Source organism: Epargyreus clarus, unplaced genomic scaffold (genome assembly GCF_041222505.1).
Source record: "Epargyreus clarus isolate Ecla_fem2 unplaced genomic scaffold, WU_Ecla_fem_2.2 ptg000007l, whole genome shotgun sequence".
NCBI classification, from domain to species: domain Eukaryota; kingdom Metazoa; phylum Arthropoda; class Insecta; order Lepidoptera; family Hesperiidae; genus Epargyreus; species Epargyreus clarus.
In genome coordinates this window covers 2,277,705-2,421,883 of record NW_027332215.1, presented here as the reverse complement: position 1 = coordinate 2,421,883, position 144,179 = coordinate 2,277,705, and the positions used below count along the sequence as shown (strand labels likewise).

Below are 144,179 nucleotides of genomic sequence, written 5' to 3'. Positions count from 1 at the left end.
GCGTACTAAGTGGACTATCAAAGTGTAAGTGACGAGTAGTGATAGTTGTGGTAAAAATTACAAACTGGCGATGGTGATCAGAAATAATATAGACTCATATTTTTAGAATAACTATGTGCTTTGGTTTTATATATGTTTTATTTCACTTAAAGTTTGTTCATATTCAATATTTGATAACTCAGTAAAGTAAATAAGTCTTTGTGTCAACGCGTACGTAAATGTTAAAAATGGTTTAACTGCATTATAAATGTATTGGTAAGTTATGCTTATTAAATTAGAGACGTTATATAGTGAATTAAAAGAAATAAGGGTTTATTTAATTAAAATTGGTCTTGCAAGAAGACATGGCCCAATATTAATAAGCAAGGCGATTGAGGCTAATAAAATATATGAAAAATATACGACTTGGTTATGTGATTTTCAAAGTCAAGTAAAGAGAGAAGGTATTAGTACAGAAAATATTTTAAAAATAGACAATAAATATAAAGATTTTGAAAAACTTTATAACGAAACATTGCAATTGTGTGAAAGTGAAAAAAATTTAAGTTAACAATGGATGCCTTTAATTTAAAGATTGCTATGAGTTTATTAGATCGTATGACGGACGAGGAGTCAAATACAAAGCAATTAATAGATAATATAGAATATTATTCATCAATATTAAACAGTGACGCTTGCAAAGCTAAATTAATTCAATTTGTTCTTAAAAGTAGATTATCTCAGGCCGCTAAACTAAAAATAGATTCAAGTTATTCAACTTTGTCTGGTCTTATCAAGGATATGCGTATTCACCTTTTAACACAAAAATCAGCCCCATCTATTCAAAGTAAATTACAGATATTTATGAACATCAAATTACCTTAAAGTCAAACGTAACTCCTATGTTCACAAAACCTTATAGGTTACTGCATTCTCAAAAAGAGGAAATTAATAAACAAATTAATAAGTTATTACAGGACGACATTATAGGAAAGTGTACTTAACAGTTCTTGGTCTAGTCCAACACTATTAGTACCAAAAAAGATGGATAATAGCGGTGAAAAGAAACTTAGACTAGTCGTAGATTATCGTAAATTGAATAATTTGATTGAAGATGATAAATATCCTCTTCCCAATATGTGTGAAATATTAGACGCGTTATCTAGAAGTATATGACGGCGCTTAGCTTGGTTGCCATGGTTACGTTACGAAATGAATTATTATGTTATTAAAATCAGAGATAAATTAGGGGCACATGACCATAAACCAGAACAATATTTAATGGTGCGGTAATATTACAACATTGACATATCCAACACGCTTTTCTATAAACAATAATCCAATTCTAAAGAAACAATTCTCAATAACCACGCCATAGTCTTTAGACATCTCTCTAATCTGTCATTCCTGTTATCGTCATCGAGGTCATCCACCATGGCTTCTTTTTATCCGGCCAGCTTGGCATCGTAGTGGTTATATTCTCTTTGCTTAGCGTTTTAGACATAGTAGTGACATCTATGTAGTTTCTCATTTATAACACGGCCTCTCCTGACGGCAAGGCGCCCTCGCCTGCATACTGGTTGCGCGGGTCTTCTTAGGGTTGGGACACCAGAATAGTAATCACCTGAAAAACAACTTTGGTATAATCACACATCTGTAAGATCCTTATTTTGATATTCATGTCACAATCGTAAGCGTGCACTTACACGATCATGACCAAGACATGAAAATTGACATCTCATAAATAGACATAAAACACAAATATTTAACACGCCATAGGTTGCTGGTTGCAAGTGTCCGTGTATACTATATTCCAAAACACACGACATAGGTGGCTGCCGTAAGGCAAGCGCTCGTGTATAGTATATCACAAGTCAGACCTCATAAATGACTGCCGTAAGCTAGTATAGTGTGGGATGTGAGTGTGAGCTTGTATAGTGTGCGATATGAGTGTGAGCTTGTACAGTGTGACATGAGTGTGAGCTTGTATAGTATGTTGTGAGTTACACGCCATAGGTAGCTGCCGTGAGGCAAGCACACGTGTAACATATATCGCGATCCACACGCCATAGGTATCTGTCGTGAGCCAAGCGCACGTGTACCATATATCGCGATCCACACGCCATAGGTAGCTGCCGTGAGGCAAACGCACGTGTAACATATATCGTGAACCACACGCTATAGGTAGCTGCCGTGAGGCAAGCGCATGTGTAACATATATCGCGAACCACACACCATAGGTTGCTGCCGTGAGGCAAGCGCACGTATGACATATATTGTCATTGAGCCCATAATGATCTCTTGACTGCGCCTGAAGTGTTCAACAGGTACACCCACGACGCCACAACACCCGTTATAGTCCAGTAGCACCATCAACGCATCAGCGCAGGAAGCGCCCGCAAATCTGTAGCACCAGTACCGCTTGATACCGTCGGCAGTTGGCAATATTCGCAGAATACAGAAGTTCCCACAGCGTACAGTAGCGCCCACAGCGCGCGGTAGTACCGGCAAAACGCGACAGCGCCTGTCAGCGCTTATCAGCGTCAGTAGCGCACGACAGCGCCTCTCAAGGCTTATCAGCGCCATTAGCGCTTGACAACTCCTGTCTGCGCCCGTCAGCGCCAGGAGCACAGGACAGCGCCCATCAGCGCCAGGAGCACAGTACAGCGCCCATCAGCGCCAGGAGCTCAGGACAGCGCCTATCAGTGCCAGGAGCTCAGGACATCGCCTGTCAGCGCCAGGATTTTAGGACAGCGCTTGTCAGCGCTTATCAGCGCCAGTAGCGCACGACAGCGCCTATCAGCGCTTATCAGCGCCAGTAGCGCTTGATAACTCCTGTCTGCGCCCGTCAGCGCCAGAAGCACAGGACAGCTCGCGTCAACGCCAGGAGCTCAGGATGGTGCCTATCAGCGCCGGCAGCGCCAACAACGCACGCCACTCGGTAGAGCGCGCAGCGTTCGGTAGGGCCCTTAGCGCCAGGTAGCACCCGCAGATTTCAGTGGCGAACGCTTCACACAACAAGCAGCCGTGCAGCACTAGGCAAACACCTCTTGCAGCCCCCAACAGTGCCTGTAGCGCCGGAGAACGCCTACAGCACCAGCAGCTTATAGTAGACGTGTCTGGCTATCTTAGCTCAAGTTCCTTCGTCATAATAAGCCTCTGTGCAAAACTAAATATTAGACACAACTAATTTATTTTAGACTTTATAATGCGTGCGTTAACATACTTGTTGCACTACAACAATATGGCGAAAATGTGCACCAACATACTCTTCTACCGCTATTGAAAAATGTGATGTTCTAGATAGACAACGAAAACTTAAAGAGCAGCTACAAGATCTCACCCCAGTACAAATATTTGAGCAAATTTTTGATGAAGACGTCATTAATATAATAATCTCAAATACTCTATTGTATTCTCATCAAAACAATAGACATCATTTTCAATTAGATTCGGTTGATTTGCTATAAAAATTGGGTGGCAGCAAGTTCCACGGGATACTGCTATACATTTGATTTTTACTGCGAAAAAGCCGAGGAAATTTCTCCTGATCCATTAGGATCTAGAGTAGTCAAAAGATTACTAAAAAAATTGGTCACAGGGAAAATAGGACAAAGAACTGTCCACTAAAAAGTACTAGCCAGATGAAGAAAGAAGATTGAGCCTCATATGATTATTAGGGTGTCCCGTAAAAAAATTTTTTCGATTCTATTAACAGCAGACCCCTCAAAAGTTGCGTAATTAAGCGTAGATTAATAAAAATAATAAAAAATATAAAACTACATCTTTAGGGCTCTACCGAGCTTCAAAGTTTTGCGAAATTGACATTTTTTGGTGATATTTCGCTGTTCATTATTACTGTTCCTTAACTTAATTTTAAACATTTTTTTACTTTATTTTCTATATTGGGTCAATACAAACACGACATTTTGATTTGCTTACAATAACCCATTACCAGCGACGTCGCATTTGTTGGGATTTAATCAGCAAATCCTCATATTTCCAGAAGTTTTTTGTTTTGACTCGCGAGTGTTTTCTTTGTGGCAAAAGCAATTGTTATACCACATTTGCTGTTTATACTATGTTAGAACCATACCGAGAACTTGATGATTGGCAGCTACCAACTATATAGGGACATCCAACTACATTTTTGTGTCACCTGGAGAGCTCTGCCTAACTTTGAAGTTTTATAAATTTTACATTTTTACAGACACGCAACAAACATCTATCAACCGTACAAAATTTAGTTTATAATCAATGACAATAACATAAAATAAAAAAGTATTTTCTACCCAGAAATTGAGCTTGATTTTACAACATACCTATCAATACTAAAGCCATCTCTATAAGAAGCTATATTTACACTTTAGGAGGCCATTTTATCAGTAATACATTTATTTCTCTTCACAATATTTTGGTATATACTCTAGTAAAGAACTTTACTTATTGTGGTTTAAATATCCTAGGTTTAGTGCAACTTTAAGCTTATCTAGTCTTTATTATTCTTTGCTATACCAGTAATCGAAAGTAGTCGCTATTATCAAACAACATAGTGAAAAGCATGTTTTCTTCGCATACAAATAAAAACATTGCTTTCGGCAACAGAATCGACGATAGAATTCAGATTTTTGGGTTAAAATCAAGAGTAGGTCCGGTAAATATTATATGGTTACACATTAGGTTCAAGAAAATAATCCACATGTATTTGAAAACAATTACATAGTTCGTTGCGAATAGTAAATAGTGTTTTACTGCGGTGCCTTATAATTTGCCTGACTTGCCGAAAAACGTAGTTAATGAAGATATAATGACAATTATCTTTATCAAACATATCCATTTGAATCAAGTGGACGTTGTACTCTAGACCTGGATAAATGTCCCACTCGAGATGGCTACTTCTGTTAATGTAATATGCAACTCTTCACTAATCCATCCATCCATCAGCCTTTACTGGTCCACTGCTGGACATAGGCCTCCCCTAGTCTGCGCCACTCCGACCGGTCTTGGGCCGTCTGCATCCAGCGGTTACCCGCCGTCCGCTTCAGGTCGTCAGTCCACTTGGTCGCGGGGCGTCCTGTACTCCTTTTGCCGAGACGTGGTCTCCATTCGAGGACCTTCCGACCCCACCGGTTATCGGTCCTACGAACTATGTGGCCAGCCCATTGCCACTTCAGCTTGCTTATTTTGAGAGCTATGTCGGTAACTTTCGTTCGCCTACGGATTTCCTCGTTGCGAATTCTGTCGCGTAGGGAAATACCGAGCATAGCTCTCTCCATAGCTCGCTGAGCGACTTTGAGTCTTCGTATAAGGCTCACAGTGAAAGACCACGTCTCGGCACCGTACGTCATCACTGGCAACACACACTGCTCGAACATCTTCGACTTCAGGCTCTGAGGTATCTTGGATGAGAAGATGTCACGCAATTTCCCGAACGCTGCCCAACCGAGTCGGATTCTATGAGTGACCTCTTTCTCGAAGTTGGACTTACCCATGTGGATTATCTGTCCCAGGTAAACGTATTCGTCAACAACTTCGAGTGTGACGCCATCTACAACGACCGGTATGGGTGTGACATGGACGTTAGATATGATCTTCGTCTTGTCCATGTTCATCTTAAGACCTACCCGTTGAGAGGCGCCACAGAGGTCATTGAGCATGGTATTGAGGTCCTCCAGCGACTCCGCCATGATGACGATATCGTCTGCGAATCGAAGGTGAGTGATATATTCGCCATCGATGTTGATGCCGAATCCTTTCCACTCCATCAGTTTGAACACGTCCTCCAGTGCAGCGGTAAACAGTTTTGGAGACAATACGTCACCCTGTCTCACACCTCGCTGCACTTGCATGGGGTTCGTACTTCTGTCGTGTAATCGGATCGTCATTGAGGCTGCCTTATACATACACTTCAACACTTCGATGTATCGATAGTCGATCTGGCACCTCTGGAGTGACTCCAATACCGCCCACGTCTCGATAGAATCGAAGGCTTTCTCATAGTCCACATAAGCCACGCACAACGGCAGGTTGTACTCCTCGGACTTCTGTACCACCTGCCGCAGCGTGTGTATGTGGTCCATGGTGCTAAATCCTTTTCGAAAGCCGGCTTGTTCGGGAGGCTGGAAGTCGTCGAGCCTGCGAGCTATTCGATTGTAGATGACCCTCGAGAACACTTTGTAGACATGGCTCAAAAGCGCAATGGGCCTGTAGTTCTTCAACAAAGACGTATCGCCTTTTTTGAAGAACAGTACCACCACGCTTTTGCTCCACGCCTCCGGTGCTATACCCTGGCTAATGACGGAATCGAATAGCTGTTGGAGTGCTATTAGAATCGGTTTGCCACCTGCTTTTAGCAGTTCCGTTGTTATTCCGTCTTCGCCAGGTGCTCGGTTGTTTTTGAGCTGTTTGAGGGCCATTCTTATCTCGTAAAGGCTGACGTCCGGGATATCTTCGGTATAGTGCCGGGTTAGCGTGGCTCGCTTGTCAAAGACAGGTCGTAGAGGCGCACGCGAAGTGGTATATAACTGTCCGTAGAACTTCTCAATTTCTCTCAGAACTTCAGGCCTCGTGGCAACTGTGGTGCCGGCATCCGTCCTCAGCTGCGTCAGCAAGCTTTGCCCAACACGCAGATCCCTTGCGAAGACTTTGGAGCCTTTATTCCGCTCAATGCACTCTTTAATGCGAATAGCATTAGAGAGGCGCAAGTCGTGTCGCATTCTATTAAAGATCTGTGCGTTGAGCCGCCTGTACTTAGACAGTGAAGCCGGAGACTGCACACACATTGCCCGCCGCTCTGCCATAAGTCCGAGTGTATGGGCTGAGAGCCTTTGAGTTGTTCTTTTGGAGGCGGTCTGGTAGTACTTCGACCCCACCTCACGGACAGTTTCTACCAACTTGGTGTTGATATCGTCAACATCTACGCAATGTTCTAGGCATCGCAGACGATTATCGAGCTCGAGTCGAAAGTCTTCAGAGCCCTGGACCTGGCAAGGTGTTGGACGAAGTATCGACTTCATAAGGCGGGACCGTTCCAGCTTGACTTGGATATTTAACGTGCCTCTAACCATCCGGTGATCGCTTCCGGTTTTAAGCCTATTGATCACAGAGACATCGTTAAATATATGCCGTTTGTCCGTCAGCATGAAGTCAATCTCGTTTTTGGTAGTACCATCGGGACTCATCCAGGTCCACTTCCTCTGGGGCTTCTTCCTGAAAAAGGAGTTCATCATATAGAGTCCTTCCTTTTCCAAAAAGTTAGCCAGCAAGTGGCCTCGATGGTTCCGATGACCAAATCCAAAAGGCCCCACCTTCGACTCATCGCCATATTGGACACCTAGTTTTGCATTGAAGTCCCCCATCACAACCGTGAAGTACGATTTTGAGGTATGTATGGCTTTTGATATGTCCTCATACATAACCTCAACCTCGTCGTCGGAGTGTGTCGATGTCGGCGCATATACCTGTATGACCTTCAGCGAGTATCTTTTAGATACTCTGAGTATAAGGTATGCTACCCTTGGCGAGACACTCTTGATCTCCACTATGTTGTTGACGAGGGACTTGTTGACGATAAACCCGACACCACCTTGGGACAGATGTTCGCCCTCCCGGTGATAGAGCAAGTTACCGGATTTTAGGATCGTCGAGTCCTCCCCCTGTCTTCGGACTTCCGACAACCCTATAATACTCCAGTTTAACTTGCCTATCTCTTCTTCCAGCTCATATATCTTCTCATCGTTCCTCAGAGTCCTGGTGTTATATGTTGTCAGGTGCAGCAGTCGTCGTTTATGGTAGCCCGATCTCTGCCGGAGATTCTTAGCACCCCCTGCCCCGCCGTAACCGTGACCGCTACCGTAGCCAGGAATAGCGGGGCTGCCGGGGACTGGGGGCCGGGGTTTTGTTGCAGCTGCCATTAGGGGGTTGTTGCCATAGTCACCGCGCTTGGATGTGCGTGTTGGTGACCGCAGTATGGTGGTAAATTCACAGAGAGACGCTGCTGCCCATCTCCTGGTTTTGTCCCTTAGTCGACTCTTACGACATCCACGGGAAGAGAGGGAGTGGTGCTATTCGCAGCCGGCACCACACGGCGCTTCACTAATGCCATACTGAGATTTTACATTGACTATTTATTATATTATACGTCGTTAAAATATACGCCCGATTTTATTTCTTATCAAGAGAAAGACTTCTTCTTTTAACTTTGGATTTTTACTGCGTTCTGTTATTGATTACCTTATCGAAAGAAATTATTTTTCTGTGCATTATTTATACATTTTCTAGGAGCCGAAGTAGAACCATATTACACTGTATACACTCTCGATTTTACACAAAAATCTGAGTTCTCTCGTGGATTCAATGGACGAAAGGAATAATTTTGTGACAACATTTTTGTCACTACATTGTATGATGAAAATGACTAAATTTCAATATCAAGTATTTGTTATTCATTATAAGCTCTATATTGTTTTATCGCCTTTTTCCATTAATTTTATTACAAAAAAAACTCCTTAAACGTGATGTTTTTTTTTGATTCTAGGTGTCTGTTAAAATGGAAAATTTATAAAACTTCAAGGCTCGGTAGAGCCCTCAAGATGACATGCAATTGTATTATTTTTACTATATCCGTAATCTGTGTAAAATTACGCAACTTTTGATACCTCTGCTCATAGTCTAGCTCAAATTTTTTTTTTTTCATACAAGGACGGGACACCCTAATAATTATAGGTTCGATAAGCGAAATGAAGTTCTGTTAGTGCGCTGTAAAGATAATAGCGTATGTACAATGGCGACAAATTATGACACCATTGAACCCTTAGGAACTGTAAAACAATGGTGCTCTGTGCGACGTGAAAAAGCTGATGTCAACATACCAAAACTATTCCAAACATATAATAAAAATATGGGAGGCGTAGATGAGTTCGATCAATCTATTTCACTTTACAGGATCGCAATTCATGGAAAGAAATGGTGGTGGGTTTTGTTTACTTATATGGTAGATATGGCTATTGCTAATGCCTGGCGTCTCCACGTAATGAGTCGCAGTGACAGCATGGATCAGCTTATGGTTCGAAGTTCTATCGCAAGATATTATTTACGCCAGAAAACACAATATAAGGCTCGACCTACAGCTTCTTCGGTACCAGGATTGCATCAAGATGGTATAGGATATTATCCCCAGAAGATTGAAAAACAACTACGATGCGTTGTATGTCACTCAAGAGTACGTTGGCAATGCAAAAAATGTCTAAAAACATTGTGCGTAGAAAAAACATGCTTTGAAAATTTTCACTTATAATACGCCGCTGTACTCAATTGGGTACACCCTTTTATAATTATATCTAATAATTTTTTTTTTATTTTTAATTTTATTTTATGTCTATTTAATTGTAAAATAAACGTTTTGCATAAATAACTGCCAGTTTAATTTAGGCGGTTAATCTGATATAATTACTGTTAAGACGATTTTAGATATAGTGATGACTAATTTTGTTACTTATACATACGGAATTTGATAAATGAACGTTTTAGTATTGGAATGGTGTTTCAGGCAGTTTAATCCACTTTTTTTTCTATCGAGATGGCGCCGCTAAAATAATGTAGGAATCACTAAGATTCGGACTTCATTGTGAGAGTTCCTAGATTATTTGATCCAAAGTATTATTTTTAAAACGTAACGTGGCAGTACAATATTAATTATATTTTACTAGATTATGTCTGCGATATTGGCGTGATGATAGACAATATTTTAAACTGTAATGAATGCGATGAATCAAATTTAATTTGTATTTGTCGATATAAACTAGTTTGTACTTTTTAAGAATAATGTAATACAAAAAATAAATAATAAAAATAAAAAAGGATATCAAAAGGATGGTCAAATTACTTACTTATTACCACTAGAAGGCGCGGACATTTCGCACTACCTATAAAGCCCGCTGCGGTCAAATTGACAGCAAGTAATATAATTGTAATAAATGTTAAAAATGGTGATAAAAGTCGCCAAAATTGGTACTTCATTTTATAAGCAAATATATGGTAATATAAGTTCGCTTTTATTTGCATATTTTAGGTATAAATTTGCCCAAAACGGTTGTTTTTTGATCACGTAACTAATATCATAAGAATGATTTTAATGCAATGTATATTTATTAGATACTTTCGTGTTTTATTACTTTGTGTGTTAGTTAGTAGCTTCAACTTCCCCAGCAACATAATAATTGTCTAAGCTTTGGGATATTGTCAAATTACTTCTGTTATTCTAATGTTCTACACCAAGTTGTTAACAAGCTGAAGAATGGAAAATATGACAAGACATCACTTTACTTCATCATGACATCATGTAATCCAAGATAAAAGCTTGGATTATTTACAAATTCTTCTTCTTCTTCTTCAGCCCTTTGTCACCCACTGCTGGATGTAGGCCTTCTCACTCGATTTCCACAAGTCCCGATCTCGCGCTGTCCTCAATTATTTATTATGATTTACGAATTAGATCAAGTAAATTGTATATTGTAAAATACGCATTTTGAAGACCTTGTTGCCCGCGGTAGCTCTGATTTTCAGTACATACATATAACCCTCGGTTGATACCTTGTAGTTGGTCTACATCCGGCATACGGCATCTACATCCAGTTCGAGTTCTAATATGTTTTCCACCATCACAATAGTAACAAATTGTTGTTAGTGGTAAATCTTCCTCGTAGTTGAAGAAAGATGATGATTACTATTCAGATAGTGAATCGAAAGGTTCAGTTCTTCTGTATAGTACTGGTATACTAGTAACATCGCTCTTCTCACCAGATATTACCTAGTTCTTTGCTATTTCCACTCCATTATACAGTATATACGGCGTATGCTCATTGTGAACAATATACTTTTACCTACTGACACAAGTTGACTTACAGACCAAAATACTCACTAATATAAATGTTCGTACAAGAAATTGTCAAATATAATAAAAAATAAATACAACTTTGTTCAAAATCATAATAACAAGTGTATTTACGTATCACGTGGCCGAGCAAGTGACTTGATTTAGTATACCGTCAAATTGACGGCAGTGGCCCTTATAGGTATAACTGTTTGTAATTTTAAAAATAAAAGTATTACGAGTATTCTTTTTATATAAGAACTTCAAAAACAATACTAGCGAAAACACTAGTAAAAAGTTATGTACGATTAATTTCATAAAACTGTCAAATTGACGGCTCCGGTCTTTCTAGTGTTAAAGAGATTACTCGCTACATATTTATGAACAAACACTGTATAATTTCTTTGTGACTTTAAAATTGCCCATAAATAACATCATTCTTACTTATTGTTGCTTGTGTGGTTATTTACGTTCTGTAGAATTAATATTTTTTTCGATTGGTTACTTGTACATAATGTATTTCATACATTTGAAGTATAAACTACGCAAGACATCATTCCACCAATGCGAACTATTGTGAAAAGAACTTTTTTGTCTTACATTGAGTTTTCAGTGTCGTCGCTTTATAACGTATTCGGTTTTGGAGCCTAAAGAATTCGTTTTATTTATCAAAATTAGTAATTACACAATTTTGATTGATTTCAATTTTACAAATGTTTATTGTCTAAAATTTAATGTTACAAATTTTACATACCATGAAACACACGTTACACTCGGTAACGTGTGTTTCATGGTAGAATTCAGAGCTAGATCCCTGCTTATTATGTTCGTTGGTAACGTGTTTAAAAACATATTCCTACTTAAGTATTTATAATTGTAAACAAATGTAACTATATTCATGTCTATAAATGTTGTTTAAGGGATAAGTTAAGGGATGTGGTATAAAATTTAATGAACGTGCCAGTGAAGCTATTTAATATGGTGTTGTGGTTAGAATAATTTATAGTATAGGATTATGATTATCAAATATTAATGAAAAGGGACGAAAGTATTAATAAGCATAAAAAAATAAGCAGTGATAGCCTAGGAGTTGAAGCGTGGTTTCATAATCGATGTGACCGAGGTTTCAACCCCAGGCCTCCTCTGATTTTTTAAAGTTATGTGCGTATTAGAAATAACTTATCACTCACTATAGCCATGAAGGAAAACTTCATGCGGAAATCTGGCGAGTTCTTAACTTCTATGTGATGTCGACAAATTCGCAATAATGAAAATCCTACATGTATTTATTTCTTTCTTCTTGTGCAGTAAGCAAATAAAATAGGCGAATATGACGTATGTAAATGTCAAAGCGTAATATTTTAAAATATAATCTTGGAGGAAAAAGTAACAATAAGAATGGTCTTAACTTACCAACTCTTCACTGGATTTTATGTTTGTTAGTAGCGTAATGAGCAGTAACGTATCGGTAGTGTAGTGTACTATTAAAATGGTAGTGTTAATTAAATTAGTATATACGTATATTGACTAACTAAGATTAATACTTTCTAAAGGTCATATGATTGTTCAAATAGGATGAAAATTGCTTAGGTACACGCCGTGGAGGCTATGCAAGTGAGGTAAATGCTTTTTAACAGCAATATGATTATCCAGATAGCGTGAAAGTGGCTCATACAGCGCGAAGTCTGTGTAAGAGAAGTGAAAGCTTTCTAACGGCGATGTGATCGTTCAGATAGCGTTGGGGTATGGTATAGAGTTTGTGTAAAAGAAGTAAAATCTAGAGGATAAGAGGTATAGGTATAGGTTACATAGGCGTGGTGGCCATTTAAATGACTGTTTGAGTTATATTTATGTATACGTAAAATAGGCGACGGTTTAACTTATGCGAAGATTACTAATGTATAGAAATTGTTTGGTGTGGGTAAATGTTTCTGTCATACAATAAGTAAACAAATAAGTTAATTTTTTACTACTGGTATTTGTTTTTGTTCTGTTGCCTGCGTAAATTTTATACGCTTTCTACACTCACAGTAAATTTTAATATGTTGAATTATTTCGAGACGCAGTTAAATACAATATTTCCGGGCAGTTTTTACGAATCTAACTAAGTGCGTAGACTTGGCTGGAATTCACACGGCTTGCTCTGTGTTAACACTCGATTGTTTAAAGTACCTAACAAGAAACACAGTAATTGATTAAGTGTTAGTATAAAGTGCCTAGTTATGCATCATCGCAACATTCTTAAAATTTTAAACGCTGAGGGTCATAGAGAGCAAATTTATAGCCAGTTATATCTTGAAAGAAAATAAATCCCAACTAATTGTTAACACAATGGCATTTTACATCTCATAATACAAAAAGGCCATTTGTAAGTTTGGGTTTAGTATATTACTTAGCCAATTCCATGACAGATTTCAAGTGATATTGCGTCCTATTTTTAACGTATGAGCCTTTCTTAATAATGAACACTTTATGTTCACACTTAAGATTACATTTTAAGTTTTGTTTTAAGATTGTTTAAACGGTTAACAGTATGGGTGCCAATAAATCAACAAAGGGTGAAAACATTTGAAAACAATACTTATAGTGACTGAGTGTCGTGAGACTTGTTGTATAATATTTAACCTTACAACTTTCCAACCATCCATCTATCAAGTCCACTGCTGGACGTAGGCCTGCTAAAATCTGCGCTACCTGGTTAGGGGAATAATCTGGTCTCCTTTTGCTTTTCGAGGACCTTCTTACCATACAGTTTTACCGAAAGAAATATGTTTTATTTCAGATAACAATGCGCTCATCCCTCAAGGTCACACGAGGACGTGTGAAGCGTCAGGATGGCCGTGTCGGAGGAAGAGTCGAATACAACATAGAAATTATTTAATATAGCTAGACTTACTGTTACTTTAGTATTTTACAAAGTAATGTTATTGATACTTGATCAATAGAAAGGAATATTGTTTTAAATTATAATTAACAGTCATTGTATTGTTATCGTATTAGATGTCGAATCAGAGCAGAGACTTTTAAGAGGTCTTTAGCGGAGTCGAGGTATGTGGCCGCGCAGTGGGGAAACGTGGATAAGAACTGATGTTTGCGATCGAGGAGGATTATTATTTTGTTGTGCTTTGAGGCGTGTAGTTACTACCTTGAACCTGCTGCTCAAATCCTTTGTTTATAAAGTAATAGTAGTAGTATAGTATAGTCATTTTGTAAATCCGAAGTTATAAATGTTAAGAACAATAAATACTGTGGTTACTGTATTTGTGCCTGCGTCTACCCTATGACAACGCCCACAAAACCCATAGATTCTATCAATGATGTCGGTGAGAGCTATCTTTCTCCGACATATATATATTTTTAAATGGGCCTTCAGGGCCAAATACGAATCTTTAAGAAATAGTAAACGATGCCGAAAGGAGGTCGATTAAAATTACGATACGAGGTCGATTAACATTAAAACTAAAATGACATCACTGGATTTTATCAAAATCTATTTCCGTAGCCGGGAATCGAACGAGTTCAGTGTGAAATACAACCTGTATTATTATGTCATCGCTTATAAGGGTTAAGTTCTGGGGAGCAATTATAAATGACAAACTAAAAAAAAGTAATTCTTCAGAAAACATATTGTTCCTGTGATATTTGGCGCCATCTGCAAAAATAAAGCACATCAATGACATTTTATACTATCTATGTGGCATATTTACTTTATTATACTATTTACGTATCTGAAATCATCATTTACATATCTTAATTTCAATTATAATTACGGTTATAAGAAAAAGTTATGTGTTATGTGCCGCGTTGCCAAGAGCCATTCATTTAAAATAATTTAAGGAGTTTATTCTGTGTTTAAGCTTCTAAACAGTCTCCATACAATAGTAAATATAATAACTAGTGAGTCACCCAAACGATTGTGTGGGCAGAATCAGGACGTGCTTCGTTTCAGAGTAAAATAAGATGTTAAAAAAAGATTAATTACATAGCAACCTGACAAACCGTAGAGACCCCTCAAGAAGCCACATGTTACCAAGCAACAATATCTTTTAACCAGCCAATCAGCAAAGCTAAAATACATTTTGAAAACCATTGGCCACCTTCTCTGCGTACCAGCCAATCAGCTGTAATATGAATTCGTTACTAAGCAACTATTGTATTGGAGTTTTGTTAAGGAAAAGAAAATATTTAAGATAATTATAAATATGATGTTATCTAGTATAAAAATATTAAGGTAGTTTGTTTGTATATTGTTTTTTTTTTGTAAATATTGTTTCATAAAAGTTATAATTTAGTCCTTTTTGATGCAAAATATTTCTATTTCGTCTTCAGGCGCAAACACTTGTAGTCAATAGATAACTCACTTGGTTAAATGTGAGTTGTGTTCTCAGCCACGCTACTTCAAAGGTAATCGGCGGTTGAGGGTTCATTGTGGCAAAGTTCATAAAGATGTTGGCCAGCCTGAATCCTATGAAATACCAGAAGCTGAAGCATCTACTGATTTTGTTAAAACTCTAGGACGCCTTAAGGGTTCAATTAATTAATTCATTCATTGTTTTTTGTATCTTCTTTCGTCATTTATTCGCTGTAATTTTTTAATTTTCAAATTACATTTAATATTTTTAAATGTGTGGCTAAAGCGTACACTTATATTTTTTTTTGCTACGCGGCTAAAGTGAGTTGATAGGTCGCACAATGTTCTGTAATTTTCGACAGATGGCGTTACCAGTCTAAATAAACGCCTTGTTGTTAAAAAATACGATTTTTATTTTTTACCAAATCTTATGTTATTCTATCATATTGTCACTTGAAAGGCTAGGAATCTTTATACTTTAATCTTTAATGTGACCTTCTTCTATCATTAATGATCGACAGATGGCGTTAGGATGCACAAAAAACTAAACTTGTTTTTTGTTAGTTATGTTTTGCGTCGGGATGCAGGAGTCAGGATACAGAAAGACCGAATTTCTTATATATATGTATTTATTCAAAACCGAATACTTACAAGTTTTGGATTAAATCTAACCTTAATTATAATTAACTATCCTAAGTGACTTCCAGGGGCAATGTTAGCGTCCAGAGTGAATTCTCACGTTCGGGAATATGAGGTGGCAACGTAGGTACGGCATGGCGGTGGTGCGGAATCGGATTTTTTCCTGATAATTTTGTTTAAGGCCTATTGTTGGTTAAGGCCACTATATATTATGTTTACAAAAATATAAACATTTGTTGTTATTGATAACATCCAGATAAATTAATGTTATTTTTCCTAACTAATGGATTTTTTAAACGTTTAATGAATACACCTTTATTTAATTTTATAATTTACCTTCCAAATTCCAACCTTGTGCTTGTTTTAATGACCCAAATGTATGAATGGACGAAAAAAAGGTAAATTAAACACCATATATTTTTTTTTAAATTTTAATATTACATACATATATTAGTAAAGATTACTCGCTCCTTACAAAAAAATGTAACCTTATTAATATTTAGTATATTATATTAATATTTAAAAAATGTAGTTTTTAGATCGTTTATGAATGAAACGATATTTCTTCGCACTTTTTCTTCGATTTCGTGTCTTAACTGCGCATGTCGGCATTATTCCGCGTAAATTACACCACGACAGCTATTAAACGGCTGACAGAATTGTCAGCTGTTTAAGTCATTTAATGGCTTCCTTCAATTACAAGGCGGTGAGATATCTTTACTTATATATGATGACATATCATAACATGTATATGATTTTTACATTAATACTGAATATTGTATTGTTGTATTGGCGTTGACGACGGCATGCGACAATTATTTTACATGAAGTGGATTAACGAGCTGAGTGCCTTATGTAAGCCATACACGCTACGGTCTACCTGACGGAATACCTGTAGCACTACCATGAGTTGGCATAGAAACGCCACTATAGAAATTGTAAATAGAAAACTATTGTCATTTTGCTAGTGAATAACACAACTACTATCGTTACGGTATTTCTTGACAACGTCTTTCAAATTAATGACTCATGGGACCGAATTTGTATGGCAATAGATCATAATGACATTCGCTAGCGATTTGATTTCGATAGGTTTTTTACGTATCGAGTTACCAGAGGCGCTGTACAATTTTTCATACATTTATTTTACGCAGTCGCTAGCGAGTAATACTTTTGTAAACTCATGGTAGTCCTACTGCACAGGTTTGCCTGTAGTTGTAAACCGCACGACTGTAGCGTGTATGAGGTGTACCGTCCGGTGTTCAGGTTAGAATTTTAGCTGATATTAGGATAGGGTACTAAATTTTAGCTCTGAGATACGCAATTCCATGTTCTATAAAAAAGATTAATGTAATATTTACATCTTAATGTGAATTCTTACAATATATACATATTTACAATTTATCATTATCTTACAATTATTTACAATATACGTATGTACAAATAAAACATTAAAATAATCCATAATTAAGCTATTTTTTTTTTATAATATAGGAGTAGCAGACGAGCATGCAGTCCACCTGATGGTAAGTGGCTACTGCCGCCCATTGACATCTGTAATCAACCCCAGATAGGATTAGATATTCCTACCTGAGGTCGGTCACAGATGCGCCGCGCTACCCCTGAGGACTAAGCTGGAACGCCTCGGAAAAGTGTGTCTCCCTTACCACACTCTTCAAAACGGAACACAGCTGCGTCTGACACTGCTGTTATTAGGTAGAAATAGGTGTGGCGGTGGTGCCGCCAGAGACGAACCACAAAGGGTTCTACCACCTTCAATTAAACTATTTTGCCTGTAGGTGTAAGCCGCACGACGGTAGCGTGTATGAGGGGTGCCGTCCGGTGTTCAGGTCAGAATCTTAGTTGATATTTATATTTTTAACACACTTTTTAACACGCTTTTTATCTACTTGTGTTATATCTATGTGCATTATATATTCTATTCTAAGCACTTTTCAAAAACTGATTATTGTGTATTGATTTTATTACATTTATACATTTTGTTATACATATTAACACGTGCCTAGAGAAACAATGTATTTATAAAATGGGATTCCATGTTCTATAAAAGAGATTAATGTCACATATTTTCAAATTTACTCATTATGTTCAATTCGCTGGCAAACGTTGGGTTACGTGGTATAGTTTTGAATAATGTATGAAATGTCACTGTCGTCGCAATGCCACCTTCGATTGCCACTTTCCGCATCATAGAAATCGAACTTCGCTCGGCCAGAACTGAAATTTATAGACATAATTATTTCAATTTCTTAGTATTAATTTAAAAAATAGTCTATTGAGACAATATTTAGATATACTCACCGAATAACTCACAAGATTGACAAATTTCTTCAATTTCACTACGGTGAATTGTGTATAGATAGTACAGTTGTTTGCAACTAATTTGGATTAACTTGTTGTTGGTACATGAAATACTTAATGTACTGGACACTTCACCAAGACAAGTGCTACCACTTCACGAACACTATACAAAGAACAATCAGAGTCTTAAAACAATGAACAGTACAGCCGCTTCTACACGGCACCGCTTAAGTCGTTACAAGAATTGGTTCTGACAATGCAAATCTCTCCATGCCTGCTTATATAGTTAACAACACATGCTCATTCACGCACACACCGATCACCTCGGGTTGGGGGAACCAAGCCCGTGGTCTGTACGTATGCATGCGATTCTTTTACAAACAATGTTTAACGGCCGTCTAACGGCCCGCGGGGCGGAGCAGTCATCATACCGGTCTGAAGCACGGAGGGTTTTATCCCCGACCAGACAGCTATGTAAATGATGAATTTAAAATCTGTTTCTTGGGCTGGGTGCTTGTGTATTTGTCTATATGTGTCTACAGCATCCACGGTATAGGGTGTACTTGTCTATGTGTGTGTCTGCAACATCCATGATATAGGGTGTATTTGTCTATGTGTGTGTCTACAGCATCCACGATATCGTAGTGTCGGGCTGCAAGTGTAGAAAGTACCTTTTTTAGGGTTCCGTATTCAAAGGATAAAAACGGAACCCCATTACTAAGCCTCCGCTGTCTGTCCATCTATCACAGGGCTCTATCTCATGAACCGTAATAGACAGACGTTTGAAACTTTTACACGATATGTTTTAAGGTGGCCGCTATAACAACAAATACTAAAAGTAACAAAAGTGCAAATTAAGTGGGGGTCATTACAGGTACAAGATACCGCTATTTTTCGACGTTTCTCGTTTTATCTATTGAAGCGTAATAGGTAAATAGTTCAAATTATCGAAATGCATGTATTTCAATGGCTGTTATAATAAAATGTTGTTGGTACGGAACCCCCTGAGGACAAGTTCGACTTGCAGTCGGCCAATTATTCAGTATTTGACAGTAATCAATAGTAACTGATTTATATTGCGTACGTACTACTTGTTATTGTGGAGAGAATGCCAAACAGTAAGGATGAGTTTTCAATATGGTAGTAATAATAATCATATTTAATACTTAAGTTATATCAGAAATTTTAATGAAAAACACGTGGTGATTTTGGGCTCTCACATTGGCGACGGAGTTTGAATCCAGATAAAATACAAGAAGTTGAACGCTTTGCCAGTGTCGTGGATTAGGGCTTAGCATCTTATTCTAAGAAGAGATCATGTCCAGCAGTGCTGCCGTTGTAATGAAAAAGGACACAACTATGTTTTTTTTCAAAATTGAGTTATATACAAAATATACATATTTGGAATGTCTAATTTATTGTACATGTTTAGGAACAAGGTAAATAGAAATACGATAATCATAAAGGGCACAACTGACAGATTTTTTATGTTTTTGTATGTGAAAAGATGTTCTAAGTTAAACTGAGTCAAAAGTTATTACATAGATATTTTTACATATGTATTGTTAATTTAATTAATTGAAAAGATATAACTTTGTTACGTTAAATATTAAAGGTTTGTATATGGCAAGGGGCTCTTTTATTTAATACTATCTGACCCGGCAAACGTTGTGGTGCCATATAAATAAAAAAATGTCAAGGGTGAACAACCCTTTTCACTTGGGTTTGAAAAATACATAGTAGCCGATTCTCAGACCTACTGAATATGCATATAAAATTTGATGAAAATCGGTAAAGCCGAATCGGAGGAGTACGGTAACTAACATTGTGACACGAGAATTTTATATATAAGATTTACCATTACTAAACCTTAACATTGAATATAAAAAAAGTTCAACTATCAGTTATGGCTTTACATCCAATCACGCTTGGTAATATTACATTTTATACAAGAAAACTGGCTTATATATAACTATTATTATTTTATTATTAATGATTTATATAATTTATTCAAGTGAGTAATAATAGATTATTTAAGATATTTACACTAATATTATCATTTCTTACCACAGTAAAAAGGCACAATTCAACAAATGGGCTTTTTTATTGTATTTTTTTCAATTATTTATGCAAAAAATTACGTTAAAAAGTTATATTTGGTTAATTGTGCTTTCTGGACGTAATATCATAGCTTTTACAATTTTTTTAGGTTATACTGAAAAGAAACTTGCTAATTATTTCAATAATACTTATAAAATTCAATCCTGTAATTCAATTATTTTTTTACAATTCTTTAAAATGAAGCTATTCTCATTTTAACATTTTCGAAATAATTCCTAAAACCAAAAAATATTTAAAACTCAATTTTCTCAATATTTACAAAACGTTTGTTGTTCCCTTTTTCATTATGACGGCCGAGTGGTACATTAGCATATTGTTGATGATATAACTTTTTTTATAGTTTAACCTAACGATTAGGCAGACGTGCTACCTGATGGAAAGTAGTCAACGCCGCCTATCGACATTTGCAACACCAGAGGAGTCGCAAATGCTTCGCCGGCTTTATATGAGAGTTCTTTTTGCACCTTTTTTGAAGAGCCCCATGTCATAGCGCTCCGGGAATACCTCAGGAGGAAGCTCATTCCACATATTTCACGTCCGCGGCAAGAACGTCAAATTCAAATTCAAAGAAGAATATTTTTTGTGAGCATATAAGATATTTTCATAAATATATTATTGACTAGGCACTGTCAAAATATTTATAGATTTAAACAGTTCTCGTAAGGACTCACGGGGGCGAAGACTATAAATGGCTCTAATTGCACGTTTTTGTAGTATAAAAATGACATCTATGCTAGCAGCATTACTCAGCAGAATACCGTAAGACATAACGCTATGAAAATAACTAAAGTAAACAAGCCTAGCGGTTGGTATATCGGTAAGATGTCTATCTAATCTTCTTTACCGCATAGGCTGCAGAACTAAGTCTACTACATAACTTTGCTATCTGAGGGCTCCATTGTAGTTTAGAATCTAAATTTATTTCTAAGAAAACTGCTTCATCTACAAATTCTAAGTGATCATTGTTAAGAGTAACATTCATCGTCAGCTTTCTAACATTATGCAGAGCAAATCGGACACATTAAGTCTTTTTATTATTTATTACAAGATTGTTTGCGCTAAACCAGTTGTAGATTATGTCAAGTGCTTTATTGAGAGCGTTGACGTCGTTAGTTTGTCTTTTAACTTTAAATATTAAGGAAGTATCGTCAGCAAACAACACAACCTTTGATAAGTCCTGCATTACATACGGTAGATCATTAATGTATAACTAAAGTGTATAACCAAAAACAAGAATGGCCCTAAAATAGAGTCTTGTGGGACGCCTACTTTAATACCAGAACCTAACGATTTTTGTCCGTCCTTGCAAACCGAACCGTGGAGGACCGCCACGAGTTCAGTTGGTGTGGATGGAACTTCATCCTTCGGCGAGTGGTGCGATGGAGGAATGGTGACGTAGGCACCAGGTCAAATAGTTCCTCGGAACATCCACCATTGTAAAGCCGGTAGAACACACAGAGGGAACCTATGTCCCTCCGCAAACTCAAAGGTTCTAACCGATGGGAGATTACCGGGTCGTTGTCGACCGGTTGGTCGGACCGCGCGTTTCTGCACGGAGTCCAGTGGGTTAAGTTGGTATTGGGGTGCCCCTGCCCAGAGATGCGAGCAGTACTCCATGTGGGGTCTCACTTGCTCCTTATAAAGCAGAAGGAGTTGCCCCGCGCTGAAGTACCGCTTCGCTCTGTTCAAGATGCCCAGTTTTCTTGATGCCAACTTCACATTAACGTCCAAATGACCCCGGTATTGCACGTCACACGACATGTCAACTCCCAGGATCCCCACACTTTTATCAATGGTGAGCGGGATACCTTGGAACCGTGGCGCTAAGACGAATGGGGTCTTTTTTAGCGGTAAACGCGCAGACTTGTGTCTTCGTAAGGTTAAACTCAACAAGGTTTAGTCGACCCCATGTCGAGACCTGCTCCAGAGAGTCTTCGATTTCAGACACAAGTCGGATTCTGCTTTCTAACAGGTTAAATATAACTTTTAAAGCTTTCATTTAATTTAATATATTCACTTACTTGTTTAATAATATATTTGCATTTATTGACTACATTCTATATATATTTTAATTCAATAATTTTATGTTTTACAAGGTTATTAATTCTTCCATACATGTGGTATACATTTAATATTTAATAATATTATTATTAATTAGTGTACAGTACGTATGCGGCTAAATAAATAAGTTTTAAATTATAGTAATATGCAATTTATATGATATAATTAGGGCATCGTTAGTATATTAGAAGGAATTTAGCTCGTTATGTGGGACTACGGATTTGACTCCCAAGAATTTTGAATATGTCTAGACAGAACAGATCTCAAATAAAAAAAAAAATCAAGGGTGTCTCTCAGTATGAGAAGATCCATGTTCAATAGCGGACAACAGGTTGACAACATATTATGTTTATTATTGGACAGAAATCATTATTTAATTTTTTCACCAACCATTTTGAAAAATTGAATCAAACAAAGACACGATATACTTAGAGCTGTGGAAATTTTCCGCGGGGTCTTCATAAATCAATATCAGACAGGGAGTCTATGCCCACTTAACACCCTCACACCTGTATAGACAGCGAATGGAACAAAGCCGCGGCCATATTTGGTTCCATGTTGCTATGGAAACTCACCCTTAAAATCGATACCAGACAGGGGCACCCCTCTCGCACCTCTTCCCGCACCCCCTCGGGATTACAGTAAGGGTGATGGAAGAGCAAATCGCGAGCCCATCCTACGCCATTTATGCTCACGAAGTTATGTAAAATGTTCCTATGAGACATACAAAGCAGATGCTTCTTGTTAAAAAACTAATAAACGAAATTAAAACTCAGCCTTCAATCTAGCGGTAGAAAAATAAAATTACTTGCTTTGACAGTGATGAAAATATTGTATAACTACATGCCTGACAGTTCTTTCAAAAAGTTACTTGTGAATTCGTCTTCTACTTTCCACTTGGCCAACGCGGTCGTCTATGACCTAAACCGCTTCACTCTGCGAAGAAGCCCGTGCCCAACAGTGGGATGATAATATAATATAAGCCATACCAGTAATAAAAGCAGGCAGTAAAAATCAAGGTCCAAATGTCAAATCCAAAGCACGTGCCTCCCTCCTCCACCACTGACTTTTCAAAATTATGTGCATATTAGAAGTAAATTAACACTTGTTTTAACGGTGAAGGAAAACGTCGTGAGGAAACCTGCATACCCGAGAAATCTTAAAATAAAAAAGAAAACAGGTTTTAAAGGTATGTGAAGTCTATCAATTCGCACCTGGCCAGCGCAGTGGACTATGGCTAATCCTTTTCATTCTGAGAGGAAGGAGATCCGTGCCCAGCAGTGGGACAGTAATCGGTTGATGATTATGACCAGTATTTTTCTCGGGACACACCAGTAGGATTTTACTGCAATGATAATGTTCAGTTTACTTATCTCTCTCTAATTATTTGAAAACAAGTTCTATTGACATCAAATACATAGTTATAATTGGCCAAGTGTGAAACGAACTCGCAAACGGACGGTTTCGTACCAATAAAACACATTTCTAATTATTTTTAGTATTCGTTATCGTAGCAGCCATAGAATTGAAAATACTGTCTACCTGCTACGGTTCAACAAGTAAAGGGAAATACGCCGAAAAATATCGATTTCTGAAATGGCTACTCTCATTTATATACAAACCTTTTCATTTTTGATATTTGTAGTTATAGCGACCACTGTTATACTTATCCACTCTGTAAAAAAATGTTCAAGTGTCTATCTACTAGAGTTCAAGAGATAGAGCCCTGTGACAAGTGGACAGACGGATAGACCGTCCAAAGAATAGACGGACAGACAGCGGAGGCTTTGTAATGGGGTTCCGTTTTCACCCTTCGAGTATGGAACCCTAAAACTATTTGGAATACAGCGGTGTATTAACCGTTGGTGATTACAATCATACCATCGTTACAAAGATTGGGAGTTGTAGGACAAACATGGTACCAGTTATGGTACCGTGTGGTTTCCTGGAATAGGATACATTACATAATATGCAGATGAAGGCGTCGTCTAATGAAGGTTTTTAGCGCGATGGCTATAAAAATGATTTTAGAGTACGTCTAAGTCCAGCCTGGTACCCTAAGGACGGTCGATTTACCTATGTATGTGTGTAATGAAAATGCTTATTTCTTTAACGTTATTATTAATGATGCCTTAAATACTTTTTATGTCTATTATTTATGTCTTATGAAGTTTGATATGAAATTTGAAAAGAATTGTGGAAAACATTAATCTCGATTCTCTAAATTACACGTAAATGTTTTTGATTATTTATGTTATAAAAGTGTATTTTATGTCCACTAGATAAGAGAGATCCATATTAAATGTATTACCATTTAGTTTGCGGCCGCCTGGACTAAAATAACTTTGATGCTATAAACACGTATAGTATCATCCGTTGCTTTGCCCGGGATTTCAATAGAATGAGATAGCGCAACGAGGAAGAAAGGGACGTCAACATAATTGTGGAAAGTTCTAGAAATCCGTGACCCCTAAAAACGGGGTGGCTGTTGTTAGGGGCAACAGCCCCCTTCGTACTGTGTCTCTTTGTTTGTTTCGTCAGAGCGAGATGGAAGATTAGTATTGGGGCGGCGCACCTAGCGACGCGCAGAGATTAAACCTCCTCCCGATCCCCTACCCCGTAGGGTTGCCAATCGCACTAGTTAAAAGGCTAAGGTAACTTACACACAAAACAAAATTGATTTTCTTCTTTACTATTAGTATAGTAGTCTCTATGGTATCCTGTTTTTTAATAAAATTAAACCTTTCAGAGTTTGTCTCTGGAGTCATCATACCTATTTCTGCCTTTTATTTTTTTTTATAAATTTGATATGCTTACACTCTATTTTTTTTATACATGCTAAATCATACTTAAATATAAAACTTCATTCTTCAAGCATAATGTTAAAGTGTACCAACAAAGCGTCAAAGTTTATTAAAATCATTGTCCTGATATTCGAGTCAACTATTAACTAAAATACAATACAACAAATTAAGTGAAGAAGAGTTAAAATAAAAAAACGAGTAGAATAACATTACTATTTACAAAAAAAGAACCAATGACTATCACTTAGGAAAACGTCTCATTAATAACCGTTTTTCTAAAGGAAAGAGATTAGCTATTTGCTAAATTTCGCAACTCGTTTCAAATGAATCAAGTAATTTAGTGCGACATATAGACAGGACAAACGGGACCTATTCTGTAAGGAAGCAGCTACAGTAGAAACGGATTTTCTAAACCTTTTATAATACCGTTTTTAATATGAGTAGCTTTATGCAGCGAATTCAGTGATCATAGGTACTGGAAACAAGAACAATCTTTCCACTTGATTTTAGCTCGATAACCGGATACGTTTATATTTTCAACATAGACTAATGAAGATTACTCGCTCCTAACAAGAAAATGTACCTAAACTTTTGACAATTGTTACTGTGTTTGAAAAATATTAAAAAAAATGTAGTTTTAAGATCATTTACGAATGAAACGATATTTTTTCGCACTTTTTCTTCGATTTCGCGTCTTAACTGCGCATGTCGGCATTGTTCCGCGTAAATTACACCATGACAGCCATTAAATGGCGGACAGAATGGCAGCCGTTTAAGCCATTTAATTGCTTCCTTCAATTACAAGGCGGTGAGATATCTATACTTATCTATGCCTTCATGTTATAAGGCCGAAATAGTTGTAGGTGTAGTTTCTGTCACTTTTCAAATTATGCAATGCAACTATTAGCCCGCAAGTAGGACTGTAATTTTATCTGTAGTGTATTACAGATGTCCTTAAACAGTAGTACCCACTTAGCATTAGAAGGACTGCATGCTTGTTTGCTACTTCTATATAATAAAAACGACTAATGGATGCATGGAGGTTGCATAAGCCTCTTTATTTGACTCTTTAGGGAGGCATACGCAGCTAGGTACTGTCTGCACTCACACATGAACATATTTACATAATCACTGATATGATATATAGACGGCGGGATGCACACTCTCAAACGTAAGCGCAAATCAATACTTAATATATAATTGTACTGTACTCTCACACATTTGTATGCGTATCAAGTTCCATTTAAAACAGTATGTCTGTGTGAGTGTCAGTTCGTAGAATTATAGAATATAGATGCGCTAAACGTATTGAAATTTTGTAAAACTTATCGTCATCGACCCATCACTGTCCCACTGCTGGGCACTGGTGTCCTCTCAGAACGAGCCAGAAGGATTAGGCCATAGCCCACCGCGATGGCCAAGTGCGTATTGGTAGACTTTTTTTATATACAATATAGGAGTAGCGGACGAGCATGCAGTCCACCCGATGGTAAGTGGCTACTGCTGCATATGTCCATTACATATGTAATTATCCCCAGATAGGATTATATACTCTACTTGAGGTCGACCACAGATGTGCCGCGACCCCTGAGGACTAAGCGGGAAAGCCTCGGAAAAGTATACCGCCCTTACCACACCCTTCAAACTAGAACAGCAGCGCTTTACATTACTAATACGCAGTTAATACGCAGACATAGGTGTGGCGGTGGTGCCGGCGGAGTCGAACCACAATGGGTTCTACCACCTTCAAACTTTACATACTATTGAGAACCATTTTTTAAGATTCTCATGTACGCAGGTTTAATCTTGATATTTCCTTCACCGTTAAAGCAAGCCATAATTTCTTATAGGTACGCAAATAACTTTCAAAATCAGAAGGTGAAAAATCAGACGTGCGTGCCTCAGACCCATGTAAAAGTTTTACACTTACTTATGCATATCAACTCTTAAAATGCATAACCTACTTTTTATTTTAAGCATGAAACAGATATACCTATTAAGAGGCGTCTGTGGCCCACTAAAGCCTGTTATTAATAACCAATCTATCCAAGTTTTGCGTAGGTAATATCGATATTAGACAATTCTGCTTACTAAAAGAATTGTTTGACTACTAGATATCGGCGATCTTCGGTATGCAAGAATGGGATAGATTTATTTGAATCGTCGATCTGTGGTGGTGGTAGGATCCTCTGTGGTTCGACTCTGGCGGCATCACCAGCACACTTATTTGACAGCGGTGTTAAGTGCTGCTATGTTCTAGTTTGAAGTGTGTGGTAAGGGAGACATAATTTTTCCATAAATTCTAGGCTAATCCTTAGGGGTAGTGGCCGACTTCAGGAAGGAATCTAAACTTTTATGTGGTTAATTGCAGATGTCTACGGGCGGCAGCAGCCACTTACCGTTAGGTGGACTGCATGCTCGTCCGTTATACTTATTTAATTAATAATTAATTATTATTATTATTAATTAAGTTATACTTATATGATTAAATAAATAAAATTATTAAGTATCGAAATTCTAATTTAAGTGGAATTTAACATATGTTTTATACTAGAAATAAAAATAAACCGGCAATACCCAAATATAGGCTATGTAAGGTAACTAGTTCTTTAATGGGGAACTGTACTACAATAAAACATTACGAATCTCGAATCACTGTCTTCTAGAAAGAAAGTATAAACTCGTTACTAAATAAACGCTGTGTGAAAAAACATATTATAAAACAAGTGATTATTTGACCTATAATATTGTGAGATCTAAAGTAGTTCCAGCTCCACATGTTCCATAGCCTAAGACGTGTTTTACTTTCGTCGCTTCTTCTCCATGTTTAAAAGTTCTATAAAATCTACATTGACAAAAATATTTCATCTTCGGTCATAAGCGGATGACAACATTTTTATTAAATAACCACCAAGACTTGTTAATGTTTTTATAAAGTTATAATCGTTTGAAAATTGTATGCAAGATTTTTAAGATTTTGTAGCGCCATCTGTTGTCGAGTGGCGGGAAGATACTACAAAAGTATTTGAAAATAAAAAAATTCTAAACAGCGCCTATTTATAAGAAAGTTAATACAATATTTTTTTGTACTTTCGTAGTTACGTAATACTACAATTTGTCTATTGGATGGCAACCAAATATTATTTTTGTAGTAGTATTAGAAATAAAGGAAATATCCAATAAGAATTGACACTCTAGCCCCATCTCACGTTGGTAACACCTCTGTTAGCGCTGAGGCTCCAGCCGACCATGCCCAGATACTAAAGCACCGCAAATATAGTAATATATTGGATAATTATTTGTTTTCGGCGCTTGCAGTAGGAATAATGGGTCCATGGTCTGAATTTCTTCATGTCAGATACGTCGACCAGACTTGTTCTCGCTTCTGGTGACCAAGAAGCTGGCAGCTACTTCGCCCAAAGACTGAGCCCTGCAGTGCAGCAAGGGAACGCCGCCAGCGTTTTGGGTTTAATAGTGATTATTGTTTCTATTCCCCCTTTTTTGTATATATGTACATAAATATAGTTTTAATATATGTATTGTAAATAGGTTTATTTTATGAATAATGTAATACAGATATATGAATTAAATACCAATAAATAAATGAATTATATTAATTGGTATTTAATTGATATAATTAAATTGGTATTTAATTTGGACACATTTTATTATAGTTGTTTTCTTGCGTTATAATTTAAAAATTAAAATAATATTTATATTAAACATTGTTCCAAACACTTCTCGAAAAAAATTAACAAAAAAAGATAACCGACTTCTATTAACTGACTGAAGTTAGGTTTTGATCTCGGAATCTAATTACTTTTAATGTATTAGGATACAACCTTTTTTATCGTGTTTCATAGATAATGAATTTCTTTTCATTTTAAATAAATGTATTTGCATTGTTATGAAATGACATCACATTTACTTTTTCTTAACGAAATAAGACGAAATAAAAAGTACTTTAATTATTCGTTAATAACTCAAAAATGTAAGGAATAAAAAAATACAGAGATTCTGAAAGAGGAAAAGTAATGATTTTTTTGCAATAAAGTTAAACGTCCTCTATGGCACCCTTGCAACTTCTTGTAAACCAATTTTTCTTTTATCACTTCATGATCTATTCCTTATTATTGCGTTAGCATCGTTGATTTTACAAATTTTAATATGAATACGCATGAATATAAGACATGTTGACAAAGGAAAAAACGTAAGACGAATGACATTAAATTCTTCTTTTTCATATAAAACTATAGAAAAGTAACAATAAAAATCCAGTTTATTGGCGAAATGCTACAATTTTCGTAAAAGGAAACAAAGTTGTGGTTAAACCGTTTTCGAATATGTAGCACAAAAAAAATGTAAAAGATATGCATTCATAAAGTGTTGACTAGAGTCACAACAAAGAATGTTATTAATGTCATTAGATGCATGCCCCCAGGAAAGTCTCCTGGGCACGACAGCCTTAGCATTGAACATTTACGACACGCAGGGCCACACTTACCCAGGATCTTGAAATTATTATTTAATCTATGTATAAGTCATTCTTACTTACCATGTGTCATGATAAGAACAATTGTAGTACCTATAGCAAAAAATAAAACTGGAGATTTGACAGATAAAAATAATTATAGACCTATATCATTAGGGACAATTATTGGAAAAGTGTTAGATAGTTTATTACATACAGAAATAAACAAAAACATCTGTATACATGATAATCAATTTGGTTTTAGACCTCAATTGTCAACTGAAACAGCTATTTTGTCTTTAAAACATACTGTTAATTATTATACTAAACGTAATACGCCAATATATGCTTGTTTTTTAGATTTAACAAAAGCTTTCGATTTGGTTTGTTATGACATATTATGGAAAAAACTGCAAGAAATGAATGTTCCTTGTGAAATTATTAATATTTTAAAATTTTGGTATTGTAATCAAATCAACTCCATTCGGTGGGCAGGATATTTCTCAGATACGTATAGATTGGAATGTGGGGTGAGACAGGGTGGCCTGACCTCACCTACACTTTTCAATCTGTACGTTAATGCGCTTATTGTTGAGCTCAGCAAGAGTCATGTTGGTTGTCATATTGATGGTGTCCCAGTAAACAATATAAGTTATGCTGACGACATGGTATTACTGAGTGCATCAATATGTGGTTTGAGAAAACTTTTAAATATTTGTGAGAATTATGCAAAAATTCATGGATTAATGTATAATGCTAAAAAAGTGAAATCATGGTTTTTGGGGCTAGCGGAAAATATCCGAATAATGTACGTGTAATTAAATTAAATGGGACACCTTTAAAACTAGTTAACCAATTCAAATATTTAGGGCATATAGTTACCACTGACCTTAAAGACGATCAAGACATTGAAAGGGAAAGAAGAGCATTGTCAGTGAGGGTCAACATGTTAGTTCGAAGGTTTGCTCGCTGCACGCCTAAAGTTAAAATTACATTATTTAACGCTTATTCCACGTCTTTTTATACCAGCAGCCTTTGGACCAATTACACCCAAAAAACTTGCAATGCTCTTAGAGTTCAATATAATAATGGTTTCAGGATGCTGATGGGACTACCAAGTTACTGTAGTGCATCAGGGATGTTTGCAGAAGCTCATGTAAACTGTTTTTACACCATAATGAGAAAAAGATGCAGCTCCCTGATGTACCGTGTCCGGGATAGCACCAACAGCATCCTGAAGATGATAAGCAATAGAGTAGACTGTAGATTTATTTCCCATTGCAGTTTCCTACATATAAAATTGTAATGTATCTAAAAAAAATAATTGTAATTAAATAAATAAGTCTTTGTTACTTTAAATAAACAATTACATTATTATATTATTATTATTAAGTATTCTGCAGTCATTAAGTATTCCGCTTCGACTTATTGATTAAAAATGAGATCACAATCAAAAATCATATATTTAAATAGCCAACAGTGACCTATTGAAGTGCCTGGATATTATCGATTTCTCAGTGTGGGCAGCAGGTGACCTAGTAGCGGCGAAGGAGAAGGGCGAAGGGGACGTTGCGTTTCCACCCTGTACCTTGCACCTTTTAAAATTAAAATCAGAGTATTTATTAGTGGTCGAATTTAACTTACTTTTTGTTACTCTCTAACTCTGAGGTGCAACTGCTGCTTCAACATTTTTAATTCTGTCATTCGATCTTTGTTCAATTGGCAATCACCATTAATGCGTTAAAAATGAATCATGAGCGAACCTTTACTTCTCGACAGTTTAACCAAACATACTCTTAATCACACACTACACATATATTTCTCTTATATTTTATAATATAAGATTAGCAGACTAGCATGTAGTTCACCTGTTGGTAAGTGGCTACGGCCGTCCATGGACATCTGTAATCAACCCTAGATAGGATTAGATTCCTACCTGAGGTCGGCCACGGATGCACCGCTCCCTGAATACTAATCCGAACGCCTCGGAAAAGTATGTCTCCCTTACCACACCCTTAGACCAGAATACAGCAGCGTTGTTAGGCATAAATAGGTGTGGCGGTGGTGACGCCGGAGTCGAACTACAAAGCGTTCTACCACCTTCAACTTGGTATTACAGCTTGTTACACTTATTTTGGTATTAGCCGCGCCCGCGGATTCACTCGCATTTAAAAAAAATGTCATGACATACATGAAATCGAAATTAAATACCTTTATCAAAAACAAAACAACAAAAATATTTATGAGGTCCAAATATGCCTCAAGCACACTGAGTAGAATCACAGTATTATATCCTTATACTGTGATAGAATCATTGGCCAAGTGCAAGTCAAAACCGCACCCGGAGGGTTCCGTACAACCAACATTTTATTATTTTTTTAATTACTACTATTTATTGATATAGCAGTCATTGAAGTACACAAATTGCGAAAATTTTGACAGGCTACCTACATATAACGGTTCAAAATTAGTTGGAAAAATATTGAATAGCAGTTTGTTGTACTGATTACGTAGTAACTATTTATTAATCTGTGGTATGGGGACGACCTTTTGTCTTTTACTTTTTTAGTTTTAGTATTAGTTGCTATCGCGGCCACCGCTATGCATCCTCTGTAAAAAAATCAAGTTTATATCTATTACGGTTCCAGAGATAGAGCCCTGTGACAGACGGACAGACAGCGAAGTCTTAGTAAGTGGGTCCCTTTAGATACGGAACCCTAAAAATGTATCTCAAGGATTTTTTAACACATAAAAATGCATTATTTTTAGGGTTCCATAAATAAAATAAAGTTGAATATTAAACGAGGTCTCCATACAACAAACCGGTATTATTCGGCATTTATCGATCTAACTGTTAAACCGTACTAGGAAGACGGTTGTAAATGGGTATTATAATTTACAACAAGAATAAGAAGGTAACAAATAAGAACCATTAAACATTTTTAATACAGTTATTTTAATTTTATTACGTTGTTTACGTATGATTCATCATCATCCCAACGCCATATATTGTTGTTTCATATAACTAAGTATTGTTGAAAATAATAAAATGAATAAAATAGAGATGTGCCGAGTCAGGTCGACTCGAGTCAGTACTCGAGTACTTACATACTCGAGTACTAATAAGTGGTGACTCGAGTACCAATGGTACTCGAATACTAACTCGAGTACCAGTGGTACTCGAATACTAAATCGAGTACCAGTGGTACTCGAATACTAACTCGAGTACCAGTGGTACTCGTACACTGACTCGAATACTGACGGTACTCGAATACTGAATCGAGTATGAGGTACCTACCTAATATAGGCGACAACTGTGCAAGTTACAACTTGTTCATTTTTGTTTTGTAAGCGAGATCGTTTCGTTATTATAAATGTGATTGATTCTTTCGAAGTTTCGACTTTATACTATTTTGGACTGTGTTTTTAAAGCTGTTGTTTGTAGTTTGTGTTGTTTTTAATTAGAAATAAATAACTATTTAATTATGCCTCCGAAAAAAAAAGCTAAGATATGGAACTTTTTTAAAAAATTGGAAAACAAGAAAGTGGAGTGTACTGAGTGCAATAAAGTATTTTCTGATTTTGGTAACACCACCAATTTGCTAAAACATTTTAAAAAGGTGCATCCTTTGATATTTTCCGATTCAATTTATAATAGTGAAAGCAGTGCACCTGATGAAGAAACTACTAATTACAATGACATTAATGAAGATGATCAAGCTCCCAGACGTAAGAGACAATTACAAATGAAATTTACGACTAAAAATGCTCATAATTTAAATTCACTTAACGTGAATAGAGAGTTAGTTAACATGATTTGTGTCGATTTGCAGCCTCTATCTATTGTGGAAAATGAAGGTTTTCGAAAATATTCGTACCAATTAAGCCCAGACTACAGTATGCCTTCAAGAAAAATTCTTTCTGAAAAATTATTACCTGAACATTACGAATTATCTAAAAGTGCGCTTATCGAAAAACTAAAACTAGTAGACCATGTTGCATGTACTACTGATCTTTGGACGTCTGACAGCAATAAAAGTTATATAACTTTAACTGTGCATTATATATATCAAGGCGAGGCAGAATCTAGGACATTAGCTACGGAGGAGATGGTAGAGTCACACACTTCACAAAATGTGGCTGATATAATATACAAAATACTTGCTGAAAAATGGGGTGTTTACAATAAAGTCGTATGTTTCACCACGGACAATGCTAGTAACATGAAGAAAGCCATTGTAGATATTTTGCAGAAGAGACATCATTCATGTGTGGCTCACACCTTGAATTTAGTTGTTCAGGATAGTTTAAAAGATAACGAGCAATTGTCATTATTGATTACAAAATGTCGCGACATTGTGAAATATTTAAAAAAAAGTAATATTGCCTCATATAAACTGAAAGAACTCCAAGAGCACATGTCCCTTCCGAAACTTAGTGTGTTACAGGACGTTCAAACTAGGTGGAACTCCACTTATTTAATGTTAGATAGACTACATGAAGTCAAAGTTCCACTTTCTGATGCATTAACTTTTTTGCATACCTCTCCTGAAAATTTGACCTCAGAACAATGGAATGTGGTTCAAGAATGTGTGAATATTTTGAAACCAGTTGAACAATTAACTACTCTCCTGTCTGGTCAACAGTACCCTACTTTATCATGCGTCATCCACTCACTTCACTTCACTGTCATTTTTATACATGAATTCATTCATTGACTCATTCGTTTTACTTTTAAAATTTGAGTGTTGCTATATTTTATTCGATAAACCTGGACTAAGAAATGAATAGTTATTCCGAGGTTACTCCATGTTTATTAATGACATTGTTATAACGAAGTTAATACTTTCTTACTCTAGGTTTAAATAGTCCAGGTTTAACTATAGATTAAGGTTGGAATAAGCGTTTTTTATTAATAAGGCCGATTATGTTTATTATATGACTTGGCATAGTAAGCAACAGAATCTGATACCTTTACCTGTTGCAGCAACTTATTTTTTACATAATCAGTAGTAATATTCACACCAGAGCTCTCTAAAGCCATTATCATCGGTTTTAGTAATCAGGGAGGCCAGCAAGCAGCAACGTACCAAGCCACTCGTCTCCAACCACAAAATTGATATTCCGTAACTTATGAGATATTGTAATTACCTTGTTAAAATATTCCTCGACACACTCGAGCCAATTTCCAAATTGGTGGTAATCAGATCTCTTAATAAACATAGTGTTCTACTAAGCCCTCAGTCATCAAATACTTTTTCGAGTTTTGCCCAAACCTGTTTCGCTGAAGAAGGTTCCTGAACATGGACATAGTTAACTGAGTCTACCAACGGTATTATTTTCGATTTAGCTTTCGTATTCTTCTTGCTGTCAGATACATAACCCGAGTCAGGTTCAATCTCCTGCCACAATTCCTCATGTTCCAGATACATTTTTACGACAAATTTCTAACTTTGGTATTTTTCTCTTCCAATTAGCTTTTCAATCGTGCCTATGGAAATTTGAGATACCAGTTTTAATGTATTTTTCGATATTTTCTAATTTGAATCTAATGTACTCACATCACATTAGTATCGAATTATTTTTGATAGGCTTTTTCGGATAAATTTAGCCCATAACCTAATGAATTATGAAGGTATTTACCTAATTCCTGAACCTAATAAAATACGACTGGAGAACACATTTTAATATATTTTTCTGGCAATAGTAAATAATGACAGGTTGCATTAAAACATCAAGTGTGAATGTTCATTAAGTATTGCAAAGACGTGCAAATAAGTTATTTGAACAGTTCCTTTTAAATTTCGACATATATGAAAGTTAATGTTCCTTCATAAATTTTAAATTAGAATATTGTATCCATCAAAATACTTACTATTGAATGAAAAACGCACTCGGCTGTGCCCTTTGGTTACTCGTACAGGTTTAGTGCGTGACCAACAGTGTTCACTTTTGCGATAATACATTCCATTATTGGAAAAATTCAATCAAATGTCTATCAATATCAATTTTCCGTTTTAACCATCAATACGTCTTGAATAATCTCCTGGATGTTACTTTTGTAGAATGCCTGAGTGGTAACATGTATAATTATGTTTTTTTAACACTTTACAAATCGTAGCTTGAGACACTTCAATATTTTCTGCTGCATTGCAAGTGGAGACAATAGGAAATGATTCAAAATATCCTAATATGGCTGTCTTGTAAGTCTTCATCACAAATAAGCGGGGATTTATTTTTATTTTAGTATACGCATCTTCTTCCTTTAAGTTATTGACCATTCTTCAGAAACTTTTAATGGTAGGAAAACTACGATTTATTTAGATACCACGTGGAAGCGCGAGTGGCACTGCCTTCATTTTAAAAATAGGCTTCCATTAAATCAAATAGCTATTTATTATTAAAATCCATCTTCGTATTACATAATCGAATAACAACTTTTTATTGTTATTCAAAAACAACAGAGGCAACTTAAATTAGCGCCAATTCACTTTCAATTTTTTTTCCATTTGTTATGGTTTTAAAATAAAAAAAGGATAATAGAATATGATATTACGATGCTGAATGCAAACAATTGCAGAAACTTATTAATCGTGAAATTATCAGATAAAACTGCGAACAATTCGTTTACACTTCGAATGAATGAAAAAAAATGTATTTTTCTAAAAAAAATACATGTTCCTGAAAAATATAGATTTTTCTTTCGTTTGTCATTAATGATTACTTCCCAGAATTTGATCCTTATCAGCGACACTATCCGATGGCGGAATAATAAAGAGCGTGTTTCTTTTTTTAATGAACTCTATCCCGAAATAAAAGGTAATCTATAATAAAACTTTCCAATACCCAGACTCCTACTCTGAACATAGGTCTCCACGCGCCGTAATTACATGGACGTGGTAGGTAGAAGGTGGTAGAACCTTTGTGGTTCGACTCCGGCGGCACCACCGCCACACCTATTTCTGTGTTAGGCACTGCTGTCTTCCGTTTTGAAGGGTGTGGTAAGGGAGACTTACTTTTCCGAGGCGTTCCAGCTTAGAGCTCAGGGGTAGCGGCGCATCTGTGGCCGACTTCAGGTGAATTCTGCCTCGCCTTGATATATATAACGCACAGTTAAAATTATCTAACTTTTATTGTTGTAAGACGTCCAAAGATCAGTAGTACAAGCAACATGTTCTACTAGTTTTAGTTTGTCGATAAGAGCACTTTTAGATATTTCATAATTTTTCAGAAAGCATTTTTCTTGAAGGAAATCTTTAGTCTAAGTTTAATTGATACGAATATGTTCGAAAACCTTAATTTTTGACACAAATCATGTTGACTAACTCTCTAGTCACGTTTATTATTAAATATAATATAATTATGAGCATTTTTGGTCAAAAAATTCATTTGTAATTCTGACACTCTGGACTCGTCCTGACTCGATTCTTTTTTTTATGAGTAACTCCATAGATGTATTATCTACGTCATTGAGTAACTCGAATATTTTGAAAGCTTGAGCTTGGTTACGAGGTTCTGATAGATTCAGGGGTGAGACTAACTCAGCGGTTATGGGTAAAAAATGTAGGAGATATAACATCCATTTCCTGGTTCCATTATCAAATCTGTGCCAAGATACCAGATTATGGTATTGCCATTCAAATTACATACACGTACGAAGTTTACTTCGACACGACAGCTAAAAGTAGTTAAATGGACCGTCTATTTTGAAAGTGGTGCAAGTCCGTTTTCTTTTGTTTCGAAAAAAAATATGTTATGTTGATTTAAAAATACAGGCAAATTATATGAGGTGTGGCAACGTTTCTATTGTTTTCTTTACTGTACACCACTTTCAAAATTAGACAATTGTAAAAATCGTTTAATTTCAATGTTTAAAAATCAAATATCGTTTAAAATATACTTAATTTTAATATAATTTTGTTTACAAATACGCATAACAACACATAGAATTTTATTTTAGACGGCAACATTGTCATTACAAAATACTGATTACAAGAATTTACTCATTCTCTGCATGTGGTAGTGTTTCAAAATATGCATGATACACCGGAAGTATATAGGGTAGTAGCTGCTTCATGTCTTTATATTTTTCGTACGTAATAGGTCTGGCATTTTGGTACAAAGGCTCCAGGGCGATTTTTTCAAATTTTAACGGTCTTTCAGGACGTAGAGGTAATAAATTAATAATTTTAAATTCTGCGTCCGTCATCGTTGTTTTATAAAAAAATGGTATATGGTGCAATTTTGAGGAACCTCAACCAACATATTTGCAACCAATTGATCTGTTCCCCATTAGTATTTTTTTATCTGTTTTTTAATTGCATTATGGAGATTTTTTGTTGAAATAAAATTCTCCCGTTTCATTTCATATAAAATGAATTTATCCTGTTTTCTACATTGCACTATTACTTTACAGTAATCTTGTGGTGTGTTCACAAAATTCATTTTTCTCAATGCCATTTCTATGATGCCAAAATCTGCATCATTGGGAAGGTATGAATGCCCCGAGAGTAAAAATTTGTGGTCAATTATCTCAATGCTGTTTTCTGACTGGACAACCTTCAACCACATCAATGCCATTTGTAAATTTCGATTTTGCCCAGTACACATGTCACTGTAGGCAATAAGGCTTTGGGTCGTTACATTTTCCAAGTGCTTCAAACAGCATGAAGCCACCTCTTGCGATACCCTAGAAGCAATGGTTTCGTCCCACACGTACATATTAACTTTATTATTGTGTAAATTGTGAAAACCCTCGTTTAAGACGCACATATTTCGTTTGTAATATGCGATTGAGACAGACAATTTCGGGTATGATAAGGCTTTCTGTAAATCAAAAGTGAAAGCAATGTATTTATCTGGATTTTCTGATGCAAGAATTTTATCCTCTTGTAGTGCTTTTCTTGATAATTCAGCATTATGCAAGTGAACGTAATGCCTTTCTACAAGAATCATTTTTTCGTCGTCATCAGTTTTTAATTCCGGATTTAAAATTAAAAACATTCGTTCTGGATTTTGCAATCGTGTGTAATGACTTTCAAATGCCTGAAAGCTTTTTATGTGGTCTGGTGTTTTTATGTGTGGTTATCACTGTATTCGTCAGTGGCTCACTAGTTCTTCTGCAAGAGCCATCCATTTTTCCACGCATGTCATTCGGAATGTTCTCATGCGATTTTAGGATACCATCAATTCGTCCAGTAGATATTTGGAAAGTATTCATAAAAAAACTTCTTACATACTAAAATAATACTAGATTTTCGTTGAACACTACCATATAAAAATACATTTTGCTTATTAAAATCACCTATATTCCAGAACTTATCAAAAATTTCCATACGTTGTGCTTCATTAATACGTTCTAAACATTTCTTCGAACAATTACAATTTTTGGATTCAAATTGTTTTGCAGGAATGAATTTTCCTATTTTTCTATAGTACTTTTGTCCATTATTTCGTTAAATTTTGTTTATTTGTTGCAAATATTTTTCTTTATTTTGTTCTGCAGTTTCCGTGTTCTCAATAACAGTATCTTCATCTGATCAAGATTCTACCTCTATAATTCTTCTGTTTCTCTTTTACCGACCGACCGATTTTAAGTTGTACAAAACATGGGATTTTTTTGAGATTTTAAACACGGACTAGTTATATATTAAAAAAATTACATTAAATTATGCATGAATTACGTGATAGCTTATTTTTCTCAAAAATGAACTTACACCACTTTCAAAATAAACGGTCTTTACAAATGAATAATGATATTTTTAGGGTGTTACTAGGGAAATGATATGATTCTGTATTGTTTTGCGCGTTGTAAGTCAGTAACAAGCGTAATTTAGATAAAAACTCGATCAATACGTTTTAGTTGGTTTCAGTCCCTTACAAGCCAAAACAGGCTTAACTTTTTTTCTTCAATTCTAAATAGTACCTAAGTGTGGTACTTTTTTGAAATCTCTATTAGCTAGACATGTTTTTTGGACATTGTGCATTTGTAGTTCAGTACATTTTCTTTTCACCGCGAATAGTCAAAGTTGGGGAAAAATATTAAAAAAAAAAAAATCTCAAAATAACCCAATTTTTTTTATCGTTCCTTAACATTTTTTAACCATTTTATATATCAATATGGTAGAATAAGTATCTGATAGTATACAGCAAGAATAAACACTGCATCACCAAAGTACACGTAGTTAACGAAAGAATTTGAAGGGGGTTGAATTTTTAAAAATGTATAAATATAAAACAATTAATAGTGCAAACACGGTGACACTTTTACTAAGGAGTTTTTTTTCTGAGAGGTCAGAACATAACCTATATTACCCTCCCCAAGATTTTCGTGGTACTTACGGCATTATGTCGAAGGGAGCCAGTTGCCTTCATTAAAAAGGTTATTAGAGATGGCGGATTATTGAAATAATATGCTTGGATAATCACACTATAGGTACATTGGTTAAATTGGGCATTTGCAATTTTATTTGAAATGTTCACTGATTCGCACAATATAACAATATATATAATAAATCACAATATAATTACTAACAGTGAAGCAGTCCGAGGTTCAAATGCTAGGCACGCACCTCCGATTTTTCAAAGTTATGTACGTATTAGAAATTAATTATCACTCGTTTAAACGGCGTAAGAAAACTTCATGAGGAAACCTGTATAACTGAGAAATCTTAAAAAAAAAGGTTTCAAAGGCATGTGAAGTCTGCCAATTCGCACTTAACAAGCGCGGTGAACTATAGCTTAATCCTTCTCATACTGAGAGGAGACATGTGCCCAGCAGTGGAACAGTTGATTATGATGATGAATTACTACTTCACTTTTTAAATAATGAAAGTATAGTGAAATTAATCGCGTCACCATAGCAAATTGTATGATTACACCTGCTCACAACAACTTCAGTGCGGATTAGCAGTTTGGCGCGGACTATACTCGTAACAATAAGATTCTGATGTTCGATACTCCATGGTGCATAGTATGTGTGCATATCAGTATCCTCTATTTACAGCAAATGGATATACTATTTGGGTACTTTACACGAACTAATTGTCTTTTTCGTTCAACTATTTTTTATTATAAAATTATATTAATTTGCCGATGATTCATTCATTTATTTGATAAAAATACATATTCCTTGATTTTTTCATTAAATGAGACTTTCCCTCGATGCATGAATAGTGACAAACGAAGCTGTCATGTACCTATACTAATATAAGTTATTAAAACTAATTGATTATTTATTAATCAAATTATTCAATAAGTAATACCCAAACAAATATTATTTAATCTAATCGTATTAATAAAAAATAAACCTGAGTTAAGTGTTAGACGTTAATTCAGAAAATTCAAAAGTTTAATTATATTATAAAATACAAAATAGCAAAATAAAAATATTGTTGAATAAAATTTAACTTACAAATTTTGGTAGATCAACTGCAGAGCTATGCTATACTATTGAACAAGCAGATAGATGTCGCTTCTTCGTAAAATATCCATCGTGAAGCTAGATGGCGTTCTCCAGTATTCTGAATCATGCTAACGAGTGTACGACGTAGATTGTATAAATGCTTGAAGAACGATTCCAACTAGTGCGCATTAAGGATTTTAACGTATTTACCTCCTATTTTTGAAAAGGACCTTTACTCACCTAAAGGTCCTAAGAAATGAAATATAAACTCTTCTTGGTCTAACTTCAGAGAATAAGAGGTTCTACTGAGTCGTCGCTATTCAGTCGCGAATTTCACTAGTCTTGGGCGTAATAGTTTGTAACTGGCATCGCTCAAGTTTAGCGGTAGGTCGTTGAAGTTTTTTCCATCAAGGAAACGTCAACGTTAATTCCCGTTGATCAAGTAGATAATTTCGTCAACGAGTTAACGTGCTAATAATTTCAACTTGCATCAATAATTTACGATTTTTAACTATGCTGCAACGATCTATGCTTCTCTTCTGACGGTCGGTAAATATTATTATAGAAACGATTCGACGTAGCGTGTGTTATAAATATCAAGAATTGATATAAATATCAATACTCGAGGATTTGTAAATTATAAGATATATTCTACATAATTGGAGTTCAAATTATGTCATTATACCGACAATCTAGATATATGCTAGTCTGCTACTCAAATATTATAAAAACATATATATTTTTATTTTATTTTTAATGAACGTAAGTTTAATTCTAAACAAAATACAATTTGCGTTGAAAATAACGAAACGTTCCGTACGTAGGTCAACATCGTTGATGAATTTAACTAGTTAATTTCTATTGGGTTAACGTTAATTCGTTGAAAGTGAATCAACGGTCGATTTAACTAGTTCGTCGATTCAACCCCCATCACTACTCGTATATAGTTCGTGGCTCCTAAACGAACTAGTTTGCTCTTTTAGTTCGTCACCCCCCAGCTGCTTACGAATAGTAGGGAACTGAAGGACAGATGAATAATAAAAGAGCGAACGATCTGCCTTTTTGTAAATCAATTTGTAGATAATGCGACGAGATTAAGGAATACAGAATTGTTGAGCTTTAGAAACAGCATAAACCTATGGATTCATATAAAGTAATTATAAAATATGACGACATTAGTTCGTTTATCGCCATTTTTTCACTAGTTCACTAGTTTCAAAGGTGGTATAACATTTGAGGTTCGGCTCCGGCGGCACCACCGCCACACCTATTTCTGCCTAATAACAACAGTGTTAAGCGCTGCTGTGTTCCGTTTTGAAGGGTGTGGTAAGGGAGACATACTTTTCCGAGGCGTTCCAGCTTAGTCCTCAGGGGTAGCGGCGCATCTGTTGCCGACCTCAGGTAGGAATTTTTGGTCCTATCTGGGGTTGTTTTCAGATGTCCATGGGGGGCAGTAGCCACTTACCATCAGGTGGACTGCATGCTCGTCTGCTACTCCTATATTATAAAAAAAAGTTCAGTTAGGAGCTTACGAACTATGGAACAGGAAATCGGGTATTTAGTTCCCGGAGCGCACCTCCGAACTAGTTCGTTCGCGAACTACACAAGATTATTTCTAACTTAATATCAGTTCAGATTGCAGCCTTGTAATTCAGGATTTAGCTGTCGCTTCAGTAAATACAATCGTTAAAGTGCGTAAAGCAAAAATACTTATCGTCATAATACGTTTTAAATTCGGTGGACAAAAAAATGCTTATAGTTTTCACTCGTTGGATGAAATGTGACAAGCAAAGCTTTCATTCAATTGTTGCTTCTGCATTACATTAATTATCATGTAAAAATAATAATATAAGTTATTAAAACTAATTGATTATTAATCGAATTACACAATAAATAATATGCAAACGAATTTCTTTAATCTAATCGTACTAATGAAAAAAATAACCTGAGTGCCAGACGTTAAAAGACAAAATAGCAAAATAAAAATATTGTCCAATAAAAATTAACTTACAAAATGATGATGGATCAACTGCAACGATACGCCACACTATTGAACAAGCAGATAGATGTCGCTTCTTCGCAAAATATCCAGCGTGAAGCTAGATGGCGTTCTCCAGATTCTGAATCACGCTAACGAGTGTACGACGTAGATTGTATAAATGCTTGAAGAACGATTCCAACTAGTGTGCATTAGGGATTTTAACATATTTACCTCCTATTTTTGAAAAGGACCTTTACTCACCTAAAGGTCCTAAGAAATGATAAATAAACTCCTCTTGGTCTGACTTCAGGGTTATTACTGTACCGTAACTTTTCAGTCGCGAATTTGTCACTCAATATCAGTTCAGTCTCAATACGTTTTAAGTACAGTGGTCAAGAAATGCTCATAGTACTGGTATGTCTAAGCGTACGAAAGAAAGAAGTGCTAACACACATAGCGAATTGTTTTTGCCTCAAAATATTTATACTTAACAGCCAGTTCACAGATTACATGAAATCCTTTTTACTTATCATACACAGCTAACAGTAAGCGAGTTCGTACAAATGTACAGTCACGAGCATAAATATATTACTATGGGCACATTAGCAAAAAAATCTGACATAAGAACGAGTTCTGTAATATCTGCTTGCACGAACGCTAAAAAAATATCTATAAAATAAAATATCTATATCTATAACAACAATATAAATATAACATTAATAGGCAGCAAAATATGTGATAATAATGTTCATCAAATAATTGTGACTACCTCACGATGCAAAAATATGTGACGACATTAATTTCAAAATAATATGACTGATCGACATGTTTCAAACCATTGTACGCGGTTAGTTTTACAGGGTCCCATTTGGTGCAAATTTGAAAATTTTCGTTAGTTTTCCCGGAAAAGTGGAAAAGCCCGATTTCTTTTAAAATTTAGTAATTCGAATGTTTGTTAACCGATTTCAAGTGTCTTTTTTTATTTGAAAGGGTGTTTCATTGCGGTACTTTCCTTCCTTACCATGAATATGGATGATTAGAACTTTGAGTTATGGGGTGGAACACATCATCATTACCCCTGTTTTTTAGTTATATTATAATAACTTATCTTCTGCCTACCAAATTTGATGAAAGATTTGACCTTCAAGTCTTCAATCATAATGACGCTTCCCTGCTGGAATTAACCACAGTGGCGTTTACTGGTTACAAATATGAAATAAGGTTCCTAAGCAAATACATTTCCGTCAAAAGATGATGGTGTATAGGAGAGGGAAGATATTTAACTGAAACCTAGACTTAAACGGTCTAGGTTTCAGTTAAATTTTGGCCTAGGTTTAGGTTTATATCAATATTTACGTGATTGTTAACGTTTGCATATTGGCTATTGCGTTTGCGTGTTTCATCATCACACAATTTTAAATATAGTTCGCGTAAAACTGCTACTCCGCTCTGAATATAGAAATGAATCGCGTCGCCATAGCAAATTGTATGACTAGTTGACTACACCTGCTCACAACAACTTCAGAGCGGACCAGCACTTAGGCGCGGACTATAGTATGTACAATTATAAATATATGACATCCCAGGTGGCAAAATTATGTGATCCATTGAGAAGTGCAAATATATGTACTGTTTACCGCTTTTGTAATGTCCATCGTGCAAGCGTCATAATGTAAAGTTGCATTTTATAGGGCCAGTTGCACCATGGATTTATACCATAAAATTACAATTGATAAATAAATATACTAATTAAAGACATAGGGTATAGTAGAACTTTATTATAAAAAATATAATAGACGCTTTATGACAATGTTATAAAATGGATACATAGTTTATTGTATCTTCGTTAGAATAACTTATTAAAAAAACTTTAAGCAAAAATACTTTGAAATGCGCGACATTCAAATTTGGAATAGGCTGATTAACTACGCAATAGAGGGTGATAGAAAAATAACGATCGACAAAAAATAATATTGTAGAAATAAACAAATAAATAGCGAAAATGTTATTAATACATATGACAATTATGATAAACGATTATTCACAGATTTTATTTAAACTTTTCTCCGTCGATAAAAATGGATTCCTCTCAGAAATCTTAAATGTGTCACGTCAACTAGGTGGCAATAATATCTGATATAATTTATAAATATGTTTGATGTATTATTGTAAATATAAGATGTCAAAGATACGCTAATGTTAGATTGAATTCATGATCAAAATTGATGTGCATATATGTGCCGTAACGTAATAGTAAAATGTATATATTTTAATTTGGTCATTTAACATCTAATAATGAAATATATTAATATATAATTGTAACATATACGTATGGGATCAATTAATATGATATTTTGAGCAAATATTGCTTAAATGTTGTGGTGAAGAAAATGTATTTACTTATGAACTTTAAACTTCTATTGGTTGTTACTTTTGGCAGTACATTCGTCAATAGAGCAAGCTAATTTTGTAATAAAGATTCAGCTTCATTAATAAGCATATTAATTTTCCTAAAATATTAAATCGTTACGAAGCCGGGGGAGGTTAGAGCCGCTTATTTAAGAATAAATTGTCATGACATGACTTTTCCATGCATCTCTTTCTCTCTAGTATTATATGGCATGTTTATATGGGTTCACATATCTCTTTCTCATACTTTCTTTAGCGTAGCGAAATAAATCTAAATCTATGATGTATATCGTTCTCCCGGTAAAGGGCCAATGTATAATACATTTTGTCGGGGAAAAAATATGAGCAAAAACACGCTATAAATGTTTTTCATATTTTTTATTTAATTAAAAAAACATAAATCACTAGTGCGTATCGTGTAAATATCTATAATATTAATAATAAATTAAAATCGAGTATAGCCACCATTTGATTACGTCCTGTAGCCTCTCTTGCATCTATTACACCATATTAGAACACACTTGCGAGCCTCGGAATGATTCCCAAATGTCAAAGGGAACGTAGAGCATTCTGGATTCGGCTCTGAGTTGAAATCCATTGTTGAACCATTAAACCCCACAGATTGTCAATGGGATTCAAATCAGGACTTTTTGGAGGGAAATCGATTAACTTCAAAGCCTCTCTTTGAGTATTAAACCACTCACCAGTTATCCGAGAGTTATGAATTGGGCTGTGTTGTCATGCACCACGTAGATGGGTGCAATGTTAGGGTAACTGATACGCGTTGTTGGTAGTAGAATATGTGAAAGAATTCTACTATACCTACTCTACGCTGTTAAGGCGACCAGTTATCTCGCATAATTCACGGGGTCCCGCGGACGACATCCAGCCCCAAACACCGCATGTGATACGTCCAGACCTCCTGTCTTGCAATATGTTGGTTGGATTGTAGCGAGTTTATTTGGCCTCAAAAGAGACACCCGACGGTCACTAGAAGACCTAAAAAAAACCTTTTCATCTAGGAAAACCACCTATATCGATATATTATTAAATCAGTAATGTAAAATGTTTACAAAAATATATTATGTATTAGGAAGATTTATTATGACTATAAGTTATATGAATATAAATATAACAAACTGTTTCTTTTAATTTATATAAGTAATGCTTACGTTTTTAAAATCAAAGTTTAAATACTCATTAGCAAATGTTAATCTAATTTGCCTATGCCTCTCAGTGAGTAAGGGTTTTCTCGCTGGCATTCGGTTTTTTAATCCTGCAGATTTGAGTACGACGTATTGTAGTGGTAGATATTTGGCTAATAGTTGCCACCTCTTGTGTTGGCTTAAATGGGTTGTGTCGCTAAATCTGGACAATCTCATTATCCTGACCCGTCGTTGTCTTTCTCTGTCGACCACTACTATTGTGTTGTTTTACATCACCTTCTTCTTCCCATCTTTGTATTCATAACTTAGTGGTATTTCGCTAGAACAAAAATAAATTTTCAATTTCAATGAGCTGATTTTTTTTTCTGCTAACATTTGCAAAATATACATTTCAATAGACATATTTACTCAAATAACATACGGATATTCCTAACGCCTCTGTGATTTCTTGGACTGTTTTATCATCTTCATGCATGGATACTATTCGATGTCGTGAATGAACACTAATACGATAAGACATTATTCGATTTATTATTAATCGTGATAAAGAAAAAGAACTTAATGAAAATGAAATAAGTTAACTGAAAGAATGAACTAATTATTTTTTCGAGGAATCAACACATCTTTTAATCCCGCTCAAAATACAACTCGAACGCCAAGCCGCGTTCTTTTTATTTTTTATGCTAATTCATAAAATCACCGGTGATTATATAAATAAATTGATTTTTTTAAACTATTGTTTGAAATCTATTCTAATTATTGAATTATAGTATTATTTATTTATTATAATTAATTATTTCGTGTTATTTTCACGATGCGTTACTTCTAATTATTCGTTCCATTATTTAATATCCATTTGTTTATATAGTCACTGGCTGGTACGGTTTTATGAGTTAGCATAAAAAAGAAATAGAACGCGGCTAGAGTTAAATTCGGGCGAACGCGAATAATGTTTTTTAAAACGTACTTTATTTATTACAATAATTATTATAAGAACAAAATATGTATTTACTTTAGGAATTCTGTAACAAGACAGGTTTTATGTGAAACACCACTATACATTGTTCAATTACGCGATTCAGCGGAATGCAGCTGTTGTCATGCCGGGTGCAGGGTCACGGCGTGGTAACTCCTCCCTCCTTAAGACGAAAGCGTATCTTGCAGCTTCCAGTAGCGTCCTCGCTACTTATCGTCGTCTTAGATTTTCTTCCTTGGAACCATTTACTCGTATAAGCTCTCCAAACCAAAATGGAAGATACGATCACGTAGAATATTATAGAAGTCCAACTTGGAGTTGCCGTTATTATAGGCCAGCTGTCATCTTCATTTCTTAGACTTAGTGCTTCGTTAATGAGATGATGCAAGTTGTCCAGAAAGGAATCTTCTAGTTTATATATCAAATATTTTCTTGCGGTGTTGATTGCTCGTTAGGTACCGGTATGAGTTCGTATAAATATATAGTATTTAAGTGACTTTGTGGAGTTATGTTAAGACGAACTTGACAATCGCTAGTTATCTTTATAATATTGACTCCTTGTATTCATCTATATTCTGTCCTGGACCCGCATTGAATTTTCAATATAAATACTTCATTGCTCACGATAATTCAACTGTTGTCTCCGACCTTCGGTATTTTGGCAGCTTTCAAGTTGATTTTCGCATAGGTGCAGTTTTCGTTTTTATGTTGTATGAGCAATGGAATGCAATCTTCAGTTGATGTTGTCGATCTCACCTCCAACGATTTGCATAGATGAATATCTTCTCTTATGGGACGGCATTCTCCTCGCATATAGGTGTACTCTTCACTTTCAAGTATAAGGTATTTGGATATAGGGACAATAGCTAGGTTATTTTTATTAGGGACGGATAATAGGTGGATAAAATCATACACATTATTATCTATGGAAGAAATTTCCATTATAAATGTAAGATAATACTGTGTCCTATATGCTTTTACATTAATTGCTCTTTCTATAACGAGAATATTACTAACACTTATTTCAAGTACAGGCTTAAATGAAAATAACTTTTCTATCTTTAAAATCTCTAAAACTAAGTTATGGGGTCCTATTATATTAGGATGAACTACTCCTAATTGCGAAAATGACATCGCATCTTCTATGTAGTACCATTAACTTATCTAATATTAATTGCAAACTAAAATCTATTTGAACGTACATATCTAGAAAATTAATATGACGTATAAGTGCGTTACCTTAACCTTTAAAAAATAGGGGTAGGGGTTCTTTATTTTTATATATTTTGAATTTCTCCGATTTTATACGTACAACGACTTGACATTGTCAACTTCCTCATTTTCTTCATATAAATAAATAAATAAATATGTATGAAAATTTTTATTTCTTGTATGGCAACACTAAAATATTTTTTTACCAAGACGTGCAGTCTATTAGTACCTACAATCGCATCATACATTATAACGTTATTAAAAATATACAACAGCTTGAAATATGACATACAAAACTACACATGTATGAAAATTATTATTTTTTATATGGCAACACTGAAATATTTTTCCAAAAATTTGCACAGTCTATGAGTACCATTAAACGCCTATACAGAAAACTAACGTTTAGTGATGCTGGGCGTGGTGGTGGTGGTCTTTAAAGGGAGATAACATACTCGAAACACGACATACAAAAATACAAACGTATGAAAATTATTATTTTTTGTATGGCAACACTAAAATATTTTTTAATCAAAATGTGCACAATATTAGTACCTTCAAACGCCTAATACACTCTAATGATACCAATACAAGACAACAGCTTGAAATATTATGAACAAAAATACATATGTATGAATTTTTTTATTTCTTGTATGGCAACACTGAAATATTTTTTTACCAAAACGTGAAGTTTATTAGTACCTACAATCGCATCATACATTATAGCGTTATTAAAAATATACATCAGCTTGAAATATAACATACAAAAATGCACATATATGAAAATTATTATTTTTTGTATGGCAACACTGAAATATTTTTTTACACATTGGTACAGTCTATAAGTGCCATTAGGAGCCTCATACAAATAATGACGTCAAATGGTGGCAAAAGCCTGAAATATTCGTTAATCCTGTAGAAAATGCATTTGTATGAAAACATTTTTTTGTATATGGCAAAATTGGATTTTCGATTTTTTACATAACGTCCATTGGAAATAAAAAATATCTCCCATACATGCTCTGTCTACGGTTTCCGCCCAAGTACTCAAAAAGTGAAAATCGTGAAAAAAATTCTGTATCCCAGTGTTGCCAGTTGATTAAGACGATAATGGTCAAATGTCATTACGGCACCCAAAAAAAAATTGTTTAAAAAATGTAATATTAACATATGATAAATTTGAGGATACACTCCGGCCAATAAAACAAAAATATCGAAAAAAATATTAATACCGCCACCACCGCGATAAGACCCCACAAACACACCTCGAAGAATGAAAGATTTCAAACTCAAATATCTCGGCGGCCATCTTGTTTTTCCAATTTTTTCTAATTTTATTGTAACAGTCGTCCTACAATTAGCCGAAAACGACACCAATCTCAGGTAGGCGCGCAAAATAAAAAAAAAGTTGAAAATCGCAGAAGGGCCACCATCTTGAATTTCGTATGTTTCCCATTTTTTCTATAACCACCGTAATATACCGAAAAAATATCTCATACATCATTACTATTATTATTCCCCCACCAATAGTTTAGGCTGGGCTACTCGAAATGTTAAAAAAGTGAAAAAAAAATCTAGCTCCCAGTGTTGCCAGTTAATTTGGATGAAAATGGTCAAATGTCATTACGACCCCCCTGACAAATACCCATGTAAAATATTTTCATTAAAAGTGTTTCTCCTTCTACTTTTTACATTTTTGAACGAAAACTTCCAAAAAAAATATGAACAAAGAAAAAAAGTCCTAAACCTGGCAACACTTCAAGTCACGCTCCATAACCGCCCCATACAAGGTGACTCGCTGAAATGTTGCCAACCTCAAAATATTTCAATTTAAAAAATGTGTTTTTTCGTACATTTTACAAATGGCCTGACTAACAATCCGCCATCTGGTTGAAAAAATTAATAAATCCGATTTGGTAAAATTGAGCATATAACCCAAAAAAAAAATCGAAAAAATATTTAAAAAAACATCTCAGTGCCACCCCGCGAACACACCTCGAAAAATTAAAAATTTCAAACTTAAATATCTCGGCGGCCATCTGGTTTTTTCATCTTTTTTCAATTTCATCAAAATAGTCTTTTTTTTTTTTTTAAATAGTCTACCTCAAATTAGCCGGAAACGACACCAATCTCGGATGGGGGCAAAGTAAAAAAAAAGTTGCCCACCTCAGCTCGTCCGCCATCTTAAATTTGGAAGTTTCATATTATTCCCATAGACACGGAGCAAACAAAAAAATCCACCCATACATCGTATTCACCCCCCACCACTCCTTCAGGTCGATGAAGTCCATTTTTCGTAAAACTAAAAAAAATCCTGCGACTAGTGTTGCCAGTCGACATCGACGAAAATGGTCAAATGTCATTACGACAGCCAAAAAAAATATTCCTGTGAAAAATGTTCATCAAAAAATTTCTCCTTCTACTTTTCATATTTTTGAATGAAAAGTTTGAAAAAAGAGATGTTTCAAAATGTATGGGCTCCCGGCCACCTTTTGTACACTATACTAAAAACTAAGAAAACATGAAAAAAAAAAACAATTCGTAGTGGTTCAATTTCTTCAAATCATGTTCGTTTAATTGTTTAAAAATAATAATTTACACTTACACTTGCAACAAAACAGTGGAAATACATCATTGCGGTAGTGATTACCGTAATAATGTCATCTGTCATTCTATTTTAACATACTATATACATTATATACGTTTTAATGTATAAATATTGTATTGTATGTATTGAGAAACAATGCCTATATTTGATAAATATTAATTATATTTACTTTCATAAATCTTGACTTAAATACCAATTTATTTTAGTTCAAACATTTAAGTGTGTAAATAAAACAACTTTAAGTACACATTTAGATAAAACTAGCAGAACCCGCGGCTTCGCCCGCGTAAAAAAATATGAAAAATACAAATAACTGTAAATCGTAAATTTGTACCTTTAACAATTTTAACGATAAAGTAGAATTCATATTTAAGTAATAAAAGTTTTTGTTTTTTCAAAACTCTAATTAGTGGACTGTAATGAAACTTTCTTTAAAATATAAGTTTCATGTAGGATACAATAATTATTATTTACATTATTCCATAGGAACCGACCATGTTATATGGGGCCTTACATACAGTGGTTCTTTCCAGGGTCGCTGGCTGGGCGGTTAGAGCTCCCATTATTGCCGCCCGCAACTCCAGAAGTCCCCTTTTAGTCTCGTACTCGTACTGTTCTAGCCCAAAATTTTAATGCATAATAACCACAACCATTCCCCACGACTGGACAAAATGTTAGCAAGCAGTGTGTCCAAAGTTGTTGCAATGTACCTAATCAGTATACCAAAATGTAGGCCAATTTGAATAAAATTACGCATTATCATATATGAAATTTGCACCCGTCCACGTTGACGTGTATTTGTCTGAGTAGACGTTATCTGATATTTCACGTTTCTAACTTCGAACCATACATATAACACATCTTTTACCTCCTTAGTAGAATTTCAAAAACATTCCTATGCGTCAATAAATACTTTATCAGAAAAATTCTGAAAGCTAATATCCAACACTAGCGGTCGGCAACCCGACACCCACGGGTGGTGTGTGGCCCGCGACTTTCCTTTTTGGCCCACAGGTCTGCGCGTTACTAATATTTGGCCAAGTGCAAGTCAAACCCGCACCTGGAGGGTTCCAAACAACCAAAATTTTCATTTTTTTTAATTTCTTTATTGTAGCAGCCATTAAAGTACACGCATTGTGAAAATTTGAACTGTCTACCTGTAACGGTTCTAAAGTTAGTTGGAAAAATATCGAATAGCAGTTTGTTGTATGGGGACCCCTTTTTGTTTTCAACTTTGTTTTATTTTTAGTATTTGTTGTTATAGCGGCCACCGTTATGCATCCTCTGTTAGAATTTCAAACATCTATCTATTACTGTTCCAGAGATAGAGCCCTGTGACACACGGACAGACGGACAGACAGCGAAGTCTTAGTAATAGGGTTCCGTTTTTATCGTTTAGGTATGGAACCCTAAAAAACCGCTGTTCTGCACTTCATCACGCGCAATACATTCCCATGGTAAAAATATAATGTAAAAATAAATAATATAAAAATATAATAATTTTGAAGGTGGTAGAACCCTATGTGGTTCGACTCCAGCGGCACCACCGCCACACCTACTTCTACCTAATAACAGCAGTGTTAGGCGCTGCTGTGTTCCGGTCTGAAGGGTGTGGTAAGGGAGACAGACTTTTCCGAGGCTGTTCCAGCTTAGTCCTCAGGGGTAGCGGCGCAGCTGTGGCCGACCTCAGGTAGGAATATCAAATCCTATCTGGGGTTGATTACAAATGTCCATGGGCGGCAGTAGCCACTTACCATCAGATGGACTGCATGCTCGTCTGCTACTCTTATATTATAAAAAATATATATATATGTTACGACGGCCCGTGGAATTTAGCCCTACACTAAACCTCTCTGAACTCTATTCTTTTTTCAGATATGCCAAAGGAAGTAACATCAATAACGGTTTTTAAAGAAACTTTCTTTACTTATAACACCCTAATGGGGTTGATTGTTGAGTTGCTAAAAATGCTGGAACAGATGTGTAAACAGAAACGCATAATGCATACACCCTTTTATAGCCGTCTAAAGGGTTGATCTAAAAAAACAATGACTCAGATGCTTCATTGAGACTAATGATAATGTTTCGTAGTGGTTGCTTCCAAATGTTAATTACAACCAGAAAGAAAAATACCAATTTTCATAGACTTTGCTTCATAATCGGCTTACTTCTAAACAAACTTTCAACCCCTATATTACGCGGTTAGGGGTAGATTTTCCATAAATGGTGTTAAAAAAGTTCTATCTATCCCAACCAGAGAGCCAATTGCTAATTTTTACAGTCTTTGCTTCCGAATTAACGGAGTTTGAAAAAAAAATCCAACCCCCATTTAACGACCTTAAGGGTTGATTTTCCAAAAATGATGATACTCGAAGGCAATTTCACGACAACTCCATTTTCCATAAAGTTGAAATAAAAGTATGTGACGGGGAGATTAAAGGTGCTGCAGACCTGCTTTTCTCAAGTGATGTTATCGCTCCAGATTCTCCAAAAACACTTTTAGCCTTAAGAGCTAAACATCCTGCACTTTGCGTACCAGTTCACGCCAATCCGCCACAAAATTGTAATACACTAGAAATTACTCTTAAAGATATACTAGGAGCAGTTATGTCATTCAAACCTGGTTTAGCAGGAGGCCTCGATGGTCTGACTCCCCAACATTTTAAAGACCATACATGTGGAGTCACGGGCGAGGCTGGAAAAATCTTATTGAATGACATTACTGCTCCTGTAAATCTAATGATTTCTGCTAATATCAATGCTGACTAGTATTTTTTTATATGGAGCCAATCTCAGTGCATTTTAAAAAACGATGGTGGAATTCGGCCAATAGCTGTTGGTAATACTTTTAGGTTAGGCGTATAGCTTCTAAGATGTGTTGCAGACACATTCTCCCTAAGCTTCAAGATGAATTACGAAACCGATTCAATTAGGTTTTGGATCTAAGGGAGATTTGAAGCTGTGGTACACAGTCTTAGAAGTTATATAGCTTAACGATAAAAATAGTGTGGTACTTAAGGTGGACGTAAAAACGCGTTTAATTCTGTTAGACGTGATGTATTTTCGGCAGAAGCTCATCGAAGTATTCCTCAAATTTACCCTTTTTAACACGCTTTTATTAGCTTGGGTTGTATGTATGTAGGTATGTATGTAACTAAGTAACGGAATCTTGGAACCCGATTTCTATCCACTTCAATTTAATTTAAAATTTTGACCAACTATCAAAAACCGATGACAAAATTAACTCTCTGGATTAACGATTTTCGAGGCGAGATTGTTTGAGCGCCTTAGAGAAAGTTCATTGCAAAGTTACTAAATGCTTAAAATTAATAAAATAAATATAGTAAAATAAATACTTAAAATTAATAAAATAAAAATAGTCCAAAAACTAAGAAACACGCTTTTATAATAAAATCAACTAAAAAGTAGAAAATAATTTTCAATCTAGGACTCAATTAAGGAACAGTAAATAAAATAATTGTGGAAAAAGCGTGGGCTGCTCCACTTATCAGTTTTCGAAAAGCGGTCCGGCACACGGCGATCGATTTGGTGTTGGAAATTGGGGCCGTGGGGTTCCAATGCTAGATTATTTTTTAAGCACCTGTCCAACGAGTCAACATAGAGTCAACGAATGACCAGAGAGCTGGCACATACCTCGGACAGCGAATAAGCCTCGCTATCTAACGAGGGAATGTTGCCAGCATTCTGGGAACTCATTCCAGCCAGCATTTTGGTGAAAAATTCGCCGAATCATCATTATCAAAATCTATGAATGAGATCATGGACGACACGGTAGTCAAAAAATATATATACGCGACGAATAGATAACCTCTCTTCCTTTGGAAAGTCAGTAAAAAATAAAACAAGATGTCTACACAAAAAAAGATTTAATACAAAATAAATATTGGTTAAACATTTATAACATTCTGGTGTTAAAATTGTCTTTGCTTGTCGAAGAACTCCAGAACATAGACTTAGAATTTTTTCGCTATGACATCCTATATCTATGCTCCAAATAGCAATTTAGATGTAGCTTTTTATATTTAATTTTAAATATGTTTATATTATTTGATTCTCTTTTTTATATTATTTTAATTATTATGATGTTTTTGTTGTATTACTTATTCTAACAAGTCTTTAAAATAAAATACTACCTACGTACCTATAATTTATATTACTTGGGGTTTATACATATAAGAATGGAGCGATTTTCTGACTATAATAGGAAAACTTGAACAAAATACAAATATATTATATGTGTGTAAATGTACGGAAATGTTATATACATAAGTAATAAATAATATACTTTTTAACATTTGGATGTTATTTAGGTAAAGAAACATAAACTTGAAAATCTGTTCATAGCAACTCTAGTACAAATTCTCAAGTTAAGCTTTGACGTCAAGTCGGCACGGGTTACCGTTATCCTATCGCATTTATATTTAAATTTATTTATTATATATCAAATATTTAAGGTCCACAGGAAAAATAATAGGGGGTACGCGTGTGTGTACATTGTATCGAGATAAAAACTAAATGAAGTCTAAAGCACTTCGTTCACATATACAGGGTGTCCCGTAAGTACCACGACAAACTTGGGCAGAACATAGGTGAGGATCTGACCTCTCTGGGAAAAAAAATTACCTTGGTAAAAGTGTCACCGTTTTTGCACTATCAATTGTTTTAGATTTTTTGAGAAATTCAGCCCTATTCATCTTCTTTCGTTAACTGCGTGTACAAATTTGGTGATGCAGTGTTTATTTTTTCTGTTAAATACTATCAGATAGTTGGTCTATTATATTGAAATGTAAATTGGTTAAAAGATGTAAAGGAACCCTGAAAAAAATAGGGATATTTTTAGATTTTAATTTTTTTACTATTTTTCCCTCAACTTTGACTCGTCGCGGTGAAAAAAAAATGTACTGGACTATAAGTGTACGTTACACCAAAAAATATGTCCAGTTAATAGAGATTTCAAAAAGGTACCACACTTACTATTTAAAGTTGAAGAAAAAAAGGTTAAGGCCATTTTTGCATGAAAGGGACTGAAACCAACTAAAGCGTAATGATAGAGTTTTTATTTAAATTACGGTTTCTACCGACTCACAACGTGTCAGGCAGTACTAAATTACATTATTACCTAGTTACATATTTAAAAATATCATTCTTCATTTGTAAAAAAACAGTTTAGTAACTAACTAACAAACAGAGTATTACAATTTATTAAGTCAATTTTTACCTACTTTGAACTGTCGTTTCGAAGTGAAACTTCGTACATGTATGTAATTTGAATGACAATACCTTAATTTGATATCTTGAAATAGATCTGATGATGGAGCCAGGATATGGATGGTAGATCTCTTACCAATTTAGCCCAAACTCGAGCGATTTACTAAGAAATGAACCATGCACCTGCTGGCTACATCATCAGATCTGTTCCAAGATGTCAAATTATGGTATTGTCATTCAAATTACATACATGTACGAAGTTTCACTTCGAAGTGACAGTTCAAAGTAGGTAAAAAGTGACTTAATAAATTGTAATACTTTGTTTGCTAGATAGTTACTAAATTGTTTTTTTACAAATGAAGAATGATATTTTTAAGTGTGTAACTAGGTAATAATGTAATTTAGTACTGCCTGACACGTTGTGAGTCGGTAGAAACCGTAATTTAAATAAAAACTCTATCATTACGTTTTAGTTGGTTTCAGTCCCTTTCATGCAAAAACGGCCTTAACTTTTTTTTTTCAACTTTAAATAGTAAGTGTGGTACCTTTTTGAAATTTCTATTAACTGGACATATTTTTTGGTACAACGTACACTTATAGTTCAGTACATTTTTTTTTCACCGCGACCAGTCAAAGTTGAGGGAAAAATAGTAAAAAAATTAAAATCTAAAAACATCCCTCTTTTTTTCATAGTTCCTTTACATCTTTTAACTAATTTACATTTCAATATGATAGACCAACTATCTGATAGTATTTATCAGAAAAAATTAACACTGCAACACCAAATTTGTACACGCAGTTGACGAAAGAAGATGAAGAGGGCTGAATTTCTCAAAAAATCTAAAACAATTGATAGTGCAAAAACGGTGACACTTTTACTAATGTATTTTTTTTCCCCAGAGAGGTCAGACCCTCACCTATGTTCTCCCCAAGTTTGTCGTGGTACTTACGGGACACCCTGTATATTGTACATTGGCTAAATGCAATCCGCATTTTAGCTTCACAAACTATTTCCTTAATACGCACAAGGAGAATATTTTTATTCTTAATAATGAGAGATCATTATATTAACCTACTGATACAAAAATCCATTTATTTTGTAAACGATTATTTCCAATAATATAATATAAGCACTAATCTGAAACATATAAGTCGGCCGGGTTATTCTTAGCAAAGAGTTCAAATCCCATTCCAATCATGGCATAGATGAATAGAGCATGCGCGGATAGGATAGATGGCAGCACTAAAGCAATATTGATTTCTGTAAAGCGACTCTATTGGCTGTTCGCGGTGGCAAACTGCGTAGGTTGCGCCGCTGAGTTCAGTCTACCTAGTTCTTTGTCTAAGCCTATCCTTGTCCTGAGCAGGTTTTAAAATTTTATAAAATATCTCAATAATATAACAGTTTAAATAGTGTGTTAGTGTGAGTGCGCACTAGAGCGGCGAGGGTAAACCAGATTTCGAAGCAACCACCTGTAGCTTCGAGCTACGTGTTTTATTTGGTAAGTGATAAGATAAGAGGTATATATACATATATAGGTATAACTAGCAATAATATGTATACTGCTACGTTGTCTAATTTTTTTATACAATTTATAGTAGCTAAGGAGCTTGCAGACCATCTGAGGGTAAATAGCCCCCACCCACGACCATGAATATTTTTAACTCACTCTACGTAGATTCTCTTTCTTCAGTCCTGAGAACTGAGATCTCATCTCATATTATAATGGGTCAACAGGCCTATTGATAAGTTGTCTAAGATAAAAAAAACTTCACTTGCGGTCACGTACTATGCAGTGACTACCAGCGCTCAGTTTATTTTCATTCGATACTTTTGTGACTATAACATTAATTCATTCAAAAATGATTTGTGCTCTTAAAATACAAGGTACATCCCACGTAGTTCCTGTATCGATTATTTCATCAATATGATTGCGCCATTAGATGTCAACAACACAAAATGGCGGGTTCGGAATAAGGTACAAATAAATGTAATATTTAACAAATGTTAAAAACATTGAATTACTAAATGAAGTATTTGGGTGTGATATCATAACATTGAAAAGCTATAGAACCAGCACTATGGTTCCACAGTGAAAGCATCACAGCCACATTTATTTTTAAAGTGAAGCTGTATTTGCATTTCGGGGCAAGTGTGTGGATGCCGGCTTATTTGTAAATGAAGCGACCACTTCAATCATTAGGAGCGGCTACGCATCTGTGATCTGATTCAGTTAGAACCCCTGTTCTACCTCAAGCAAATGATCATGCAGTCCACCTGTTGATCACTTATCATAAAGTCGACTGCATGCTCCTTTGTTACTTCAAAACAAATGTTATGTTGTAAAGGTTGTGTTATTTGTTGTGGGATGTGGGAATAAACACATGTTCTATACCAACAAAATCCTTCGAACACTGAATCGATTTTTACGGTGATGACGCATTATTTTTAAGAACTTGAAAGTAGGTTGTTAAAGGATTAACCTTGTGTCATTTATTTTTGACATTATAAAGGGCATTCGTTGTTTGTTTTCAGGTCGAGAAAAAAAACCGCCAAGACGGATTTGTGGAGGTGGTTGGGGCGGGGTAAAGACCCCGTGATAGCTCGGCCAGAGCCTCTCCAGTCTCTGTTCGTGACTTTGGTGCAGGCCCTCTTCCGGGCCGCGGCATGGTTCTGGAGGGGAGGTGGTCCGCCCCCTCGGCGTCTATCTCCATTACCGCTCATCCCAGTTCCTGTAGATCATCGCTTTTATGCTCGTCACCGATACATCATATACTTTACCCGCTGTCGGAGGCCGGAGCGTGGTTAAAGTACACAACCACGCAAATCATCCCATGCTACACGCCTCACACACCCCCACCGTCTTTCCATCGATCATCATCTCCTCAATTTGATCAAAATTATGAGAATGTTAATTTCCAAGCTATTATTTCTTTCACTCATTGTCCTATCCAGTAAATCCTATGACGACAAGAAGACGAAGAAGACGAGACACGTGAAAAACTATAATTTGGTATTACGAGACTTCAATATGGAGAACTTCATAATGGTCTTGGAACAGGCCAATCTTTCATTCATCGGTAAATAATATTAAATATACATTTTTGTTAATAAGCTATTAAGCACCATGTCTTATACACTTCATGATAAGTTTATGGGTAGTGTTAACGTTCTTTAGATTATCTGGGGTATACAAAGTATGGATACATGTAGGTAAGACACTTATTATAGATTCGACCAAGTGCGTATTGGTAAACTTCATACATACTTACCTTTGGGTTTTTTTTTATATATCTTCCAGGTTTCCTCGCGGCGTTTTCCTTCACCATTAAAGCAAGTGTTAATCAATGTTTAATATGTACAAAAAATCGAAAGATCAGAGGCGTGCACCTGGGATTTGGAACTCGGACTCCACGACGGAGAGGCCAAGTTTCAACCACCAGGCTATTTTATCCTTTCCTAGGATATAAAGATATATGTGGTGTACCTATGAGCTACAATCTATTTTTCCTTCCAGGTCTCGTATTCTTTGAAGATATCAAGACAACTAAAACTTCGCATTGAGTGCCGTCTAAGCGCAATGCCCTTTCTACGTGCCAACTAGTTATTTCAAGCCAGAACATGTCATCATATCCCCAGTATATTATCTTGACGCTGAGTTAGATATAGATTGTAACTTGTAATTTTGTTATTCTAGAATGATACTATCTCCCTATGTATTTCTGAGTCAGTTGTCATAATCGTCCGCCCTGTTCTATTGAAATGCTGTTCCATTATATTATACGTCGGTTTTAAAAGTAAGATACAATTGTTGTCGTAACATTACACTTAATTATTTAGTATTCCATAATTTCTAGCAGTTATAGTTTTTTCGAAAATACTTCTTGTATTCTGTTTCATTCAACTTTAAGGATATACTGTATTTTTCTCTGTAAACCAGTAGGTTTTAATGATAATTAATATTGTTTTAAATATAGTATTAAATTTGTTTTCTACGATATGTAATATGATATGTAACAAGTGGAACTTATTTATTAATATTACATAATATATATATATATATATATATATATATATATATATATATATATATATATATACAAAAAAGGGGAATAAAAAAAAAAATATTCACTATAAATAAAACAAACCATCTAAAATAGCCGTGTGAGGCATGGTTCCCAAAACGCTGGCGGCGTTCCCTTGCTGCACTGCTAGGCTCAATCTTTGGGCGAAGTAGCCGCCAGCTCTTTGGTCACCAGAAGCGAGGACAAGTCTGGTCGACATATCTGACATGAATTTCTTCATATCAGATGACCATGGACCCATTGTCTCCACTGCAAGCGCCGCAAACAAATAATTATCCAATATATTACTATATTTGCGGCGCTTCAGTATTTGGGCATGGTCGGCTGCAGCCCCAGCGCTCACAGACGTATTACTAACGTGAGATGGGGCTAGAGTGTCGACACAGGTCGCGTCCCATACCAGGGGTCGTCCGAGACTCCACGGCACCAAAGTGATACCATCGGGTCTCTTGCCATCGTCTCTGAATAGACCAGAAGGTTCCAGTGTCGCTGGTACAGAAACGGTAGCAAGAGCCCGACGAATAAGATCGTTAAGAGTCCCGTGACGATAAAGCCGACCAGCACTCCTGGTACAGGACAAGCCATGCCGACCCAACTCGTCCACCACCTGCCCACACGGACAAAGGTGAGACTCGCATACCTTGGCACCGAGCCGGAGACCTACAGAAATTCTTAAGGTAACTGGATCCAGCACGGTGCCAATATTACTAGACGGCAACGCATGTAACCAATAACCTGACTCGCTTTGAGCAACAGCTAGTAAACGGGCCCTATCAAAATTATCCGAACATCGTTCAAGAAGGCAGGCAAAAACAGATTTAATTGCTGGCATATCCCAAATGCATTGTTTGGACTTATCTGTAATAGAGGTATCTTCAGACGGAAATAAAGCACACCAGGCCTCCGTAGCCTCCGACATGTACGCCACCCGAACATCATCCATAGAAATGTTTAAGATGTCGGCGATGAGGGTAGTCGTACTATGACAAGAGGCCAGGAAAGCTGGGAGCGCCAAACTTTCCGTCCTGCGGATACCTATGCCACCGAACTTAATCGGAAGAGTTGCCTGCATCCAGGAACGATCATCAAATTGTAAATTTAGAATTTTGGACACACAATTTTGTAATGATAAATCTAAAATTTGAGTAAACGAAGGAAATTTCCAAATGGGACAACAACGAAGTAAGTACAAGAATTTAGGTGCGAAAAGGCAAAGGCGTAAAATGTAGATAGCCATATGCGGTTTTATGTCGTAAAGTCGTTCCGAATTTAATTCAAAGTGTGTCAATTTAGAATTTATAATGGGCAAAAATGCATCTTCAAATATTGGAGCACCTAATAACGTTAAATTTTCTTTATCTACAATAGCTATGTTTGGAGATAATAAATTAAATTGTTCGTAAATATGATGACATCTTTCGACTGATAATTTGTCCGAAAAAAAAATTTCACACTTATTAAAATTTAAATCTAAACCAATTTGGTTAAAACGCTCGATTATAAATTTTAGGTCCTCCAATACAATTGATGCATTTCCTCCCAAAGAACCATCATCAAGGTACCATACATTCAATTTTGAATTTAGTTGTGTAATAATTGGTTGTATTGCCAGACTAAAAATAACTGGGCCAAGAGGGTCGCCTTGCTGACATCCCACACAAGATTCAATAACTTTATCGCCAAATAATAATTTTGATGGGGTACCATAACACTGCCACATGTAGTCAAATATTTCAGGCATTTCTTTTTGAATTTCCGCTAGAAGAGGTCCCCTGTCTACCGAATTAAATGCATTTTTCACATCAATTTTAAGAAACACATCGTAATCATTTTTGTTTAAAAATGTACGAGCAGCGTGTACAGCTGCCTCGCAGCCGCCCTTGACTCCGAAGCCAAGCTGCCGCGGCTGAAGCTGCCTGGACAAAAGCTCATTATAATTCCGGCAGCATAACTTGGAAACCAATCGTCGAAGAGTACATCCCACCGCGATAGGTCGAATGCCTCCATCTTTCTTTTTGAGAGCAACGAGGTTGGCTCCATAGATTATAGGTGTTATACTGGAAGGAACCCGTCCTGCTAACATTAAATTAATGAGAGCGGTGAGCTCCTTCAGTAATCCCTTTCCTACTTCACCTAACAAAGGATCGGTTAGGTCTTTCAAGTGCTGAGGTGTAAGGCCATCTAAGCCACCAGCAGATCCGTTCGGAAAAGAACGAATGGCGGTCTTAGTGGCTTCCTCGCTAACTCTCAAATTTTCAGGCTGAAGAAAAGACGCTGGGCTAGGCAGCTGCGAGGATGTGTTTGGTATGGGATGCTTATCGCGGAGAGCTCCAAGCGTGTCAGGTGAGTGCGTAGCCATTGTGTCATCAGAAAATAAAAGTTTGACTGCACCTTTGATGTCTCCATCTGAAATTTTATTTTCAATTAATTTTACAATATTGTTTCTAATGGGATTATAATTTATAGAAGTGGTGTTATCTGGAATTACGTCTTGAACTGTATTCAATTTTATTAAATTGCATAATGTTTGTTTTGGAGATCTATTATGTAAATGTAAATTTTTATATGCAAATAATAGAAGTTCTTCCCAAGCATTATTATTATTTTCTGATACTACTTTGGCCACGCACTTAGTAAGAGACATGGCCACGGTGGAACGCGCTCCTTTCGGAATCCGTTTAACCACCCTGATGTTGTGTTTGAGGTGTGCGAGTCTCTTATATATATATATATATATATATATATATATATATATATATATATATATATATATATATATATATATATATTATATTGATTTGATTTGATTTCCGTCTTTTTATAATTACCTGCTGGTTATTATTGGTATTTTTAACAATATTGTCTCTTCGATAAAACTTAAGGAAGCAAGAAATCTGCGGCCATTTATAATATTTGTAATAGAATACTTTGAAAAAATTTAAATGTTTCTTAAGCGAATATGGTATGTAAGTAACTTTATCATTAATGCAGGCTTTGTAGAGATTTTAAATGGTTTCTTTAATTATCGTACAAAGTAGGCGTGTAGCCTTCGAACCTTTAACCTACTTTCAAATGATACTCATACTTTCATGTCAGTTAGTAGAGATATTAGATTATTTGATGTAAAAATGTATGTTGTAGAATGAGAAAATAAAGATATAAAATTATTTTTTGTCTTATTTTTAGGCTCATTTCCGCAAATACCCCCGTCATAGCTTCATTCACATCTACAGACATTGAATGTATCAAATATGTGCCAGCAACCGATAGAGAAATATCTGCACTATTTATCTTATTATGTAATTACAGACAAACGCAGATACAAAGTTGGCAGACAAATACTGCTCTGTGAAAATTTAAATTACAAAATAATTTTGAGGACCACACCTTGTCAACAGTACCTTTAGTACGAGTTTTCAAGTTTGCTCGAAAATGTTCAACGTTTACGAATTCGCGCATACCGCGCCCCCGTGGACCGTAAGCAAATAAAAGTAAGCAAGTAAAATTCCAAAGCATGAGTTTCATTAACGGAACTATAACGCTATCAAAATTAAATTAAAAAATTAAAAAAATGCATTTTATTTGTAAAATTAAATGTCGTTAGAATTTACTATTATTTTTTTTAAACTTATAATGCCAATTTTTAGTTCTGATAGGGTCCATTGGGGCGCTGAATGAGCGAATTCGTAAACGTTGAACGTTTTCCAGCAAACGAGAAAAACTTGAAAACTTGACATTGACAGTATCCCGCCATATTTAATACGAGTATTTCAATGAGGTATGCTTGTTTTTAAATATTTTTAAACAGGAATACTTTAGGTTATCAAAATATATGTGCATTTTTCTTCAATTATACAAATTATTCGTGTTTTTTACCCGACTGCCAAGGAAGGGTTATGTTTTTCGCGCGTATCTTGTATGTTTGTCTTTCTTTATTTGATCCGATCTAACAAACGGCTGGATGAATTTCAACAGTTAAGGTGTCATTTTATTAGATATAGTGTACATGAGATGGCCGAAAATGAAACATTTCCTTTGAATTTGAATATTATTTAATTTTAATCAATTGAATAAATGTAAGGTAAAGGTATTTTAAGAAATGAATAACGAATAAATCCATTTCATATGTTTATTAGTTTAATTTTCATAATACAAACTATAACTATGGTTACATTGGTTAGTAATAATTATGTATTTAAATATAGTAATAGGAGACACAAGATTATTATGATAAAATATTAAAACAGCTTATATAATATTGGCTCCTTAAGTGCAAATATGTTGTTTCTGCACTTGTTCCCGCCTTATCACATCCCTATCTGTTAGGCTAAGACTGCAGTAGGATTTTTCCCTCGAGTGGTTAAGCGCTATACCACATTACCTTTTAACCTTGAAAAATCTATGTGAAGAGAGCGATGTGTATTGTTGCTATATTACTAAGAAATAGAAGAACGTGAGTCCAGTAACACATACCCCTGAATTAAGGAATTACCTTCCTTAATTTTGGGGAGCTTTAAGCTACGTTGTATGTTATAATAACTCAAGGTTTTAATATTCGTCGCGGGAAAAAACCACAAGAGCGGTCAGTTGTATTTGTTTACTTGACTCACAAAATCGTGGTGGATGTGTTTGAATGATGTGCTAAGGCGGAGACACGAGCCACAATTTAATACTGAGTTTTAGATATTTCTTTGCTATTTAGTTATAATTACAACAACGTATATACTACAACATTGACTACCCTAATATTTATTTAAATGCTTTTTGAATAACATAAATACGTATAATCGCGATATGCAACATAATACACATTTATTGTAGCATCATGAAGAATGTGCTGTATTCGTACAGTGTGATAACTTACCGAATACTGAACAAAGATATTGAGTTTTCATGTAAGTCTGTGTTTTCAAATAAGATTCCTATTCTATTTGCTGTTTGTTACATAAATGGGATAGCGGCGACATTATAATACTCATTGCCTCACCTGTTTCCTAAGATATAGACAACTTGTTAAAGAACAGAAAATAATTATAATTTTTACAGCATTGTTTAAGCAAGTAAAGTTCTTAATTCCATGAACCGTAAGTCTAATTTTATAAATTATAAATTTATAAATTACCAATTTTATAAATTATAAATTGTATTTTTTAATTTACAGTAATATGTAGATATAGGTATGTGGTACATGTTTTAAAATTTAAATATTTGCCGATAATCTTATATTAATTATTTGATTATATGCCTTGCTTACAATGTAACAATAATATCTTAAAAGTAAATATACGCATAAATCCTTGACTATCATTATTCAAGCATTGAGTTCATATTTACTTTAACGTTTAGAATTATTGGAAACGAAAAATAAAACGAATGATAAATTTATTGCTTAATTGCCCAAATTAGTAAAAAAAGTAATTAATGTAAGAAATAATAATTTGCTCAAAAGTCCCTTTAGATTATTATAGGTATTTTTGCTTTAATAATCAATAAATTGTTTATATTTTTTTATAAATACATTATATTACATTATAAACATTTAATTTATGAATACACAATAAATATCTGGTATTTTTTTTTCATTTTTGTCTATTTTTTCAACATTACTTAGGTGGTCTAAAACTTTTGGCTGGCAGTCTACATAAGTGCATAAAGATAGTCAAGTCATAACGTCGATAAAATCTATCTAATAACTAATCTTCAAAACAAGTCATATAAAGTGAATTACAGTTTACATACAAGAAGCAGATTTAATACATTTAACATTGATAGATTTGGGAAATCCCTTAACTTGTTCTAACACCAATAAGAAGATATTAGATATTATTTGATTAAATACGGTTTTATATAACTATACCGACTAATGGACTTCTGGCCTACGTTCAAAAACGCTATCAGAACTTCCAAAAATGCTATAAGATTTAGAGTGTACTACAATTTACCATAGTAACGGACCAACACATGGCATCTCGTGGTCAAATGGAGTTTTGAACAATATATATAAAGTATGTTGCGAAATACTTGATACAAAACTTTTTTCGTTACTAAGCATAATATTATAATGTTGGTACCAATGCCATATTTTTTAAAAAGAATAATATTTTTTTATTTTGTTTTTACGACTATTTTGTTATTAAGACTGTGATAAAAGGATATATCTCTGTTTTTTTAAGAAATGCTTAATCGTACTTTTTAAAATAATGATAGTTTTCAAATAGTTATCATACAGGTTAACCCAGAGGCAAAACTCCAAGTCAAAGAAATCAAACATGAATTGCCAATTGATCAATCGACGGCGCCAAAAACTCAGGTACTTCTATCGTAGTGTAAGGTACTATAACTGTTCTCTCTGTAGGTTTAAATCGGCGTCAGACCTTCATTTTAATTGCTTGATACATCTTGATTGCTTGAGCGTGCAGGAATAGCAACCCGCGCGAGAAATCTTCAAGAGCAACGGGACCTGAAAATACAGAAATTAAATTGAATCGAAATTGCTGTAAAAGTAGTGAAATATAGCGAACTTTCTTTTTTTGAGTAAATTATACTTTATTCGGTTATTATTTTTAAACGACATTCAAATCGGACTGTACGGCCAATAATAATTAAAGGAATTAAATTCTAAACCGAGCAAGAATGAATCAAAGTATAATATAAAAATGGAACACTCACATATCCGATGAGCGCCAGCTTGCTAGAGCAAGGTTATTAGTAGATATCTGGCGGCGGCCACGGCGGAGGCCGATCCACGGGCAACAATGCCGGTCCAGGTTGCCGTGGGGCGTTTTCTGCATCTAAAATTGGTGCTGGTTGTCCTTGGGGTCTCTCATCTGCATTTCCAAGTTGCGGGCGCTCGTGTTCATCGTGTACCTCGGGTAGCCCGTGATTAGGTCTAAAATGAATCCGCGGAAAAAGTGGAGCCAATTGTTCTAGAAGTCTCTCAGCTATTTGTGCGAAATTTACGAGAGGCCGCTGAGGACGCCTTCTAATTGGTTCGATTATATCAGGTTCAGGTTCATTATAATCATATTCGGGTTCTTCAGGGTTTACCGGCTCCTGGGGTTCGGGATTTACATAAATCGGCCCGGGTCGTGCCAAATGCCTAATAAGATATTCTCGCGGGAGTATTCCCAAAAATTCTCTATCCGGCGATGGAGGCCGGCCTAATATTTGTTCTTGCATTTGTCTGATACCCAGAACGGGAGACTGGGGACGACTATCTGGATCCTCCGGTAATTCGCGCATCGGTATTGGTGATGGTCGTCGGGCGGGTCTTTCTTCTTCCACTTGTGGGATATCCGGAGAAAGGTGTCGGGGACGTCTATCTGGTGCCATTAAGGGAATAAGTTCATCCGGTAACTCGCGAATCTCGTCTCCTATCATTTGAATATGCCTTGATGCTCGCCGGGCGGGTCTTCCTTGTGCCACTTGTGGGATATCCGGAGCGGGACGCCGAGGACGTCTATCTGGTGCCATTAAGGGAATAAGTTCTTCCGGTAACTCGCGCACCTCATCTCCTATCATTTGAATATGCCGTGATGCTCGCCGGGCGGGTCTTCCTTCTGCCACTTGTGGGATATCCGGAGCGGGACGCCGGGGACGCCGGGGACGTCTATCTGGTGCCATTAAGGGAATAAGTTCTTCCGGTAATTCGCGCACCTCATCTCCTATCATTTGAATATGCCGTGATGGTCGCCGGACGGGTCTTCCTTCTGCCACTTGTGGGATATCCCGAGCGGGACGCCGGGGACGTCTATCTGGTGCCATTAAGGGAATAAGTTCTTCCGGTAACTCGCGCACCTCATCTCCTATCATTTGGATATGCCGTGATGGTCGCCGGACGGGTCTTCCTTCAGCTACTTGTGGTATATCCGGAGCGGGACGTCGGCGACGTCTATTTGGTGCCATTAAGGGAATAAGTTCTTCCGGTAATTCGCGCATCCCATCTCCTATAAATTGTACGCGTCGTGATGAACGCCGGGCGGGTCTTTCTTCTGCCACTTGTGGGATATCCGGAGAAGGACTCCGGGGACGTCTATCTGGTGCCATTAGAGGAATAAGTTCTTCTGGTAATTCACGCACCTCATCGTCCATCCGTTGTCTATTCAGCGAAGAACGTTGGGTGGGTCTTTCTTCGGCCAATTGTGGAATATCTAGAGCGGGACGTTGGAGACGTCTCTCCTGTGCCATTAACTGTATGAATTGTTCCGGTGATTCGTTTATATTACCACCTATCCCTTGCAAATTCAGCGAAGGACGTTGAGCGGGCCTTTCTTCTTCTACTTGTAAAATATCCGAAGCGGGGCGCTGCGGGCATAAATTGTAGACCTCACCCATCCTGTGTATATTCGGCGATGGATTCCGGGCGGGTCTTTCTTCTGCCGCTTGTGGAATATCCAGAGCGGGACCTTGGGGAAGTCTTCCCTGTTCCATTAATGGTATGAATTGTTCAGGTGTTTCGTCAATATCACCACTCCTTCGTTGTTTTTTTAGCAAAGGACATTGATCGGGACTTTCTTCTGCCACTTGTGGAATATCCAGAGCGGAACGCTGGGGGCGGAGTTCGCGCATCTCATCCATCCAGTGAATATTTGGCGATGGAATCCGGGCGGGTCTTTCTTCTGCCGTTTGTGGAATATTTAGAGCGGAACGTTGAGGAAGTCTCTCCTGTGCTATTAATGGTATGAAATGTTCCGGTGATTCGTCAATATCACCATCCATTCGTTCTTTATTTAGCAAAATACATCGATCGCGACTTGCTTCTGTCACTTGTGGAATATCCAGAGCGGAACGCTCAGGGCATAATTCGCGCATCTCACCCATCCAGTGAATAATCGGCGATGGACTCCGGGCGGATCTTTCTTCTGCTGCTTGTGGGATATCCAAAACTAGTCTATTCTTTGTCACTAACGGAATAAATTGTTTCTCCGATTCGTGCACATCGTCACATATCCTGTGTTTATTCAGGAACAGAGGTTGGGGGGAGCTTTTTTCTGCCACTTCTGAAATATGCAGAATGGGGCGCTGGGGGCATAGTTCACGCATCTCATCCATCCAGTGTATATTCGGCGATGGACACCGAGCAGGTCGTTCTTCCGCTGCTTGTGGGATATTTACAACAATATGGCGGGATCGTCGCTCCTGTGGTCGTAACTGAATTATTTGTTCCGGTGATTCGCCGTTCTCATCCTCCACTCGTTGCATATCCATATTAAATCTCCGGGTGGGACATTCTTCTGCCGCTTGTAGAATTTCTAGAGTGGGACGACTGTTCTGTGCCATGAACGGAATAAATTGTTCTGGTAACTCGCGCATCTCATCACCCGTTATTTGTGTATTCAGCGAACAGCGTTGAGTGGGTCTTTCTCCTGCAATTTCCGGGATATGCAGAGGGTTTCTTTGGAAGTTCCTGGTTTTTGCTATAAAAGTAAAAACTTCTGGTTTATCTCGGAGATTATCATCTTCCATAAGTGGAAAGTGTAGTGCGGCTCGCTGTGACCCCTCGTTTTTTCTTGGAATAGGTAGCACAAGCCGCTGTGGAATGCATTTTATCTCCCTCAATGAGGGAAGAAGCACAAGTTCCCGTGGAGGTCGATTCCGTTGGAATGATCGTGAAGTATGCAACATAGGCCTTCTTACTAGACGACGTATTGTTCTTGATTCTGGATTCAATAAAAGACGCTGTAGTGCTCCCTGAGAACCATGTAACATGCGTTGTTGTCGACTTGCTTCTAACCATAAGCGTCTTTGTTTCCTAACGGCCAACGATTGTTGAGATAATTCATCTTCTGTACTCAGTGGGACTAATAGAGGCAGATGCCATGAGGAAACTGACTGGGGACGTAACGCTGGCAATAAATCAGGCATGTCTCTTTGCGGATGTATTGCAGCATGCCATGGTTGATATCGCATTTGTTCTTGAAGCAAATGACGCTGTGGGGATCTATCATCAATTTCTAGTGGAAAAGGTAGCCCTGGCCGCTCTAGGGTCCTTTCTTCTTCTGGCGGTTGGAAAAGTGGCTCGGGTTGTCTCTCCTCAGCCATTTGTAAAAGATTTAGTAGGTTCCTTCGGGAATCTCGTAAAGAGAGTAATAATTGGTGCTGCGGCGGGCTAGAGTCTTCTTGTAACATGTTTTGGGAGGCTCTTTCTTTCGGCGGTACATCGATCGGGGATCGCCGCAAGCTACGTCGTGAAAGCTCCCTCTCGGCACGCTGTAATTGCCTCTCATGGCGTCTTATAGCTGATTTTAACAAGTAGTCTAGTAAAGCCCGTTGCGGGGACAGTTGCGCAATCCTCGAGGGCACATTCTGGGGCTCGGGAGCATGAAGCCGCCAGTGTATATCCCGTACATTCTGTTCATTCAGGTTGTCCGTTTTGATGGATTGTCTCTAGTACCTATTTCAAACAAAAAGAAGTAATTAAGAAGAATAATATGTAATCGTGGTCAAGAAGTAACACAAAGTAAAGGAACAGATAATTCAGATTTATTACATTATACTTTTGAGAATAAAAGGACGTAGCTCAGCTAATGCAGACCCAGGATTTAAGTTCTAAGCTGCGTTGATTTTCAGAGGGTCCAGATATGTTGTGTGGTAATTGCTAATCAAGGTTCCTCTACTGCTGCCGCTCATTTTTCTTTGCGATACAAAAGGGAAGAATATAAGAAATGCTTTCAAACCAAGCCAAACTAAATGAAAATAGTAAATGCCAATATAGAAAATAGACAAACTTAAAATTGTATCATTACAAACTTCAAGTAATATTTAAAACATTAACCAGATATTCATTGACAAAAAATTAGAACTCTTAATGTGAGACACTGTGAGTGAGTGCTTGATTGTGTAATAATATGGTGCCCTAACATTAACAAATCCTAACTAATATTATAAATGCGAATATGAGTTTGTTCATTTATTTGTTTGTTTATTTGTTTGCTACACTTTTACGTCTTAACTACGTAGTCGATTTTTTTTTATATTTAATCTAACGATAAGGCAGACGGGCTACCTGATGGAAAGCAGTCACCGTCGCCTATGGACATTTGCAACACCAGAGGAGTCGCCAATGCATCGCCGGCTTTGAAGGAGAGTTCTTTTTACACCCCTCTTGAAGAGCCCCATGTCATAGTCCTGAGGGAATACCTCAGGAGGAAGTTCATTCCACATTTTGCACGTACGCGGTAAAAATGAGCGTGCAAGCCGAACCGTGGAGGACCGCCACGGGCCACGGATGTGGATGGAACCTCATCTTTCGGCGAGTGGTGCGATGAAGGAAGGGTGATTGTCATGAAATTGGACATTCATTATCAGTGGTTTAAAAAATACCGCGAGCATAGTCGTAAGTAAAAGCTAGTTAATAATATAAAAGCATGAAATTAATAGGGCTGGAACCATTATAGAGTATCGGTTTATGTTCATATCTATTCATTTATTTTTAATACATTTATTTTTAACAGTGTTTGCTTCCTTCTATATTTAAATAATTTTTCCGAGATATAATTGAAGACATAATATATGGTGATATTTCCAAATTAAGTATCTAAAATAAATGTCGACTTACCTAACAAACAAAGCTACTGGTGGCCGGTTTCTTCCAACCGAAGCGAAATGTCACCAGTCTTATACAAATACTCAAGGTTACACACTCAAACTTAAATATTCCCAAATTAAGATATTATTCAATCTAATGCTCAACAATTGCTTTACCACGGAAACATTATAACATATACAGGCTTGAATTCGTATGATTGTCTAAGCAGAGATAGACTAAAATGGCCGCAAAGCTTTGGAAAAATCAATACCAGTGTATTCTATTCAATACTATACTATCGCGGGTATGTGTTGCGTTTTCTCTATGGTTTGTTACGACGTTCTCATCGCTGTCATATTATGCAAAATGTTTGACGTATCGGACAATTGCCATACTTTGTCACCCTTTTCCCATCCCCAAAATAGTTTATAAAAGCTTGATATTATTGTATAGTATATATAGAATTTTGACGAATATGTTATATTTTGTTAAATATTTATAAGACATTAATAACCTCCTTGGACTATATTATTGACATCATAAGCTACGGCTTTTCTACTAGACTCTTCCACCACCTCTTCCGACACCAATGTTTCGCCGGGTTTGAAGAGAGCTCTTTAGAAACATTTTTTTAAGAGCCTCTTGTCAAAGCGCTCTACAATATCTCAGGTAGAAGTACATTCCACATATATATTTACCAATAAGTTAATAATGCATCAGATTGCATGTTCGTTTAATAGTCATGTTAAACACACGTATCCATATAAAGCTGTAACTTGGTCATTAATGAATAGATCTCCCTACCAGAAGCAGTAGTTACTAAGCTGGCCATACTGTAGTAGAAGTTTTGACGTACCAAGTGTGTAATTGTATTTTTTCAATACCTTTTCATATAGGAAGTGTGTTAAAAATGTGATTTAAATTGTTTTATTGTATACAATGATGGATGGTGGAGAAAAATATACCGTATATCATTTGCAACATCTTTATAGCTTTTTAAAATAAAATTATCCACTACAAATACAAATTATAAATATTTTTCGTCTTTGTGAGGAATTTTGAAGGAAGTCATTTGAACAAGTACGACATATAGAAAAAAATACTTTACATTGATAAGTCGCATTTAAAAAAGATTTTTTTTACATACACGTTGTTGCCATTTCACTATTGTGGTGACATGTGACATATGCTTTTTGGCAGTATGAATGTAAAATATATATCAAACCTCAATCAATCGAGATAGTGTAAGGCCCGTGCCAGACATAAACAAATATTTGAACAAAGACTTTGCTCACACATTTGAACACTTATTTGTTTAAATTTTTTAACCTGTCACTCATGTCATGGTCTTCTAGCAATTGGACTTTGCGCATGTGTAGCAGGTTCCGCACATGCTTGAAGTTTGATCGCTTTAATGTTCGCTCGAAAAACCGACACCAAATACCCGTGCTACACTATGTTCAAACATGTTTTCAAATATGTGTTCAAATGTTTGTGCATATGTCTGGCACGGGCCTAACGATGAAGCAAGATGACAGTTTATGCAAGAAAAATATTTTCAATGCTTAAGCACTTTTTTATTATTATTAAATTCTTATAAGATTCTTAAGTGTTTTTCAAGAAATTTAGAATGTGAAAGAATAATTATACGAGTATAGTTTATAAAGCATATTTTGTAATATTATTTCAAAAGGAATTAACTGACTAAAGACTCAGACTACAAGCTATCCCGTCTAAGGCGGTTCGTCTTGGTTAATATTAAATTTTACTCACAACATCAATAACTCACATACTAAATTATGAATTCTCCGAAATTTTGACTGGCTGATATGTGATAAATGCTATACTGGGACCGAAAACACGTGATTATGTTTATAGTTTTAAAAATAAAAGACTTTATTTAATACTTTTATTTCATTTTAACACGGTACATCAATAGGTATACATCAAGGATTAAATCTATATATTAATAGTAATAAGTCGTAAGAAAGATAATATTTGTTAAAAAAGGATAAATGTTCTCATGAAAAAACAATATGTTAGGTAGCATCACCGAAACCAAACTGCACTCCATCGGCAAAACGATGCAATCAGGTTTTAGGTTTTGAAAAGGTCTCTTTGCTACGTATTATGTGGCAATTTCACGCATCTTTATCATTTTTACATGTACAACTAAATTATAACGCTATATACTGATATCTTTGTGATTGCATATTGAGTTATTGTAATTTATTTTTAACATTTGGTCTCCTGAATTACAAGGTTTTGCCGAAGACAGATTAGAGATTATTAACAATGACGATTAGTGCTCCTTACAAGTTAATCGATAACCTCAAGGTTAGGTTAGGTTGTCTCAAGACAGCCAAACAATTCTTCAGGTTCACTATTAAAATCAGTTCTAATCGTAGTCTTTTCTTTACATTCATATGCTAACTCCATCTCTCTTCAAAATTTTTGAATTTCTCTCCTAGATCGAATCCATCACTTCAAATGACACTTCGACTTCTTCGTCACAAATATTCCTCAACCAATCTTCATTGTCTTTGGTCTAGTGTTTTACGTCTCCCGTAGGTGACATTTTTCGAGATGTAGACTAGCCCATTTCTGAAGAATGGGAATCTATTTCCTACTTTACCTACCAAAATTTTGAATTCAAATCATAAAAAGTAAATCTGGTTGGTAGCACTTTGTAGATATGAATATGAACTTTACATTTTTAGTCAAAAATATCTTATGAAAAGATATCTTTAGCTATAAAAGAAGATTCCTTTGTGGTATTTGTCTATTATATATTTTCATCGACAGAAATAATGGTAAGTTTTCAACGCTTTCGTTATGTTTTTTGTCAAGATATTCACTAAACTCAAAATTCATATGGACAAAATGCTTTTCAGTACTCCATTTGTCGACAACTGTTACAGAAAATACAATAGATTGGCCAAAGAAAGAGGGCCAAGCTAGTAAGATAATTAATCATCATAAACGGATCTACTACATTCATCAGCTCTAAACTGTTAACATCGGTCACACAAATGATCATAGCAAAATGTTGCATCCAGTCAATGACACGTGAAAGTTAAGATTTATTAATCACGTGATTTGGTTTATATGAAAAATATGTTGCTATCGGGTTTCTTTGATGCTGACAAATGTAGAAAATCCAAATTCAATTCTAATACATCCATTACTACTCAAATACTTACTACATTACCAACATTTAAAATTTCTTAAGTATAGAGTTAAATTTAAAGAATGAGTATATTATAAAGACAGAAAATTTGACAAGAATTGTGTATAAATGTTTGAGCGCTACTAACTTAAACTATCGAGGAGAACGTAATGACATTTTCGAAATATATTTTTATATATTTAAATTTAAAAAGATAGAGATATAATATAGGAGACAATATAATTTGTAGTTTAAATTTGAGCGCTATTTAATACTACTAAGCTAGCATCATAGTTCTCGCCAAAGATTTAAAATATATATATATACATATATGTATCATCATCATATACTATAGACTTCACGAATTACAATAATATAGAACTGAAGTCGAATTAATTTTGTCGCCTAAAAGCTTCTCTACAATAAAATTCAGAAAAAATGAAGAAATATTCAAATTGAGGCTAACGATTCAAACAGCATATTGTCTATGTATAAGCGGATGTGGAACATTACACATTAAACGATTACATGTACGTGTAAGTAGAATAATCAAGGGATTATGCTATATCGTAGTTTCCATATTTCAGCAAATTCAGTTTCCGTGAGGGCGATGTCTACCCACGCATCGTACTTTTTAAATACTCAACGTTATTTTAAGCAGTCTGAATATACACAATGCAAGTTAAGGTGGATGGATGTCCCCGGTGAAAATTTTTTTAGGAACACATCCGTCGCACACTCGCAGACCGCGAGCATAATTCCTAAAGATATTCAACAATTTAATAAATCGTTTCGATTCGTTGAATATAATGTTGGTTGAACTCTGTAGACTCGTATGTTCACATTCGAAGCTGCGTAGATTAGTCAGAATAGGGTAGACTCAGCTTCACATATACTTTTGTTTACATGTTGCAGAGTAAACCATAAGGTGCAATGACTATATTCATAACCCAATCGTCGATTGAACAACTTATCTGTTCATGTAAATGCGTGTAATATCATGTAGTTCTTGTGAGTTAAAATCATTTAAACATATTAAAATTGAACTAATATCCAATTTTATGTAAATTGATATGTCCGATTTATTTTATAACACCTAAAAGAGATTTTATTGTTAAACGCTTGATGTTCTCATTTGTAAACTTGACGCAAGTGAAGAAAGGCTTGTGCGAAGAGTTTTGTGGGATCTTAGATTTTGTACGAAGCGATGGTAGACGTTCTGGATGATCGACGAGCCGCTTACAACGAGCCTAGGGTCCGATCTGAAAACAGAATAGAAGTCCTTTTATACGTGATCTGGAACTTTTATTTATTCATAGATAACTGTAGCTAAATGAACGACGAAAGATGGATTTGGAATTTTCTTTGTATGTTGATTTAAATGAGTTTTTGATTTGGATCCTGGAAACTTACACCCAAGAGTTCGGATGGGACGAATGTAGCACTGGCGTTTAGGCGGCCACGGATGCAACATTTCAATTAATTCAAAATCAGAGACTGCGAGGACGAAACGCGGGCAATTAAGCACTTTCCGTCCTTCATCTGTGAATTGGGGTGTTGGAGGAATCAGGTAAAACATAGGGGGTAAGCAAGGATGAGTCGGGGACTCCGGTGGGCTGACATAACTACGGAGGATTTCCTGTATTTGCTCGACTGTATACGGGTATTTTTCAGGTTCAGGAATTAAGTACTGCGCCGCTAAACCAAGCACAGCATGCAGCAAGGTCTCGATCAGGGGATGGGGAGCATTATATAGATGAGGGTTTATAGGGAAGTCCAAGTATTTGAGTATACGTTCTTTGATCTCGTCCCAACGCGGCATCGCGGTGGGTTGTGCTGCCGGCACTGCAAACAAACAAGTTATAATTATGGATAGAACTACTTTGATTATAGTACACTATTAGTATATACCATATAAGATGCTGCTGTATTCTAGATTAAAAGCTGGACAGACGTAAACAAGGTTTTTTGTTCAAGTCGTCGGGAGCAACTAATAGTGAAGAACCAACAATATCATTTTCTGAATTATCACAGTCGCCATTTTGTTTTGCGACCTTGCCGTGTACTATGACATTTAATATACCTTATTTTCTAAAAAAATACCCGTAAATGCAGAAACTATGAATACATTTTTCTTTTACTAGTATAAAAACAGGATATATAAATAAAAACGAACTAAACATTTGAAAATTTTCCTTCAATATTTCAATTTAAAGAGAATCTTGACTCCGACGTCCATTTTGTGAGGAATGTAGGTGCAAAAAGATTGGGTTGAGTTATTAATATTTTTTAGCTTTTAAGACACTTACCCAGATAAAACACTAGTTGCAGCTAGTTCGGTCTTTGCCGATCTGGGCACAGGAAATCACCTATTTGCACAGTTTCACTATCACAAAGAGCACAAACTTGATGGAAGCTTTGTCGACTGCCAGACTCGGGATAGTCACTGAATATAGGTCGTGAGCAATCGATGAAGTTCGCTGACGCATGCTCCATGCGGGTCTGACATTTAGCTTGTCTACACATAGAGGAATCAGAAGTCTGTTTGTGAATTCGATTTGTCTACTTTTATTAAGCTCAAGTGCTTTTTGGCATGGCACAGAATACCACTCTAATGTCTAAGTAGCCTGTTGAATTGGCTTTGAGAGAATATTTTTATACTGGCAACTATGTATTAAAAGATTCCTCAGATTAAAATACAGAAGGTTCACCCTTCTAAGCGAGCAAAGCTAGGAGTTACAGTTTGTATTGTAAATACAGGTTATATCGGAACTAAAACTACTAGTACTTATAATATGGTTTCCTTATTTTGCTCATAGAAGGTTCTGGATAATTTATAACCAAATTATCTTGTGAATTATCTTCTATATTATAAAAGCGAAAAGATACTCACGTTCAAAACGTATTAATCAAGGTTTTGACTAAACTACTGAAGCTATAATCATGAAATTTGAAATAAATTTTCATTTTATAAGGTAGATGCGCACTAAGAACGGATTTTTTGATATTCCACCGTTAAGGGGGTTAAATAGGGGTTGAAAGTTAGTATCAAAGTCCGTCAGATTTAAAGCAAACTGGATGAAAATTGGTATTTAGCTTTCTGATTTAAAGTAATAAAAATCGAATCTAAGGATATTTCCAAAATCAACCCTAAAGGTGGTTAAATAGGGGTTGACAGCTTATTTTAAATTATGCCATTTTGGAAGCCAGCAATATGAAAGTTAGCCATTGCTTTATTGGTTAGATATAATAGAACTTTAGCTCTACCGTTTTTGGAAAATCAACCCCTATGTGGGTTAAATAAAGGTTGTAAGTTTGAATGGAATTCCTCCAGTTTTGATGTAAACTCTATGAAAATCGGTATTTAGGTTTTAGATTAAAAATAATTAAATACCTATTTCACCATTTTTGGAAAATCAACCCTTAAGTTGGTAAAATAAGGGTTGACAGCTTATTTTAAAATTTGCCAATTTGAAAGTTAGCACTATGAAAGTTAGTCATTGCCCTACCGGTTAGATATAGTGGAACTTTAATTCTACCGTTTTAGGAAAATCAACCATTATGAGGGTTAAATAAGGGTTGTAAGTTTTGTATGAAAATCCCCCAGTTTTGATTTAATATCTATGAAAATCTGTAATTAGCTTTTTGGTAGAAAATAATAAAGTATTTATTTCATCATTTCTGGAAAATCAACCCTTAAGGTCGTTAAATGGGGGTTGGAATTTTTTTCAAACTCCGTTAATTCTGAAGCAAGGACTATAAAAACTAGCATTTGGCTTTCCTGTTGGAAATAATAGAACTTTTTTAACACCATTTGTGGAAAACCTACCCTTAAGAGGGTAAAATAAGGGTTGAAAGTTTGTTGGGAAGTCCGCAGATTTTGAAACAAAGTCAATGAAAATTGGTATTCAGCTTTTTGATTGAAAATAATAGAACACCTATTTTACGGTTTTTGGAAAATCAACCCTTAAGTTTAAGTAATAGGGGATAGAACTTTATTTTTAAATCCCTTAATTTGGAAGCAAGGACAGTAAAAATTTGCAATTGGCTTTCTGGTTGGGAATGATCGAACCTTTTTAACACTATTTATGGAAAATCTATCCTTAAGAGGGTAAAATAGGAGTAGAAACTTCGTTTAGAAGTTCGCGGATTTTGAACGAAAGTCTATGATAATTGTTATTTGGCTTTATGATTGAAAATAATAGGAGACCTATTTCACGGTTTTTGGAAAATCAACCCTTAAGGTCGTTTAATAGGGGATGGAACTTTTTTTAATCCGTTAATTTGGAAACAAGGACTGTTAAAATAACATAAAGCTTTTTGGTAGGAAATAATAGATCTCCCTTAACACCGTTTATAGGTTATCTAACCTTAAGAGGGTAATATAGGGGTAGAACTTTCGTTTAGAAGTCCGTAGATTTTGAAGCAAAGTCTATAAAATTAGGTATTCGGTTTTCTGATTTAAAATAATAGGAGATCTATTTCACCGTTTTTGGAAAATCAATCTTTAAGGTCGTTTTATGGGGGATGGAACTTTATTTTTGAAACCGTTAATTCGGAAGCAAAGACTGTAAAAATTAGCAATTGGCTCTCTGGTTGGGATAGATAGAACTTTTTTAACACCATTTATGGAAAATCTACCCCTAACCGCGTAATATAGGGGTTGAAAGTTTGTTTAGAAGTAAGCCGATTATGAAGCAAAGTCTATGAAAATTGGTATTTTTCTTTCTGGTTGTAATTAACATTTGGAAGCAACCACTACGAAACATTATCATTAGTCTCAATGAAGCATCTGAGTCATTGTTTTTTTAGATCAACCCTTTAGACGGCTATAAAAGGGTGTATGCATTATGCGTTTCTGTTTACACATCTGTTCCAGCATTTTTAGCAACTCAACAATCAACCCCATTAGGGTGTTATAAGTAAAGAAAGTTTCTTTAAAAACCGTTATTGATGTTACTTTCTTTGGCATATCTGAAAAAAGAATAGAGTTCAGAGAGGTTTAGTGCAGGGCTAAATTCCACGGGCCGTCGTAACATATATATATATATATATATATATATATATTTTATAATATAAGAGTAGCAGACGAGCATGCAGTCCACCTGATGGTAAGTGGCTACTGCCGCCCATGGACATCTGTAATCAACCCCAGATAGGATTTGATATTCCTACCTGAGGTCGGCCACAGCTGCGCCGCTACCCCTGAGGACTAAGCTGGAACGCCTCGGAAAAGTCTGTCTCCCTTACCACACCCTTCAGACCGGAACACGGAATATAAGAGTAGCAGACGAGCATGCAGTCCACCTGATGGTAAGTGGCTACTGCCGCCCATGGACATCTGTAATCAACCCCAGATAGGATTTGATATTCCTACCTGAGGTCGGCCACAGCTGCGCCGCTACCCCTGAGGACTAAGCTGGAACGCCTCGGAAAAGTCTGTCTCCCTTACCACACCCTTCAGACCGGAACACAGCAGCGCCTAACACTGCTGTTATTAGGTAGAAGTAGGTGTGGCGGTGGTGCCGCTGGAGTCGAACCACATAGGGTTCTACCACCTTCAAAATTATTATATTTTTATATTATTTATTTTTATATTATATTTTTAACATGGGAATGTATTGCGCGTGCTGAAGTGCAGAACAGCGGTTTTTTAGGGTTCCATACCTAAACGATAAAAACCCGGAACCCTATTACTAAGACTTCGCTGTCTGTCCGTCTGTCCGTGTGTCACAGGGCTCTATCTCTGGAACAGTAATAGATAGATATTTGAAATTCTAACAGAGGATGCATAACGGTGGCCGCTATAACAACAAATACTAAAAATAAAACAAAGTTGAAAACAAAAAGGGGTCCCCATACAACAAACTGCTATTCGATATTTTTCCAACTAACTTTAGAACCGTTACAGGTAGACAGTTCAAATTTTCTCAATGCGTGTACTGTAATGGCTGCTACAATAAAGAAATTAAAAAAAATGAAAAATTTGGTTGTACGGAACCCTCCAGTTGGGGGTTTAACTTGCACTTGGCCAACGCGCAATTAACAATTAGTAACGCGCAGACCTGTGGGACAAAAGGGAAAGTCGCGGGCCACACACCACCCGTGGGTGTCGGATTGCCGACCGCTGGTGTTGGATATTAGCTTTCAGAAATTTGCTGATAAAGTATTTATTGATGCATAGGAATGTTTTTGAAATTCTACTAAGGAGGTAAAAGATGTGTTATATGTATGGTTCGAAGTTAGAAACGTGAAATTTCAGATAACGTCTATTCAGACAAATACACGACAACGTGGACGGGTGCAAAATTGTTAAAGGTACAAATTTACGATTTACGATTACAGTTATTTCTATGTCATATCATATTTTTTTACGCGGGCGAAGCCGCGGGTTCTGGTAGTTTATTATAGAACCATTTAACTTAAATTATTTGCTACTGAGCTTCAGTCTTTACGATAAATATCTACTTTCAATATTAAAACTAATTCGGAACGCTTTGTGTGCTGATGCAGTATATCAAGTACATGCTAGATGCGAATAATGTTTAGATGAAATATTGTACATATTTGTACCGCTTTCTAACTCCCAATTAAGTCGAAATGCCTCGTGTGCCAATGCACTCAACAATCAAGCAACAGACAAAGAACATGAAGATGCGGCGTACCCTAAAGTTTTAAGTCTCTTAAGGTATCAAATAAAAGGGATGTGAAGCAGCGTTTCCCTGTGAAATTACTCATCTATGTGCACTATTACAAAAATTCTTGCTTATGGGAAAGGAAGAGACTTAATGGACGTATAATTTGTTCGAATTTTCAGTTTTTAATACGATATCACTTTGTCATAAAACGAAGTACTAAAAATATTACTACTAACGCCATCTGTTACTAAAACACTTACTTTTTAAGGTTACTTGAGTTGTTGAAGTTTTTCATTAGTACTTATTCTTACGACAGGTGGCGCTGATATTTTTTATTTATAATATTAAGTCTTTGTAGTAGGAATTAAGTAGGTCTGTTGTATTAAAATGTAAATGTTAGTCCACAAATAAAAGTTACAACTAAATTATATAATATGTGTTGTACAAGGGTTTTTTTTATTTCGATAATTGAATTAATTCGTTCATGTTTGTAGGATTTTTATAGGTTTAGATTGAAGTTACAATGAGCATGTCACCACATGGTAAGTGACCATTTCCGCTCATGGACACTTGTAACGAACTTCGTATAGTACAGGCTATCATCCGTATCAGTGTCTACAACATACGGAGTTTAAATATCATTGTAAGGGTAATAAAAAATTACAACACATATTCAGACATATATTTTGATAAAAAATATAGAAATAAAATAACATTATACAGAAATCACAAAATAGGTCGGACGAAGGAGTTACAGTAATTTGTGTGTATAGACTATCTTACAACTGACAAAATTAGGAATGAAATTACAATTATGTTCGTGGTAACGGCGAGGATTTCCAAAAGACAACCTTTCTTCTATATACTGATCTATTCTATGGCTGGGAACAAATGTAGTGAAGAATTTTTCAAACAAAATTATCACTGACAAAAGTATGGCACTTTATCCATAGTTGGTAGTACTCATCAGATACAGTTTCACTATACACACACCACTTAGAAATTTTCGCTACATTCGTCCCTATCCTGGGTTTACAGCAACCATTGTCGTTTCTATAGCTGGTTAACGTACATTCATTCTAAGAATACTGGTCTTTCATTATTCGTTTACCAAAAGAGAAACTGTCGCTTCAAAAGAACATTTTGGCACCATCGTTACCAGACTTACTTATTACAACAATACAGTCTAGGAATAGTCACATCTTTGATGTAACAATATAGTATAATTTAATTGGCAAACATGTAGTTTACGGACAAGTAGTAGTTGGAAAAAGTCCATAATTCCACGCGTCATCTCTCCCAAGGACTAAGATATAATGCCTTGTAGCCCTGTTATTGTATACACAGGTGTTCAAACCTATATTCTAATCCTTGTAAATCTATTTCATTCATTCCTGCGTAAATCTATTTCACTAATTCCATAAATAACAAGTAGGTAGTCGGTATTGACGATTCATTATAATCAACTCATTACTGACTCAGCGATTGGCAAGAATCTGCTCTCAGATTGTTTGATCTCAGTGATTAGGTGGTAGCTCATAATGATGGGCAATGCGGTTTGATAGTTTTAGAATGTTACATTTACAATTTACCTTTAACAATAATATAAGAAATTGATATTTTCTTTTTAAGCTTAGTCAAAGAGGGTGTATAATTTTGAAATCAACCGACGAAGTCGCCAAAATTCCAAAATATGAAAATATATTTAATTCTGTCATCTGTATGATGATGAGATGAGAGTATGATGCATATGCAGATGCTCGCATAAATGAATGAAATTCTATTTACTAATGTTATCCTTCATATCAGTCCTTTCCCGATTACATTTCAATTTAGCCTATCACTTTGATCTTTTAAACCTTGTTACAAGTCTTTCGGGACTAATTTTCCGTCTTCTCGCCATTACCTTATTTTCAATCAGCTATTACTCTAGATTCGAATAGCAAATGTTATTAATCAGAAACACATTTTTTAGAATTACATCTTATAAAGTTTCAAGTAAAGTTAAAAGAGCGATGATGAATAGTTTAATGTTTATTCTTGTGTTAGATAAAAGTGACAGTTGCCGCAAGGGGCAGTTGTACCCTTTTGCTACTCGAAGGTAGTAAGTAAGTAGTGAGGTCCGCTACAAAAAATAGGTAAAGCGAAAGCCAATTTAATATGTATTGAAGAAATATATTGTTTACTACTACATCGGTATATATACCACAATACACAAACTTAATCACAGTACAATAATGTAGTGAAGTAAAATGAAGAAGATGCTCAAAAAATATTACAAATGTAGAATTGTTATACCGATTATATAGTTTACATAGTTACGAATTGTGAATGTGCATAAGTTAAATTAGTTCCTTATACATAATGCTGTGGTTCCATGTACACTCAGGTGCGTGGATTAAAACAACGAAGAGAGTTTTTCCACACTTATTGATGAAGATGGCAAAGACATCGAAATATTTCAAAGATAGATATTATTAGATAAAATAAACGTCAACGGAACTGGAGCATTATGCAGGGTGCTGTTGAATTTACTGAACTAGATTTACAGTATGTCGACAAACAATTCTAATTTTCCAATTCTATTACTATAGTCTCAATTTTTAATAAATTTCTCAAAAGTTACTTCCGTCTCACTTTGTAGTGATTTTCTACTTTACTTATTAATTTGGAAAACAAATACGAAATTCAAATTCAGCAATCGGACGGTAATAGCAATAAAACAGTAAAAAATATATCTCAAATTTCCTAACAGTACATAATTAAACTTGTCGAATTCCTTTATGTTCTTAAAATAAGTATGTTTTGTGTATTGTATATCGGCCAAATTTTTACTTTTGAAATATATTATAACAAAATATCTTCATAGATGTTTTCAAAAAGTAACATAATATCACATCACTGAAAAAAATGATAGTTTTAAATTCCAAATATTTACTTAGAAAGTTAAAATAGTAAAAGATATAGTAAATACTATTGTACACAACACCAAGAAACGACATTCAGTCTAAACGTCTACTAACATCTATAGCTTATGTTTAAAGATATAGGGTCTCTTTTCCTTAATCAAAACCAAATTAGGCATAAATAACCGCACGGTAAAAGTTGACAATTACTAATTTGACACAGGTTTATAATCACTTGCGGTAGATTGCTCTCAAGCAGTTAAACACTTTCTTCCAAACCGACCCATATAATAACACCAATAGTAAGATAGAACATATACTTAAACATTATCTTTCTTAATATTTGGCTACATAATTATGCCAATAGGAAAATGTCAAAATATAAGTTATGCTAACTAGGCCATCACATAAAATAAATTTTACACTTGACCAATCACCTATAACTGACTTTTTCATCATAATAGACTAATGAGATTAGCAAGATTTAGTTATTTAAGTTAGTGGATGAAGGCCTTTTCTAAATACATAGGGACAATCTATAAAAATAGTACCCTTTTTTCTTTTAGGATGTGGTATGACTCACCATTTTATCTAGTTTAAGTTTGAAAACGTGCTTTTTGCACGTGACAATGCTTTTCTAACTGGTCCTGTTTTGGATGTGTCTGACAAGGGTTTTAGTTACTTCAATTTGTTTAGGTGTAAATCCATTTTGCTTTTGCAGCAAGCTCATCAATCCTTCAATATTTTATTCTTAACAGTTGATATCAATCTTTTCACATAAAGACATCATTACATTACATGAGTTGGAATATTTCATATAATTATATATTCATCGCCAATGACTGGATCGAGCCGACCAGTCCAGGGTTGAGTTGGTTCTAGACTAGAACCAACTCAACCCTGGACTGTTATTTTTTTATTTTGTTATGTAATAACTAGAACTTCTAGTTATTACATAACAAAATAATCAATTCTTTCTACTCAAAGTTAGGTTGTTAAAACATATAGTTTCTGTATGATTGTATGGCCAATTATGTCGCTAATTAATTTAATATATTTTTTTAGTTCACGCGATTGTCAACAACGTAATTATGTCCTGTCAAAACTGTTTAGATGCCGGTAAATGAAAGAACTTCCATGATATTTTCTCACATCTCTACCCTTACACTGTACGTTTAGAAGTGTATTATACATTTCTAAAATTAATTGAGTAGATAAATTCCGTTACAGAAGCTCTTCTTTATCTATTAAACAAATGTTTTTTTACTAACATATTTAAATTTTTTAAACGTTTTACGTTCTTCGTGCTACATTTATGTCGCACTTAGATAATTGTTTGGGAATATATTACTAAGATGTTATTTGCATGCAATAAGCAGCACTCCCGTATTAATACGCGTTGAAATTTGGAATATAAAAAATATACTGAATCCTTATTTATTTATAAATTTCGCGTCATAATATTTCTTTGATTTTTTCTCTTATGACGTGATGTCAACGTGAACGTGACGTGTACAACCACAGAGTTTGTAGATGGAACTGGAATAATTATTAGTACGTTACGTAGGCAATAAATTTTAAAGTAATAATTACCGAGTTAAATGCATAATTCTTATTATCAAATGTAAAGTGATTTGCTTCTGCGATTATGTACAAATGGCGTGTTTTAGCCGCATAATTTTTTCATAAACAATTTCAATCGACTAGTCCATTTCCTCCCTTTACGTAAAACTTTCTCGAAAAATCGATTATGCACTCTTTGGTTCTTATCTCGAGTTAAGTCTAGTCGTACTATGATTGCGTTCCTAAACTTTATTGTGAGTTACCAAATTGCTTGGTACTAAATATTCATTTTTCAAGTACAAGTGTACGTAAAATAATAACGTTGTTATTATTTTTCATGGCAGTCGTTGGTCAGGGCGTAAGATACGTACCTTCACACGCTCCGTTTATTCTATATTTATAAAGGGTACGGATCGCGTTAAAATACGTACGATACACTAAAGAGCTTCTACATTGTCCCTACCTCTATACAAATATACATGCCAAGAAATCGATCGTCACAATCCTTATTGCTTCTGTTTCAGTGAATAACCCATTCAGTGAACTAGAAGCAACCTGAAATGGATTCTGAGGAACTTTTTAATGGCACTTGGTGGTCAACGAGTCAAAAATCCCTTCGCCGGCTCCTACGGCTCCCGCGGGTAGGAGTAGGGGGGGTCGTATTCGTCGCCGCGACCCCACGGCAACGTTTGCTGGCAAAATGATTTATTGTCAAGCGTTGTGCTACGTAATGCGCGTGTTTAAGTATAAAGGGAAAGATTACATTTAATTTCTCAAAAAAAAAATAGCGAATTACGGCCCAGTGTAGCAGATAATTTTTCTGTAAATATATATTTCTTATAGGCTTTAGATAAATTATTAGAGATTTTTTCCAAAAAACGATTTTAAATTCAACACATGCTTCTTAAAGTAGTAAAATGTAAGGATCTCATAAAAAGTAAAATGAATTCACCAGGTTATTATTTTTTAAATAAAATGTAGTACTGAGAAGATGCGTGTAGAGAAATAAATTTAACTACTGATAAAAGTCCTATAATTATTCTTACTATAGACTATAAAATGTACTCTGAAATGACATCAAATTTTAACGAGACCCTGAAATAATAGGTCTAAAGAAAGAGATAGAAGTAAAAAACAGGTGTGTTGTAGTAAAGGGGTGAGATGCCTATGAAGTCAGGACTATACCGGCTGTCCGACCGATTCTATCGCTATTTGGCATCAAATATGTTATTGAGCCTCGACAATCGAAATCTCGACGGGCGAAGAAAATCTAGTCAGTTAAAAAATGAACTCGTTTATACAAATTACCTTGTGATAGACGCCAATATCTATCACAAAGTAATAGGAAAGTAATCCAGAAACGAATATTTTAAAGAATATTCTACATATTTATTATTAATGATTCACTACGTACTACTCTTATTTTAAAGATGCAATTGATTAAAAGTATATTTTATTCCAATTTTTCAATGAGTCGCTATTCCACGTTGATTTTTCTTACTGCACTAGAAACCGGGTATAACGACATTGGTTATGACAATGAAATAGTAATGCTCCGTCTGAATGGATGACGAAAATGTTTACGGATCGATGGTGTTTGTACCTTTAGTAGCAAAATCTACCGATAGGATTTGTACGCAATTTTACAATGATGTTGTGGTCGTTGTCGTTTTCTGATCTAATGCCACGTTGCTCTTGGTCTTCAAGGAATGTTTGTCATTTATTTTTTAATCCAGTACACGAATGACGGACATCCTGATATTGTAGTCCATTAAATGTCGTTATAACCGTTTTTGACTTATTATTAATATGATTATTGATTATTTTAATATGATAGAAACATTCCTACAGAAATCCTACAAACTACTATAAATTTTATTTCTAAATGGTAATCATCTTCGTCGAACACTGTGGCCTACTACAACTGAATATTAAAATTATAATCTCTCGGCAGTCACAAGTCATGAATGTCAACCAATGAATCAATGTCTGACTGTGAGATCGCTGATCTTCGGGGCCGGTTTCTTGAATCTCGATTTCATCGCACGAGTTACATGGCACTTACATCTCCGGATCTGCTGTTTCAGGTCTCTTTTTCAGATCTTCTACTTTGAAGTTCACTCTCTTTATTTTCAAGCCAGCGGCACCTGGAATTAGACAAATAATCTGGAATTAGACCCTTTTGTTTTTTTGCTCTCAACGCGTTTTAGGAGAATTAGAACTAATAGAATGAGATATTAAATATATTAATTTTGAATGACCATCTTTCAACTTCAATGGATAGTTTATTTATTAGCACTGTTTACGAGTTAACTCAAATTTACTTTTTCTGCTGCTTTATGTTTTATTTTGAGATACATACTAATGTAGACTAGGATGTCTTGTATTAAGAAAAAAAGGCATCCGATTGCATCACCTGGGAGGTATAAATGTGTAAAACAATCTTAAAAAGTAATACAATAAGTGAACAGATGTGATTATTTTAAAAATACTTCAGAAAACTAAATATCCTGTGAAAATAAGTACCCGCCCGAATTATTGACTTCTAATTATGAAAACTTTTGATTTTAACGTAGCTCGCTCACAAATTCTACGTTCGCAAGTACATAATACTCCCTCGTATGTATTTACTATAATCAAATATAATATAATTTAATACAATCAAACGTCCGCTCAGACACAAGCATTCAGACCTATTCGCAAATGGGGATTTTCTGTACATCAGAAGATCGCTACGTAGCTTGTTGCTAAGAATTACTCGCTCAAAAGTAAACGCTCAGTAAGTTCACTGCACAGCTCATATTTGATAGTAGAGAAAACGTTTTAAAGTAGCACCACCATAGTATGCGACATGACATTAAATTATGTACCTATTCTAACTATATAATTATAGCGAGAATCTCTCTGCACAGAGAATTGCGTCCAGTATCGTTGATTATTTTTTAGGTTACTGGCTCTTTGCCCACTCTAAGCTACAAGTATACATTTATAGAAAATACATTGGTTGAATTAATTGATGATGTAATAATTAACAGGCAAACGGCGAGCTGCAAGCTTTTCAGCACAGTGTCCGTGTTACAGTTATTTATGCATAAGCTTTTAAGGAACGCATAATTATGAAAAATATTCTTCTAAATATCAGTTTAAAGATTATCTTTGTTTTTATTATCTTCTTTGATATAAAACTACAAATTTAAAAGTAAAATTTGTACATGTACTATTATTATACGCCAGCATATATATAGGGCTGCATCAATCTGCTGCTGTTTTTTGTATGCTGACTTCATCCGCATGTACCTAAGGAAATACACATCCGCGTGATAAGAAAAAAAGCTAAGGATACTGCATTGCTTCAGAAATAGTAAATTATCTCGCTGCTTTCATTGCCACAATTAAATTCCTTAGTTGTTTGAGTCTAAATATAAAAATATGTAATTTCGCGCAATGCTAACAAAGTTTGCTTAAAACGACTTTCGATTGCAGGAAATTATTCGCCATAATAAAATACTATTTGTCGCGTAGCAAGAATTACAGCATACTTAGGTTAAAATTTTCCGCCCTGTCTTTAACATGTTAAAAGCCGCAATGTCAAAAGCGTGGTTTTGGTCATCCAAAACAATATGACAATATTGATATTGCATTTTAATATATCACTTGGCGGTGCAATATCTTAATACAAGTTTACTCCCATATTATAAAATGTTCCTAATCTCGTGTAAGATATATCGACGACGCCAGCCGTATAAAAATTAATACAAAATGTAAGTCAGACAAATATATTATATACACAGTTTCGTCTTCAGTAATGCCAGGGCACCTGGGCACACAAGAATTCGGGGACCCGGTAGAGTGGAGGGATAGCAGTAGAAATTTGACCATATAGAAAGTCACACTATAGAAAGTCTAATTCGGTTTCAATCAAAAAAATATAATTATGGTTTATTTTATGCATTAGGTGAACACTAATGATACATAAAGAAATGTCATTTTTTATGGCCTAAGTAAAATGTTTATGTTTTGTTCGTTTTAAAATGGTTCAAGCTATTTTTTAATATTAAACCAAACTGCATTATGTTAGAATTTCCGCTGGTTATAATATGTTTGACTGATTTATTATAGACATAGGCTCATCGTATTATTAATGTACAATTGTTCGCTAGAGATACATTAAGCACCGCAATACATTTACTTAGCATTATATACCTGAAAATGGCAAATGTATAATGTGAATATGATTGAAACAATAGATTGCTCATAAAATTAGTGTACCTACCTACACTGTTCGTCTGGAGAACTTCAGCTATTGCCTCACGAAGACTAAGCCGCAGACTAGATGGGTCAATTCTGACCGAATCCTATAGCACCGGCTCGCACCTCCCCATCTGTCCCGTACTCCATTGAGACCTTTTGAGAACAAGATTCAATATTTAAATTTTGCAAATGACTTAAATTTATATGCAACTAAAAACGCTTTCAATAAACTTATTATTTTGGTAATATTATTTTTGTATATCGACTATTTTATTTACTGATAACAGCAACTACATACGAATATGATATATTAAATACGTTAGTTAATTACATGTATACATACATTTTTAAAATAAATGCTAGCAGCTTAGGTAGTATAGTAGGTAGGCACTCACCAGTGTGGAAAGATTCCTCATCTTTTATCTTTAGTGATATTTGTCATGGTAGCATATCACAAAATTGCACATGGCCATGTATTCAATCATTTCTTTAAAGCGAAATTTTTGAGACTCTCATTTAATGTTTTCAGTACCGTAATCTGAGGTATTTCCGTGAGATGCCAAGATAATTTAAATGACAATCAATGAAATCAGTTTGAGCTTCTAAATCCGTCAAAAGCTTAGCCACATATTCGACGAAAAGGATTTAAATAAGATGAACAAAGCTTCCAGTATTTGCAGCTGCGAGATTCCGGATGCCGAAAAGTTGTGAATTGCCACAATTGGCAGCAGCAGAGATGAGTCTGAAGGTTATTTATTTATTAATATGATGCCCGGCAGCCCTAACTAATCGATAAGTTATATGGATAGAAATATGTGTATGGTTTATATGAATTTAAATACTTTCTGCATCTGAGTCCATGGTCGACGTATCAATAGACGAATCATTAACGGTAATACTAACATCTGGCGGGGGACCAGTCGTCTGACCAAAGTCTAATTCAATTGACATAGTGTTGATCAGCGATGAAGCGGGGTTTTCATCCATGCATTCTTCCGCTCCGCTCCCCTCTTTTACAATTTTGCTGACATTTTGCTCCGTGTCCTTTGTGGCTGCGGTAGTAGTCGCAGTGACTGTATTGACGTTGGCAACCGCTGGATTGTTAGCAGCTGGAATTTCAATCACAATAGACTCGCCACCGTGTCTATCACTCTCCGCTACCTGCGTCAGAGGGTACTCATCATCTGAATCATCAGAGTCTAGGTTTTTATCTACTCCGGCAGCTTCAGAAGTAGCTTCAGTTTCAGTAGATTCGGTGCCGGGTCCTGCAACTTCATCAAGATTGGTCGATACTGCACAAGCAATAAGGTCCGGCTGTGCAAAAGACAAGCTAGATTTAATAAGAGATTTCTCAGAAGGTCCCGGTTGAGGTTCCTCATGCGCTTGCTCATTAGCTTCTTGATGAGGTTCAATTACAGAATCGCCTTGAGGTTCTACCTGAGGTTCGTCACGCTGTTCTTCAGCTGGTTCTTCCTGAGAATTGTCCATGGCTACTATTAGAGCTAGGCCGAGATGATCTGCCGGGTCCGCTTCATCATCCGTACGTGATCGAAGTCGAGCACCACGCGCATTCCGCTCACGATCTAGAGCTCGCTCCGCAGGTTCCCAGCCCTCTCTGGTAACAAAATTAAAACCTTATTATAAATATATAAGATAAGAAATAAAAAGCTAGACCTCAGTAAATGTACCACTAAAATAAAATTTATGGTTTTTATGGACCACGGCCGAGCCTAACTAAACCGTCTATAATAAAGACCCTAAATAACTTCTCTGCCAGCTCTAGTACGCGTTACGTGACAGTTCTGTAAATGTCATAATTTTTAGAAACACATACAAATAAAACAACTAAAGAAAACAATTTTTTGTTTAAAAATATCATTATTTTAAATATTATATATATTTATAATCTTGAAAGGACTTTAACATGTCAATAAATATATATATTTTAAATAATGAAATATGTAATAAAACATTTGAAAATAAAAAAAAATAAACAAAAAAAATCTCAATATTGAATTCGCCAAAACAAATCATTTGAGCCTAAGCAAGCCTAAGGTATAGCCACTAAAAACTATGCACTTCCTTGTCTCCGTGTGAAATTCTGTTTTAGAATGGTGTATTAGCTGATTAGATATTGTGACAGTATTCATTTAAGTTTACAATCGCTATCTGCAACGTCGACACAGGTAACAAGACGTGTGCGGTAATTTTATGTAATTTATAAAGAAGATCAGCGCATTTAAGAAATGCAGATGGACTGATGACCAAAGGTAGAAGAAACCAAACGAACAGCAGGAATTGCGTAGGTTAGGTTAGATTAGGTCACTGCTTACTTTAGTTGTCCACTGTTTGACCCATGTAGACCTATATCCGGTAGTGGACTACCAAAGAATATTATAATAGAAAAATAATCGTCACACTTCTCCACGCGAGTGTATCTAAAAATAATTTTCAGTTTTATGATTAATTACTTTCCCATGTACAAAAAAAGAAAAAAAAAAGAATAATAAACAGAAAATGATAACTATTTTTTTTGGACATCAAGGTATTAAAAGATGTATTTTTAATGTAAAATTCGTAAAACTGGCTTTTATTTTGAATCTACAGATAAATAAATCTTGAAACAATTCTTATGTTTATCTGCGTATTTAAAACAAGTTATCACTTGCTTGGAGGGAGGGAAACATCGTGATTAAATCTATACCTTTATACTCGTAGGTACTTAAAAATCTTAGGGATGTGTAAAGTCTACCAAATACAGCGTACTACAACAATACCCTCACCGGACTGATTAAGATTATAAATAGTTTAAATAAAAAGTATTGTATTTCAACGACACTTTTTCATAAATGTATATAATATTATACTTAAATAGGATGGGACTCATCCCATCATGCCCATAATAAACACCTTCATAATCATCTTTTCCTTGGTAACTTGTTGAGCCCTATGTACCTATACCATTAATATTTATACCAACTCTATTTTCGATCCCCGGCCAGACAGACATATGAATGATGAATTTAAATATCTGTTCAGGGTCTGGGTGTTTGACGTTTGTGTATTCGTCTTTGTGTGTGTCCGTAGCATCCACGACACAGGGAATCCTAGTGTGGGCTGTGAGTGTGGAAAACGTTTATAGTTTTGTCATTCTACGTAAAATTCAAAATGAGCAGACCGGATTTAAGTAATGTAATAATTACAATTTTATGATTTCTATCTTTACATGTGTACGTTTACCTTGCGGGACGCTTGCGTCTTATACGTGGTGCGTGTGAAGGCGCTGGTTTATCTTCATTTTTCTTGCCTGACTTTTTTTCCTTTGGCATATTTAACTTTCACGTCTCACTTCACACGCACGACAATTAAAGGTTTTGCTTTTAGTAAACAACAACAATATAAGCCCGAATATTTGGGGAATTAGAAACAAGTTGCGTAGTTGCACGAAGCGACCCGAAGCCGACACAAAAATGACTCTTACATATAGCGCCTCCATCTAATAACTGACGCATGCGCGCTCACCTCGAAAATGACTTTTCTAGACCACGCAATCGCGATTCACGGTGTCTCAGACGGTGGAGATTTCCTTCGAATTTGACTTTTTATTGTCTGTTTAAAGTATGTTACATATTGCTTTTTGAGGGGATGTAGTACATTTTTCAACATTTTTCATCGCTGAACTTATTAATTTTTGTATATTATAATATCTTGGTCAACACTTTATTGTCTTCTTGACTTAGAGAGAGAGTCGAGAAAGTTTATTTGTTTATTTGAGATTTTAGTCCTCAAAACTGTCCAGGGCAGAATTACGAGTAGATGCCAGTATCAAATTTCAAAAGCCATTTCATGTTCATCAACTAGAAAACGTACTATGCAGATTATCGGCTTTTTAAGTACACTAAGATCATTTTATATTTTGTCAAGTTGCTTCATCGCTGACTTTGCTACGATAATAGATCACGATTTATGTATTAATAAATAAATTTTATTTAGGTTCCGGTTTACATTTTTATTTAAACTTTAGTTTATTTTTTTTTCAACTTTATTTTTAAGTTTACGTTTAAGTGTACTAAAGTAAAATATAACTTAATAAAGTATTGGTTATGTAGGTACGTAGTTCTGAAATGAAGTAGAAAAATGAAGACATCCTGATTCGATGATATCTAAAACACTAAATAGACAAAATATTTTCAAGTACTAACATCAAGTATACCTCACTAATGCTGTTTAAAGGATAACTGAAAGAGAGATCAAAAGAATAAACATGAACAAAGGATCAGCATTCTGCATATCCGTAGAGAATCAAACATCACATAAATAGCCAACAGTGACTTATTGAAGTGCCTGGATATTATCGATTTGACAGGGTGGGTGGCGGGAGACCTAGAAGCGGCGGTGTAGTGGGAAGGGGGAGTTGCGTTTCCGCCCTCTACCTTGCACCTCTTACATTTGAAATCGGAGTGTGTGTATGCTTTTGTTTTTTCTAAAACTTTTGTGGAACTTCTGGTTCAACATTTTCAAGGCTGTCTTTCGGTCTTTTTTAATGGATTAGCTCACCTTTAATATACAAAAATCGTCTTGAGTGAGCCCTGACTTCTTGACATTTTATCAAACAGATTCTTAGTACAATACTAACATGTGTTGTAGGTAAACTCGCGGGTGCACCTTTTAAAAATATATGACGCGACATACATATAACTGGAACTGTATAGACAATTTTAAGTAAATTATATATAATTTAAAATCACACATGACATTCAAAAGCAACAGAAAATATATCTTAAAGCAACTCTTCTTTATAAGATACAAATGAGACGTCACATGGAGCACAGCTCGCATCTTGGAACTAAGGCACAATACCAACTCAATTTCCTCCGCGCAGAAACTTGCAACGACGTAAGGGTTCTCCGTTTGTTTAGAACTTACATTATTTGCACCAGGGGAGTAAAGATTGTAAACTTTTCATAGGTTTAACAAACGCTATGTAAAAAAGTGTACTAAAAACTAAGAGAGTATTTGACAAAGAAAACCGTAGTTAAGGATAACATTGTAAACCACATTTTTTAAGATTAAATTTGTAGAAAGCTCGTAGAAAGCATTTTCTTCTTCGTAACGAAACACCTTGCAAAGTGATGGTAGATGTATGTACGTTTAAAAAGAGTTCTGTAAAGAATCTACTTAGAATAAAATTTGATTGATTTTAATCTTTTTATATGGTACCCAAAAAGTAGAATTTTTATTTATATTATAAATAATTTTTATTTAAATAACTTCTAAAAACCAATATTTTTTATTTTAATAATTAATGAAATTACGTCGGTATAACAACACGTTAGAAAACTTTTTACAAAAATTCTTTCACTGGACCCTAGTATATGTATAAAGTTTACGGAACTCCACTAATCGTACAAATGTAATAAATGAAATTTTATGATTGCGATATTTAGATTTTAAATTTTTGATGTGATCGTTTACCGTGCGGCAGGGCGCTTCCTCCTGATGCGTTGGGGGCGTACAGGCGCTGGGTTATTCTCATCTTTGTTATCGTTGGGTTTTTCTTTTGACATTTTAACGCTTCACGTCTCACTTCACACGTACGACAATTACAGTTTTTGCTTTTCGAAAGCAACAACAATTTAAGCCCGAATATTTGAGAAAATGCCAACTAGTTGCATAGATGCACGAAGCGACCCGACGACGCTGCACAAATGACTCTTACATATAGCGCCCCTGTTTAATAATTTACGCATGCGCACTAATGACCGAACACGCCCTACACACACAGTGCTATTGCGATGTTCAGGCTTTATGGTGGTGTGAGTTCCCCGGAACTGGCCTGGAATATGACCTGGTGCCTACATCACCTTTTGTTCATCGCACAGCGATCGTATGTCTCTAAAAATCTCACCCCTCGTGGCAGCCGGCGTATTTGAATAAATTTAATTTGAATAGCACTCTGTTTAGTCGTTCTTGTCCTGGTATTTTTAAATTCTAAACACATAAAGAAAATCTAAGTAATACGGTTTTCCAGACAGGGAAATCGATCATTTTATTTTAATGTTAGTATGATTTTATTTATAAACACTGTTTTTGTTTGAAAACGGTGTTATCTATATATATAAAAGCGAAAAGATACTCACGTTCAAAACGTATTAATCAAGGTTTTGACTAAACTGCTGAAGCTACAATCATGAAATTTGAAACATAGCTTCATTTTATAACGTAGATGCGCACTAAGAACGGATTTTTTGATATTCCACCGTTAAGGGGGTTAAATGGGGGTTGAAAGTTAGTGTGAAAGTCCGTCAGTTTTAAAGCAAACTGGATGAAAACTGGTATTTAGCTTTCTGATTTAAAGTAATAAAAATCTAATCTAAGGGTTTTTCCAAAATCAACCCTAAAGGTGGTTAAATAGGGGTTGACAGCTTTTTTTTTAATTTTTCCAATTTGGAAGCCAGCACTATGAAAGTTAGCCATTGCTTTACTGGTTAGATATAATAGAACTTTAGTTCTACCGTTTTTGGAAAATCAACCCCTATGTGGGTAAAATAACGGTTGTAAGTTTGTATGGAATTCCCTCAGTTTTGATGAAAACTCTATGAAAATCGGTATTTGGGTTTTCGATTAAAAATAATTAAATACTTATTTCGTCATTTTTGGAAAATCAACCCTTAAGTTGGTAAAATAAGGGTTGACAGCTTATTTTAAAATTTGCCAATTTGAAAGCTAGCACTATGAAAGTTAGCCATTGCTCTACTGGTAAGATATAGTGGAACTTTAATTGTACCGTTTTTGAAAAATCAACCCTTATGTGGGTTAAATAAGGGTTGTAAGTTTGTATGAAAGTCCTCCAGTTTTGATGTAAACTGTATGAAAATCGGTATTTGGGTTTTCGATAGAAAATAATTAAACACCTATTTCATTGCTTTTGGAAAATCAACCCTTAAGTTGGTAAAATAGGGTTGACAGCTTACTTTAAAATTTGCCAATTTGAAAGCCAGCACTACGAAAGTTAGTCATTGATTTACTGATTAGATATAGTGGAACTCTAATTCTACCGTTTTTGGAAAATCAACCTTTATATGGGTTCAATAAGGGTTGTAAGTTTGTATGAAAGTCCCCCAGTTTTGATGTAAACTGTATGAAAATCGGTATTTGGGTTTTCGATAGAAAATAATTAAACACCTATTTCATCATTTTTGGAAAATCAACCCTTTAGTTGGTAAAATAAGGGCTGACAGCTTATTTTAAAATTTGCCAATTTGAAAGCCAGCACTACGAAAGTTAGTCATTGCCTTACTGGTTAGATATAGTGGAACTTTAATTCTACCGTCTTTGGAAAATCAACCCTAATGTGGGTTAAATAGGGGTTGAAAGTTTGTTGGGAAGTCCGCAGATTTTGAAACAAAGTCTATGAAAATTGGTATTCAGCTTTCTGATTGAAAATAATAGAACACCTATTTTACCGTTTTTGGAAAATCAACCCTTAAGTTCGATTAATAGGGAATATAAATTTATTTTAAAATCTGTTAATTTGGAAACAAGGATTGTAAAAATAGCATTTAGCTTTCTGGTTCAATATAGTAGAGCTTCTTTAACACAGTTTATGGAAAATCTACCCTTAAGAAGGTAAAATAGGGGTGGAAATTTCGTTTAGAAGTCCGCAGCTTTTTAAGCAAAGTCTATGAAAATTGTTATTTGGCTTTCTGATTCAAAATACTAGGACACCTATTTCACAGTTTTTGGAAAATCTAACCTTAAGGTTGTTTAATAGGGGATGGAATTTTATTTTAAAATCCGTTTATTTGGAAACAAGGACGGTAATAATAGGATTTAGCTTTCTGGTACGGAATAATAGATCTTCTTTAACAACGTTTATGGAAAATCTATCCGTAAGAGGATAAAATAGGGGTAGAAACTCCGTTTAGGATTTCGTAGATTTTAGAGCAAATACTATGTAATTTAGTATTCTGCTTTCTGATTGAAAATAATAGAACACCTATTTCACGGTTTTTGAAAAATTAAGCCTTAAGGACGTTTAATAGGGGATGGAACTTTATTTTAAAAACCGTTAATTTGGAAGCAAGGACTGTAAAAAATGGTAATTGACTTTCTGGTTGGGAATTATAGAACTTTTTTAACACCATTTATGGAAAATCTACCCTTAAGAGGGTATAATAGGGGTAGAAACTTCGTTTAGAAGTCCGCAGATTTTGAAGCAAAGTCTATGAAAGTTTACCAATTTTCAAAGACTTTGCTTCAAAATCTATTTTGCTTTCTGGTTGTAAATAATATATCACTTATTTTTCCATTTTTGAAAATCAACCCTTAAGGTCGTTAAATAGGGGTTGGAACTTTATTTTATAATCCGTTAATTTGGAAGCAACCACTATGAAAAATTATCATTGGACTCAATAAAGCATCTGAGTCACTGTTTTTTTTAGATCAACCCTTAAGACGGCTATAAAAGGGTGTATGCATTATGCCTTTCTGTTTACACACCTGTTTTAGAATTTTTAGCAACTCAACAATCAACCCCATTGGGTACTATTAGTAAAGAAAGTTTCTTTAAAAACCGTTATCGAAGTTACTTCCTTTGGCGTGTCTGAAAAAAGAACATAGAAGAAAAAAGCAGAGAAGTTTAGTGAAGGGCGAAATTCCACGGGCCGACGTAACATATATTTTTAACATGGGAATGTATTGCGCGTGCTTAAGTGCAGAACAGCGGTTTTTAAGGTTCCGTACCTAAAGGATAAAAACGGAACCCTATTACTAAGACTTCGCTGTCTGTCCGTCTGTCCATGTGTCACGGGGCTCTATCTCTGGAACTGTAATAGATAGACATTTGAAATTCTTACAGAGGATGCATAACTGTGGCCGCTATAACAAATAATAAAAATAAAAAAGTTGAATACAAAAAAGGGTCCCCATACAACACAAACTGCTATTCGATATTTTTCCAACTAACTTTTGAACCGTTAAAGGTAGACAGTTCAAATTTTCACAATGTGTGTACTTTAATGGCTGCTGCAATATTAAATACCAGAAACTTAAAAAAATAAAATTTTGGTTGTACGGAACCCTCCAGGTGCAGGTTTGATTTGCACTTGGCCAATTATTAGTAACGCGCAGACCCGCGGGCCACAAGGAAAAGTCGCGGGCCACACACCACCCGTGGGTGTCGGATTGCCGACCGCTGGTGTTGAATATTATCTTTCAGAAATTTGTTGATAAAGTATCTATTGATGCATATGTACATAGGAATGTTTTTGAATCTCTACTAAGGAGGTAATATGTATGTATCCGGGAATCTTTTAGGTTCGAAGTTAAAAACGTGAAATTTCAGATAACGTCTTTTCAGACAAATACACGACAACGTTGAAGGGGTGCAAATTTATATATGATAATGCGTAAGTTTATTCAATTTAGCCTACATTTTGGTATACTGATTAGGTACATCGCAACTACTTTGGACACACTGCGTGCCAACATTTTGTCCTGCCGTGGGGTATGGTTGTGGTGGGTATGCGTGGATTAGTGATGGTGATGTGGTAGATACATAGACCTTGGATTAAAATTTTGGGCTAGAACAGGGCAACAGTATCCCCTGCCTGTCGTACGAGACTAAAGGGGGACTTCTGGAGTTGCGGGCGGCAAGAATGGGAGCTCTAACCGCCCAGCCAGAGACCCTGGAAAGAACCGCTGTATGTAAGGCCCCATATAACATGGACGGTTCCTATGGAATAGTGTAACTAATAATTATTGTATCCTACATGAAACTTATATTTTAAAGAAAGTTTCATTACAGTCCACTAATTAGAGTTTTTATGTATGTTTCTGAAGAAAGCTTGACCAATTTAGGTACACAGTGACGAAAAAAGCTTTTATTAATTAAATATTAATGCTACTTTATCGTTAAAATTGTTAGGTACAATTTTACTATTACAGTTATTTGTATGTTAATATTGTTTTACGCGGGCGAAGCCGCGGGTTCTGCTAGTATTTTAATAAATTTTATATTTCTCATTAATTGACAACTAGATTGTCGTTACAGAATCAACAGATGAGTAAAATTTGTCCATTTTGGCGTGACTTTGTTGTAACACCAGAAATCCTGTAGAATAGTATACAGGACGAAGAAGGAATGCAACCTCATACAAAACACGTTAACCGCCCGATAAATAAGTTTAGGGCTACAAATCTCAAATACGGCAGTTGTTAGTTACAAACTGTGCCTACTACATAGACAATACAAACATGGCCTACATTTATCCTCCACGGAAATAGCGCCTAATAAAACATGAAAGATGGGCGTAATACACAGCCAGGGATGAAGCACAAAATTTTGATTGTCTGTTTCAAAGTCTCTATTTGAACTTTGGGCTGTTAATGGAAGGAAGTGAGTGTAATCGTCATCTTGAAACTACTTAATGATAAGGATCTATCTAAGTAGTCCTGTGCTAATTACAGGGACTTTACAATGATGTTTTTTGTACAAAAAATGAACGACTGTTAAACTGTGCTCTTTTTATTTTCAACTTAGTCCTCAGGGTTAGCAACTAGGGTTTCTATCCCAGGAGTCGTGGTTCAGTTTCCAGACTCGAGACTACTAATATCAGTCTCGGGGATAACGAGTCTTTCGACACTTAACTTACTTTTGTTACTAAATCTAGTAAAGCAACATTTTTTTAAGTATGTTTATGTGACAAATTGTTAAGTAGAACATAACATTTTGTAGAGATTGCACTCAAGTCCACGCCGATAGGTGGTATGGTAAGATGGTATATCTTGCGACCTCTATTGTTCTTTTATGTATGCAATTAATGATTAAAACGCGGTGGTTTTAAGGACGTGCGCTCACGATTTGGCTCCCATCTCAACGCGCTTATTCTCGCTTTCTTGGCTAACTTCGGCGAGGATATTTTAGGCCCTATCATGGGTAGATTACAAATTTCCATCGGTGCCAGTAGCCATGCATCATAATATGATTACTCTTTTTTTTACGCGACTGCGTTTTAGATTTTCGTGTGCATGTACGAGTATGTATGTAGGTAGGTTTTATTATTTGGCACGGCTAGATCTCTTTATATCTTCGACTTCGATTCGTTGTTATAGAAAACATATCATCGGTTAAATCACATAAATAGCCGATCTGTTGACCTATGGAAGTGCCTGGATATTATTGATTTTACAGTGTGGGTGGCGGGAGACCTAGTAGCGGCGGAGGAGGGAAGAGGGGGACGTTGCGTGTCGGCCCTGTACCTTGCAACATGTACGATTCAAAATAAAATCAATATAAGTAGTCGGAACATACTTAATATGTGTTTTGTCAAACTGCAAGGGCCACAATTCGATTAGAACTTACAATCTTTACGCCGAGGGAGGGACTTTGTCTTCCTTTGTTCTAAATGTTGTATCGGTTTCAAGAGGGTGATAGTGCCGATGTACTATTTGACTTCCACCACCTTTCCGCCGTCGAACAAAGATAACCTTTATTTACTTTAAATAACAAATTTCATAAGGTATTTATTTTAATAATTGTTCATTTGATACTATGGGTTAGTAATAACTAAGCCTCTCCTGCCTGTTGGGAAGTTTTCAAGAGTTTTTTTTATAATAAAAGAGCAACAGACTGCATGCTCGTGCATGCAGTTTACCTGATGGTAAGTAGCCGCACTATATATTTATATCTATAATATAAAAATGAATCGCTAAATGTGTTTCTAAGCGCAAATCTCGAGAGCAGCTGAACCGTTTTCGCTAATTCTTTTTTTAATATTCCTTGATGTATGAGTTCGGTTCTTACGGAGAGAAAAAAATGCCTGAAAACGTCTAAAACCAACAATTTTCTATATTCCCATACAAAAGATTCGTGATAATACTTTAAAGTCAATTTAAACTTTAATATCATACCATAAAGTTTAAATGTTAGTAGTAGTTCCGGGAAGGCAAAACAATTGAGTGACGTTAGTATCGTATAAATGTTACTGTTAATATCTGTCAATTGTCAATATAAAAAAACGAATTGCTGAATTTCACTTGAAATGCAAACGTCTCTTTGCTGTGCATCTATAATATTACTAAATCTACATATAAGCCACAAATTTCTATACAATTAAATAAGTGTTGTGTTTGTGACTTACTAAATGAACCTCCTATAAGGCGGCGGATAAATTTAGGCAGAAGAACCCGAAATGCAACGAACTAAATTAATTATCAATCTAAACGTACTGCCCAGGAACGAAGATCCTGAAAATCGCAATGACCGTGAAAGACTTTGGTGAAGACAAACCCGTGAAGCGCGACATTCGACTAATAATGGTGCAAGTTTTAATGTACTGCTCTCTGTTACGATATGTCAATTGACTACAGTACCTACAACTGTGTTGCTATTGGACTTATGAACTCAGTTTGCCAATATTGTAAGGCATTGATCAAAAATCATCATCAAGGATGAATGCACAATGGCCCATAATCGCGCATTAGAAGCACTTAACCGTTGAAAGATCTACGTAATGACTCAAGATGTCTTGAAGGCGCCATGATTTTACTGTCTGGCGATTTCCGTCAAACATTGCCAGTAATTCCAAGATAAACTGCTGCCTGTCAACAAATATGAGAGTTGAAGGAAATGCCCCACTCATTTGAGCGTTGTCTTTGAGAAAACTACGAGCGGTCACCATTTTTTACGTGGATGATAAAGCTAAACTTAATAGATGTACTTAATATGTGTAAGATGTAGATAGAATCATTTTAAAAATTCCAACGCATTTGATACGATCATAACGTTTTGGCGCATGATTTATGAATCGGTTAAAGACAGAATGAGAAATCATAATAATTACAAGACGCAGATAAATTAATACACATAATTAATAAGATTAATACGCAGATCCTGTACTAGGAATACGTTGTCTACGCGAGGGACGGTTAAATATCTCGACCACTGATTAAATAGCAGCAATAATGCTTTTGCTGCTATTTTGATAACAAACTACATCTCGGGACATCGTTATACATGCATGTATCAACGGCAAGCAGCTGATGGGTTCCAGACACTTATACATTTATGACGTAGTCGAATATCCGATATATTTTTTTAAAGAACGCGAGGTGGAGTCTATTGACATTTCACAGGTACATCGCATAACACAATGCCCCATGCCAAACAAAAAGGTAAACCGCAAAGAATTATTATTTGGTGGTTCATCTGGATGATTTCAATTTATTCGTTAGATCTTCGCTCTTATTTCACCAGTTTCTGGTAAACATGTACACCAAAATAGTAAGTAAAGGAGACATATCTTACCGAGGCATTCCTCCTCTTTAGTCCTCAGGGGGAACATCTGTGACCGTTGTCAGGTAGGAATCTAATATTTTCTGGGGTTAATTATAGATTTCCAGGGGCCGTAGTGACCACTTACCATTATGTAGGCTGCATGCTAGTCTGATAATCCTATATTATAAAAAAAAAACTTATCCGAGGCGTTCCAACTTAGACCTCGGGCAGTAGCAACTCACCTGTGACCAACCTGAGGTAGGAATTTAATCATTTTTGAGTTTTATTACAGATGTCCATTAGGGTGTCCCGTCCTTGTACGGGAAACTGTTTTTTGAGCTAGACTATCAGCCAGAGGTATCAGACAAGCTGAAGGCACAGTAGCATGGAGGCAGCTTGTCAGCTCATCCCCCGAGGCTTACAAAGCAGGAAAAGCTGGCACGACCATCAGAAATGAAGAAAACGACGAAGATGAGCAGCAGAGGTGTCAAAAGTTGCGTAATTTTACACAGATTACGAAAATGGTAAATTGCAGGTCATCATGAGGGCTCTACCGAACTTTGACTGACTTTAACAGACGTGACTTATAAACCTAAAGTAATAAAAAATAAAAATAAGTAGTAAATAAGAGAATAATTAAAAACAATAAAACAATACAAATAATATAGAGCTTATAATCAATAACAAAAATTTGATATTGAAACTTATTATTGGCGTTGAGCCTTACCATAATTTCGATATAACCTCATGTAGCAGAGAAGTATAGCAGTGATAGCCTAATGGTTAAGACTCGGACTCTCGAACGAGCAGTCCGAGGTTCAAATCCCAGGCACGCGCCTCTTATTTTTCAAAGTTATGTGCGTATTAGAAATTAATTATCACTTGATTAAAACGGTGAACGAAAACATCGTGAGGAAACCTGCATACCTGAGAGATTTATATAAGTAATCTCAAATATATGTGAAGTCTACCGATACGCACTTGGCCAGCGCTTTGGACTATGGCCTTATCGTGCCCAGCAGTGGGACAATAATGGGTTGATGACGAGCAGAGAAGTAGATTTTTTGCGATTCTAATATCCTGCGTTTAGTAGGTACCACTTGAGGTTTATTCAGTTTTAATTATTCTTCGCAGTACCATCATCCCAATGAAGGCGCTTTTATCACGTTATTTTATTCACGTTTTCACGGACTTATTTCTTTCGCCCATTGAATTCATGAAATAACTCAGATTTTTAGGAAATTCGAGAGAATATACAATCAAAGATAAAGTCACCTATTTCCGCGGCATTTTCCCCAAAACTAGAAGAAGTGTCCGATATTAATTTTTAATAAGGAATTGGATTATTCTATCAAAAGCTTTATTATCTTTTCTCTTGAAATAGACTCGATGTTTTACGATTAAATATTGATTTGAATGTGTATCGAAAATAAAAATATGAGCCATGTTAGAAAAACCCTATTCCGATGTAAAAATCCTTATTCCGATGCATTTGGTTCCTAATTACAAGTAACAAAATAAGGGGGTGAGAGAGATAGAACGAATTACACCTTGCTTAAACGGTCGAGGAAAACATCTTTAGGAAATCTACATACAGGAGAAATCTTAGACAAATAAATTCAAAGGTGTGTGAAGTTTACCAATTGCCACGTGGCCAGTGCGGTGAACTATGGCCTAATCATTCTCATTCTGAGAGGAGAACTTTGCCCAGCAATAAGGCAGTAATGGGTTGATGACGATGATGACCTAATGCCGCCGTATTTGTAAACTTATTTTTACCCTTATCTGTTAAGAAAAAACATAATATTTAAATGTTGTCGATTCCTTATATAATCCATACAATGTTTTCATCAAATTATTATCATGCGTATGCAAAATTATTGAAAAAAAGCATTATTTAAAAAATTGTGACATTCACGTGCAAAGGGTTTCAAATTGTATGAAATATACATATGATATCTCGTGATAAGAAATCATATCGGGGTGTATATTTCATCGACGTATAAATAGTAGATGTAAAATCGCAGTATGCGATTAGGGATGAGTTGCTAGTAGATTAGCATATGTAAGACATCACGACGAGTGACACATTTCTCCAGGTCTAGAGTCATCCAGTTGTATCAAACGTATATTTTCTCATCTTTTCGGATCTTCTTTTTAAATTACTTTACTCGTAATATACGTAATATAAGTAGTGTTTGATTTATTAACGAAAAAAGTAGTCATTTTTATTACATTTTATTTTGTTTAAAAAACATGTACTTATTATGTACAGTAAAATCCTTGAGATACATTTTCTATACATCATTCTGTATGAAATTTTATTTTTTATCTTCCATATTTTAAGGAGCTTTATGTCTATTTTTTAACCGACTTCAAAAAAGGAGGAGGTTACTCAATTCGACCGTATATATGCTTTTTTTTTTCGATCGATATGATTCATACACCATTCATTCAGAAATATGTACTAAACCAACATTTATATATATTATTTTTTACTGAAGTCAGCGCTGAATATATTTCGTTGGATAACGATGTAAACAGCGTGTCTAATATGAGCGCCGACTTCAGAAATATGTACTAAACCAACATTTATTTCAATTATTTTTTACTTTGTAGTATTACATACATTACATAGACTTCACAAAAAGTACAAACGGCTAGGAAATAATGTGATTCAGTACTGCCTGACACGTTGTGAGTCGGTAGAAACCGTAATTTAAACGAAAACTCGATTATTACGTTTTAATTGGTTTCAGTCCCTTTCATGCAAAAACGGCCTTAACTTTTTTTCTTCAACTTTAAATACTAAGTGTGGTATCTTTTCGAAATCTTTATTAACTGAACATATTTTTTGCGCAATGTACACTTATAGTCCAGTACATTTTTTTTTCATCGCGACGAGTCAAAGTTGAGGGAAAAATAGTAAAAAAAATAAAATCTAAAAATATCCCTATTTTTTTCATGGTTCCTTTACATCTTTTAACCAATTTACTTTTCAATATGATAGACCAACTATCTGATAGTATTTAACAGAATAAATAAACACTGCATCACCAAATTTGTGCACGCAGTTAACGAAAGAAGATGGAGAGGGCTGAATTTCTCAAAAAATGTAAAACAATTGATAGTGCAAAATCGGTGACACTTTTACTAAGGTAATTTTTTTTTCCCAGAGAGGTCAGACCCTCACCTATGTTCTCCCCAAGTTTGTCGTGGTACTTACGGGGCACCCTGTATATAGCTACCGATCATCAACTTCTTTGTATGTTCCTAACATACCATAAACAGCATAAGAATTACTTTTAAAGGAACTGGCTTGTGCATTGCATGGCCATGAATGACATGCTACCCTGGCATGAAGAGTGGACACCGGTGACTTTCTCATCATTTGGTACTGGGAGTTCAATTAAATTACATTTTATTATTGTTACTTTTATTGCAATGTGCAAATAAGCTTCTTTTCTATCAGTATTTTGCATACTCGTTACCATGTTTGCTATCAGCTCAATATATACGGGTTATGTAATGACTTGGGAGGACGAGACGTGCAAGACCTAGCACGGCTTCGAGATGCCCAAGATCATTCATGTAATGCCTGGATGTCAACAACGGGTTGTGGATTGGTATAGAAAACTCTTCGAAGGATTGTTATGCTTTCGAGGTGACTATATCCCACGTAATGCCTGGGTACTGTCACTTCAATCACGAGACGGGTAATGGTACTTGGAAGATACAGTGTAAGACACGCCGTGGCCTCTGTTGACCAATACCATGTAATGCCTGGGTACTGAGTGTTAGGGCTATACTAGTGACGACAGAGTGACGATATTGGCTGAGCTTGTAATAAGACATTTTTAGTATTTAGCAGATTTACCGTGGTTCTATTAAACATGTAACAGAGTGTAACAGTCTGTGTACTATTTACAGCAAGTTGGAAATAATAAGAAAAATACTGGTAAACTTATTACTTAGTGTACTCAACTACACTGATTAATATTTGTAGGACTTTGGTCGGAAGTAAAGTTCATTTGGGGGATCTTATAAAGCCAAATTTTTGAGAATGACAATGGAATGTCTTTGAAATCTTGTGAAGAGTGATGAGTGCGTGTAAATAATTACACAATAGCAAAGTATGTGTCATTGAAAGACAGCCTTATATGTGTAATGAATGAAATAATAGGCAAGTTTGTAATGTTATTAGTTTTATTTAAATATTTGTTTCAGCTAGTCTGTCTAGTTTAGCCGTGGCAACAGCTCCGTCTACTACAGGACAGTCGACACACCTGCGTCAATACTGCACGTGTATGTATTGAACAGTCTATTGCCTACAAGAGCGTGTGTCGAGGACGCCACGCTGTCAGGAGAGGCCGTATTAGGAATGATGGTAAGAGTAAGAAACTTTAATTGTCAAATGCGGGTATTAACTAAAAGTGGGCGTATAAAAGGACACTGTAGATCGTCTACTGTGTAGTTATTTTCCGATCTTTGTAAATAACGTTACTCTGCCAGTTTTGTTGCTCATTTGCGTTTAATTGTGTTTCTGTTAATTTATTTAGGAAAGTTAAGGTTCTCGCTTTATAAAAAGTTGGTTTTTAAATAATTTCCTGACGAATTTTTTAACAATCCCTGGCCAGACAAATATCTGAATGATGAATTTGGATATCTGTTCTGGGTCTGGGTACTTGTGTATTCGTCTTTGTATGAATCCATGAAACTCACGACACAGGCTCTGAGTGTAGAAAGCGTCTTTTTTATTATTGATTAGCAGCCATAGTAGTACTGTGAAAAATTAAACTATACGGTTAATGGTTTCTATCATCACTTACTTCGAGGTCGCCAGTGGAATATTTCTACTTAACCTTCAAGCATGCAATTCACCTGTGATCAATGCTCATCTTAATATAGCACTTTTGTTTGAATGCCATCAAATAGGTCTTAAGCCATCATACCTGGTTTGATTCTTACTGGTGGTGTCTGTAGGAATTGATTTTCTTGATTTCTTCACTTCATGGATAAAAAACTGACAAATAACTTACTTACCATTGGCTGCCGGCATTATTAAAATAATATAGAGAAAATACTTACGCTCTGTGAATAATGAAGCCACTATAAGTACGCGTGCCCCTGACGCGTCTTACTCTTCTGATCACGTATGGAGACATATCGAAACGTACTCCGTTGGACATCGTGTACTCGGATATCAATCAGTCGAGACGGCTTGAAAATGGAACTAAGCTAAGAATGGAGCTAAATTACTGTTTAAAAGTTTAGAAACTGTAATAGGAAACGCGACAACAATCAACGATAAACGGTTCGCCGACTGCCGTACAACTAACTCCAAGCTCCGGGATTTTCGCAAGTCTCCGGAAAAATCAATGAAGCAATCTACTGTGCTGCCACTTGCATGAAAACGGGAGCGCGGAGTACTACGGTTGGCTAAACTACTGGCATCTACTGAAAAATAACTGAAAAACCTCGCGTTATTATATTATGTCATTTGAGATCCGAATGCCAACAGTTGGGCAAGACATATAGATGGCTGGATGGATAGGTGTGATTTCTTATTAAAAAATTGCTTTTGAATAAAACTTTCCATTAATATAGTTTGTACATCAGAATAAAATATAGACTAAAAGGAGAATGCCCATTCTTGGTACTGATTTTTCTCATGCGTCAAAATGAAAGTAATATTAAAATTATTTTTTGATTTTTTTACATAATTTGTCGATCAGAATAGTTTCTTTGAACAGGGGATTCCATTTAAGATAAAATAAGACGAAATGTTGATTGTTGTTCTTAAAAATTAAAATGGCGGTATTTTGTACTCGGAATTCATTATTTTAGGTTTTTACGATTATTTTAGGTTTTTTTACCTACTACCATTAAAAGTAAATGGAATATGTCAATCGAACAACATTATAGGTACCTACAATCAGTTAAAACCGACCATCAATCTATCGTCGGATATTTCAATTGTGAGGTTATGTAACATTTCGGTAAATAACTTCAGAACCCGGGTGCTGATCTAAAAATAATTATTGGTGGTAGTATTTGGTTAATTATACATCGTCCACAACAAGTTTCAATTTGATGCAACTCTGGACGGCGGTCCATACTTTCATGGGCATTGTCCTTTATAAAGACATTGCATGGTTTGGCAATAATATAACTCTGTCAGTTCAAGAGTATGCTGATATTGATGACATTAAAACACGTGAATATGAATGATATTCACATGGAAAACATGTGAGACATTCAGTTAGAAGTATATAATTTCGGGTAAAATATATAGGTTTGTCTTGTTATTTTGTTCAACGCGGGTGAAACCGCGAGCACCGCTAGTTTTTTTATAATGCATTGGACCCATTATTAACCTATTAGTAAATAACATTAGTTATGCACTGAAACGTCAAATACATAATATAAGTGCGGCTGCAGGGATGCCGAAAAATTGAATAATTGGTTGACCAATTATTCATCAATATTACCAAAACTTAATTTTTTTTTTTTTTTTTTTTATATAATATGATAGTAGCAGACGAGCATGCAGTCCACCTGATGGTAAGTGGCTACTGCCGCCCATGGACATCTGTAATCAACCCCAGATAGGATTAGATATTCCTACCTGAGGTCGGCCACAGATGCGCCGCTACCCCTGAGGATTAAGCTGGAACGCCTCGGAAAAGTCTATCTCCCTTACCACACCCTTCAAACCGAAACACAGCAGCGCCTAACACTGCTGTTATTAGGTAGAAATAGGTGTGGCGGTGGTGCCGCCGGAGTCGAACCACAAAGGGTTCTACCACCTTCAAGGAATTTAATTAATTAATTACCTTAATTACAGGAGATGTTTCATTTTCGGCCATCTCGTGTACAGTATTTCAAAAAAACGACAACAATATGTATAGTTGAAGAAAAATACACATATATTTTTATAATCTAAAGTATTCCTGTTTAAAATTATTTAAAGTAAGCATTCCTCATTGGAATATTAAATATGGCGGAATACTGTCAATGTCAAGTTTTCAAAACTGTCGATGTCAGTAATTCTGTATTTAGCTGTTTTTTGTCCTAAAGTTATTATTACCTTACTCCTTTACAACCTAGCTTTCGTTTATGCTCTCATTATTTCAGAATTTATTTAATTATTTTATAACAATTATAAAACAAACCACCTTTTCAATAGTATCTAGTTTGATAGATGTATGTGACATGTCAAATTTAAAAAGAAGAAGTTGTCAATTTGAAAATGGTAGGTAATTCGGACAGGAGAAAAAATTACATTATGGTGACGATAATAAATACAATTAATATATTGTGTTGAAAGAGTGGAATAAAGCAGAATGGGAAAGGTTCTTTAAAAACATAAGTGACGTTTGAAATAATATGTTGCCAACTATATGTACTAATGAGAAGATTCCATTTCAATCCTGAATATGTTTTTGCTCTGTGTTTACCTGGCTTACGATTTTGGACTGATTCAACGTTACTGTTTACCCGCCTTATGTTTTATGGACTCTTCCGATTTTCGTGCGATCGCTAAGGATTGTGTTAAGAATGATTCAATATCATCAGGTAAAACATACATCACTTAGTTGTATTAATCGTGAAATAATCGTTAATACTTTGGAACTAGATAAGCTAATCCCTTTACATTTCTCTTTTTTTAGATAATTACAATAGTGTGACAAGGATTCTTGGGATGACAAAATAATCAGTTATTATTGTAACTGCATCGCCGGACAACGAATCGTACTCGTAGGTTTTTGCGCTCACATTATGACCATTGTTTGGTGTTTGGAATGGGCAGCACCTGCGCTACTTTATTGGATGAAATATTGATAAGGAAAGATGTTGAAAATGAATAAAATGAATATCTACGTGAAGGATATATAAAATATGATCTATATTATGTGCATTTAGTTGCTTTATTTACACAATTAAATGTTTGAAGTGTTAACTAAAATAAATTGGTATAGAACTATAGTTTTTGGTACGTTTCTTTTAAGTCAAGATTTATGAAAGTAAATATCATTAATATTTATCGAATATAGATATTGTTTCTCATGATGGTGTTGTGGAAAAATTACTATGTATTACAATATTTTTTACATCTGCGCCAATTCGCGTAAAAAATATGTTAAAAAGAATATTATGTATATAGTAAGTTAAAACAGAATGACAGACGACATTATTATGGTAATCACTACCGCCATGATGTTTTGCCAGTGTTGTGTTGCAAGTTTAAATGTAAATTATTGGTTTAAACAATTAAACGAAGATAATTTGAAGAGTATGAATCTCTACGAATTGTTCTTTGTATGTTTTCTTAGCATTTAGTATAGTGTACAAAAGGTGGCCGGGAGCCCATACATTTTGAAACATTTCCTTTAACATATTATGTAACTTGCTAAGGAACTGTTATTAGTAGATGCCACAGATACACGCAAAGACGAGTACAAAGACACCCAGACCCGAAACGGTATTTTATCCTTTTTAATTACTTTTAACCGTCGTGGGATTTATCAAAATTTTTAATTTTGTTTTTTGTTTCAATTTTTTTAAGAGCATAGGTGCTACATACTAGGTAGAGTCTGGCGTCAACTTTGAGTCAAACGTCCAGACAACCGAGTGTGTACATACCGCTATGAGAACGGCACTTTCAAGTTGCATATTTTTTGTAAAGAATAAATAAATATTTTTTTTATTTTCAATAATCTTATCATTTGAACTTAGCGCTATCTTTACAGTGAAACTGATTTGTTCGGATACATAATAAACAAGTTAGTAAAAAAATACAGTTATTGCTGGTTTTTAAAATCTTGATCGTCTTGAAGTTAATAAATTAATTAAAAAATAGCTAATGTATTTTCATTTTTATCTTTATTTTAAGGCTGTTTATTTTGTTTTTCAAATGTTTTAAGTACGATAAATGATTGGGTAGACATTTCACCAGTGAGTGTAACATTTCAAGGCAATAAGGGTTCTGGTAAAATAAAAAGAGTGATGATACGAGTACCACTCGTGTTACGTTGAGCAGTTACAGTCCACGAACTAAAACGCACATTGTCGATAAAGCTGTTATAAATCTTTGACCCAAAACATTCGCCAAAGTGCAAGCTTATTTCACGCTCAGTAGAGTACAATCTTTAGACGGTGTAGTAATAACTGACCTAGACCAAAGAAAACTTCACAACAACCCACATAAAAGAATAGCAATTAAAGAATTAGAGCGATTACGAAGCACGTTACGCCGGTTCCAAACCGAGGAAACAGAAGAAAGCCCATCAATAAATTGCCTTCGTATTTAGGTCCTCATCATTTATTCTTATTTTGCGCTTAAAACGTGGATGACTTCTGGGGGGCTAGCCATGTTACAAACTTTGCATTCTATTCGTTTTCTATTCTATTCGTTAGCAAGTTTCATTCTACATATACGATAAGTCTATGGTTAGCGATCACATTTAATATCAATGAGCCGTCAAATACAATATCGTCTGGTTTCTACACCAGCCAAAATACCTACATGGTAATGATTAATTATTTAATAGTAATATTAAAATATAACAACATAATATACATAAAAAATATACCATATTTTATAGTACATGTATTTTGTTAATTAAAACTATTTGCAAAAACTAAACTTAATAATGTCTATGAACGGTAACTATGGTGATTGGTGATTGTTTACAAAGAGCATACAAATTATTGTTTATAGCGATATTACTAATGACAGTAACAGCGATTGCATGTAATTTGTGATGTGACCAAAAGTAAATATCTGGACGTCCAACTTCGTAAAATTTACTGGCTCATGGCACGAATGTCTCTAAGCAACAAACTTGACTACTACAAAGTCATACTAAAACCGATATGGTCATATGGATCTAAGCTTTGGAGAACCGCATCCAACTCAAACTTGGACATCACACAACGCTTCCAATCGAAAATGCTTCGCATAATAGCTGATGCCGCAGAGACAACAGGGAAAGAGGAAGTGACAAATAAACTAAAATCATATACTCGTCATATAAGGACACCCCAATGGGCTTGCTAGTGAGCTTATGAAATCCACCCGCACTTTTAAGCTCATCAAAAGGAGAGCTACTCAGGATCTTCTCCCATCGTAGGAGCGGCTTCCGAGGAGGCAATAATTATAAATGGGTATGTCACTGGGTGTATACCATACATGCCATCTCAACAAATAAACCTCATAACCACCAGCGTTATGCCTAGACAGGGAGATTGCAGGGAAACAGGAGATAATAATGAAAAAAAGGATACGGATATTAATATTATATTTTTCTTTTAAGATTTAAATAAATTGTTTAGTTACAAGTAAAGTTATTATGAGAAGGATTAATAATGATTCAATAAAACAGTTAAACTGAGACAATATTTTTATTTAAGCACTGGAATAACTCTAAGTTCTATCCTATCTACTTATCTATTGTATTATATGTTCATATTAATTTAAAATAGAAAAACGGCTGTGCAATTCATTTCTATAATATTTTAGGATACACTAGTTATAGAGAGCCATATTCAAATTTCAACAAATTTAAAGTAGGTATACATTTTCAAATGATCAAAAGTAATTAAAGTCTATAATGCAGTGATAGCGCGTAGTGAAGTGTCAAACAGCTGATACAGAATTCGCCAATTTATTAGCGTTTACGTTTTCTACAGGGTCGGCGCGATCGCTCACTATGACATTTATCTTAGAATACGCTTCGCTAACAAATTTGACAAAAAAATCAAAAGGTTGTCAAAAGGTTGTCAAAGGTTGTCATTTGTATGGAAAAAAGCAATGACATGGGCATTGTAGAATCGCTAGCGTTCTATTCTATCGTGTAACTTGGCTACGACTTTTCTACTTCGCTATTTTGATCACGTGATCATTGATAATTTCATACATTTTAGCGTTTCTATAGCGTTTCTACAGCGCAAGCGACTGTAGAATGTCAACTTGGCTAGCCCCCCTGTTTTATTTATAATTTGCTATGCTGCTCAATTCTCACGATTATTATTAACATATGTAGTACTGTTTCAGTTCTACGGCCATCTACACGATGAGTTAAAGGAACTATAATACAAACCTGAAAACAGGTAAAAAAATGAACAAAATAGGTTTTGAATTTGATATCCTCTATATTTCTTTCTTGGTGAGGTTGACATTATATATACATTCATATTCTGTTTTCGTGTCGGGGCCTTAACACGTAAAATTGTACCTTAAACATGCGAAAGAATCGTAAGTACACTAGGCTACGGATGAATATTTACTTTAAAATATTCGTAATCTGGAAAAAGCAATTAAAAGATGTACAGCTGATACTTCATTCAGTAAGTGGTAAAGAATGTCATAAAATAATGTCACATGATACGAGTATCTTGTTAAAACAAATGCGGACTGGAAACTCCGTGATACTAACAATACATTGGGATTATCTTACCTGTTACGTTTCCTTTCACGAATTGCGATTCCTATACCGACTATTTATGGTGCGAGCAGTACAATGGGGACAACTACCTCTATGGCAAAACCTCTATATGTTTTTTTTCAGTCTATGTACGAGCCTTGTACATATATGTGATGCAAATCATTTCTTGGAATCATTATCTTCCCAATACAATATCATTTTTTCTGGATTGGAAATCGAACAAGTGTGCAGTGCAGTGAGCGCGCAAGTCAGACGTGTGCAAAGTAAATTATTAAATTAAATATTCGTTCGAAAAGTACATCCAATGAATAGCAACCTTTAAAGTAATACTTATTAGTTATTGTTTTGTGCAACTAACACCTGGACTTACGACATTCTATTACCGAGTTGTTTACAACTTAGCATACCGGAGAACAAAAGAGCCCGTGAACTGTGGACGCAAAAAATATTTCTTGTCGTCTTATCGCCATTCGGCCTATTATACAAGATAAAGTGACCGCTACCGGTACGTAATACAGGTTAAAATTGCGATCTCTAATCAATATGAGTTTACTGCATTCTCCGAAGAAAACTTACCATGGATCGCACCCCGATCTATCAAATGTAAAAGACAAAGAAAATTTAAAAGATAACCCACAAATAACATTTCGAAAGCGCAAAGAACCCGAACCAGAATTTTCTATGAAGCAGGAATTTGAAAGTCTTCGTAATGAAATAAGGTCATTTATGACAAGTTTTTCCAACATGCAAAGCGAAAATACGAGTAAAATGCAGCAAGACATGAATGAAATCAAAGAACAACTTAACGGAATTAGATTATCGACAGAGAAAGTAGCTGAAGAACAAAATATAATAAAAGCTGAATTAGAAAATCTAAGAAGTTACTGTATGAAAAATGAAAATAGTATAAAGAATCTGCAAGATGAGGTAAATCTTACGAAAAAATCGCACTTACCATTAACTCAACTACAAAACACCCCGTTTACCTACGAGGATCTTCTTACTGAAATGCAAGAACGTACTCAGAGGCAGAAAAATATTATTATTATTGGTGTACCTGAATCTTCGCATACTAACATTACTGAGCGAATTAATTACGATACTAACGAGGTACTGAAAGTCACCTATAGTATAGAGAAAAACTGCCCACAGCCATTAAAGATTTTCAGGATAGGCAAATATGTCGCTGGTAGAAATCGTCCACTCAAGGCCTGTTTTGAGTCCGATCAAATAGTTATGAGATTATTACGCAAGAGAAACAACATCGAAAATAACATCAAACTATATTCAGACCAAACTTACAACCAGCGTAGCTACCTTAATCGCCTTAAAGATGAACTGTTGCAGCGACATGAAAACGGTGAAGAAAACCTCACCATAAAATATATCAAGGGGACACCAAAAATAGTCACTCAGCAGCCAAAAAACTAATTCCGGCAACCAACCTATCAAACAACGTTAGCAAGCCTACTCAGAGTGCTCAGTCAAGTTATATTCTCCTAAACAGCTACCAAGAAATAACCTCAAGTACAAATTCACTAAATTTCCTTTATGCCAATGTCCGGAGTATTATTACACCAGGTAAATTTGACGAGTTGCAATGTATACTTAAATCTATTCCAAAAACTACACATTTAATATTATTAACAGAAACATGGATCAAAACCGAAAATGAAGCAAGACTTTTGAATTTAGACGGATATAAGCATCACTATAATATAAGGTCCAATGCTATAGGGGGTGGTGTATCAATATTTGTTCACAACAGCATAAAACACTCGCTGATTGACAATGACACACAATACACCAATGGTAACAACTTCCTTTGGATATGTTTAGAAAAAATATCACTAAACATAGGCTTAATTTATAAACCTGGTAGAACAAATATAAATGACTTTTTGACAATATATGAGACACAGCTTGAAAAAAATAAAAGGGCTATTATTTTCGGAGATTTTAATATCAATTTACTTTCAAGAGATCCAGTAACGTCTAGATATATGACTGTAATTGAAGAAGCCGGCTACAGATTCGTTAATAAAATTGAGGAAAGTTATTGCACCAGAGAAACTGACACCTGCAAAACGATACTGGATCACATATGTACAAACCTTCAGGATAATTTTCATTTTTATATAATAGACTCTGCAATGGCGGACCATAAACAGATCTATTTGGAACTACTAAAACATAAAATTAAAACTAAAACTAAAATTACTTATGATGCAATTGATTATAAGAAGCTAAATAATATACTTTTAAAAAACCAAGAACTTAACACCGAAGACCATATATACACAAACCTAGAAGAAAAAATTAAAGCAGTAATTAAAGAAAGTAAAATAAAAAAAACGAAGATATTAAACCTACCTAAAGATGACTGGATTAACAAAATTATAATAAATGGAATACATACAAGGAATCAACTATGGAAGAAAATGAAAAAAGAACCAAAAAACAAGAAAATTAGAAATGATTTTATACATGAAAGAAATAAATTAGCCGTCAGCATTAATAAAACTAAAAATAAATATTACCACGACGCCTTCAAAAAATGTAATAAAAATCCGCGAAAAATGTGGAACCTTATAAACTCACTATCCCAAAATAAAATCAAATCCAAATTTATCCCCCAAAAACTTCAAATACAAAATAAAACAATAACTGATCCTAAACAAATTTGTGAACATTTCAATACATATTTTACAACTATAGGTGCACAATTAAGTAACGATATCCCTACAAAATACCATACAGAGTACTCTAATGCATTATTTGACCAACAATTTTCTCAACATGCTCTTTCTTCAATAATTCCTACTAGTAAAGAAGAAGTAATAAAAATTATATCAGATCTAGATTCTAATGTCAGCGCAGGTATAGATGGTATAAATACAAAAAGTTTAAAATGCATTAAAGATTTAATCGCGAAGGAACTAGCTGATTGTATAAATAAATGCTTACTAAAAGGTGAATTTCCTGAGTCCCTTAAGGTTGCAAAAGTAACCCCAATACATAAATCCGGATCAAAGTCTGAACCTGGGAATTTTCGTCCCATATCAGTATTGCCTGTTCTCTCCAAAATTTTCGAAAAAATAATTTATGACAGACTAATATCTTATCTTGACTCTATTAACTATCTCTTTGAAAGGCAATACGGATTTAGGAGAAAAAGCAACACCCTTTCGGCCACCATAGACCTTATCACCAAAATTAAAAACAATATAGATGATAAAAACATTGCACTAGTTATATATGTAGACCTAAAAAAGGCGTTTGATACGGTCAGTCATCGCCTGCTGCTGAATAAACTTCATAACATAGGAATTACAGGAGAAGCATTTAAAATTCTTGAGTCTTATTTGTCTAATAGATATCAATTAGTTAAAATTGAGAAATATGAAAGTTCCCCATCACCCGTTAATTTCGGCGTCCCTCAAGGATAGTCAAGCCACATCTAGAATACTTGATAGAAGTATGGGGAACTGCAGCACCATCAAATCTTAAAAGATTGCAAATTACTCAAAATAAAATAATTAAGGTGTTATTTCATTTTGACTACTTAACATCTTCAAAATTTCTATATGCCAAAACAAAATTGCTAAACTTAAAACAAATGTACACATATAAAACACTACTACTAATACATAAAATCATAAACAATAAAATACATTCTGAAATAGCCTTCACCAAAAACTATCAGACACATAATAAAAAACTGAGAAATGCCGAAAATATTAACTTACCTTTCCCTAGAACTCGATATGGATCTAAAAACCTAATGTTTGAAGGGGCCAAAATTTACAATAAATTACCAAAAAATATAAAAGAAATTAAACCTATAAGTATATTTAAAAAGAAAGTGATGAAATACGTAATAGAAAATATAAATATATAATTTAGTTAATAGTTTTAAAACAACATTAATATACATAAAATTCAAAACAATGCTGATGGCTTCTGAGTAATATATAAATAAATATGTATATAATATATAACATATCATAAGCACGCTCACTGTAACAAACCTATTCATAAGTTAGCATAAGTTGTCTTGTAAGTGAAATTTTGTAATTTCTTAAGACAATAAAGATTCTTTAAACCGAAACCGAACAAAATGACACTAGTCAAAACATTCAGAGTGATTCATGGCTCGAACAAGAGATCTTGCACTTGACTCTCATATACCTAATACCAGTGCCATTCAACCTTCAGTCGTAGAGGAATCCCCTATTGATGGTGACATATTGGCCATATTAGGCGAGGCGCCTAGTGAAGATGATTAGAAATTAGAAAAGAGATTCATAGTGACTTAGGTAACAGACTTAAATACTTTTTACAAACAAAATTAATGAGGGAATCCTAGAAATCGCACATTACTACTAAATGCCTAATAAAAGATGCAGTCACTGATAGCCTTCAACAAAGGACGTATAATTTGCCGCACATTAATCTCAGATAGGCGTTGTTTTACCAGTTTGAAGTAATGACATGCAGATTTTAATTATTTTCAGATAAATCTGGCACCAGACTCTATTAAAACATATTAGTAGGCTATTGTGTCATTCACATTATTTTGATACATAAATGCAGTGCAATTTTCTTTTTTCTATTCTGAATAATAAGTTGAAGAAACTTTAATGGAGACTAAGATTATGAGTTACCTTTTTGACCTGTCTGAAAAATTTAAACTGGAAACACATGCAGTATACTTCTCAGACAACAAGCCGGAAACTAGCACCGGCGGCTCAGCGACCTGCGGGGACGACTTCAAGATCGAGACCCCAGGATCATTCACGCAAGCAAACTTCAATGCACGTTAATAACAAATGGCCCTTACAAGACGCAGGGACAAATTTATACCCACAGGTAACTAGTACAGATAGATCAAAATATTTTTATAACCTCTGGAAAAGACTTACTAATAATTCTATAGTATTATCTTGGATAAAGGGCTATAAAATCCTTTTTTCGTCAATTCCAGTTCAATCTAACGAGCCGAAAATTACTCCAAGTAACTCTTATGAACTTAATAATTTTAAAATGGAAATAAAAAAAAATCTATAAAGGCGCTTTTTCTCCATGTAGTATAGTAGATAGGGATTTTGTTTTACATACATTTTAAATTCCTAAGCCCAATGGTGACTTTAGGTTTATTTTAAACTTGAAAAATCTCGATAAAGGAGATGTTTCATTTTCGGCCATCTCATGTACACCATATTTAAAATGCACGAATAATTTGTATAATTGAAGAAAAATGCACATATATTTTGATAACCTAAAGTATTCCTGTTTAAAAATATTTAAAATAAGCATTCCTCATTGAAATATTTAATATGGCAGAATACTGTCAATGTCAAGTTTTCAAAACTGTCGATGTCGGTCAGGGAACCTATGTGTACCCCACACATAGGTTACTATACTCTTTGGATGTCGGTAATTCTGTATTTCGCTGTTTTTGTCGTAAAGTTATTGTTACCTTAGTACTTTACAACCTGGCTTTTGTTTTGGGTATCCCGTCATTATTTCTGAATTCAATTAATTATTTATAATAATTATAACAAAACCACCTTTTAAATAGTATCTGGTTTTATAGATGTAAGTGACATGTCAAATTAAAAAAGAAGAAGTTGTCAATTTGATATGTGTAAAAATGGATATATACATATTATATAATAGTGGAATCCAATGTAAACGTTGAATAAATATGTACTGATGAGAAGATTCCATTTCAATCCAGAATATGTTGCTGCTTACGATTTTGGACTGATTCTACCTTACTTGTTTATGTTTACCCAGCTTATGTTTTATGGACTCTTGTGGTTTTCGTGCGATCGCTGTGGATTGTGTTGACAAGGATTCAATGTCATCAGTTAAAATATACATCAGTTAGTTGTATTAATCGTGAAATAATCGTTATAATAATAATTTTAAACTAGAGTAGCTAATCTTTTTACATTTCTCTTTTTTTAGATAATTACAATAGCAAGACAAGGACGTTCTTGAGATGACAAAATAATCAGTTATTGCAACTGCATCGCTGGGCAACGAACCGTACTCACAGGTAGCTGCGCTCACATTATGACCATTGTTTGATGTTTGGACTGAGCTCATCACAGGATATTACAGAACCTGCTACATGATTGGATGAAAATATCGATAAGGGAAGATATTGAAAATGCATAAATAATGTATCTAAGTGAAGAATAAATAAAATATTATCTAAATGTTAACTAACTTAAAGTTGTTTTATTTACAAACTGAAATGTTTTAACTAAAATAAATTGGTATAGAAGTACATATTTTGGTATGTTTGTTTTAAGTCAAGATTTATGAAAGTAAATATCATATATAAAATGTTTATCAAATATAGGTATTGTTTCTCAATACATACAACACAATATTTATATATCTACGCCCATTCGCGTAAAAAATATATTAGAAAGTATATAATGTATATAGTAAGTTAAAATAGAATGACAGATGACATTATTACGGTAATCACTACCGCCATGATGTTTTTCCACTGTTTTGTTGCAAGTTTTCGTGTAAATTATTGTTTTTAAACAATTAAACGAACATGATTTGAAGAAAATGAACGCCTACGAATTGTTCTTTGCATGTTTTCTTAGTTCTTAGTATAGTGTACAAAAGGTGGCCGGGAGCCCATTCATATTGAAACATCTCCTTTATTCAAACTTCGCATTTTAATAAAGAAGACATAAAACGGTTAGAAACCTAATTAGTCCGAATTGTTATTAAGCATCTGTCGATTTAAAAGATATGTCTTTGTCATACGATTCATTCGGACTATAAAAAATATTTGATGTGTGACTTTCAAGAATACGTCTTATATGAATTTAATTGCTTACTGTTTGGGTTAAATATGTGCTATATTGGTGTTTACTGAATTGATAAAATCTGTTATTGAACACTTGCACTTACATTGTTTTGTTTTACATATATGTACATTGGGGTGACATATTAATAACACTGGTCTGCAAAAAAAATCCTCCTTTAAAAATTTGGTCATAAATACGAAGCTTTTGATACTCTGAATTTTTTTACTAAAAAAAGACGTAGATGAGTCATACATGTTCGAAATTTGGCACATGATTTATGGGTTAACTGGCCTATGACAACTTAGTCACGGGAAGCGCGCCTCTCAGAATGGTCGTTTTTATGTCAAAGTAAATTATTTATAAGATTTACAGTGGTGCTATAATATTATGTGTACTTCTTTTAGCCATATTCGCAATACGATCTATGAAGATAGATATATTTTCAGATGCTTCCAAGACGGGATGGGGTGTCACCATGCTCATGGTTGTTGGACTAATCTCGTTCTAAACTAAAATCTTGGACTAAACTAATCTTGTCTTGTTATCATATAAATGTTTTAGAGTTATTAACAGCATTATTCGTCTTAAATAATTTTCTGAAGATATCTTTAATTTTCAAATTTTATTGAGAATCGATAACATAACGGCTATCTCATGAATAATCGTATGCACAGACCTATAACAAATACAGGTCATGATCGTATGGGTAGTGTACAATTTTCCTATTTAAACAAAGTGTCACGTGAAATTTGGGACTGCGAGAAAAAAACAGTTGCATGCGTCTATAGTATGTGGAAGACGCATAGTTATATTATAAGTTAGGATAAGCATAGTATTAAGACAGTTATAATAAAGACCTCATTAAAGCAAAACGCCTTACAATACCTAAGAGCCTGCTTATTGACTACATGGCGACCCTGCCAGTGCAACGTGGCAGCGCCACACGCGCACCGGGAGGCGTTAGAAACGAAAATAAAGAAGAATTAGAAATTACTTATTAAAATTATTTCCACCTCGACGCAATAATTTCAAACAGAAATTGAAGAGGAAAGAAGTTCTCTCCTATGGAAGAAGATAAAAAATAAATGAACTGAACATCGTCATCGGGAAAGACATAGAACAAAGAGGAAAATGTCTTCCGAGCCCCTCAAATCGTCTTAAAACGAAGACGAGAAATTAAGAAGACTACCAAAAGAAGATCTTCTTTTCATCATCAATGGACACCGGTCAGAGTAATTTTACTGCCGACGGAGACCAGCCCTTGTGAGAAACCCTTGGCGTAGAAGATCGACTCAAGAATACCTGGATACCTTCGATAACACTGGTTACAGTCATCATACAGCAGGTATCGAACAAAACGGCATAAAAGTAATTATATTGATTTTAAAAAGATAATTTGTGTTGTATAATATAAATTAAATACGAGTATATGAACCGAATTTTCTGTTTGTGTATGTGTTAAATATTTGTCAAAAATTAGTTTATTTTTTGTTACAAAATGATTTAAATCTTTAAATCATAAAAAAATGTATTTATTAATTATTTCAAGTTAGATATGTACTGTGTTATTGCTTACATAGTTATTATATACAGGATGTCCTGTAAGTACCACGACAAACTTGAGGAAAACATAGGTTATAGAGTCTGAATTCTCTGAGAAAAAAAAAAAACCTTAGTAAAAGTGTCACCGTTTTTGCACTATCGATTGTTTTATATTTTTTGAAAAATTCAGCCCTTTTCATCTTCTTTCGTTAACTGCGTGTGCAAATTTGATGATACAGTGTTTATTTTTTCTGTTAAATACTACAGGAAAGTTGGTCTACCACATTGAAATGTAAATTGGTTAAAAGATGTAAAGGAACTATGAAAAAAATAGGCCTATTTTTAGATTTAAATTTTTTACTATTTTTTCTTTAACTTTGACAAAAAAAAAAGAACTGAACTATAAGTGCACATTACCCAAAAAAATATGTCTAGTTAATCAGCTTTGTCGTGTATTTTTGACCCTAATCTTCTATCATCTTACGTTACATTAGGGCCATATGTCCTAAAGTAACGAAAGACGATAGAATCTTAAGATTTACAAAGGGGGTATATAGATCAAGTCCGCCAAAACCAAAATATTTTTTACCTGGGATACTAATTGTTCACTATTTCGGACTGGCCAAAATACCAATATAAAATAAAGGGTAAATTCAAAATATGTAAGTTGACGTTTCTGTCACATCTTGTGGAAAATAACACAGTCATTATTCGGAGTTCGTCACAGGACGTTATAATGTTATTTATTACGGAGGCCCTCGGAGGACCTATTCAGTGGACGCGACTGTGTGTGCTGCATCACGGACGATCGGTCCCCAAGAGGAGCAGACGACACCATTTATTCTTACACGTATTCTTACACATGCACTTATTACCACTAGCGCACAAGAATCTAAACTATAATTCGGATAAAAACCAGCGACTTGAAAATCATATACCAATATTATATAAAACTACTTATCAACAATGTTTCCTAACGAAGAACCAAGTTAAGAATTGTTATCAAAGAAATTAATTACAGTATTGGCTCTTGATACTGGTCATAGAATGCACAGATTTACAAAAATCAGCTTATCCAATATTACTCGTATTTCCACATAAGATTGGGTAATTAAAATATTGGAAACTACATTAAAATATTGGAAAGTATTAAGACAAGTAAACCAAATTCATATCAACTAGTATTAACCTTCTGCGGATGAGGTGGTAGTCTATCAGACACCGCTAAACTAAAAAACGTTACTATTTTGAAATGCGGCGTGATGTTGTGCTCAGTACCTTCCTAAGATTGTTCGTTCTACGTGATAGTCGCGGCTAGACGATCACACCGTGTTTACTTTTCGTGTTACGAGGTGTTAGTGTCTCACAGACGTAAGTACAGTCATAAATACTGGATTCTAATATACGTCACATCAGCAAGACCATGTTAATTCCCACTCCCATGTTAATGTGTCTATATAATACGTGTCCACAGTAGATCATCAAAAAATCCTAAGTATCTTAAACGTAACCTCATTTTTATCATGGTAAGACATATGTTTACCATTCTAAGGGACTCGGGATTGATTCCCGGCCGGAAAAACACGAAAAAATTACAATTTTTGTTTATAAGTTTGTGTGTGTAGTATGTATCTTATTTACACTTTATTTACAAAAAAGCATTAGTATGTGTATCCGTGCTGGACGTGTTAAGTTTAGGGCTAGTTGGCGCTGTGCGTAAGAGGTCGTACAATTTTTTTTTCCTTTTGTAGATGTTCAACCAAAAGGATCATTTAGGCTTGGTAATCAGACTGTAGGGGAAAGTTTAATATTAAAGTTCTTAGAGACGAAGAAATTGAAGAATGGCTATAGTTAGAAAGTGAGAGACAGTTCAAGATGAAAGGGAAAACCAAACCAAAGCAGAAAACCAGCAAGTAATAGAGGAATCTGAAAATGATTTACCCTCTAGTCTGCGTTAACTTGAGAGGCCACCAAGAAGATAACTATGCAGCATTTGGACCAGCAGGCTACTGCAGACCCAAAGACACACAAGATTCTCCTTCTGTGCATGTGAAAAACCAATCTGCCTTGACTTTGCGTCGCAACTTTGCAAAGGTTATAAATTTTATTTTTGTAAAAAGGGCAAACTTGATTGATTTCAATATATTTTCTTTTGTTAGTCTTAAATGATGTCACAATTAAAAAAATAAACGAAAATGTTAACTTACTTTACTTACTGACTATTTAAAAAATACGTGTTGTTACTTATACCTAGTGTAAAAACCTTATTAAAAAGTCATATTTCAGTAAAAAATACAAGATAAATATTTAGCTTTATATATAAGCCTTCATATTTTGATATTGTAAATTAACGAAGTATATTTATGTCTATTTTGATATAATTTTTTGGCTTTATTTATAGATATTAAAAATTTTATTGTGACGTCTGTTACGCCTCAGTCTGACTACGCCTCAGTCAAGTATTACCAAAAAAGTCACCTCAGTCGCAAAAGGTTAAGATTATCATTCTTTAATGATAATTAAGCTATTTGTCCGGCCAGTATTGCCCTATTTGACCACATTAGGGTTGATTTTGAAAAAAATGTGAAATGAGTATGAAAGTATAAAAAACGTTGATTAATATGTTGATAATAATATGATACTGACCACAGCGCAGATAAAGTCGCGGGCATCTTATAATATGGGTACATCAACATAATTCGTGATGTTGTACCTATGTAAGTATGTATCCTTATTCTAAAATACGAGTAAGATTTGAATTTGTTCTTAAATCACTCATTTTCTATGAAAAAAATCTGCAAAGGTAAACAGTTAAATAATCCAAAGTAATCCTAGACCACACTAAGTCAAATTCTTAACAGAAAAACTTAAGAGTTTAAAGTGTATACAAGCACTTATCAGAGTATAATTTATATTTGAGGATTGAAATGTGTCGTTATCTATCATGATTCATATTCATAAGAGAGTAACAACTTAAAATAATATTATATTCATGAGTTTAAACAAATAAATTAAAAATAAATAAAATTTCGTTAGTGTTCGTCTAATTTTGCTGGCGTGTGTAGATGGAAGAAAGAAGATGTGGATATATCGAGGGGAGCGCCACAACCCAACAGAACGTACCACCCGTAGCGTTCACCCAAACAGTAGCGTACGATGGAGGGTCTGCTATGGTATGAGGTGGCATTTGTGCGGGAGTATGCACAGAGCGCATCATAATCTAAAATGGATCTTTAACAGCACAAAGGTACAAAACAGACATCTTAGTACCTCATGTGATGCCCTTTATTCCATATATCGCCGAAAAAAAATAAAGCAATATTATGCCCCGCCAATTCAACCCCTAGGAACGTTGAAGAGTTAAAATTGGCTTTGCTTGAGGACTGCGAGAACTTGCCCACTTAAATGATTAACGGCATCATTACAAAGCGTATTGAAGCGTATGAGGTTTTGAATACGCTTTGCCAAATTAATAATTTCTTTTATAATTGTTTAAAAATAAAAATTGTATTTATTGACTAACATAAAACTTTTCATTTTTTTTACAATTAACTTGCTTATCCAAAAAGTAATGTCATTAGTTTCAAATATAACTTTAATACAAATATTTACCGACCTTTTTACATACAAAATATACGGGATGAATTTTTCAAACGGGCCTTCAGGGCCAAATTCGAAACTATAATAACATAAGCCCATACCATACATAACCCATAAACCCACCTCTGATCTTGTAAACACCATGTAAAACTTGCATATTTTAAAGATCTTTAAAAATATACACTAAATAATTCAAATGTGAAGTTACCAATGCGCATTTGGCCAGCGAGGTGTACTATGACCTAGTCCTTCTCATACTGAGAGGAAACCCGTGACCAGCAGTGGGACAGTAATGGGTTGACGTTGATGACGCATATTGTCTGCGTTCCGGACAAACTATTGAGCAACACCCGGGATTTTTTATCGTGTACGACCTTGTTTGACTTTTCGGTAATTTATTACATTTAAATAAGGAATAAAATCATTGGCAAAAACACGATGAATGTCAAGGATTTTAAATTTGTTTTTGTGGCATCTAAATCGGACTGTGTCCTTTTTAAAAATTAGAATTTCCAAGTACCGGTATAAAATGATTGAATTTTGATTTGTGTGACACCATTGGTATAAAAGTTCCATGGCTATTTCAGTAACATAATCCACTTTAACTTAGTAATTTGATGCTATTTGTCTCGTATTCAAATTTTAGACTGTTACTTCTATGGAGTGTCGGTGATTTTAAAGTAACTGTCATTTTATAAGATATGCGTCTGTATAGATGTTGCACGTTATAAAAATGTAAAAGTTGTTTTTTGCCTGTCTGCCCTGTGTAATATATTTTATGAGACCATGATACAAAGTGCCAGGAGTCTAACTGCATAATAATTGACCAAGTGCCAGTCGAAATTACACACAGAGGGTTCCTAACAGTCATATCATATCGCCCTAATTTTCGTTTATTTTGTATTTTTGCCCGACTGCCAAGGAGAATTATGTATTTTGCGGGTATCTTGAATTAATAATAATAATAACTTTTGTTGACACAAAAATTGTAAGTACATTTTAGAAGTTTGAAGCCTGGTTCCTGAGTTACAGGAAATTGTGTTTCAGGAAATATGTTTGTTTGTCTTTCTTTATACCATCGGATCTAACAAACGGCTAGATGAATTTTGACAGTCAAAGTGTCGTTATTATCGATTTATTTTATGGTGACTACCATTTGTTATGCAGCTTTTTTTAGTGTTTATTGATGACCCCGTTATGCGTATTCTGTAAAAAAATCACGTGTTTATCTTTTACGGTTCAAAAGACAGTGTCTTGCGATAGACGATCAGGCACACAGGCAGTGTAATCTAAGGGTGGGTTGTATCGAAGCCCGTTTAAAGTTTGCGTTAAAGTCAAATATAACAATAACTTTTACGATAACGATGGAATGTGACCATTCTGTGTTGCACCAATTTATTTGTCAGTAATGTCATTTGTGTCGCTGTCACCACAATTTTCAGTTGACGCTGACAGATAGGGAACTTGACAAATACAACAACTGTAACCGATCGAAATCGAGCGGTTAACGTTAAGTTATAGTTATGACGTCATTTCAACCTCAACTAAATTGGTGCAACTAATTAATTTTTTAACAATGGATTTGACGGTTGGTTAGGCTTTTGTAAATGTTAAAGTTACAATATGCAGCCCACCCTTAATGTTAGGGTTTCGTTTTCACCGTTTGGGTGCGGAACCCTAAGAAAAACAGTAAACAAGTGCTAAGGAAATAAAATTGAATCAATTTAGAAACAGTTTGTAAGAAACCCGACTATATTTTTATGATTGCACCAAGTAAAATATAGAAATTTATATTATTTATTTATTATCTTAGTTTTTATTTTATAAAAATTTTGAGAACACAATACTTGCATTGTTTGGCAATATTGTTATCGTTATTATCGAATTCAAGTCTATCACAATATCTACTTATAATGTGCAAGTCTTATTATAAATTAGGTCATAATTAAGAAGATTTATGACGTTTTCTCAAAGTATTCATGTGTTGTTCCCCTCTTAAATGACATTGTATACTAATTTTCATGAGATATTTCTTTCCATTTTTAGGGTTCCGTACCCAAAGGGTAAAAACGGAAACCTATTACTAAGACTTCGCTGTCAGTCCGTCTGTCACAGGGTTCTACCTCCTGAATCGTAATAGTTAGACACCTGATTTTTTTACAGAGGATGCATAATAATGGCCGCTATAAAAAAAATACTATAAATAAAAATGAAAATAAATGGGGTCGCCATACAAAAACCGCTATTACTCGACGGTTTTCGCTTTATCTATTGAACCGAGGTAGGTAGGTAGACAGTTCATATGTTCATATGTTCTGTTGTTATTACAAATACTAAATAAAAATATGAAAATGTTGGTGGTACGGAGCCCTCCGTGTGCGAATTCGACTTGCACTTGGCTAACTATTTCCATGTCGTTTCGATGTGGTCTCTTTGTGTTACTCGGTATTCTGTCACATTTATTAGCTCTGCAACAGTTTAAATTTACTTGTACTGGAGGTATTGCTGGTGAGTAGAAGAGGGAATAGGTTCCCTGTAGCTTCATTTCATGGGTATCTCATTCACAAAGATTGAGCACCAAGATAATCCAACTTGATGGCGGTTACTTTATTTATAATGTAGCAAATGAACATGCATGACGGTAAGTGGGCGTCAACCCATGGACATTTGGGTACCCATCCTACCTGAGGATGGCCACAGATGCATTGCTACCCCAGCATACTAAACTGGAATGCCTTGGATGAGTATATTTCCCTCAAATTTGCAGCGGAACACAGTAGCACTTAACACTGCATTAGGCAGAAATAGGTCTGGCGATGGTAGGGCGATTCTTTCCGAAACCGATTGATTCTTGAATCGATTTGAATCGAAGTGCAATAAATCGATTCATAAAAAAATGAGGCGCAAAGAATCGTTCGAAAAAGAGATCTTTGATCTTATCAGCTAAAAAGGATGAATATAATGAAAAAAAGGTCATCAGGACCAAACAAGCACTGTAATACGTATCCGCCAGCAACAAAATGTCTATAACAAATTCAATCAACTTCGAAAAGATCGATTCTTCGATTAATCGATCTCAGATCGCCAGGTGGTGGCCTCTCATTAAGTTGAACTTAGACATAAAGATTTTCCAAGATTTCATTCCAGTTTAAAGTTTTGTGTACTAAAACAGTCGTCGCTATCGAATAGATTCTTGAGACCTCAATTTGAAAGCTTTATACCAAACACCCGAGATTTAGTGAAGTGGTATTATTATCGTGATGTTATACTTTACAAGAAAAAAAAATCGCGTGATACGATCGTAACTTAAGACACTTTGTTTGACTCAGGAGGTCTGTTTGACTTGACCTCACCCAATAGAATATATTCCGCAAAATTTATTACAAAAATAAAGAAATACATCTATAGCGTACGTTGTCCGTAAGATCTATAAACTAAATAAGTACATCAATATCGGTATAAAATGTAAATAAATAGTAGCAAAGTAAGAAGCGTATAACATAATAAATTAATGTTTATGCTTACCGAGCTGGAACAAATACGCGCCCGTGTCTCTGCGGCCATATACGGACGCCCGGGTAATTTCTGGCTCGATTTTCGTAGTTGTCAGCAGGTTTTTTATCCTTAGGCATGATTAGTAGTAGATAGAATTCGCCTGCCTCAAGCTCGTTTACAAGTAGCCTTGAGCTACAAGTGGCAGTTGAGAAACACAATAAATCTACTGAGCCAAACGCGCACTTGATCTTAAAGAATCAAGTCGCTAATATGACGCGATCGCGTTACTTATTCCTCGATTATAAAACAATTTCTGCTCGTATGCAGTATTGACGTCCTGATGCGTCCAGAGACCGCAAAAGTCGCGAATTCCCGCATTCGTCCAACTTCACTTTGAGAATTCCCGCATGCGCATTTATACCATTGGCCGTATTGATTGCACAGTGCTGGCACCTAGGTCTATTCAGTTTATTGCAACAAACATATTATAAGAACTACTTTTTTTGTGAGAACATTTGTTTGGGGAAAATTTCATTTTCCCGAACGGCGGACGCCATTTCTTACTGATGACATCATCTTACCAAAGCGCGTCTAGCCTTCCCACTGTTTGGGTATCGTTTGTGATCCAAAAACATATTATTAGTATTTCTTAGATCGGGTTTATCTCTAAATAAGTGAATATGGCCCAATTGAACCGGTCCTCTGAACAGTTTACCTTTTAAGATCTCAGAAAGTGGCCAATAATAAGGAAACTGTTTTGGAGTTTCGTTATACGAATGTTAGAGTGTCATCAATAAAAAGGTAAAAAAATGATCCAACGACTTCAGAACTTCATTAAATTATTTTTTACTTTGTAGTGGCATACAAGGCGATGTATTTTTGTTAATCTTAAATATTATTCATAAATGTGTCTTTGGATATTTAAGTTAAAATTAGTTTGGTTATACACCGGGACGAATAACGAATAACACACGAGCATTCAGTACACTTGATGGTAAGTAGCTACTACCGCCCATAGACACGTGTGATCATGTTAGATTGGCCACAAAAACACAAAACAAAAAAAGCATAAATTAAAACGCAATATGTAATAATGTCACTTATTGACTCTTCTGTGGTTACAAGTTAGTCTTTGACTATTTATTTTCACGATTGTTTCGTCTCGGCAGAAGAAGGAGACGTCGATGAAAAAAAAATCCGGAAGACCAAAGACAACTTGCAGGTTTTAGGACAATGACTTTATTTACAGAATAAGATTAAATCCAATTACCCAAATTATAAATATAGCACCGTCCACTAAACGGCATAAACAACAACGACTAGAATTCGCAGTACTATATGAAAAAAAATGATTTCAGTAAGGTCGTTTTTTCCGATGAGAAGACCTTTACGTCTTCTGAAGATGGCATTACTTTATGGAGGACTAATAAAACACGTTATCAAGAGAGGCGCTTAATAGAAAATAGGACTAGTGGTCGGATTTCTGTTGGTTTCGGGGGGTGGATGAGCACAAGTGGTCCAGGGGAATTAATTGAAATATATAAGTAGTGTAGAAATTTTGGAAGAGATGTTATTACCCACAGCCCAAATAATTTTAAACGATTACTCCCCCATAAATTTAATTCATGGCACTAGTCCAGTACATACTGCCAGGTTGTGCAAAACGTGGGTTCATGAAAATTAAAACCTGATCACTGAAATTCCGCTTCTACCAAAGAACCCAGATCTTAACCCGATCAAAAATTTACGGGGGCTCATAACACATGTTTGAGATAATAGCACAGCCCGAACGAGAGACAACATATATAAAGGCTTATAGTCAAGTAAAGTCCACCTTTAAAGTAATTATCATTTACTTATACTTATAGTTTAAAGGAAACAACAGATTCTTTTTTTTTATTAAAATGCTTTGCAGCATTTTCTAAGAATTGTAACCAAAGGAAAAGCCAAAAATAAAATGTGTTGGCACCCAAAGGGTAAATATGTAAACTTAATTCGTTATATGGGTTAAAGCAATAGGCCTCAGCCTAAAGCCTCAGGTGCTGCAATATTATACATATAATAGCAGGTAAATCGGGAGCGGGAGGTGAATCATTAGAAAAAAAGGATAGTCTCAGCTCCTCTTAAATCTCCGTCAGCTACTTTTTTAAAAATATTTTAATATTCATTTAATATTAATTTTAATAATTTAATTTCTAATACTTCAATATAAAAAATAAGGACTAAGTAATTGGTCTCTGGCTTTAAAACTTAGGAGCGCATAATGTTTTTGTTAATATATCTTCTAACTGTAGAGAACTATACACATACTTCAAAACTTTTCGTTTTTGGTAGTTCGAAGTTGATTGGTAGGTCCACTTCCTCTGAGTCTTCTTCTTGAAAAAGGAGTTCATCATATAAAATCTTTCCTTTTCCCTTGGAAAAGGAAAATCTAAATCCTTGTTAGCCAGCAAGTGGCCTCAATGGTTCTGATGACCAAATCCAAAAGGTCCCATCTTCGACTCATCGCCATATTGGACACCTAGTTTTGCATTGAAGTCCCGTGATCACAACCGTGAAGTACGATTTTAAGGTATCTATGACTTTTGATGTGTCCTCATACATAACCTGAACCTCGTCGTCAGAGTGTGTCGATGTCGGCGCATATATCTGTATCACCTTCAGCGAGTACCTTTTAGATACTCTGAGTATAAGGTATGCTACCCTTGGCGACACACTCTTGATCTCCACTATGTTGTTGACGAGGGACTTGTTGACGATAAACCCGACACCACCGTGGGACTTTTCGTTGGGAGATGTTCGCCCTCCCGGTAATAGAGCAAATTACCGGATTTTAGGATCGTCGAGTCCTCCCCATGTCTTCGGACTTCAGACAACCCTATAATACTCCAGTTTAACTTGCCTATCTCTTCTTCCAGCTCATATATCTTCTCATCGTTCCTCAGAGTCCTGGTGTTATATGTTGCCAGGTGCAGCAGTCGTCGTTTATGGTAGCCCGATTTCTGCCGGAGATTCTTAGCACCCCCTGCCCCACCGTAACCGTGACCGCTACCGTAGCCAGGAATAGCGGGGCTGCCGGGAACTGGGGGCCGGGGTTTTGTTGCAGCTACCATCTCCGCTGCCCCCGCGGTTGAGAGGAACCCATGAAGCGTTTCCCCAAGAAAAAAAAAGGGGGGTTGTTGCCATAATAATAAATTAGCATTCGGGGCACTGAATTCATTTCTAGCATTATGAAAAATACATGTAAGTTACTAAATATTAATCAGCTAACTGCTACAGCCTACCACCACGAAAGTGTTGGTTCGCTTGAAAATTCACATAAAAATCTCGGTGCTTTCCTTCGCATTGTCACAAATAATCAACCCTATTCTTGGAGCAGTTGGATTCCGTTTTGGTCATTTGCATACAATAAGTCAGTACACACTGAAACTCGTTACACTCCCTTCGAGTTAGTTTGCGGTCGTAATTGTATTCTACCCAGTAATTTGAAAAATGAGGTAGAGTAGAACCTTTATATAATTTTAATAATTACTATTGCGAATTAAAGTATAGAATGCAAAGAACATGTACAGATGCAAGAAATAATTTAGTTTTAAGTAAATCATTAAGAAAAGTAAAAGAAATAAAAATTGTAATGACATAAAATATAATAAAAATGATTTAGTATTGTTAAAAAATGAAGTAGCTTATAATTTGGACCCATTGTATACGGGCCCTTACATTATAATTAAAGACGCATCACCTAACGTTGTTCTCGAAATCAAGAATAAACCTATCACGGTACATAAAAATCGAACGAAGCAAGTTTACCGTGAGAATCAGAAACAGTGACTTTATCACAAAGGTGTCAAGTGATGCGGCTTCAAGAATGTAAAAGGTTTAATATTATGCTTTGTATGCAGTTAAATACACGTACGATTGTAAGACACGTACTAGTTATTAATAAATAAACCTACCTATAAATATATCTAAAAAAAAGGGGGAGCTGTGGTGCGCATACTGTAAGACAGTCAGTAAGAATAAACTGTTCAACCATAACGCGCGTCTTTCAGTTATACTTACCAACGATCCGAACATTACATTAACAATATTTATGGCTAGACTTAGTATTTTGGCCCACTAAGATCATTCTCCTTTCTGTGTTACTAAAGGCGGCGTTACCGATTTCGGCGATGCGGCCTAGAACGCTTTTATAAGTGTCGGCCCTAAAAGCTTGACATTGCATTGGTGCAAAAGATAAGGTCCCTGTAGTTCCGGGACAAGAATTGGGCTACGGTATCCCCTGCGCGACTGTGCGAGTCAGAGGGGGTGCGGAGTGCGAAGGGGGCGATTCAGAGGGGGGTTCCGGGGTTGCGGGTGGCGGGAGCTTGAACCGTCCGGCCATCGACCCCGGGAAGGGTGGCGGTACCCTCGTACACATCTCGTGGGTGTGGGTATGGCGAAAGCCACGCTCACCTGGGCAGAGCCCGACGAGGAAATGTGCTAAGAGGATTCTGGTGTCGTTCCTTTGGAGACGCATTATCGTAGTCACCACCTAGGGTTTTAGTGCGGTAATAATCCCACATAACTCTGTGTCGCTACCACGGCACCGGACGCCTTTTGAAGGTTTCGCCCTCGATAACAAGAAAAGAGGTGAAAATAACATACTCGGCAACTGATGAACGATAAAACAGTCGGGCTGACCAGATGTGAACTGGCCCTTAGGTTATATTCGTCATATACCTAGGTAGAGTGACATTTTTTTTATAAACGCGAGACATGTTAAGCGTTTGTATTGTCAAACCTTATTTTCAGTTTTGATTACCGCATTTAGAGAAACATGTGTGAAAAAACAGTAGAGTCAATTAATAATCGTTCCACAACTTGTTTTTCATCTTCCTTCATTAATTAGAAATCTAGCATTGGGCTTAGGATATAACAGCTGATTAACGATAACTATTGACATCTATATATAAATATAAATGAAAGTCGTGTTAGTTACACTATTTATAACTCAAGAACGGCTAAACCGATTTGGTTGAAAATTGGTGGAGAGGTATCTTAGAACCAGGAGACGGACATAGGATACTTTTTATCCCGTTCGACCGCGTTTCCGTGAAGTTATTCCATAACTTAAGAATGGCTGAACCGATTTGGCTGAAAATTGGTAGAGAGGTAGCTTAGCACCAGGAGACGAACATATGATACTTTTTATCCCGTTCGACCGCGTATCCCTGAAGTAATTATAAAACGTGGTATAATAAAACGCATCTGACTGTATATCCTAAAGGAAAACCTTGAAATTAAATTAGACCCCGGGAGGCAAATTTTAAAGACCATTTAGTCTTGACGATTTCTTTTGTTTATGACATTGTTAGATTTCTTTTTAACGCGTGTGAAACCGCGGTGCACTACTAGTATTATAATAAATAAATCCTTATACAACTTAAAATCTTCCCCGTGTTTGCAAATAGCGTCAATAAAATGATACTCTCATAAAATAATAAATTTTAGCTTCTTGACGAATATACTGAAAGATTCATTCTCATTAAATAAAGAGTTTCATTGCATCCCCTACTTAATTCATCGCGCAACAACGTGAACAAGTGGCTACTTTCACCCTACAAAGATCCATTAGTAAAAAAATATCTTTTTTATCATTAACTGTAAATTTTCACCAATTTTTTATTAAACTAATTCTTACCGTCCAAGAACGTATACTCCAGGTCTCGATGGGGCCCCAAAGATGTTGTGAATACACTCAAATTCACCCGCGAAGAACGTGTCAGAGATGGGCCGTTTACCATTGGACATGGTCACCGGTATCACGCAACTGTCGGTACAAAGTTATAACGAACTGAACTTTGTTACACTAAAAGTTATTGTCTAGTAAAGTAAGTCTAGAATTTTTAAAACTCCACCGATACTTAGTAGTAAGATTTTCCAAACGCTTTATACAATTCGATAGACGATGGTAACGCGTACGGGGAACTGAATGAATAGGCAGGGCGTTAAGGTTTGGGAAAATCGATATGAGCGTCTAGACGACCCCGGTGTTGCCCGCAAAGTGGGATGAAAAAAAACGGAACTTAGGGTATAGAGTTGCCTCTGTAGCAAACCGTTGACGTTTTAAGATAATGGTCTTGCTAGTTTTGAATTTAACAAATCTTGTTTCTTATTTTATTTTCGAATAAAGTTTCTTTCTTTTTCTTCATTGGCATCTATACTTCAAAGATGTGAGAAGTTTTGATCGTTTGTTTGTCTGTACATTTTCTTTGACTGCTCACTGATTACTATGGTTTGTGCATTTGATAAGTTAGCGATGAAATACAGTGTAGTGTACTCGTAAGTTAACAGACCCCTAGACAATCGAATGTACACAGATTATATTACACACTTAATTTTAGCTTCATCTGTATGAATGTATGCATCAATGGATTAATCACATAGGTCGACAATTTTTTTATATAATAACATACATACATAAGCAAATATATATAAAATAAATATAGTTCAAAAAACTAAAAAAGAACAAGCTTTTATGATAAACTCAACTAAAAAGTAGAAAATAATTTTCAATCTAGGAATCAATTAAGGAACAGTAAATAGTATAATTGCGAAAAAAGCGTCGGGTGCTTCATTTATCAAGTTCGAAAAGCGCCCCACACTTTTTCCACAATTATACTATTTACTGTTCCTTAATTGATTCTTAGATTGAAAATTATTTTCTACTTTTTAGTTGATTTTATCATAAAAGCGTGTTTTTTAGTTTTTTGAACTATATTTATTTTATTAATTTTAGTATTTGTTGTTATAGCGACCACCATTATGCATCGTTTGTAAAAAAATCATGTATCTATTACGGTTTAAGAGATAAAGCCCAGTGACACACGAACAGACAGCGGAGGGTTTCGTTTTACCCTTTGAGTACGGAATCCGAAAAATCATTCTACAAGATGGCATTATAGATATGTTTCAGTACATTTGAGTTATAGGGAAGTAACATTATTATTTTTCAAAACTAAAAATCAATCTAGTAACTTTGCCTGAACTGTCCCTAAGGCGCTTTCTCTCGCCTTGAAAATCGTTAATCCTGAGGATGTTGATAAGGACAATGGTACAAAATTAATAAAATCGTGTATTGTCATCGGTTTTTGATAATTCTTCAAAATTTTGAATTAAACTGGACGTTTAAAGTGGATAGAAATCGGGTTCAAAGATTCCGTTACTGTTACGTACATACATACATACATACCTACATACAACCCAAGCTAATAAAAGCGTGTTAAAAATGCAATTACAAAACGAAAATATTTGTTTTCATAAGAAGTTAGAGAATTTAACCATTTTTTATTTTCGAGCCCAATTATTATCGGTCTTGGCGCGCTAACGCTGTCGAAAAAGTGGGAGGGGGGCGGGGAGTAGTGTTTTTTGCTTCGCTCGTTGTGCACAACAGTAAGTGTCTGCATATTACAGTGGAATAACGTATTACAATTTTTTCGTCGTATCAAACTTCCAAGGCTTCCGTACCACCAAATGTTCATTTTTACTTATTTTTATTCATTTTATTATTTTCAACAATACTTAGTTATATGACACAACAATAGATGGGGTTGGGGTGATGATGATTGATAGGTAAATTTTCAATAATACCTATGTATTGTTTGCCCTAACGCCATCTATTTATGTGTGACATAACTAGTTATGTCATACAAAAATAGATGGCGTTGGAGTGATGAATGATACGTAAATAACGTACAATAAAATTAAAATAACTTTATTAAAATATGTTTTATGGTACTTATTTGTATTTATTATAATACCAGTTATAGTAGTTAACGGATTGCAAAAAAATTAACCGTCTTCCTAGTACGGTTATAAAGTTAGATCGGAAAATGCCGATAAAATCCGGTTTGTTGTATAGAGAACCTCTTTAATATGCAACTTTATTTTATTTTTAGTATTTTTTGTTATAGCGGCCACCGTTATGCATTCTCTGTAAAAATTTCATGTGTCTATCTATTCCGGAGATATAGCCCTGACAGACGGACAGACAGCGAAGTCTTAGTAATAGGGTTCCGTTTTTACACTTTGGGTTCGGAACCCTAAAAAAGTATGATTAAAGTACAATTTTTTTAAGATTTGCGAGGCATATCAAGTAAATTTCGACCCAGTTGCATGGATCGTGATCACGGCGAAACTGAGGAGGTGGGGAAACACCGTTGACAAGTACTAGATTAATCTATCTACCCTACGTCTAGTTCGTTTTTAACACGCTTTTATTAGCTTGGGTTGTATGTATGTTAGGGAATGCAATCCCGATCTCGCGGGATCCCGATCTCGCGAGATCCCGTGTAATTTTTCGGGATCAATCCAGAAGCATAATATGACGAGATCTCGTTCGAGATTGACGGGATTAAGCGGCAATGGTCAGCGATGTTACACACATCCGCTCGCGACGCGACGCGACGCTTGGGTTGTATGTATGTGGTATGTATGTAACTAAGTAACGGAATCTTTGAACCCGATTTCTATCCACTTTGAACGTTCAGTTTATTTCAAAAATTTGAAGAATTATCAAAAATCGATGACAATACACGATATTAATAATTACGTACCATTGTCCTTATCAACATCCTCAGGATTAACTATTTTCGAGGCGAGATTGTTCGAGCGCCTTTGAGAAAGTTCAACGCAAAGTTACTAGATTGCAACAATTATTGCTTTTTAGTTTTGTTATAGTGTGATTTTTAGTTTTGAAAATAAACAAATGTTGTGAAACATATCTATAATGCCCTCTTGTAGAAGATTTTTAGGATTCCGTAATTTAAGGCTCTTCTCGAAAACTGATAAATGGATCACCCCACACTTTTTTTACAATTATACTATTTACTGTTCCTTAATTGTTTGATTAATTGATTCCTAGATTAAAAATTATTTTCTACTTTTTAGTTGATTTTATCATAAAAGTGTGCTTTTTATTCTTTTCTAGGTTTCATATCACGACGCACAACACTAACAATATTACGCACCGTACTTTGTACTTGTATAAACTAACCACTGGATTCCACGTTTGGGCTTAAAACCATCTTCTCTGTTGAAATTCCTAGGATGTTTCTTGATCTCTATTGCTTCTATTTCTAAATGAGGAAAGTAATGACGCTCAGTGGAGATCACCTGAGGTTTGTGTAATTCAATCCAGTGGTTACAACCTGAAGTAAGGTTGGGTTTGGCTACCGCAGATTTCTTAGGGTCATTATTTTTCACTGCGCTGATATGTTCCTTAATGAGTTGTGATATAGCTCGTTTTGTCTGCTCAATATACGAGCTACCACAACTACAGTCAACCTTATAGACCTCTGGGCACTGGTATGGAATAGTATCCTTGGGGGAACGAAAATAGGCCGCGAGCTTTTTAAAAGGCGTAAATATACTTTTTATGTTATATATTCGATCAAAAATCCTACCTATCTTATCTGTGACACCTTTCACATACGGGAAATATGCGGAATACCTTTCTACTACGCCGGTGGTGTTATGAGTCCGTTCAGTTCGTTTGGCTATAGTTGCGTGGCCATTGAGATGCAGAACCTTATCCAGGTTTTGCAACTTCTGCGCCAAATCTGAACTCTGTACATGCCAGTATAAAATTCACTTGCAAAACGGAGGAAAATGAGAAGTTGGAATTCTTAGATGTCGCATTAGAAGCCCGCTCTGATGGTACATTTAGTCACGCCAATAAACCAATAAACAACAACAACAATTTTCTTAAAAAAAGTGTTGTTTTTAGTTCAGAATAAAAAAATACAGAAAAACACCTTTTTCTTAAAAAATCCCAAAAGTTGAATGCACAAAAAACATTTTATTTGTTTACTCACAAAATTTTCAATAATAAGTATTGACTCCCCTGGTTCTAATGACTTCCTGCAGCCTATTCGGAAGTCCATCCATGATGTTTTGGATGTCTGACTGGGGACTGTTGTGCCATTGTTCTTTTGCGGCAGTTCTGAGGTCTTTTAAGGTGGTTGGAGCTGAAACCCGTGCCCAGATCCTGTTTTAAAGGTTTGTAAGGATGGGATTAAGGTCCGGACTACCGCCGGCCACGACATTGTTTGAATCCCAATCCCAGTCAGGTACTGAATAGTGCTGCGAGCAACGTGAACCGTGACATTATCGTGCATCAGAAGAAAATTTTCTCCAATGAATGGAGCAAAAGGCACGAAATGATCTTGCAAACTTCTTCCACGTACTGCTGAGCATTTACACTTTCTCTATCGTAGATGATCACGTCGGTACGGCCTTCATAAGAGATTCCACCCCAAACCATAATTGAGCCCTCGTGATAACCGACGGTTTCGACTAATGTACAAGGTACAAACCTCTCATTAGGACATCTGTAGACTTTTTGACGTCCATCTGGTCCTCTAAGAGCAGTTCTGTTTTCATCAGAAAACAGGGGGGCTAGCCATGTTACAAACTTTGCATTCTATTCGTTTTCTATTCTATTCGTTAGCAAGTTTCATTCTACATATACGATAAGTCTATGGTTAGCGATCACATTTAATATCAATGAGCCGTCAAATACAATATCGTCTGGTTTCTACACCAGCCAAAATACCTACACGGTAATGATTAATTATTTAATAGTAATATTAAAATATAACATCATAATATACATAAAAAATATACCATATTTTATAGTACATGTATTTTGTTAATTAAAACTATTTGCAAAAACTAAACTTAATAATGTCTATGAACGGTAACTATGGTGATTGGTGATTATTTACAAAGAGCATACAAATTATTGTTTATAGCGATATTACTAATGACAGTAACAGCGATTGCATGTAATTTGTGATGTGACCAAAAGAAAATATCTGGACGTCCAACTTCGTAAAATTTACTGGCTCATGGCACGAATGTCTCTCAGCAACAAACTTGACTACTACAAAGTCATACCAAAACCGATATGGTCATATGGATCTAAGCTTTGGAGAACCGCATCCAACTCAAACTTGGACATCACACAACGCTTCTAATCGAAAATGCTTCGCATGATAGCTGATGACGCAGAGACAACAGGGAAAGAGGAAGTGACAATTAAACTAAAATCATATACTCGTCATATAAGGACACCCAAATGGGCTTGCTAGTGAGCTTATGAAATCCACCCGCACTTTTAAGCCCATCAAAAGGAGAGCTACTCAGGATCTTCTCCCTTCGTAGGAGCGGCTTCCGAGGAGGCAATAATTATAAATGGGTATGTCACTGGGTGTATACCATACATGCCATCTCAACAAATAAACCTCATAACCACCAGCGTTATGCCTAGACAGGGAGATTTCAGGGAAACAGGAGATAATAATGAAAAAAAGTATACGGATATTAATATTATATTTTTCTTTTAAGATTTAAATAAATTGTTTAGTTACAAGTAAAGTTATTATGAGAAGGATTAATAATGATTCAATAAAACAGTTAAACTGAGACAATATTTTTATTTAAGCACTGGAATAACTCTAAGTTCTATCCTATCTACTTATCTATTGTATTATATGTTCATATAATTTAAAATAGAAAAACGTCTGTGCAATTCATTTCTATAATATTTTAGGATACACTAGTTATAGAGAGCCACATTCAAATTTCAAGTAGGTATACATTTTCAAATGATCAAAAGTAATCAAAGTCTATAATGCAGTGATAGCGCGTAGTGAAGTGACAAACAGCTGATACAGAATTCGCCATTTTATTAGCGTTTACGTTTTCTACAGGGTCGGCGCGATCGCTCACTATGACATTTATCTTAGAATACGCTTCGCTAACAAATTTGTCAAAAAAATCAAAAGGTTGTCAAAAGGTTGTCAAAGGTTGTCATTTGTATGGAAAAAAGCAATGACATGGGTATTGTAGAATCGCTAGCGTTCTATTCTATCGTGTAACTTGGCTACGACTTTTCTACTTCGCTATTTTGATCACGTGATCATTGATAATTTCATACTTGTCAATGTCAACTTGGCTAGCCCCCCAGAACTTTTAACGTTTCGTTACGTTTCGTTTCGTTTCGTTACGTTTCGTTAAAAGTTCTGTTTTCTGATGAAATCGTTGAAAAAGAGCAATAAAGTTTGCAATGCCGAGAATTTTGAGGGAACCCAGTAATCATCACACAGACTGTTATTTTTGTATTGTGAATCTACTCAAAGGTAAATATTCAAAGACAATATATTATCCTGATCTACCATCGAAATCCGCTCCAATACCACATACAGAAAACAATCCAGAATCTAGAAAACAATACCAGCTCCGCGTGTGTTGGAAAATAAACAACTCTCCCAAGGCAGCCATCTCTCACAAAGTTCATCTATATCCGTACATTCCGAATTCGTTCTTGGATCTGATCCGAAAATACCATACCACATCAATTCTAAAGATCTAAAGATAAGATACTTAAATCTACCAAAAATTAAAACAGAGTTATTAGCATCGCGTTTAAAACAATGGAATTTACTTAATTCTGATGTTCGAATATCCCACCAAAGAAAAGAAACCACATGAAGAATTTTCTTGTTTCTTCGTAAGGAAGATGGATTCTGTTTTTGTCATGACGATGACACAACTGAATGGCGCCTTTTTATTGACGGCTCAAAAATGAGTCTAATAACTGTTCTACTACACAATGGGAACAAATTTCCATCTATTCCGCTGGCACATTCCGTACATCTTAAAGAAAATTATGACGGTATTAAAATGCTATTAACTGCAATTAGATATATGGAATATAAGTGAGACGTTATTGGATACTTCAAAATGGTGTGCTTTTTACTGGAATGCAAAGTGGATACAATAAATAATCCTGTTATCTTTGCCTGTGGGATAGTACAAATGATGCCGCTCACTATCGCCAAAAACATTGGCCGGTACGTCGTAGTACGTACGAAGTGGGAAAATACAATATTAACCCATTAACGCCCAAAATTAAACTGCAGTATATTTTTCTATTGTTTTTCTATTTATTAGTCCATAAGGGATAAAATATGCTATATAAGAAGATAAAATGAAAAAAATATATTTACATATCAAGTTTTAGGGGTGTACTCACCCGTGTACAATGGGCGCTTTAGGAGTGAAATTGTTTGAAACAAGGTCGTTCAACACATAGCGTTTTCAAACATATTTCGCAACGCCAGCGAATTCTTTGGTGACAGATAACACATCGCAATGGGTTTTCCATCCGTTCAGGATT

At 35.3% G+C, this 144,179-nt stretch overlaps 1 protein-coding gene and 2 long non-coding RNA genes across 6 annotated transcripts; 1 reads left to right on the top strand and 2 right to left on the bottom strand.

Moving 5' to 3' along the window:
* Positions 1–57,884: 57,884 nt before the first annotated feature.
* LOC140743080 (uncharacterized) lies at positions 57,885–60,592 on the top strand. The gene is made up of 3 exons (XR_012102368.1): positions 57,885–58,105; positions 59,140–59,684; positions 60,122–60,592. It is a non-coding gene; the product is annotated as an uncharacterized LOC140743080 (long non-coding RNA).
* Positions 60,593–74,099: 13,507 nt separating this feature from the next.
* LOC140743230 (uncharacterized) lies at positions 74,100–77,853 on the bottom strand. The gene is made up of 3 exons (XR_012102422.1): positions 77,695–77,853; positions 76,799–77,230; positions 74,100–76,647 (listed from the first exon to the last, which is right to left on the bottom strand). It is a non-coding gene; the product is annotated as an uncharacterized LOC140743230 (long non-coding RNA).
* Positions 77,854–83,929: 6,076 nt separating this feature from the next.
* LOC140743229 (uncharacterized) lies at positions 83,930–136,945 on the bottom strand. Of its 4 annotated transcripts, none has more exons than XM_073074347.1 (4): positions 136,638–136,945; positions 91,139–92,358; positions 90,766–90,896; positions 83,930–88,639 (listed from the first exon to the last, which is right to left on the bottom strand). In XM_073074347.1, the coding sequence occupies exons 1-2, from the start codon at positions 136,745–136,747 to the stop codon at positions 91,578–91,580; spliced, it is 891 nt and encodes a 296-aa protein (XP_072930448.1). In that variant the 5' UTR covers positions 136,748–136,945; the 3' UTR covers positions 83,930–88,639; positions 90,766–90,896; positions 91,139–91,577. The 4 variants fall into 4 exon arrangements, with proteins under 4 accessions (XP_072930448.1, XP_072930449.1, XP_072930451.1 ...); XM_073074348.1 differs by lacking the exon at positions 136,638–136,945 and adding an exon at positions 130,985–131,298; XM_073074350.1 differs by lacking the exon at positions 136,638–136,945 and adding an exon at positions 109,111–109,203.
* Between the last annotated feature and the right edge of the window lie 7,234 nt (positions 136,946–144,179).

Coding starts and splice junctions, on each gene's coding strand:
- LOC140743229 (XM_073074347.1), bottom strand. CDS start 136,747: ATGTCCAATGGTAAACGGCCCATCTCTGACACGTTCTTCGCGGGTGAA. Junction 92,359..136,637: donor GGAGTATACGTTCTTGGACG/GTAAGAATTAGT, acceptor TTTTGTTACCAG/AGAGGGCTGGGAACCTGCGG.